We start from the raw sequence: 144,179 nt of genomic DNA, 5'->3' as shown, positions 1-144,179 counted from the left end.
CTCTCATTTGAGAAACATTCCTGAATACACTTCAGCCGCAACTAAACCCTTCACACTTTGAAGGTCCCAGTTTATATTAGTTAAGTTGAACTCCACCATATTATTTTTACATCTCTCCTTAAATCTGTTGACTTACCCGTTCCAGTGGTACCAATGAGATTGTACCCTCCTTATTCCACCCAAATGGACTAGTCTGAACCCTCCACTATGTCTCTCCTGAGTGCAGCTGTGAAATCATCCGATTAGTAAGTGCATCTCTCTCCTCCCCCCTTTTGCTCCCTTCTAACCGATTTTTGTAAATGGTCACATTGTAGTCCTACAAACTGATCCATGCTTTAAAGTTCATTACCTTTACCCATATTATACCTGGCATTAAAATATAGACTTCAAAGTATCTGATCCATCATACCTGTTATTTAGATTTCCCAGACATCTATCTTTAGGTCCAAACCTTCCCTTACTAGCATGGTGCTCTGGTTCCCATCCCTCTGCAAAACTAGTTTAAACCCTCTCAAGCAGCATTAGTCCAACTCCACCCTCTTGCCCCCATCAGTCATCAGGTAAAGTTATCCAGAATTTTCACATCTGACAGCATTCCATCCAGACTCCTTTGTATTGGAAAAATATATAATGGTGGAGTACTTCTTGGTTACTCATCATCTGATTAGGTCTAAATTCCACACAGATCACTTGATGAGAGGAAAGGTGGCATGATTAGGTAAACTGCTTGAAAAGAGCTTAAATGGGGTCAGAGGTCAGCTAGCAAGTTGGGTGGAGGGAGTCAAACGGAATTGAATCCAGATTAATGTGTAGTAATGCACTTTGGGAGGGCAGGTACTGTAACATTGATCGATGGAGCTGATTTCTACCTCCCCCCAAGCTGTGGTGGTTGATATCAAATTGTTGAGTTGCCAGGACCCCGTAAGCATTAAGGTAACTGACGTTTGGCTCTGGCCTTCCCCATCCAGGATTAAGTAAATCTGATCTCGCCAGGAAGAAGCGGGAGGAGAGGAAGAAGGAAATTGAAGCAAAACGAGCAGAGAGGAAGGCTGCCAAAGGACCTCTGAAACTTGGTGCCCGAAAAGTTGACTGAGTTAATGGTGCAGGGCACTATGAGAGTATAATTTTTAAAGTATTGTCTGGTATACGCAGTAAGAGGACTGACAGGACACTGCATCATTGATTGCTGGTATGACCTAACTAGCCAGTACATTATCAGAGTTGCTGTCTTCACAAGTGCATGATTTGACTATTGGACCACAACCTTAAGATTGTGAATGGATGTAATTTTGATTTATGCAGTAAAAGGACAGTAAAAAAATGTTTTTTTCTAATTATTGCAATGCCTGTGAACAACTGAAGCTGTGAAAAGCAGTCTGATGCAGTTTCAAAATTATCCAGCATCAGGAAATAAACAGCACTCAAAAGGAGGATGCAGGCTCTTTATTGATTTTACAGCACCATTTCCAGAAATTAATGTACACACAAGTACAAGACACCAACAGAAAAGCCTTCAACCCAAACTCAACATTTCAAATTATTACTAAAGCAGCAAATCAGTGAAGATTAGTGAAACTATTATGCTCCATCGGAACTTGGTCTGGAATAGCAAGCAAATGCCGCAGGGATTTGAACCCCATCCTGGAAACCAGGAGTGCCAATCACCAGCATCTTTTGCTTTTTTTGGGGTGGAGCACTACAAAGGCAAAAGCAAAACCTGAGAAAACAATTATTTGTTCTCCCAGTAAAAGAAAACCTGATTTGCTGCCTAAACTTCCAATCCTGGCAGATGGTAAATTCCTGAGGCTCCATGTATTCTCAAAACAATCCACACGTTCCATTTGCAATCTCTGACCTTGCAAGCCAATGTCACTCACTAGACTGAAATGCAACAAACCACCACACCAAACACGACACAAATGGAACAGAACCATTCCAGCAGTCATTACAGTCAGAATACTAAATATGATCTTTAGATTTTAAATCTTAAACATTGATTACTCATTCATAATTACACATGGCAAATAGACTGTTACATTTGACAGCTTACAGACACTGTACTTCTGTTCATCTGGAGACCTTCAGGATTCTGGTATCTGAAAAACTAAAGAGAGGCCATTTTCCCCACCCTAAAAACCCTAGTGAATTTCATAAATACAAGTTTAAAGACTGCACCTGTGTAAAGGCTGTCCACAGTATTCACTTCATCAGCAAGGGCTGGAAACCTGAAAAAACTAAGAACAAGACTGTTCCCCACCCTAAACCCATCAAATGAAATGGTGCAATAAGAATGAAGATCAGAACCTGGTGAGTTCGTCCAGCGTACAGTTATCCATCTAACCAAGCACAGCAGGAGACCTGAAAGAACTAAAGAAAACAAGCCTTTTCCCCACCCAAAACCCTTTGAAATGGTTCAATAAAAATGAAGTGGAGCACCTGTTTGCCAGTCCAGAGTATGGTTACGTTCCAAGGCTTAGCAGCAAGCAGTGAAGATCTGAAAGAGCTAAACACAAGAAGGTTCCCCACCCAAGCCCAGTTGAAATGGATTTGAATAATGAAATTCAGCACCTGTTTAGTCCAGTGTACGAGTGTATTCCATCTAATTAAGCAGCATAGACTGGAGTCCTGAAACTAAGAACAGACTTCCCCACCTAAATCCCTTTGAAATGAATATTAATGGAAGGAGCACCTGTTACACGAGTCCAGTACATGGCTGTTCCATCTATCTAACGCGACATGGGAGACCTGAAAAATACTAAGAAGATGACTGATCCCCACCCTAAATCCCTTTAAATTGTTTTAATTAGAAGAGTCAGCACCTACTGGAAGACTGTCCAACACAGCGAATTCACTGGGCAATACAGGAAAGCTGAAAAACTAAGACTTGCTGCGTCCTTAACCCCATCGATGGGATACCTTAAAGTCTGCAGGTCTATTTTGAGCAACAGAGATGGAAATCTGGGGAGAAAGAAGAGTGCTGTTTCATAGCCCTACACCCCCCCCCCCCCACTAATGAAATCAATTAAAAGCTCCAGCAGTAATTTATACACATGCTAAAAATCATTTACAACCAAAACGGGAAACTAATCTCATGGGGAAAATAGAAATGAAATCCATACCTCTCCAAAACACCAGTTAACTTGCTTTCCAGATGTCTATTAGTGCCTTCCTTGGTAGATCAAGCCTTCTATCTTTGTAGCCCATTCAAGCAAGTAATGCTACTTTGATAGCTCACTGCCTCCTTTATTTTACTTTTCCAACATTATTTACATCTATGGTTCAGTTTTATCTTGGAGAAAGATTTGTAAGGAAGTATGACCTACTGCATTTAGTGAAGGTTACTGGACCAGTTGTAAGTAATTCTAGGCTTGTTCGTTCACATCTGCAAAATAAAATCTAGGAAATATCACCTTACTTTCCCCCCCCCAACCCCATTTCAATTTGCAACAAATCAGTTTGCAACTTAAATTTACAAAGTAATCTTTTCAGAAATCTTAGTATGACACTTATCTGTACCAGGAGTGCTTCTGAACCCAACCACAACATGCTTTGGGAAGTGTTGGATCTAGGCTTGAAATAAGGCTACATGTCTTGCAAACGATCCAAGAAATTCAGTCATACGAACAGTTCCAGTCGCAAACTCATTCATCCTTTTAAAATGATGGCTCTGCGCAGATTCCTTACAACATTCAGTCTGAAGAACTCTGGGCTGTCTGTCTCACTCAAAAGCTTGACACTTCAAGTATGAGATTTGCTTCGACTTGTGATACCTGAAAAAATCTTAAGGAAAAGAAGCCAATCTTCCCACCCACCCCAACAATACTCTACAGATACAAGCAATTTATGTAAACTAATATTTGCTGAGCTTTCTTCACTGCAAATCTAGTTGGCTTGTTGTTTCATCTACAGCTACTTCAAACCAATATTCTTATTACCCAGAATGCATGCAATTTACAAAGCCAACATCCCGAAGTGGATTTTCCAGGGTAATTAGTCTCAATTACAACATTGTGCAACTATTAAGCAGCTAACTAGAAAAGGAAAAATTAACTGCCACCTTCAATCCAACTTAACAGATTTGTGATTTAACAACCAATTCCATATGATGAATCAATATAGATTAGTGCAGTTAATCATGCACAGAAGCTCAATTCCATGCCATCATTTCCAATTTTTTTCCTACCACCAATGCAATTTTGTAAAATTGCAAGTTAAATTGAAGTGATTCACTGCAGTTAATATATACTAACAGGTAAAGCTTAATCATCAATGGTCGTCGGGAAGAGCACCAATTGGTCCTCAAAGACAAACTAACTTTAAAAGGCTTACAGGGCACTCTACAATATTATGCTGTTTTACCTTAGGAACAAGCAACTTTATAGTCTGAAATCACTGGTTTAGCGTGTTCTGAAATGACTGGTGTTTAATGTATTCTGAAGGTTTACTTGCTGTGATTGTAGACAGATTTATAGATCATCTTCAAGATCCCATAGCAGAATAAAGCTTTGTAGGAGCACACCTGGAAAATAAAATCTTAGAACAACTTTCCCTATCACCCACTCCCACTTCAGGAAGCATTCTTCCAAAGCAGGGTGTTCATGTACAAAATATATAAACATGCTGTTGTTTAAAGCTACAACACTATTTCCTACAGAAACAATGGGAGTGGAATTTAAACTCGTAAAGCCATACAAGGTAAAATCCATTGCCCCTAATTATTTTTGTTTGGACTGAAAATTTTACATTCAGTGCAACAATAGTGAGTTATCAGTCACTGCCCCATACTCAGAAATGAGAAGTGTTACTTATCTTCAACACTGCAGTAGGAGGTAATCATTCTGAAAGAGTTCTTCTCAACCATTACACTGAAAGAGTTAGTTGCTGAGCTGATTTACAACTGCCTGGTTGAAACTTAAGAAACTTTCTTCAGTGGGCTCACTGGATTGTTTCCCTGGGTGCCTGTAAAAGTCTCAACAACACATCTTCCATCCCATCAATCCCCACAAATTCAGCCAGCAGCTGATCCACAACTGTTCTCTTCCTGCATGTTAAGTATTTTAGCTGCCAAGTTTGAAGCAATTCAAATTCTTCACCACTCCCAAATCAATCTTCCATCCAATTACTGCACATTTTTAGACCCTCTTTACACATTTTCCGTGCAGCAAACTTGTTATAAACACAAGATGCTGGAATAGACAAAGTGCTGGAGGAACTCCAGTCAGGAGAGGCAGTTATGCCGGTATGTTCTTACAGCAGTTTCTCATTCGGACTTCATTCCCCCTCCTCTTCTGTACTGATAAAGGGTCTCGGACAAAACTGCAGTTTATTCCCCTCCATGTACACCAAGTTCATCCAACATTTTAACCCAATTTGTTAACCTAGCAAAAGCACGAATTAACTTCAGCTACCTACGTACAACCAAGAGAAGGGCGAAGTATTCAATGATCCAGTCACAGAAACACGACTTCCACCTGCACGGAGACTCCAATATTCACATTCCCAATTGACTTTACTGGCCACCTGTAATCCTGAACGGTTTTATTCTTGCAGACAAGAAGCATTACTACCACTGGGACGTCTATAGGATCTGGAAGAGAATTCTGAGAGCTCGTTGTACCCAACCCACCCAAACAGCAGCAATTTTAAAAATTACTGACAAAATGTCATGTTTTGTTAACTTTGAAACTGAAGTTTAGAGACAAGTTGCTCACATTTAGCTGCATCTTTGTAATCTTGTAGGTGGAAGTGTTGTAGAAATAGATGTTGCCTACGGTCCTGTTAAGTACATTTAGTTTACTGAAAGCCGGTGATTCCTTTTGCAATCATTCTTCCCAGTAAGTTTCAGATTTGATGGGATCCCAGTATTGGAGCTGATCAGTATCTTATACCTGAAAAATAAGAACTAGAGACCATTTCGCTCCCCCCCCCCCACCCAAAAACAGCAAAGCTATACACAACTTTGGGTGGCAGGCGTAAAGCCCACAGGTAAATCACTACCTTTCTGAACAGCAGGCATAAAGCCCACAGGTAACTAACACCTGTATAAACAGTGGGCATAAAGCCCACAAGCAACTCACTACCTGTCTGAATGAGTGGCATAAAGCCCACAGGTAACTCACACCTGTCTGAACGAGGGGCATAAGGCCCACAGGTAACTCACACCTGTCTGAACGAGGGGCATAAAGCCCACAGGCAACTCACACCTGTCTGAACGAGGGGCATAAAGCCCACAGGCAACTCACACCTGTCTGAACGAGGGGCATAAAGCCCACAGGTAACTCACACCTGTCTGAACGAGGGGCATAAAGCCCACAGGCAACTCACTGTCTGTCTGAACGAGGGGCATAAAGCCCACAGGTAACTCACACCTGTCTGAATGGTGGGCATAAAGCCCACAAGGAACTAGCTCTGAATAGCCAACAGTTAAAATAACCCTGCATGAAATAATGTACCAAATTGCAAGCTAAATTGTAAGTGGATTTCACTGCAATTAGAAGATTATAATGACTAGTAAAGCTTAATCATCTCAGTGGTCTTTGGGAAGAGCACCAACTGGTCAAGGACAAACTAAATTAACTTTAAAAGGCTTACAGGGCACTCTACAACATTTTGCTGTTTTACCTTAGGAACAAGCAACTTTATAGCCGGAAATCACTGGTTTAGCGTGTTCTGAAATGACTGGTGTTTAATGTGAAAGTTTACTTGCTGTGATTGTAGACAGATTTATAGATCATCTTCAAGTTCCCACAGCAGAATAAAGCTTTGTAGGAGCACACCTGGAAAATAAAATCTTGGAACAACTTTTCCTATCACCCACTCCAGGAAGCGTTCTTCCAAAGCAGGGTGTTCACGAACAAAATATATAAACATGCTGTTGTTGAAAGCTAAAACACTCATACTTTCCTACAGAAACAATAGAACTGGAATTTAAACTCATAATGTCATACAAGATAAAATCCATTGCCCCTAATTATTTTTGTTCAGACTGAAAACTACATTCAGTGCAACAATAATGGGTTATCAGTCACTGCCCCATACTCAGAAATGAGAAGTGTTACTTATCTTCAACACTGCAGTAGGAGGTAATCATTCTGAAAGAGTTCTTCTCAACCATTACACTGAAAGAGTTGCTGAGCTGATTTACAACTGCCTGGTTGAAACTTAACTTTCTTCAGTGGGCTCACTGGATTGTTTCCCTGGGTGCCTGTAAAAGTCTCAACAACACATCTTCCATCCCATTAATCCCCACAAATTCAGCCAGCAGCTGATCCACAACTGTTCTCTTCCTACATGTTAAGTATTTTAGCTGCCAGGTTTGAAGCAATTCAAATTCTTCACCATTCCCAAGTCAATCTCCCATCACATTTCAGTTTAGACCCTCTTTATACATTTTCCGTGTAGTGAATTTGTTATAAACACAAGATGCTGGAGTAGACACAAAATGCTGGAGGAACTCCAGTCAGGACAGGCATTTATGCCGGAATGTTCTTACAGCAGGTAAGAACTTCCTGCCTTCCCCCTTTTCAGTCCTGTTGAAGGGTCTCAGTCCAAAACGGCATATTTATTATTCCCCTCCAGACGCTAAGTTCATCCAACATTTTGTGTGCAGACCCAACTTGTTAACCTAGCAAAAGCATGAATTAACTTCAGCTACCTACGTACAAACACGAGAAGGGCGAAGTATTCAATGATCCAGTCACAATGATCCCGGTATTGGAGCTGATCAGTATCTTATACCTGAAAAATAAGAACTAGAAACCATTTCACCTCCCCAACCTTGTGCAGTGGGCATAAAGCCCACTGCAAATTCCAAATGGCAGGTACAATGGCGCAACTACATCTGAATGGCAGACATTAAGCCCACGGGTAAATTCCAATGACAAAGCTCAGGAACAAGCTGAGCTGAATGTTACTGCAAATGCAGTAATATCTTAAAGCTGCGTAATTGTTTTCATTATTATTTATCCCAGACTCATGCATTATGTGGGGAGCATTCCCAGCTGACCCAGTAGAGCTTGCCTACTGTACCCCTCAGAAACACAGGCATAAAGCCCAGTTTGTGTGTAATACCGACCACATCTGCCATTGATAAGATTCCGCTGCCCTGCTCAGTAAGTCCAAAAGTACACTTAGCTGTGAGGAAGTGAACTGTAAGCACCAGGGTTGTCCTGAGCGCAAACCTTGTCAAGTCACGCACTGAACCTCAACCAGAACAAAGCAAGACTGGTCTTTCAGAGTTGATCCCTAGAGAGCGACACAGCCAGGACACCATGCTCCACACAGCAAGACAGCTCAGAATGAGGCACTGAAAGATAAAACTGGACATTGTTGCCCACCCTACGGACCCCACGGTGTAGGAGCAAAGCACGACGACACCGGGCTCCAAACATACAAACCAAACCAGGCTGCCTCCTCATCTTCACTTGTGCTATCTGCCTCGGTCCAGGACTCACTCCTTCCTGTTTGCCTGGTCCAGACTTGTTCCATCCTCTCCTGCCTCGATCCTCTCTCTGCCTGTTCCAGCTGGCTCCGTTCCCTCCTGCACGATCCTCTCTCTCTGCCTGTTCCAGCTGGCTCCATTCCCTCCTGCACGATCCTCTCTCTCTGCCTTTTCCAGCTGGCTCTGTTCCCTCCTGCACGATCCTCTCTCTCTGCCTGGTCCAGACTTGCTCCGTTCCCTCCTGCACGATCCTTCCTGTCTGCCTTGATCCAGGAGACTCACTGCATCCTCTGCTTCGTCACAGTTCTAGCTCAGCAGCTCTTGGCTTGCGGTTGCAGGACAGCTTGGCCACCCATTGTCACTGACAAGTTGCAAGTCCATCATCACCAGTCCCTTTCACACCCAGCAGCACTGGACACACTGGCTCAACACTCTGCCACATCTTCAGGCTCCCACCAGCAGGCTGGGGAGCCCCTGACCTTGCGCAGCAGCTCCCATCACAGGTACAAAACGCAGTCACTGCAGCGGAAATGACGGCTCCCTGCCCCACCCAGGCATTAACCCATCCCTGGAGGCCCTCTCCTACCCAGCCCTACCTCAGCTCAGGGTGTGGCTAAACACCCCCCCCCCCCCCGCGACAGGTGATGCTCTCCCACCCCACCGAATTGTCAGTCCCACCCTTGGGACACAGTAACAGCTGAAGGAATCAACCCCTTCCCCACACAACCCCACTAACAGGATAACGAGGATCACCCACCCCTCCAACTCCACCGTCCCGCTAACGGGATAAACTGCGTCACCCACCCTTTAGCCCAGCCCCAGTGTTACTGGCTTCAACACCTGCGCCAACTCTACATATACGCAGAATCCCCTCCACCCTACTTCAGGCCAAAGCCAGCAACCGGCTCATTTAACAGCCGAGAGCTCTCCACCACCTCCATCAGCGCCACCCCACCCGCAAAATGGCGACCAAAACTCCCCAGTAAACAACATGGCGGCCGCGCCTGCTCAGTTTAAACGGCGACGGCGCACTGAATCCGACCCTTAATCCCCCACCTTACGAAGGCAGACCAGCCCTGGCGACCGCAGCCTGCCTATCATTTCCATCTGATGCCTCGGTTGTTTATGAGGAGGCCCAGCGCTTCCCTCCCCTCCCCCCCACTCCGCTTCCACCATTGTCAAGATTCACCAAATCTCCTCACTGATGTGGCTGCGGGAGCGCTCTGATGCACTTTGACTGACTTTCCACCCTCTCTCCCTGCCCCCCTGCCCGCCCACCTTGCGATTCCCTCCGCACAACATTCAACACGACCCCTACCGCTCTCCATTCCGCTGCCGTCTGCGCAAGAAAGCCTGGCGGTCGTCTTTTATAGCCTCCCATTGTCGCGTCACTGGATTACTCAGCAAGAAGTAGTTCCCTCATTAAATTCCCTCTCTCCGGCAGTAACGTCCCACCGATCTCTTCTCGTTCTTCGTCGCCATCAGTCGTGATGCTTAAATTACACGGTTTTCGTTGACAAAGCGGTTGTTTCCTTTAGGCCGCGGCTTCTGCGCATGGATATCCCTTCAGCGAAAGGGTGTGAGAAGGCAACCGCCCGGCTCCGGTTTGAACCGGTTGGTCTGCGGATTCAAAAGTCGCAGTGGGCCGGTGCGCATGCGCCGGGACGTCTATGACGTAGCGGGAGTTAATGCGGCTGGGCTGATTGACAGAGACATGAGTCACCCCAGAATCCGATTTACCCAGATAATACTGGAAGGCCAATCACACCTACTCTGTGTGGTACAGACAGAGTCAGAACTCTCAGAAACGGCCATGCAAATACAGAAACCTCCACATTGAAATACAAAAGTTGGTATGACAGTTTGACAGAGACGTTTTAAAATTGGGTAATGTCTTTTCCAGGATACAGTATAAAGGAGAACAAAATAATTAACTGGATCCCATGCAGCACCAAAAAGACACAATACAATTTAAAAAAACAATAATTTAAAACAAATATAAATTCATAAGACGGTTTATATAAATAGATACTCACCTGAACCATTCAGATTTCCAAATGGACAATGGATTCCATGAACACTTTCTCATTATCTTTTGTTCTCTTTTTGCACAACTTACTTCATTTAAATCTTTCTATCATTAGAATATAAGAATGTAAATCACTTGGGATACAATGTGCAGTCTTGGGCCCCTTATCTAAGAAGTGATGTACTATCACTGGAGACGGTTCAAAGGAGGTTCATGAAAATGATTCATCGTATGATGAGTATTTGATGGCTCTGGGCTCAATTTTGCTATGATGTCTCATGGTTTTATGGCTTTATGTAGAGGCTACGTGACAGTTTACAGACTCTAAATCATGTGTATTATACAACGCAGCGCAGTGCAGATTCTTCAGCCTACAATCTTCTAACCCACTTCAAAATCAATCCCTCTCTCATAACCATCCATTTTTCTATCATGCATGTGTCTATCTAAGAGTTTCTTAAATTTGCCCTATGTACCTGCCTCTACTATCACCTCTGGCAGTGTGTTCCACACACCCACCACTCTCTGTGTAAAAAAAATTCCCCTGAAATTCCCGCCCATACTTTCTTCAAAAAAATTCTCCTTTGCCACTACCACCAAAGAAAAATGTACGTTCTGCATGGAGGCCGGTGACCAGTGGGGTGCCTCAGGGATCTGTTCTGGGTCCCTCACTCTTCCTGATTTTTATAACTGACCTGGTTGAGGAAGTGGAGGGATGGGTTAGTAAATTAGCTGATGACACAAAGGTTTGGAGGTGTTGTGGATAATGTGGAGGGCTGTCAGAGGTTACAGCGGGACATCGATAGGATGCAAAACTGGGCTGAGAAGTGGCAGATGGAGTTCAACCCAGATAAGTTTGAAATGGCTCATTTTGGTCGGTCAAATATGATGACAGAATATAGCATTAATGGTAAGGCTCTTGGCAGTGTGGAGGATCAGAGGGATCTTGGGGTCCAAGCCCATAGGATGCTCAAAGCTGCTGTGCAGGTTGACTCTGTGTTAAGGAAGCATACAGTGCATTGGCCTTCATCAATCGTGGAACTGAGTTTAAGAGCCGAGAGGCAATGTTGCAGCTAGATAGGACCCTGGTCAGACCCCACTTGGAGTACTGTGTTCAGTTCTGGTCACCTCACTACAGGAAGGATGTGGAAGCCATAGAAAGGGTGCAGAGGAGATTTACAAGGATGTTGCCTGGATTGGGGAGCATGATTTATGAGAATAGGTTGAGTGAACTTGGCCTTTTCTCCTTGGAGCGACGGAGGATGAGAGGTGACCTGATAGAGGTGTACAAGATGATGAGAGGCATTGATCATGTGGATAGTCAGAGGCTTTTTCCCAGGGCTGAAATGGTTGCCACAAGAGGACACAGGTTTAAGGTGCTGGGGAGTAGGTACAGAGGAGATGTCAGAGGTAAGTTTTTTTACACAGAGAGTGGCGAGTGTGTGGAATGGGCTGCCGGCAATGGTGGTGGAGCCGGATACAGTAGGGTCTTTTAAGAGACTCCTGGATGGATACGTGGAGCACAGAAAAATAGAGGGCTATGGGTAACCCTAGTAATTTCTCAGGTAAGGACAAGTTTGGCACAGCATAGTGGGCCAAAGGGCCTGTATTGTGCTCCATGTTTCTATGTTTCCCTGTGACCCTGTGGGGTTCGTCCGGATGCTCCAGTTTTCAAAGACCTATGGGTTACAGTTAGCGAGTTGTGGGCAAGCTATGCTGGCGTTGGATACATGGAGACACTTGCCGGCTGCCCCCAGCACATCCTCGGACTGTGTTGATCAAACAACGCATTTCACAGTATGTGACACATAAAACTAACCTTTCAACGCAGTCTTAGAATCGACATGAGACATTGCCGTAGGAAAATGCATCAGAGACCCCCACCACCCAGGCCGTGCTCTCTTCCCGCTGCTGCCACCAGGTAGAAGGTACAGGAGCCTCAGGACTGACACCACCAGGTTCAGGAACAGTTATTACCCCTCAACCATCAGGCTCTTAAACAAAAGGGGATAACGACACTTGTTTAAGGACTCTTTCAGCTTGGTATTTCATGCTCGATATTTATTGCTCTTTATTATTGATTTTGCACAGTGTGTTGTTCTTTGATCCTGTTTACAGTTACTGTTCTATAGATTTCCCGCAGGAAAAAGAATCTCTGGGTTGTATGTACTCTGGTAATAAACTTTACTTTGACTTTGAGAATCGTGCAGATTCTCAAGCTCCTTGGCCTTAACAATTCAGAAGATCATTTAGACACTCGTGGGCTGGACAAGACATTGAAAAGGCAAGTCTGTACTAGTGCAGTTAGTATGGGTACTGAACGCGTTCTCAGCTGGAGCAAAAGGTTCACAATGAGAAGATTGCCTTCCTAAAATAAAGTGGTGTCTGCTTTGGCTGCTTGCATACTGGACACATCAGCAAGGATTGGAGGAATAGTCTTTCACAGGAGGTATGCAGTGGCAAGCATCCCAGCATACTTCACATTCACTCTGATGAAAAGGGTGCAGATTCAGAAGAGCCACAGAAGAATCAAGCGTCGGCATTCGGACGTGTCCGCAAAGTTAGAAGCACCGTAGCTTGGAGCGGCTTGTGGCGACTAACGAACTTCTGTCGATTCGTGCTGCGTGGTTGGGGTCGGAACACAGTTTGGAATGGCCGTCGCTGACCGTAAGCTCGATAGTGTGCTGTTGGCCTGAGAGTCTGAAGCTTGCTTCTGTAGAAATGCCGAAATATTTCGAGTTCCGACATCTGAATTGAATGCTGCAGTTTTGTCTTGTTTGCGCACTTAGAACACAAGATGAGTCAAGCTGGAAGCAGTGATCTTGAAGCTAAAGCACTAAAAGAGAAATTGAGTTTACAGGGAAAGCTTTCGTGTGTAGAATTGAAGTAGTGCTTTATTACTTTATTGTCGCCAAAGAATTGATACTAGAGTGTACAATCATCACAGCGATATTTGATTCTGCACTTTGGTGTGTAGAATTGAAGTAGTGAGTACAATTCACAGTTATAGGATATAAAACCACTTTCAAGGTCTCTTCCTCTCATGCTCTTGATATTTTTTGCTGATTTTTTTTTCTTTTTGCCTCTGTACAGCTTGTTGTCTTTTGCACACTGGTTGCTGCCCATCCTGTTAGGGATGGTCTTTCACTGATTTGACTGTGTTTCTTGGTATTTACTGTGAATGCCTGCAAGAAAATGAATCTCAGGGTTAGATGGTGACACTTATGTACTCTGACAATAAATTTACTTTGGGTTTCAGCTTTAAAAGATGTTACCAGCGCTGTGGAGAGGATGTTTCTTACAGCGAAGAAGTCCAGGACTAGAGGACACAGATAGAGTGGATGTGGAGAGGATGTTTCCTATAATGGGGGAGTCTAGGACCAGAGGACACAGATAGAGTGGATGTGGAGATGATGTGTCCTATAGTGGGGAGTCTAGGACCAGAGGACACAGATAGAGTGGATGTGGAGATGATGTGTCCTATAGTGGGAGAATCCAGGAGCAGAGGGCACAGCCTCAGAATAGAGTGAAGTTCCTTTATAAAAGAGATAAGGAGGAATTTCTTGAGACAGCGAATCAGAATCAAGTTTATTATCACCAAGCACGTGTAGTGAAATTTGTTAACTTAGCAGCTGCAGTTCAATGAAATACATGATAAATATAGAAAAATATAAATAAATGAATTACTGTAAATATATATATATATGAATATTAAATAGTAAAATTAAAAACAGTAGTGCAAAAACAGAAATAATAAAAAGTAGTGATGTAGTGTTCATGGGTTTAATGTCCATTCAGAAATCAGATGGCAGAGGGGAAAAAGCTGTTCCTGAATCGTTGAGTGTGTGTCTTCAGGCTCCTGTACCTCCTCCCTGATGGCAGAGGGGAAGAAGCTGTTCCTGAATCGTTGAGTGTGTGTCTTCAGGCTCCTGTACCCCCTTCCTGATGGCAGAGGGGAAAAAGCTGTTCCTGAATTGTTGAGTGTGTGTCTTCAGGCTCCTGTTTCTTCTCCCTGATGGCAGAGGGGAAAAAGCTGTTCCTGAATCGTTGAGTGTGTGTCTTCAGGCTCCTGTACCTCCTCCCTGATGGCAGAGGGGAAGAAGCTGTTCCTGAATCGTTGAGTGTATGTCTTCAGGCTCCTGTTTCTTCTCCCTGATGGCAGAGGGGAAAAAGCTGTTCCTGAATCGTTGAGTGTGTGTCTTCAGGCTCCTGTACCTCCTCCCTGATGGCAGAGGGGAAGAAGCTGTTCCTGAATCGTTGAGTGTGTGTCTTCAGGCTCCTGTACCTCCTCCCTGATGGCAGAGGGGAAAAAGCTGTTCCTGAATTGTTGAGTGTGTGTCTTCAGGCTCCTGTACCTCCTCCCTGATGGCAGAGGGGAAGAAGCTCTTCCTGAATTGTTGAGTGTGTGTCTTCAGGCTCCTGTTTCTTCTCCCTGATGAGGAGTTGGCTTGTATTGGGTGGTGGGGGTCATTAATGATGGACGCTGCTTTTCTGAAGCATCATTCCTGGAAGATGTCCTGGATACTGCAGAGGTTAGTGACCATTTTGGAGCTGACTTAATTTTACAACTCTCTGCAGCTTATTTTGACCCTGTGCAATAGCCTCCCCCCCACATACCAGATGGTGATGCAGCCAGTCAGAATGCTCTCCTCGGTACATCTGTAGAAATGTATGAGTGTTTTAGGTGACAAGCCAAATCTTCTCTAATGCAATATAGCCACTGTCTTGCCTTCTTTATGGCTGTATTGATATGTTGGGACCAGGTTAGATCCTTAGAGGTATTGACACCCAGAAATTTGAAATTGGTGGTGAATCTGAGGCATTTGTTGCCTTGTTCAGCTGTGGCGGACAAGTCATTGGGTATCTTTGAAGCAGAGGCTGATAGATCATTGATTAATCAGAGAGTCAACAGTTACAGAGAGAAAGCAGAAGAATGGAGTAGAGAGAGGAGATAAATCAGCCATGATGAAAGGAAGAAGTAGACTCGATGGGCTGAATGGCCTGATTCTGATTCTATGTCTTATGGTCATATAGGATGTGAGCCAAGCAGCAACAAGTGGGGCAAATTTCACAGCCTGGTGAGCTGGGCCGAGTTTGGCCAAAGGGCCTATTTGCCTGCTCTACAGAGCTCTCTGATTGGTCACTTTGATGGTTGCCAGGAGACCAGTGAGTGCCTGCCATTATGGCTGACACAGACAATGGCCAGTCAGAGTGCTTAAATGGAAATCAGCCACACAGTTGCTTTGGAAACCATTCCAAGGTCACCGGGGATAATTTCTCCCCCTTTTTTAAATAAGCCAGCTCATAATTAATTACTTTCTAGCTGGGATAAGACATTATGGCAGAAGAAATTGGAATGGGCATCCACCAGTGCAAACAGTGCATTTAATTAGATCAGCACATTGCAATTCTTAGCTGCTTCCCCCGCCACCCCCCCCCCCCGCCGCGATCTCGAGCAGCCTCCCTGTGACTGAGAGACCTTGGATCGGTCGGTGCAAGGTTTTGTGTTTGTGTCTGTGAGCAGACGTGGTTGGAATTAAAACCAGGCCTGGCTTCAAGTGTGCCAGGGAGCATCAGAATCTGAATCGCTTTGTTATCACTGAAATTTGTTGTTCTTCAGCCACAGTTCAGCGCAGTACGTAAAAGAACTATGTCACAGTACGAAATACATTAAAAAGTGAAGAAAGCCGTGCAAAAAGACATTTCACAGCTCTGAGAGCGGAGGGGGAGGACAGTGCAGAACGGTGTCAAGAGCCCCCATGGGCATTCACAGGCGATAGATATTTCATGTCAATACCCTTTTCAGAGTCACAGAGTCATAGAGAGTACAGCACAGAAACAGGTCCTTCAGCCCATCGACTGTATGCCAAACCATTTAAACTGCCTCCACTGGGACCATATCTCTCCGTACCCCTACCGTCCATGTACCTGTCCAGATTTCTCTTAAACATTGAAATCGCGCTCACAGGCACCGCTTGAGCTAGCAGCTCGTTCCACCCTCTCACCACCCTCTGAGTGAAGAAGTTTCCCCTCTTGTCCCCTTCAAACTTTTCACCTTTTACCCTTAACCCATGACCTCTGGTTGCAGTCCCACCAACCTCAGCGGAAAAAGCCTGTTTGCATTTACCCTGTCTGTCCCCCGTGTAATTTTGTATACCTCTATCAAATCTCCCCTCAGTCTTCGACATTTCAAGGAATAAAGTCAGAACCTATTCAATCTTTCCTTATAACTTAGATCCTCCAGACCTGGCAACGTCCTTTTCTCTGAACTCTTTCAACTTTATTTACATCCTTCCAGTTTGTAAGTGAGCAAAACCACACACAATCCTCCAAATTCAGCCTCACCAACGTCATACACAACTTCAACATAACATCCCATCTCCTGTACTCAGTATTGGGGCTTTTATTTTTCCTTTCAGTTAGACCTGACGAAGGGTCTCGGCCGGAAACGTCGACAGTGCTTCTCGTTATAGATGCTGCCTGGCCTGTTGTGTTCCACCAGCATTTTGTGTGTGTTGTTCCTATACTCAGTATTTTGATTGATGAAGATCAATGTACCAAAATCTTTCTTTTTGACTCCATCTACCTGTGAAGCCACTTTAAATGAATTATGGATCTGTATTCCCTGATCCCTTTGTTCTGTCGCACTCCCCAATGCCCTGTGTAAGACCTACCCTGGCTGACACCTCGCACTTGTCTGCATTAAAGTCCATCTGCCGTTTTTCAGCCCATTTCTCCAGCTGGTCCAGATCTCTCTAAAAGCTTTGATAGTCTTCCTCAGTGTCACCCCAGTGTTATTGGCCCTTCTCGGGCACCTTTCTGTATAAACGTCCTTGATTTCATAAACAGAAAGCTGTGTCCTTGATCTTTCTCATTTTAATCGCTAATTTTCTGAGACAGTACTAACAGATGTAAGAGTGACCCTCAAACCTTTGAGGGAACAGGCCGAGACCTTTCACTAGGACCGTCTGTTAGGAGTGCTGATGAAGTGTCTCGGCCTGAAATGTCGACTGTTTATTTCCTTCCATAGATGCTGACTGACCAGCTGCGTTCCTCCAGAATTTACATGTGCATTGTTTTGGATAAATTAAGGTTCAGTTTCAGAAAGTCAGCTACCTTCGTTACGAATCAGAGTCTGAATCAGGTTTAATATCAGCGGCGTATTTGGTGAAATTTGTTGTCTCTGCGGCAGCAGTAAAACGCAATACATAAGAATAGAGAAATAACTGTGAACGACAGTAAATATATCTATCTTAAATAGTTAAATTAAATAAGCAGAAAATTTGAAATAAAAATTGTAGTGAGGTAGTGTTCATGAGTTCAATGTACATTCAGAAATCGGACGGCAGAGGGGAAGAAGCTGTCCCCGTTTGTGAGTGTGTGTCTTCAGGCTCCTGTACCTCCTCCCTGATGGCAGAGGGGAAGAAGCTGTTCCTGAATCGCTGAGTGTGTGTCTTCAGGCTCCTGTACCTCCTCCCTGATGGCAGAGGGGAAGAAGCTGTTCCTGAATCGCTGAGTGTGTGTCTTCAGGCTCCTGTATCTCCTCCCTGATGGCAGAGGGGAAGAAGCTGTTCCTGAATCGCTGAGTGTGTGTCTTCAGGCTCCTGTACCCCCTCCCTGATGGCAGAGGGGAAGAAGCTGTTCCTGAATCGTTGAGTGTGTGTCTTCGGGCTCCTGTACCTCCTCCCTGATGGCAGAGGGGAAGAAGCTGTCCCTGAATCATTGAGTGTGTGTCTTCAGGCTCCTGTACCTCCTCCCTGATGGCAGAGGGGAAGAAGCTGTTCCTGAATCGCTGAGTGTGTGTCTTCAGGCTCCTGTACCTCCTCCCTGATGGCAGAGGGGAAGAAGCTGTCCCTGAATCACTGAGTGTGTTTCTTCAGGCTCCTGTACCTCCTCCCTGATGGCAGAGGGGAAGAAGCTGTTCCTGAATCGCTGAGTGTGTGTCTTCAGGCTCCTGTACCTCCTCCCTGATGGCAGAGGGGAAGAAGCTGTCCCTGAATCATTGAGTGTGTGTCTTCAGGCTCCTGTACCTCCTCCCTGATGGCAGAGGGGGAGAAGCTGTTCCTGAATCACTGAGTGTGTGTCTTCAGGCTCCTGTACCTCCTCCCTGATGGCAGAGGGGAAGAAGCTGTTCCTGAATCGCTGAGTGTGTGTCTTCAGGCTCCTGTACCTCCTCCCTGATGGCAGAGGGGGAGAAGCTGTTCCTGAATCATTGAGTGTGTGTCTTCAGGCTCCTGTACCTCCTCCCAGATGGTAGCAACGAGAAGAGGCCATGTCCTGGGAGGTGAGGGCCCTTAATGATGGATGCTGCCTTTTAAGATGTCCTGGATATTACGGAGGTTAGTGCCCATGATGGAGCCAGCAAAGTTTACAACTCTCTGCAGCTTATTTCGATCCTGTGCTGTAGCCCCCACCCCCTCCACTCCACCACACCAGATGGTGATCGCTACAGTACATCTGTAGAAATTTGCAAGTCTCTTTAGTGACATACCAAATCTCCTCAGACTCTGAATGAAATATAGCCACTGTCTTATCTTCATTATAACTGCATTGTTATGTTGAGTCCAGGTTAGATCCTCAGAGATATTGACACCCAGGAACTTGAAATTGCTTATTGTCTCCACTTTTATCCCTCTGTGAGGTGAGGTGAACCGTCTTGTTTCAGACAGAGACAGAAAATGCTGGAGTGCAGATCAACACTCCATCTCCGACCAGAGAGATGGCTATTTAGAACACAGATGAGGAGGGATGTCTTTACCCAGATGGTGGTGAATCTGTGGAAGTAATTGCCACAGACGGTTGTGGAGGCCACGTCATTGGGTATATTTAAAGTGAAGGTTGATAGGTTCGTAATTAGTCAGGGCAGGAGGAGCTCAGACGTTTGATGTCTGTCCATATTAATACATAAATCCTTAGCAATTGTCAAACATAGAACATAGAACAATACAGCACAGTACAGGCCATTTGGCCCACAATGGTGCCGACCCTTAAACCCTGCCTCCCATATAACCCTCCACCTTAAATTCCTCCATATATGTAGACAACTACAGCAGGGAAAGAAGCCATTCAGGCCACCAGGTCCATGCTGTCGAGCACCCATTTCCACCAGTCACTGAGTCATACAGTGTGGAAACAAGCCCTTCGGCCCAACTGGCCCATACTGACCACCACATCCTCACTGCTTGTCCCATTTGTCCGTGTTCAGCCCCTCCCCTCCACGTACCTATCCAAATGCCTCTTCGTTGTTGTAATTGTGCCCACCTTGGCCCCTTCCTCAGGCAGCTCGTTCCAGGTACTCACCTCCCTCTGTGTAAAGAAGTTCCTCTCAGGTCTCTTTAAAATCTCTCCCCTCTTCTCTTCTGTCTGTGCAGTCTGGCTTTGGACTCCCCAAACCTGGGGGAAAGACTATGACCTTATCTACACCCCTCATGATTTTATAAACTTCAATGAGGTCACCCCTCATTCTCAGGGAGCGCGAAGCGCAGAAACAAATATCACTGTGATGATTGTACACTCTAGTATCAATCGTTTGGTGACAATAAAGTATAATAATAATAATAATAAAGATCCAGTGTGGCCAACCTCTCCCTATAACTCACACCCTCGAGTCCAGACAGCATTCTTGTAAATCTCTTCTGCACCTCTCCAGCTCGACAAAGCCTTTCCTGTGACAGGTTGACGTAATCTGTATACAGCACTCCAAGCATGACCTCACCAACTTGTATAACTTCAAAATTACTTCCCTTGTGCTAAACTCGGCGCCCTGACTGATGAAGGCCAGAGTGCTAAACACCTTCTTCACCATCCGACTTATTTACCCGCTCACTTTCAGCAAACTGTCCCTGTACTCTCAGGTCCCACTGTTCCACACTCGCCAGCACCCGGCCATTTATAAGTCCTACCCTGGTTTGTCTGTCCAAGATGCCTCACCTCACACGCATCTAATTGAAATCCATTTGCCATTCCTCAGCCCATCTCCCTGACTGACCAAGATCTCTTTGGAATTCACTGTCACCTGCTTTGCTGTCAACAAGACTCCGGGAATGCTCCCATTTTGGAGCGGGAAAGTACGGGTCTGGCTTCTCTGAGAGCTGTCATGTCCAACAGTCTAAAGGCGGTACCATGATCCCTCATCATGCACTGCAGAAGACCATGGCTTCTGATTTTCCCTCACCCAGATGATGGTAACATCCTCAGTTCATGTCTCTATGTAGCTGCTCACAGAATCCACACGTTCCTCGATGTTAACGTGGTTGTCACACGTAGCAGCCTCTCTGAACATTCTCCAGTCGTATTATCAAAGCAGTGCTGAGGTTGCTCCCTCAGGCCAGGTGTCGGCCACCTTTAGAACTGGTTTGGCCCGTTTGATTGGTGGTTTCTTTGCTGGAATTAGCATCACAGATAAGATCTGAGAGCCTCTTAGGATTATCTTTAACAAGAGGAAATCTGCAGATGCTGGAAATCCAAAGTAACACACTCAAAGTGCTGGAGGAACTCGGCAGGCCAGGCAGTGTCTACGGACAAGAGCTGGTGCTTCAGACCGAGATCCTTCTTCAGGACCTCTTCCCTTTTATCCCCTTATCTTTAACCCTGACGGACAAATTCATCTTGTACCCTCTCTTTTTTCCCTCCTGATTTCTCTCTTCAGTCGGCTCTTAAAACTTTTTACGTTTGGTGAGGGGGGTCATCTGTAGCCAATTGCCTAAACAGGATTCGTGCTTCCTTCTCTTTCCTCAGTATCTCTTGTCAGCCGGGGTTCCCTGATGTTGGATGTGTGCGTCATGACCAAAGGGGAAGAAGAAAGTCTGGAGTTGCCTAGCACTTTCATGCAAGGGTGTTCACTAAGTGTGTCAAGCATCACGCTGACAAAAATTAGCAAAAAGTAGTGAAAAGTTCCAACATTTACAAAAAGATATCAACCAGAAAACACAGTAAGCAGCTCCATACAGCATGAACTCCCGGCTGCCCCGATCTCTCACCCCCAAAGAGAGTGATGAGCCCCCGTTATTAGGCACCAGGACACACCATCTTTAATTACCCACAAAGTTATCTTCAGACGACATGTGGATCAGACTATGATGCACCCCACAATCTAGTTACAGTACAATGAATAAACTCTTCTTGGGCTCCCAGCCGGGTACAGATATCGATTTTAACCGATGTTTCAATGACAAACTCTGCCATCTTCATCAGGGATAATGCCTGGGCATGTCTAGTCCAGTGGTATTTATACACCTGTCATCCGTCCTTCCTGATTGGTTAGTCCTCATCCAATCAGGTTTCTGTTCTCCCACCTTGTTAACAATTGAATTCCAGTTCTTAGAGCAAGATCTTTGTTTTTGTCAAAATTCTTTTCCTCTGCTTTTACTTCAATACCTTCCTTCACCAGGTGTCCAAGGCACAGTAGTTTTGTGTCATCAAAGTCAATCCTATGGCCACTGTGAAGACAGGGTTCTGCTACTGCCGATTACTCCCGGAAATCCAAACTTATACCACTCCTCTGCCTGTCGATGCATGTTTCCACCTGTCTGGCTCCACATTCACAGAGAATCCTGTAACTGCCAGCCGACCAGAGCCCTAGGACATCTTTGACCCACGTACGCTGTGAACTAAGCGAAGATCAGCAGTAGCAGGGAGCTGAATTGGCAATGGCCAAAGGATGGACTTCGATGGCACTAAAAGCCCTGTTTCTGTGCTGCAATGTTCTATGGTTCTATGGTTAAACTACTGTGTTGTGCCAAAGAATTTTAACAAAGACAAAATAAGAACTGGAATTCGACTGCAAACCAGGTCGGAGGGCAGCAACCTGATTGGATGAGGGATAGACAATGGGGGTATAAATACCACTGGAGTAGACATGCCCAGGCATCATCCCTGATGAAAATGGCAGAGCTTGTTATCGAAATGTCAGTTTTAATCGATAACTGTACCTGGCTGGAAGCCTGAGAATTTTATTTGTCATATATGCCAGGAAAGTCCTTGATCCTTTTTTTTGGTTACAATCATATTACAAAATAAACGGTAGTATCGAACCTTAAATACAGTACACAAACAACATATACGCATTTACACATCCGCATTCCTAAAGAGATGGAATATTCCACTGTGTAAGTCTGGAAAGTTACCATAAAACCAAGCCTTCAGAAGTCATTACACTGGACAACAAATTGTTTCAAAAGTTTTGCCTGCTTCAATAATTATTTTTGTTTCTATCAAAAACACAAGCTGAACACAAATATTATTTCAGACTACTTGTTTCATGTAGAAATCAACTTTTATTTAATACAATGCATTTAATTGCACAACAGTGCTGATGCTTTGCAATAGTTCAACTAGACTAAAAATGTTTTGTTGATGATTTTCATTTGTACTCCGTGTCCGAGGCTTCTCGCTTATGTATCCAGCAATAATCAGCCCGCATTGATGGATTCCAGTTGCCCTGATACCGTTTCTCCATAACCGCAATGTCCTGGTGAAACCTTTCACCATGCTCGTCCCTGACAGCACCAAGATCTGCAGGGAAGAATTCTAAATGGGAATGCAGAAAGTTAATCTTTAGTGACATGTTTCACTTCATGGTTTCTATTTGTACGCTTGAAACGTGTTGCCAACCAGCTGCACGTAGTTTGGTGCTCCGAAGTTGCCAAGAAAATTTTCAACAACGTTTTTGAATGCCTTCCATACGATTTTCTCCAGTCCCACGAGAACCTCTTCAAACTGCCTGGAAACTGATGACCTGTGGACCAACAAAAATGCCGTCCCGAATCTTGGCATCCGTTATTCTGGGAAACATCTGTCTCCAATATCGAAATCCTTCACGGAAGTTATAACCTTTCTGAAACCTGTCCTGTTATGCAGCATCCAGCCTCCCTGGACATGCCTGGACAAGATCAAAAACGCCTCTGCTTACATTGGGGGTTTACTTTAATTGCCTTGAATTATGACAAATATAGGTGATTTTTGAAAAATGATGTGTGACAGGGAAATTCCACGGTGATTTTCATGATCAGCAGCCCAAAGTCCGTAACATACACCCAAAAATATTCAGGAAGCAAAATCTTTGTTGTCCAGTGTTATTAGAATACTCTGAGGGGGGTGTGAGACATTGAAGTGTGCTCACTCAGCAGAATGTGTGTGTGTGTGTGTGTGTGTGTGTGTGTGTGTGTGTGTGTGTGTGTAAGGAGTGTGTTTACCAAGAGCTTGGTATATCTTCCCCTCACCCACACAAAAACACGCTGCCCCAGGGCTTTTGACAGGCCAATTCTGATCATTATTCTTTAAACAGAGTCACGCAGTCGAGCCAGCCTGACCCTGCACAATGCCCTCAGCATGACCCTGAACCTGTCCAGGACTTTAACCTCCGGATCTCTTCGTATTTATTTGAGCTAGAGACAAAGCCCAAAACCAGACAGTCCGGCCCAACAGACGGCACCACCCAGCAGCAGACGTCTGATCGAGCCTAGTCCCAGCACCATTTACAAGAACGATATTCAAGTTTGATGATGACACCACTCTCATTGACCAAGCAAAGGAGATGAATCACCATATAGGACGGAGACTGAGAATCTGACTGAACACACATAACAACATCTCACTCAATGTCAGCAAGACCAGGGAGCTGATTATTAACTTCAGGAGGAGGAAGCCAGTCCTCATTGGAGGGTCAGAGGTGGAGAGGATTAGCAACTTTAAATTCCTTAGTGTTAATATTTCACAGAACCTGTCCTGGGCCCAGCAGTCAGTGCAATTATGAAGAAAGTACAGCAGCATCTCTACTTCCTCAGGAGTTTGCAAAGATCCGGCATGACACCTAAAATTTTGACAAACTTCTACAGATGTGTAGTGGAGAGTATATTGACTGGCTGCATCGCGGCCTGGTATGGAAATATCAATTCCCTTGCATGGAAAATCCTACAAAAGGTTGTAGATTCGGCAGTCCATTACAGGTACAGCCCTCCCCCACCATGGAGCACATATACCTGGAGTCTTGTCATAGGAAAGCAGCACACCACCACCCAGGACATGCTCTCATCTCTCTGCTGCCATCAGGAAGAAGGTACGGGAGTCTCAGGAATCACACCAGCAGGTTCAGGAACAGTTATTACCCCTCAACCATCAGGCTCTTGAACCAGAGGGGATAACTTCACTTGACCCATTACTAAAATGTTCCCACAACCCATGGACTCACTTTGAAGGAGTCTTCATCTCATGTTCTCAATACTTATTGCTTATTTATTTATTATTATTGTTTCTTTCTTTTTGAATATGCACAGTTTGTTGTCCTTTGCACACTAGTTGAATGCCCAAGTTGGTATCATCTTTCACTGATTCTATGTGATTATCTTTCTAATATGGATGTATTAAGTATGCATGCAAGAAAATAAATCCCAGGTTTGTATATGGTGACGTGTATGAACTTTGATAATGAATTTACTTTGAACTTTGAACCTACTCGCTGGCACATCTTTGGACAGTGGGAGGAAACTGGTGCATCTGGAGGAAAGCCAGACATCCACGAGTAAGGACATCTTTACAGAGGACGTTGGAATGAACTCTGAACTTTGACCCCCGAGCTGTATTAGTGTCGCTATCATGGCGACTTGTGTTCTATCTTTTTCCACAACCAATGGAATTGTAGTCACTGAATCCAAGGTGTCCCCAGCTGCTACTTCAGTAACCCGGCCCATCTGATTCACGAAGAGGAGGTCCAGTATTCAAATCAAAGTTCAAAGTAAATTTATTATCAAAGTATGTAGATGTCACCATATCAGACCCTGAGGTTCATTTTCTTACAGGCATTCACAGTGGAACAAAGAAATACAACATAATCAATGAAAAACTACGCACAAACATAGACTGACAAACGACCAACGTACAAGAGAAGACAGACTATACAAATACAAAAGAGAAGTAAATAAACAATACTTGAAACAAGAGCTGTTTGCTCGTTCATTATGTGCGGTGTGGTCTGACATGGACGATCATTGGCTTTCCGTGATCATAATTGTTGTCGCCAAATTTTTCAAACAGAAGTGGTTTGCCTTTGTCTTCTTCTGGGCAGAGTCTTTACAAGATGGGTGACCCCAGCCATTAACAATACCCTTCAGAGATTGTCTGCCTGGTGTCAAGTGGTCGCAGAAACAGGTCTTGTGATCTGCACCTGCTGCTCATACAACCATCCACCACCTGCTCCCATGGCTTCACATGACCCTGATAGGGGGCTAAGCAGGTGCTACCCAAGGGCGACCTGCAGGCTAGCGGAGGGAAGGCGTGCCTTACATCTCCTTTGGTAGAGATGTACCTCCACCCTGCATGAGATGTAGAGTCCTTGAAAGTGAGTCCATAGGCTGTGGCCAGTGGAATTCCACAGGGATCTGTACTGGGATCTCTGCTGTTAGTGATGTATATAAATTACCAAGATGAAAGTGTAGATGGGTGGGTTAATAAGTTTCCATGAAGACTGGTGTGGTGGACAGTGTAGACTGACAAAGGTTATAGATCTGTTTGTCCCACACACATCAGGGAGGAGGCTACATAGCATCCACACCAGGACCACCAGACTCAAAAATCAGTTACTTTCCCCAAGCAGTGAGTCTGATCAACACCTCCACCGACTAACTCTACACTCCTCTGTTATTTCCTTCCAGCCTCCCTATGTACAGCCCAGCTTATTCCCCTCCTTAGGTGCTGCCTGACCTGCTGAGTTCCTCCAGCGTTGTGTGTGTGTTGCTCTGGATTTCCAGCACCTGCAGAATCTCTTGTGTTTGTGATAATGTGCAGGAATGTTCTGTGCCCTTTGTCTGTCTCCAAGGAGAAACGCACCAAGCGTATGGTGGTCAAAGCCCATGTCTACATAGGGTTAACCATCCCTCACCAATGTATGTCCTCCTGGGTCAGTGGACTTGCTCTTGATGAACTGTACATTCACACAGGGAATCCTGGAAGGTGTCCATGAAACCACGTCACTACCTGTTGTCCATTTGTGCTCATGACTGGCCACTGCATTTGGAAGGTCCCTGATTCAGACTTGGCCTGTGTATTCCTGTTCGTTCTCCCAGGACCCCATCCTCGCATGAGGAGGTGAGGTGAGTGTCTGTGGTAAACACTGCACTGTTGTTACTTAATGCAGGGTAGTGTTTACCAACCCATTTCTCCTGTGGCTGAGCTGGTGTTTGCAACCTCAGGTCCACTTGCTGTCTCATATGTTCACCATTACTGACACCTCTCACTTTCCTTCCTGGATGAGGAAATTTTCCCAAACTCCAGAGTTAAACTCTCAGATTGCAGGAGAAAGACTTCATATTCCGCCTGGGTCAACTCCAATATGTCGGCATGAACAACAATTTCTTCAGCTTTCAGTAATTTCTCCGTCTCCATCCCGCTCTCTTCTTCCAATTCCCGTTCTAGTTCCGCTCACAGCTCCTACTCTTCTCCTCATCTACCATCATCTCCCGCTGGTTCCCCTCCTCTTTGCCATTCCTCATGGTCCCCTGTCCTTGTTTATAAGATTCCTTCTTCTCAGCCCTTTGCCTCTTCTACCTGTCACCTCCCAGTGTCTCACTTCATTCCCCTCTCTCCCACCCACCCACCTTCCCCCTCACCCGGTCTCACCCATCACCTCCCAATGTCTCACTTCATCCCCCCTCTCCCCCACCCACCCACCTTCCCCCTCACCTGGTCTCACCTATCACCTCCCAGTGTGTCACTTCATCCCCCCTCTCCCCCTCACCTGGTCTCACCCATCACCTCCCAGTGTCTCACATCATCCCCACCTCCCCCTCACCTGGTCTCACCCATCACCTCCCAGTGTCTCACTTCATCCCCCCTCTCCCCCACCCACCCACCTTCCCCCTCACCTGGTCTCACCTATCACCTCCCAGTGTCTCACTTCATCCCCCCTCTCCCCCACCCACCCACCTTCCCCCTCACCTGGTCTCACCTATCACCTCCCAGTGTCTCACTTCATCCCCCTCTCTCTCCCACCCACCCACCTTCCCCCTCATCTGGTCTCACCCATCACCTCCCAGTGACTCACATCATCCCCCTCTCCTCCACCCACCCACCTTCCCCCTCACCCGGTCTCACCCATCACCTCCCAGTGTCTCACTTCATCCCCCCTCTCCCCCACCCACCCACCTTCCCCCTCACCCGGTCTCACCCATCACCTCCCAGTGTCTCACTTCATCCCCCCTCTCCCCCACCCATCTTCCCCCTCACCTGGTCTCACCCATCACCTCCCAGTGTCTCACTTCATCCCCCCTCTCCCCCACCCATCTTCCCCCTCACCTGTTCTCACCTATCACCTCCCAGTGTCTCACTTCATCCCCCCTCTCCTCCACCCACCCACCTTCCCCCTCACCTGGTCTCACCCATCACCTCCCAGTGTCTCACTTCATCCCCCCTTTCCCCCACCCACCTCCCCCTCACCCGGTCTCACCCATCACCTCCCAGTGTCTCACTTCATCCCCCTCTCCTCCACCCACCCACCTTCCCCCCCACCTGGTCTCACCCATCACCTCCCAGTGTCTCACTTCATCCCCCCTCTCCCCCACCCACCCACCTTCCCCCTCACCTAGTCTCACCCATCACCTCCCAGTGTCTCACTTCATCCCCCCTCTCCCCCACCCACCCATCCCCCTCACCTGGTCTCACCTATCACCTCCCAGTGTCTCACTTCATCCCCCCCTCTCCCACACCCACCCACCTTCCCCCTCATCGGGTCTCACCCATCACCTCCCAGTGTCTCACTTCATCCCCCCCCTCCCCCACCCACCCACCTTCCCCCTCACCTGGTCTCACCTATCACCTCCCAGTGTCTCACTTCATCCCCCCTCTCCCCCACCCACCCACCTTCCCCCTCACCTGGTCTCACCTATCACTTCCCAGTGTCTCACTTCATCCCCCCTCTCCCCCACCCACCTTCCCCCTCACCTGGTCTCACCTATCACTTCCCAGTGTCTCACTTCATCCCCCCTCTCCCCCACCCACCTTCCCCCTCACCTGGTCTCACCCATCACCTCCCAGTGTCTCACTTCATCCCCCCTCTCCCCCACCCACCCACCTTCCCCCTCACCTGGTCTCACCTATCACTTCCCAGTGTCTCACTTCATCCCCCCTCTCCCCCACCCACCTTCCCCCTCACCTGGTCTCACCCATCACCTCCCAGTGTCTCACTTCATCCCCCCTCTCCCCCACCCTCCCACCTTCCCCCTCACCTGGTCTCACCCATCACCTCCCAGTGTCTCACATCATCCCCCCTCTCTCCCACCCACCCACCTTCCCCCTCACCTGGTCTCACCTATCACCTCCCAGTGTCTCACTTCATCCCCCCTCTCTCCCACCCACCCACCTTCCCTCTCACCTGGTCTCACCTATCACCTCCCAGTGTCTCACTTCATCCCCCTCTCCCCCACCCACCCACCTCCCCCCTCACCTGGTCTCACCCATCACCTCCCAGTGACTCACATCATCCCCCTCTCCCCACCCATCCACCTTCCCCCTCACCTGGTCTCACCCATCACCTCCCAGTGTCTCACATCATCCCCCTCTCTCCCACCCACCCACCTCCCCCCTCACCTGGTCTCACCCATCACCTCCCAGTGACTCACATCATCCCCCTCTCTCCCACCCACCCACCTCCCCCCTCACCTGGTCTCACCCATCACCTCCCAGTGACTCACATCATCCCCCTCTCCTCCACCCACCCACCTTCCCCCCCACCTGGTCTCACCCATCACCTCCCAGTGTCTCACTTCATCCCCACCTCCCCCTCACCTGGTCTCACCCATCACCTCCCAGTGACTCACATCATCCCCCTCTCCTCCACCCACCCACCTTCCCCCCCACCTGGTCTCACCCATCACCTCCCAGTGTCTCACTTCATCCCCACCTCCCCCCCACCTGGTCTCACCCATCACCTCCCAGTGACTCACATCATCCCCCTCTCTCCCACCCACCTTCCCCCTCACCTGGTCTCACCCATCACCTCCCAGTGACTCACATCATCCCCCTCTCCTCCACCCACCCACCTTCCCCCCCACCTGGTCTCACCCATCACCTCCCAGTGTCTCACTCCATCCCCCCTCTCCCCCACCCACCTCCCCCCTCACCTGGTCTCACCCATCACCTCCCAGTGACTCACATCATCCCCCTCTCCTCCACCCACCCACCTTCCCCCCCACCTGGTCTCACCCATCACCTCCCAGTGTCTCACTTCATCCCCACCTCCCCCTCACCTGGTCTCACCCATCACCTCCCAGTGACTCACATCATCCCCCTCTCCTCCACCCACCCACCTTCCCCCCCACCTGGTCTCACCCATCACCTCCCAGTGTCTCACTTCATCCCCCCTCTCTCCCCCAGCCACCCACCTTCCCCCCCACCTGGTCTCACCTATCACCTCCCAGTGTCTCACTTCACCCCCCTCTCTCCCACCCACCCACCTCCCCCCTCACCTGGTCTCACCTATCACCTCCCAGTGACTCACTTCATCCCCCCTCTCCCCCACCCACCCACCTTCCCCCTCACCTGGTCTCACCTATCACCTCCCAGTGTCTCACTTCATCCCCCCTCTCCCCCACCCACCCACCTTCCCCCTCACCTGGTCTCACCTATCACCTCCCAGTGTCTCACTTCATCCCCCCCTCTCCCACACCCACCCACCTTCCCCCTCACCTGGTCTCACCTATCACCTCCCAGTGTCTCACTTCATCCCCCCCTCTCCCATACCCACCCACCTTCCCCCTCACCTGGTCTCACCCATCACCTCCCAGTATCTCACTTCATCCCCCCTCTCCCCCACCCACCCACCTTCCCCCTCACCTGGTCTCACCTATCACCTCCCGGTGTCTCACTTCATCCCCCCTCTCCCCCACTCACTCATCCTGCTGAGTTCATCCAGCTTTTTTGTACGTCTTGATTTGACTACAGCATCTGCAGTGTACTTTGTGTTTACTAAAGGAAAATACTAGTTAGCCTGGCCTCAGTGGTTGGAAAGATGTTAGGGACAATTGTTAAGGATGAGGTGATGGTGTACTTGGTGACACAGGACAAGGTAGTACAAAGTCTATCCTGACTTTTCAGGTGACGAATCTGGTGGAATTCTTTGAGGCAGCATTCATTATTAAGGACCTCCAGCACCCAGGGTATGCTCTTTTCTCACTGTTACCATCAGGGAGGAGGTACAGAAGCCTGAAGGCACACACTCAGTGATTCAGGAACAGCTTCTTCCCCTCTGCCATCAGGGAGGAGGTACAGGAGCCTGAAGGCACACACTCAGTGATTCAGGTACAGCTTCTTCTCCTCTGCCATCAGGGAGGAGGTACAGGAGCCTGAAGGCACACACTCAGTGATTCAGGAACAGCTTCTTCCCCTCTGCCATCCAATTCCTAAATGGACATTGAAGCTTTGGACACTACCTCACTTTTCTTAATATACAGTATTTCTGCTTTTTGCACGTTTTTAAAAATCTATTCAATACACGTAATCAATTTACCTGTTTATTTATTATGTTTTATTTTATTTATTATTTTTTCTCTCTCTCTGTGCCAGATTGTGGTGGCATCCGTCGGTCTCAAGAGACCATGGATCTGCACCTGGAATTTCCAGGGCGCAGGCCTGGTCAGGGTTGTACAGGAGACCGGCAGATGCCCAAGTTCCCCTCTCCACCCCACCGATGTTGTCCAAGGGAAGGGCACTAGGACCCAAGCAGCTTGGCACCGGTGACGTCGCAGAGCAATGTGTTGTTATGTGCCTCGCTCAAGGACACAAACACGCTGCCTCAGCTGAGGCTCGAATCAGTGACCTTCAGGTTACTAATCTGATGTTTTGCCCACTAGGCCATGCACCAACACCAGATTATGTATTGCATTAAACTGCTGCTGCTAAGTTAATAAATTTCACGTCACATGCCGGTGATAATAAACCTGATTCTAAGATTACAAGTAGGATAGATAAAGTGGAATGCCTTTGACAAGGTGCCACACACGAGGCTGCTTATCAAATTAAGAGCCCGAGGTACAACAGGAAATTTACTAACATGGTTAGAGCATTGGCTGATTGTTAGGAGATCGCGACTGGGAATGAAAGGATCTTTGTCTGGTTGGCTGTCCGTGATTAGTGGTGTTTTGCAAGGTTCGGTGTTGGGGCCACTTCCTTTTATGCTGTTTATAAATGACTTAGATGATGGAATAGATGGCTTTGTTGTCAAGTTTGGAGATGATATGAAGATTGGTGGAGGGGCAGGTAGTGTTGAGGAAACAGGCAGGATGCAGAAAGACTTAGACAGATTAGGAGAATGGGCAAAAAAGTGGCAAATGAAATATGTTGGAAAATGCATGGCCATGCATTTGTTAGTAGAAATACAGCAAATGTGCAGAATTTTTCTGAACGGGAAGTAAATCCAGGAATCTGAGATGCAGAGGGACGTTAGAGTCTTTGTGCAGAGCACCCTGAAGGTTAACTTACAGTTTGAGTCAGTGGTGAGGAAGGTTAATGCAAAGTTAGCATTCATATCAAGAGGTCCAGAATACAGGAGCAAAGATGTGATGCTGAGGCTTTATAAGGCACTGGTGAGGCCTCACCTTGAGTATTGTGAACAGTTTTGGGCCCCTCATCTTAGAAAAGATGTGCTGGTATTGGAGAGTCCAGAGGAGATTCACAAGGATGATTCCAGGAATGAAAGGGTTATCATACGAGGAATGTTTGATACCTCTGGGTCTATATTCACTGGAATTTAGAAGGATGAGGGAGGATCTCATTGAAACCTTTCAAATGGTGAAAGACCTTGACACAGTAGATGTGGAAAGGATGATTCCCATGGTAGGAGAGTCTTGAGTAAGAGGGCACAGCGTCAGGATAGAGGGCCACCCTTTCAAAACAGAGATGTGGAGAAATGTCTTTAGCCAAAAGGTGGTGAATTTGTGGAATTTGTTGCCACATGCAGCTGTGGAGGCCAGGTCGTTGGGTGTATTTAAGGCAGAGACTGATAGGTTGTTGATTGGACATGGCATGAAAGGTTACAGGGAGAAGGCCGGGAACTGGGTCGAGGAAGGGAAAAAGAAAAGGATCAGCCATGATTGAATGGTGGAGCAGACTCGATAGGCCAGATGGCCTAATTCTGCTCCTATGTCTTATGATCTTATGCTCTTCGACACTTCACCTTTCACCCTTAACCCATGACCTCTGGATGTTATCCATCTAACCTCCGTGAGGTTGTGTTCATGGGTTTACTATCCATTGAAAAATCAGATGGCAGAGACGAAGAAGCTGTTCCTGAATCGTTGAATGTGTGTCTTCAGTCTTCTGTTCCTCCTATCTGATGGTGGCAATGAGAAGAGGGAGTGTCCTGGGTGATGGGGGTCCTTAATGATGGACGCGGCCTTTTTTGAGGCATCGCTCCTTGAAAATGGCCTAGACTCTGGGGAGTCCACGATGGAGCTGGCTGAATTTACAACTTTCTGCAGCTTTTTTCCATCCAGTGCAGAGGCCCCTCCACACCAGACAGTGATGCAACCTGTCAGAATGCTCTCCACAGTCCATCTGTTGAAATTTCCTAAGGGCCAAACATTTTACTTCCTATCCCCATTCCAAGATGTCGGTCCATGGCCATCTTATGCCAAGACAAGGCCACCCTCAGGGTGGAGGAGCAACACCTTATATTCCATCTGGGTAGCCTCCAACCTGATAGCATGATCTCCTTTTGGTTAAAAAAAATTGCCTTTCCCTTCCCTCTTCCACTATTCCCCACTTGGGTCTTTTACCTCTTTTCACTTGCCTATCACCTCTGCTGTCCCTCCACCTTCACTTTCTCCGAAAGTTCACTCTCCTCTGTAATCATATTGCCTCCTCTCCAGTCCTCGACCATTCCTCCCTACCTGGCCTCCAGCCACCCTCCTTCCCCTCCCACCACCTTTTTATTTTGGTGTCTTCCTCCTTCCTTTCCAGTCCCAGTGAAGGGTCTCAGCCTGAAACTCCTCTCCACAGATGCTGCCTGACCTGCTGAATTCCTCCAGCATTCTCTGTGTAGAGATCCTGCAGTCTCTCTCCTTTCAGCTAATTCACCCCCCCCCCAATCACCACCCTGACACATATGTCTGAGTCAATTCTCTATGATTTGGAGGGCGAGGTGGAGATTCATCCCTACCAAAGGAGGTGTAAGGTGCTCCTTCCCTCCATCAGCCCTCAGGCCACCCTCGGGCAAAGTGTGGCACCTGCTTAGCCCCCGATCAGGGACAAGTGGACCCATGGGAGCAGGTGGATGGTCGTACGAGCAGCCGGTGCAGATCACACGTCCTGGTTATGTGACCACTGACACCAGGCAGACAATCTCTGAAGAGTATCGATAATGGCTGGGGTCACCCGTCTTGTAAAGACACAGCCCAGAAGGAGGCAATGGCAAACCACTTCTGTAGTAAAAATTGCCAAGATCCATCATGGTCACGAGATCATGATTGTCCAGGTCATTCCACACGGCACATGATGGATGAGCAAACAGCTCATGTTCTCAGCATTATTTATTTACTTTTTTTTGTATTTGCAGCTTGTCTTGTTGGATGCTTGCCTATCTTCCTTTGGAGTTTCTCACTGATTCTATAGCGCTTCTTTCTCCTGCTCTGAATGCCTGTAAGAAAATGAATCTCAGGGTAGTATCTGTACTTTAGATGATAAGACCAAAGATGTAGGACCAGAATTAAGCCATTTGGCCCATCCAGTCTGCTCCGCCATTTCATCATGACTGATCCATTTCCCCATCAGCCTCAATCTCCTGCCTTCTCCCCATATCCCCTCATGCCCTGACCAATCAAGAATCTATCAACTTCTGCCTTAAGTTTATATAAAGACTGGGCCTCCACAGCTGCCTGCTAAAGAATACCACAGATTCACCTTCTCTGGCTAAAAAATTCCTCCGTATCTTCATTCTAAAAGGATGCCTTCTATTCTGAGACTGTGTCTCTCCCACTATAGGAAACATCCTCTCCACATCCACTCTATCTTATGTCCTAGACTCCCCCACTATAGGAAACATCCTCTCCACATCCACTCTATCTGTGTCCTCTGGTCCTAGACTCCCCCACTATAGAAAACATCCTCTCCACATCCACTCTATCTGTGCCCTCTGGTCCTAGACTCCCCCACTATAGGAAACATCCTCTCCACATCCGCTCTATCTGTGCCCTCTGGTCCTAGACTCCCCCACTATAGGAAACATCCTCTCCACATCCACTCTATTTGTGTCCTCTGGTCCTAGACTCCCCCACTATAGGAAGCATCCTCTCCACATCCACTCTATCTGTGTCCTCTGGTCCTAGACTCCCCCACTATAGGAAACATCCTCTCCACATCCGCTCTATCTGTGCCCTCTGGTCCTAGACTCCCCCACTATAGGAAACATCCTCTCCACATCCACTCTATCTGTGTCCTCTGGTCCTAGACTCCCCCACTATAGGAAACATCCTCTCCACATCCACTCTATCTGTGCCCTCTGGTCCTAGACTCCCCCACTATAGGAAACATCCTCTCCACATCCACTCTATCTGTGCCCTCTGGTCCTAGACTCCCCCACTATAGGAAACATCCTCTCCACATCCACTCTATCTGTGTCCTCTTGTCCTAGACTCCCCCACTATAGGAAACATCCTCTCCACATCCACTCTATCTGTGTCCTCTGGTCCTAGACTCCCCCACTATAGGAAACATCCTCTCCACATCCACTCTATCTGTGTCCTCTGGTCCTAGACTCCCCCACTATAGGAAACATCCTCTCCACATCCACTCTATCTGTGTCCTCTTGTCCTAGACTCCCCCACTATAGGAAACATCCTCTCCACATCCACTCTATCAAGGCCTTTCACCATTTACGAGGTTTCAAAGAGGTCACCCCTAATTCTACATTCTTGTGAATACAGGCCCAGCGCCATCCATTGCTCTTCATATGACATTTAATCCTGGAATCACTTCTGTGAAGCTCCTTTGATCCCTCTCGAGTTTCAGCTCACCCTGTATTGTGCTGTAGGCTTTCTATGTTTCTAGTGGGCTCCCTCACCTCCACCCCTCTGACTCTCAATACAGGAGCCCCTCAGGGCTGCGTACTGAGTCCCTTCCTTTACTCCCTGTATACCCATGACTGTATTGCCACCCACAGCTTCAATCTGCTGATTAAATTTGCCTACGCTACTACATTGATTGGCCTGATCTCAAACAATAACGAGGTGGCCTACAGGGAAGAAGTCATCTCTCTGACACAGTGGTGTCAGGAAAACAACCTCTCTCTCAATGTTGCCAAAACAAAGGATCTGGTTGTGGATTACAGGAGAATGGAGACGGGCTATCCCCTATTGACATCAATGGATCTGGGGTTGAGAGGGTGAACAGCTTCAAGTTCCTTGGTATCTACATCACCAAGGACCTTACGTGGTCTGTACACACCAGCTGTGTGGTGACAAAGGCATAACAGCACCTCTTTTACCTCAGACAGATGAGGAAGTTTGGTATGGGCCCCCAAATCCTAAGAACTTTGTACAGGGGCACAATTGAGAGCATCCTGACTGGCTGCATCACTGCCTGGTGTGGGAACTGTACCTCCCTTAATTGCAGGTCTCTGCAGAGAGTGGTGCGGACAGCCCAGTGCATCGGTAGTTGTGGACTTCCCATGGTTCATGACATTTACAGAGACAGGTGTGTAAAGAGGGACAGTAGGATCATTGGGGACACGAGTCACCCCAACCACAATCTATTGCAGCTGCTACCATCCGGGAAACGGTACCGCAGCATAAAATCCAGGACCAACTGGCTCCAGGACAGCTTCTTCCACCAGGCCATCAGACAGATGAACTCACACTGACTCTATATTACAGTGACTGTTCTATTTGTTCTAAATTACTATGATTGCACATTACACACTTAGATGGAGACATAACGTAAAGACTTTTATTCCTCATGTATGTGAAGGATGTAAGAAATAAAGTCAATTAATTCGTTCAATTATTTTATATATTCATATCATCCAACCAGAAAAGGCTCCCTTTATCCCCACTCTTTGCCTCCTGCCAATCAGCCACTGCTTCATCCACGCGAGAGTCGTCCCTGTAATACCATGGGCTTGTAGCTTGTTAAGCAGCCTCACGTGTGGCACCTTGTCAAAAGCCTTCTGAAAATCCAAGTGCACAACATCAACTGATTCTCCTTTGTCTATTCTTCAAATAATTCCAACAGATTTGTCAGGGAAGATTTTCCCTTGAGGAAACCGTGCTGACTACTGCCTATTTTATCATGTGCCTCCAAGTAACCTGAGACCTCATCCTTAATAATCGACTCCAACGCCTTCCCAACCACTGAGGTCAGACTAACTGGCTGAGAGTTTCCTTTCTTCTGCCTCTGTCCCTTCTTGAAGAGTGGAGTGACATTTGCAATTTTCCAGTCTGCTGGAACTATTCCAGATCCTAGTGATCTTGTGAAATCCCTTTTTACTGGGCGTCTCTCGAACAGCCCTCACTGACAGCCACCGGACTCTGGTGAGGAAACCAGACTCTGCACATTTCGGGTCGATATGACTTGGGTTCCGTCAAACCCGAATGGTTGGGATGTCTCGCTCCCCTGACCCCTGGTCTGTCTGTGCGAGTATTTATGGCTCCCACGCAAGAGCACTTCAGCAAGAAATAACAGACACATACAATTAAACAGAAAGTATGTTTATGAATGTTAACTTAATGAAAGAGTTATTACAGAAAAGAAAGAACAAAAAACGAAAGGGCCTTCTCCCAGTTCCCGCCAAAAAGGCCTTGACCCTCACCAGTGTCCCTCACAATAACCTCTCCACTTAGCATTCTCTAGAAACTTCTCCCAATTCCACCATCCTGATTGGCTGACAACATTCCTAAACTGAATAAGGAAGCTTCTTATCTCAGCTCAAACCCAAACAGGCTGACGCAGAACAGACTGCACTTACGGAACTGCTAAAGTGAGTTCCCATCAGCATAGCAGTAAAAATCTTAACCAGGGTGTCACACTTGAAAGATCATTACTTGTGCCTCCACAAACTCTTCAGCCATCTCTTGGGTGTACACCATCTGGTCCAGGTGATTTATCTACCTTCAGACCTTTCAGTGTCTCAAGAACCTTCTCCCAAGTAATGGCAACTTCACACACTCCTGAGCCCCAACACCTGGAACGTCCACCCACGCTAATGTCTTCCACAGTGAAGACAGATGCAAAATGCTTACTCAGTTTGTTCACCGTCAGTTTGTCCCCCAGTACTAACCCCCCCACCCCCAACATCATTTTCTAGAGTCCAATATCCACTCTCACCTCTCCTTCATACTTCTTTGGGATGAAAGAAAGCACACGAGGATTATAAGGAAACCAGAAAAGAACCCAAGGGAATTAGGAAAGGCAGGAGGGGCCATGAATAGTCCTTGGCAAGCAGGAGTAAGGTGAATCCTGAGGCTTTCTATACATCAAGAGCAAGAGGATAACTGGGGCGAGGTTAGGACCACTCCTGGGTAAAGGGGGTGGGGGGACAGGTGCTTCGATGCAGAGAATGTCAGAGAGGTACTTAATGAGTACCTTGCTTCCGTATTTACCATGGAAAAGGATGTGGAGGACCAGGAGATCGGTGCTGAGTGCAAAATGTTACGGCGGTTAAAGGTCAAGGAGGAGGTTCTGTTGGGTCTCCAAATGACTATTAAGGTGAATAAGTTCCCAGGGGATTTACCCTAGGTTATTAAAGGAGGCAACAGACAAAATGGCTGGGGCCTTGGCCGGTACCTTTGTGTCCTCTCTATCCCAGGCGATTGATGGCTAATGTCTTACCTTTATTTAAGAAGGGAACATGGGAAAACCCTGGGAACTATAGACTGGTGAGTCTCACATCAGTTGCAGTGAAATTGCTGGAGAAATCTCTTAGGGATAGCTTTTGGAAACTGAAGGTCAAATTAGGGAGAGCCAGCAGGGCTTTGCGCAGGGTAGGTCGTGTCTTACCAGCTTGATTGAGTTTTTTGACAAGGTGACAAGAGAGGTTGATGATGGTGGGGCAGTGGATGTTGTCCACATGGATTTTAGTAAGGTGTTTGGCGAAGTCCCTCTTGGGAGGCTAATTCAGAAGATTAAGATGCATGGGGTCCATGGCGAACTGGCTGTTTGGAATCAGAATTAGCTTGCACAAAGAAGACAAATGGTAGTGGTTGAAGGGACTTACTTGAGCTGGAGGTCTGTCATTAGTGGTGCTCCACAGGGAACAGTGCTGGGACCTCTGCTCTTTGTGATGCATCTAAACAACCTGGATCAGAACGTACAGACAGACAGATAGACATACTTTATTGATCCCAAGGGAAACTGGGTTTAGATGGGTGGGTTAGTAAGTTTGCAGATGATACCAAGATCGGTAGAGTTGTGGATAGTGCAGAATACTGGTGAAGAATACAACGTTATGTAGATCAGTTGCAGATATGGGCCAATGGAGTTTAACCCAGATAAATATGAGGTGTTGCACCTTGATAGGGCAAATGCAAGGAGACAATACACTGGCCAAGATCCTTAACCATGTTGCTGAGCAGAGAGATCTTGGGGTCCAAACTCATAGCTTCCTGATATTGGCTACTCAGATTGACAGGGTGGTTCAGAAGGCATAGAGAATGGTTGCTTTTATTAGTCGAGGCATTGAGTTGAAAAATCAGGAAGTTATGTTGCAACTTTGTAAAATTCGAGTTAGGCCATATCAGGAGTATTGCATACAGTTCCGGTCGCCCTATTATCAGAAGGGCGTGGGGGCCTTGGAGTGGGTGCAGAAGAGCTTTACGAAGGTGCTGCCTGGATTAGAGGGCATGTGGTATCAGTAGAGGCGGATAAGCTTGGGGGGTTTTCTGCGGAGTGGCAGATGCCGAGGGGAGATTTGATAGAGGTTGACAAGATTACGAACAGCATAGACAGAGTGGACAGGGAGTGTCTGTTTCCTGGGTTGAAATGTCTAACACCAGAGGGCATGCGTTGAAGGTGAGTGGGGGTCAGTTCAAAGGGGGATGTGAGGGGTGAGTGGAACAGGCAAATACCCATGGATTTGTGCAGACGAAAGTAAGTTTGATTTTGACATTGACTCTAACAAGTGTATCTGTTGCCACCAGATTAGATGTTGCTGAAACTTGCTGATTCCAACCTGTACCCAAAGGCAGCTGAACTGAGGTCTCCCAGGTGACAGAGGCTCTCTGAAAGTGACCACACGACGTGAACATGGGCTTTGAGGACATCCTGGAGAAGCTGGGAACTGCGGGCAGATTCCACGTCATTCACATTGTTCTCCTCGCTATCCCTCTTGCTTTGCTGTCCACCCACAATCTGCTCCAGAACTTCGTGGCTGCTGTTCCCGACCACCGGTGCCGGGTGCGGCTGGGAGCCGAGGGCTCGCGGTACCTCAATGTGACGGAGGAGCCGCTGAGGGAGGAGTTTCTCCGGGTGTTCCTGCCCCTGGACGAGGAAGGGAGGCCGGACAAGTGCCGCATGTACACCTCCCCACAGTGGCATCTCCTGGGGACCAACGAGACGCAGGGCAACGGGAGCCAACCTGACACACAGGCGTGCACCGATGGGTGGGTGTACGACCGCTCCCAGTTCACAATGACGATTGTCACAGAGGTACGTTTCAGATGACCACTTTGCAATCCGATCTTAGCTTAAGTCCCATCACCCCTCCTGGACATTGGCCGCCTAAGGTAGCTAACCAGAGTCCGCTGACCTGGGCCCCGGGTGAAGCCCATCTTCCCAGGTGAAGATCTCTCAGGGATGAAGTCTTTGCAGATTGTTGGCGTTTCTGTAGCTCTGGGCTTTTATGAAATGGGGTTGCTAGCCCCATGTCCAATCTTCCTTCTTTCGCAGCCGGCCTCTGGACAGCCCGTGGCCAAGTTTTGCAATCAGAAGGACTGATCGAATTTGGGCGAGAGGGGGCCTGTTCTGCCTCGAAAGCTGTTTGCGTTCATTGACCAACCTTCCCCCTTTCAGAGAGCAGTGTCACAGGTGGGAAGTGGTGAAGGAGATGTCTGCTGCTCTGGTCTTCAATAGTCAGGGCAATGAGTACAGGGAATGGGACGTTATGTTGGTGAGGTCATGCTGGGAATGTTGTGCACAGCTTTGTTTGACCTGTTATAGGAAAGAATTACCACAAGATATTCTGCAGATGCTGGAAATCCAGACCAGGTTAGCAGAGCACGGGAGAAAGGGAAGGAGGAGCAGTCTATTCCCCTCTCCTATCAGATTCCTCCTTCTTCACCCCTTCACCTTTTCCACCTATCACATCCCAGCTTCTTACTTCATACCTCTCCCCACCCACCCACCTTCCCCATACCTGGTCTCACATATCACCTCCCAGTGTCTCACTTCATCCCCCTCTCCCCCACCCACCCACCTTCCCCATACCTGGTCTCACCTATCACCTCCCAGTGTCTCACTTCATCCCCCCCTCCCCCACCCACCCACCTTCCCCCTCACCTGGTCTCACCCATCACCTCCCAGTGTCTCACTTCATCCCCCCTCTCCCCCACCCACCCACCTTCCCCATACCTGGTCTCACCTATCACCTCCCAGTGTCTCACTACATCCCCCTCTCCCCCTCCCACCCACCTTCCCCCTCACCCGGTCTCACCCATCACCTCCCAGTGTCTCACTTCATCCCCCCCTCCCCCACCCTCACACCCACCTTCCCCCTCACCTGGTCTCACCTATCACCTCCCAGTGTCTCACTACATCCCCCTCTCCCCCTCCCACCCACCTTCCCCCTCACCCGGTCTCACCCATCACCTCCCAGTGTCTCACTTCATCCCCCCTCTCCCCCACCCACCTCCCCCCTCACCTGGTCTCACCTATCACCTCCCAGTGTCTCACTTCATCCCCCTCTCCTCCACACACCTTCCCCCTCACCTGGTCTCACCTATCACCTCCCAGTGTCTCACTTCATGCCCCCCTTCCCCACCCTCACACCCACCTTCCCCCTCATCTGGTCTCACCTATCACCTCCCAGTGTCTCATTTCATCCCCCTCTCCCCCCAGCCACCCACCTTCCCCCTCATTTGGTCTCACCTATCACCTCCCAGTGTCTCACTTCATCCCCCCCTCTCCCCCACCCACACACCTTCCCCATTACCTGGTCTCACCTATCACCTCCCAGTGTCTCACTTCATCCCCCCCTCTCCCACCCACCCACCTTCCCCCTCACCCGGTCTCACCTATCACCTCCCAGTGTCTCACTTCATCCCCCCTCTCTCCCACCCACCCACCTTCCCCCTCACCCAGTCTCACCCATCACCTCCCGGTGTCTCACTTCATCCCCCCTCTCCCCCACCCACCCACCTTCCCCCTCACCTGGTCTCACCTATCACCTCCCAGTGTCTCACTTCATCCCCCCTCTCCCCCACCCACCCACCTTCCCCCTCACCTGGTCTCACCTATCACCTCCCAGTGCCTCACTTCATCCCCCCCTCTCTCCCACCCACCCACCTTCCCCCTCACCCGGTCTCACCTATCACCTCCCAGTGTCTCACTTCATCCCCCTCTCCCCCACCCACCCACCTTCCCCCTCACCCGGTCTCACCTATCACCTCCCAGTGTCGCACTTCATCCCCCCTCTCCCCCACCCACCCACCTTCCCCCTCACCTGGTCTCACCCATCACCTCCCAGTGTCTCACTTCATCCCCCTCTCTCCCACCCACCCACCTTCCCCCTCACCTGGTCTCACCCATCACCTCCCAGTATCTCACTTCATCCCCCCTCTCCCCCACCCACCCACCTTCCCCCTCACCTGGTCTCACCTATCACTTCCCAGTGTCTCACTTCATCTCCCCTCCCCCACCACCCACCTTCCCCCTCACCTGGTCTCACCTATCACTTCCCAGTGTCTCACTTCATCCCCCTCTCCCCCACCCACCCACCTTCCCCCTCACCTGGTCTCATCTATCACCTCCCAGTGTCTCACTTCATCTCCCCTCCCCCACCCACCCACCTTCCCCCTCACCTGGTCTCACCTATCACCTCCCGGTGTCTCACTTCATCTCCCCTCCCCCACCCACCCACCTTCCCCCTCACCTGGTCTCACCCATCACCTCCCAGTGTCTCACTTCATCCCCCCTCCCCCACCCTCCCACGTTCCCCCTCACCTGGTCTCACCTATCACCTCCCAGTGTTTCACTTCATCCCCCCTCTCCCCCACCCACCCACCTCCCCCTCACCCGGTCTCACCTTTCACACCCCCAGCATGGGCTCCTTCCCCCTCTCTCCCACCTTCTTATTCTGGCTTCTTCGCCCTTCTTTTCCAGTTCCAATGAAGGGTCTTGGCCTGAAACATCGACTGTTCATTCCCCTCTATAGATACTGCCTGACCTGCCGAGTTCCTCCAGCATTGTACGTGTGTGCGTTATACAGGAAGTCATTGTTGTGCTGCCGAGGGTGCAGAGGCGATTTACGAAGATGTTGCCAGGACTCAATGGACCAATGGGGAGAGTTTGGACAGGCTGGGACTTTATTCCTCGCAGTGCTGGGAATGAGTGGTGACCTTCTTGAGGAGTGTAACATCATTGTTATAAAACCATTAATCATAAAATATAAGAGCAGAATTAGGGCATTTGGCCCATCGAGTCTGCTCTGTCATTTCATCAAGGCTGATCCATTTCCCTCTCAGCCACAATTTCATGCCTACTCCCCGTATCCCTTCATGCCCTAACTAATCATAGAACCTAGCAACCTCTACTTTAAACACACCCAGTACTTGGCAACGAATTTCACAGATCCTCTGGCTAAAGAAATTCCTCCTCCTTATCTCTCTTCTAAATGTATGCCCCTCCATTGAGAGGCTGTGCCCTCTGGACCTAGACTCCCCCACTATAGGAAACATCCTCTCCACATCCACTCTATCTGTGTCCTCTGGTCCTAGACTCCCCCACTACAGGAAACATCCTCTTCACATCCACTCTATCTGTGTCCTCTGGTCCTAGACTCCCCCACTACAGGAAACATCCTCTCCACATCCACTCTATCTGTGTCCTCTGGTCCTAGACTCCCCCACTACAGGAAACATCCTCTTCACATCCACTCTATCTGTGTCCTCTGGTCCTAGACTCCCCCACTACAGGAAACATCCTCTCCACATCCACTCTATCTGTGTCCTCTGGTCCTAGACTCCCCCACTATAGGAAATATCCTCTCCACATCCACTCTATTGAGCTACGTTACATTAGCAATGTTTTGTTACAATTGAAAGATCAGTGAGGTCCCAATCAGAGCACCGTGTTCAGTTTGGGTCGCCCTGCTATAGGAAGATGCCATTGAGCTGGAAAGAGTGCAGAGGAGATTTGCAAGGATGTTGCCTGGCTTTCGAAGGACTGGGTTATAGAGAGAGATTGAGCAGTTTGGACTTTCTTCATGACTGTAGGAGACTGACCGGTGACCTTATAGAGGTGTGTAAAGTCCACAAGGAACAGTTTCCAACTCTCTCCACAATCTCCTGACCTGCTGACTGTTTTGAACTAATGGCCTCATGATCTCTGGATGTGAAGTGTTCCCCTCCACAAGTTCCTCTCTCTGACCTGTCTCATTCCCGAACTGAAGATCTAGTCCCGGGTCTCATTCCTGAACTGAAGATCTGTTCCCAGGTCTCATTCCCGAACTGAAGATCTAGTCCCGGGTCTCATTCCCGAACTGAAGATCTGTTCCCGGGTCTCATTCCCGAACTGAAGAACTAGTCCCAGGTCTCATTCCCGAACTGAAGATCTAGTCCCGGGTCTCATTCCCGAACTGAAGATCTAGTCCCGGGTCTCATTCCTGAACTGAAGATCTGTTCCCAGGTCTCATTCCCGAACTGAAGATCTAGTCCCGGGTCTCATTCCCGAACTGAAGATCTGTTCCCGGGTCTCATTCCCGAACTGAAGATCTAGTCCCGGGTCTCATTCCCGAACTGAAGAACTAGTCCCAGGTCTCATTCCCGAACTGAAGATCTAGTCCCGGGTTTCATTCCCGAACTGAAGATCTAGTCCCGGGTCTCATTCTCGAACTGAAGATCTAGTCCCGGGTCTCATTCCCGAACTGAAGATCTAGTCCCGGGTCTCATTCTGGAATAGAAGATAAAGTTCCCCTCCACAAAAACCTGCCATTCACCAATTGTTGAATCCCCTATCTCTTCATAGAGCCTCATTAAGCTGTTCCAACTTCGCTTGCCTTTCCTAAACAGAAAGCAAGGACGGAAGGAATGAAGTTATCTGAAAAATCTACCTAGGTCCTCTGGCACCTTTGCCCAAGCCATGTTCCCGCTGGCCCACTCACACAGGGTCCGCTCCCACAATGACCGTCCATTAAACTTGAAGTATAAAACCCCTAGGGGCTTAAATCGGTGAATGTATGCAGTCTTCCCCCCAGGGTTGGGGAACCAGGACCAAAGGGCACAGGATTAAGGTGAGAGGGGAGAGATTTAATAGGAACCTGAGGGGCAACTTCTTCACCCAGAGGCTGGTCCGTACATGAAACGAGCTGCCAGAGGGAGTGGTTGAGGCAGCTACATTAACAACATTTAAAAGACACTTGGACAGGTACATAGACAGGAAAGGTTTAGACCAGGGGCTCCCAGCCTTTTTAATGCCATGGACCCCTGCCATTAAGCGAGGAGTCTGTGGACACCAGGTTGGTAATCCGTGGTTTAGAGGGATCTGGGGCAAATGGGACCAGCTTAGATGGCATGGACCAGATGGGCCAAAGGGCCTTTCCCTGCCAGGTAATACCATGAAGTGCGTGAGGGGTTGTTAGGCAGGTATGGAGAGATGATAGTCGCTGTGGTAACTTCAAAGATCAACTTTATTCTCCGTGTAGATTTATGTACATCAGGGATTTGCTGTGGGGTGCTGGTCAGGGTGTGTCATGTCACAAAAGCAACAGAGTTCAACCATTAGGGAGGAAAGTTTGAGGTTAAAGTATAGATATGGACTGAAATGTGCTTAAATACATAAACCCTCTACTGAGCCTTATTGTTTTCGAAGGAGATCTGGTTCTCCATCATCACACGAGGCCCTGTGAAATATTGATGCCCAGGGACCTGAATATCGAGGTGACGCTGACCGTAGAATTGTTGACGATGAGGGGGTGGAGAGGTGATACTTTTCTCCCGAGGACATTCAGCTCCAAGAGGAAGGTGATAATCTTGCTCTCCGCTGCCAAAGAGAGGTCCCTGCGTTCAAACGATCTCTCTCCGCCTCTCGCACTGGAGGAAGGTCCTTGCGTTTGAATGGGATATCTCACTCCTTCTCACTCACTACTCTTGGCGGAGGACCCTGTGTTCGAACAGTCTCGCTGCTCCCGGACGAAGGTGTCGTAGTCCCGCGTGCAGTGCAAGGTTTAATCGACACGCCGTGTGGATTGGACTCCAGTTCACGTTATGATGTGTCTCTGGTGCCTGGTCGCTCCTGTTTCTGTTGCTGTTTGGGTGATTTTGATCGGCCTGCAGAAAATGAGTGACAGAGCTGGACTGAACTGAATATGCCTGAGCCCTTTCCATTCTATGGGGGGGATGTTTGATGTTCCGGATGCTTCCTCTTTGAACAGGTTCCAGGGTTTTTTTTGTTTTGTGGCTTTCTGTGGGGAAGACCAAACCCAAGGTTGAATTCTGCAAATCCTGCAGTGCGGGACAAAACAGGGCATGCAGGAATCTGTGCTGGAGCCTGGCCCCCCTCCAGTCTTCACTCCCTGAAAGCCAAGCTGGCCAAGTGCGAGCTGAGGAACTGTTGTGTATCTGTTCTTGCAGAAACGTGGCTCCAGGAGAACATCCCATCAACTTCCACCGTCAATCTTCAGCCCACTAACTCTCAGAGACAGGTGCTGATATTATTTATTGTGACTGGCTGGGCTGGCTCGTAACTCTCTGTGCTGAGCGTGTCGGCATGTATTGTGGTTTGCACCTTGGCCCTGCAGAAACGCTGTTTCTTTGGCTGTGCATCTGCCTATGGTTGACCGCGGATTAAACTTGAACTTGATATTCAAGTGTCAAGTGGCGGACTTCTGAAACCAAAATCAAAATTAAATCAAGTTTCATTATCATACATAGATACAGTCAAAGGAGACAGCGTTCCTCTGGGTCCCAGGTGCAGAACATGCATTCAAAAGAGCGAGAGACGAAACACACACACATCGTTATGCAGGAAAACTCTGAGACCCCGAGCGACATGCAAACTGGCGGCGCAGCTCCCGCCTGCCTGTCCTTCCGCTGGCCGAACACTGGAGGGCAGCACTGCCCGGAGAGGCCGACTCCCAACCGCGCTGCACCGCCTCCAGCGTCATCTTAGCAGGAAAGGCCGCCCAGGCCGAGCGTCGGCTCCTTCTCCCGGCTGGCCGCCGGCTTTTCCTTCTCTGGTCGAGTGCTGGCTTCACCTTTCAAAATCTGACCGCCGGCCGCATGCTGGCTTCCTCCTGCCCTCCATTCAATAAGATCATGGCTGATCCGCTTGCCTTTTCCTCATAACCCTTAATTCCATTACTATGTAAACAATTATCGAACTGTTTCTTAAATATATTTAGCGAAGAAGCCTCAACTGCTTCCCTGGGCAGAGAATTCCACAGATTCGCCACTGTCTGTCTCCTCATCTCCGTCCTAAAACTTCTCCCCTGAACCTTGAGGCAATGTCCCCTAGTTCTAGTCTCACCTACCGATGGAAACAACTTTCCTACTTCAATCTTCCTTTCAAAATTTTGTCCGTTTGTATAAGATCTCCTCTCATTCTTCTGAACTCCATAGAGTATAGTCCCAGGTGACTCAATCTCGCCTCATAGGTTAACCCCTTCATCCCTGGAATCACCGTGGTGAACCTCCCTGCACTGCCTCCAAAGCCAGTATATCCTTCCTCAAGTACGGAGACCAGAACTGCACACAGTACTCCAGGTGCGGCCTCACTAGTACCCTGTATAGTTGCAGCATGACCTCCCTGCTCTTCAATTCAGTCCCTCTAGCAATGAAGGCGAATGTTTGCCTTCTTAATAACCTGTTGTACCTGCAAGCCAACTTTTTGCGATTCAGGCACAAGCACTCCCAAGTCCCTCCGCCGTCTGCTGGCTTCTTTTTCTGTGACTGGTCCACCAGCTCCAAACAAAGAACAGATCACTGATGTTGTAGGCCTGCCGTACTGGTTGTTCTTGGAGAACAGTATAGCTTACTATATGTAAAAAAACACATTTAAAAAAGAAAAGTTCACCTCTTTGATTGGGCCCCAAGAGGCTGTTGCATTCGAACATGCCGCCATCTTACCGAAAGCCCAGAAGTTCAGCTGCTATTGCTTCCTACACTTGTTCAGCTGCTCTCTGAGTGTCTTGGCGGTGTTCTTGCTTTGGCAGTGGGACCTGGTCTGCAACCGCAAACCACTGAGACACCTGGCGCAGTCTCTCTACATGGCCGGAATCCTGGTAGGATCCATCATTCTCGGGAGGCTCTCCGACAGGTAAGGTTCTGGGAACGAGTGATTCATCTGAATATCCACATGGATTTCAGTAAGGCATTCACTAATATTCCCCATGGTAGGAGTATTCAAAAATTCAGGAGGCATGGGATCTGGGGAAGCTTCGAGAGGTAAGTGACCTGAGGTGTTCCACAAGGGCCTGTTCTGAGACCTAAGCTCATAAGACATGGGAGCAGAATGAGGCCTTTCAACCCATCGACTCTTTTCCACCACAACATCACGGCTGATCCTGGATCCCACTCAACCCCATATATCTGCCTTCTCGTTATTTCCTTTGACGCCCTGACCGATCAGGAAACTATCAACTTCCACTTTAAATATACACACAAACTCGGCCTCCACCTCAGTCTGTGGCAGAGCATTCCACAGATTCAGAATCAGAAGCAGGTTTATTATTACCAACATGTGATGTGAAATTTGTTAACTTAGCTGAAGCAGTTCAATGCAGTACATAATCTAACAGAGAGAGAAAAAAAGTAATATATAAAATAAAACATAACAATAAATAAACAAGTAAATCAATTACATATATTAGAACATAGAATAGTACAGCACATTACAGGCCCTTTGGCCCACAATGTTGTGCTGACCCTCAAACCCTGCCTCTCATATAACCCCCCACCTTAAATTCCTCGGTATACCTGTCTAGTAGTCTCTTAAACTTCACTAGTGGATCTGCCTCCACCACTGACTCAGGCAGTACATTCCACGCACCAACCACTCTCTGAGTGAAAAACCTTCTTCTAATATTCCCCTTGAACTTCCCTCCCCTTACCTTAAAGCCATGTCCTCTTTTACTGAGCAGTGATGCCCTGGGGAAGAGGCACTGGCTGACCACTCTGTCTATTCCTCTTAATATCTTGTACACCTTTATCATGTCTCCTCTCATCCTCCTTCTCTCCAAAGAGTAAAGCCCTAGCTCCCTTAATCTTTGATCATAATCCATACTGTCTAAACCAGGCAGCATCCTGGTAAATCTCCTCTGTACCCTTTCCAATGCTTCCACATCCTTCCTATAGTGAGGCGACCAGAACTGGACACAGTACTCCAAGTGTGGCCTAACTAGAGTTTTATAGAGCTGTATCATTACATCGTGTCTCTTAAACTCTATCCCTCGATTTATGAAAGTTAACACCCCATAAGCTTTCTTAACTACCCTATCTATATTGAATAGATTATTAAAAAATGTGCAAAAACAGAAATACTGTATATTAAAAAAGTGAGGTACTGTCCAAAGCTTCAAAGTCAATTTAGAAATTGGATGGCAGAGGGGAAGAAGCTGAATCATTGAGTGTGTGCCTTCAGGCTTCTGTATCTCCTACCAGATGGTAACAGTGAGAAAAGGGCATGCCCTGGGTGCTGAAATTCCTTAATAATGGACGCTGCCTTTCTGAGACACCGCTCCTTGAAGATGCCCTGTGTACTTTGTAAGCTAGTGCCCAAGATGGAGCTTACTAGATTTAAAACCTTCTGCAGCTTCTTTCAGTCCTGTGCAGTAGCCCCTCCATACCAGACAGTGATGCAGCCTGTCAGAATGCTCTCCACAGTATAACTATAGAACTTTTTGAGCGTATTTGTTGACATGCCGCTTCAAGCTCCTAATAAAGTATAGTTGCTGTCTTGCCTTCTTTATGACTGCATCAATATGTTGGGACCAGGTTAGATTCTCAGAGATCTTGACACCGAGGAACTTGAAACTGCTCACCCTCTCCGCTTCTGATCCCTCTATGTGAGTCGGCTAGTGTGGTATACTGCGTCAGGTGCTCCCAGTGTGGCCTTTTATATATTGGTAAGACCCGATGCAGACTGGGAGACCGTTTCGCTGAACACCTATGCTCTGTCTGACAGAGAAAGCAGGATCTCTCAGTGGCCACACATTTTAATTCCACGTCCCCTTCCCATTCTGATATGTCTATCCATGGCCTCCTCTACTGTCAGGATGAAGCCACACTCAGGTTGGAGGAATAACACCTTATATTCCGTCTGGGTAGCCTCCAACCTGATGGCCTGAACTTCTCTAACTTCTGTTAATGCCCCTCCTCCCCTTCTTACTCTATCCCTGATTTATTTATTTCCCCCCTCTTTTTTTTTCTCTCTCTGCCCATCACTTTTTGCCTGTTCTCCATCTCCCTCTGGTGCTTCCCTCCCCCTTTCTTTCTCCCTAGGCCTCCCGTCCCATGATCCTTTCCCTTCCCCGGCTCTGTATCCCTTTTGCCAATCACCTTTCTGGCTCTTAGCTTCATCCCACCCCCTCCAGTCTACTCCTATCATTTCGGATTTCCCCCTCCCCCCTCCTACTTTCAAATCTCTTACTATCTTTTCTTTCGGTTAGTCCTGACGAAGGGAAACGTCAACAGTGCTTCTCCCTATAGATGTAGCCTGGCCTGCTACGTTCCACCAGCATTTTGTGTGTGTTGCTTGAATTTCCAGCATCTGCAGATTTCGTCGTGTTTACTTTAATAATAAATTTACTTCGACTGATCAAAGACAATCTATCAACATGCAAAAGCTGGCAAATAAAATAAATATTACCCCTGTACTGTGAACAAGAGTTGTAAAGAGTTCTTGAAGCTGAGTCTGTAGATTGTGGAATTAGTTCAGAGTAGATGTGAGTGAAATTATCCACACTGGTTCAGGAGCTTGATGGTTGGGGGGTAATAACTGTTCCTGAACCTGCTGGTGTGGGACCTGAGGCTCCTGTACCTTCTACCTGGTAGTTGAGGGGCAATAGCTGATCCTGAACCTGGTGGTGTGGGACCTGAGGCTCCTGTACCTTCTACCTGATGGTTGAGGGGTAATAACTGTTCCTGAACCTGGTGGTGTGGGACCTGAGGCTCCTGTACCTTCTACCTGATAGTTGAGGGGCAATAGCTGATCCTGAACCTGGTGGTGTGGGACCTGAGGCTCCTGTACCTTCTACCTGATAGTTGAGGGGCAATAGCTGATCCTGAACCTGGTGGTGTGGGACCTGAGGCTCCTCTACCTTCTACCTGATAGTTGAGGGGCAATAGCTGATCCTGAACCTGGTGGTGTGGGACCTGAGGCTCCTGTACCTCCCGCCCAATGGCAGCAACGAGGAGAGAGCATGGCCTGGATGGATTTATGTGTGGTTTTCTGTTAATTCCATTGGATCCTTTATTGTTCCATAAATTTCATTGGATCGTTTATTTTTCCTGTAAAAGCCTGCAAGAAAATGAATCTCAGGGTAGTATATTATAACTGATATGTATTTTGATCCTAAATTTACTTTCAATTTGAAATCCAGTGCTGGGCAGGAAATAAGATGTTTTGATGAAGGGTAGAGGCCTGAAACGTCAACTGTTTATTTCCACCCCAGAGGTAGAGCATAGAACGTAGAACTACAACATGTTCTATCTATTGAGGGAATTAAGCATGGCTCAGTAGAGGCCATTCAGCCCACAATATTTTTCTGACCCACTCCAAGATCAATCCAACTTTTTCCCCTCCATTTTTCTACCATCCGTGTGCCTATTTAAAAGTTTCCTAAATGACCCTGATGTATCTGCCTCTACCACCACCCCTGGCAGGGTGATCCACACACCCAATACTTGCCGTGTTAAGAAAACCTACCTCTGACATCTCCACCCCGCTATACTTCCCCCCCTAAGCACAGAAAATTATTCCTCCTTGTATTAGCCATTTCCACCCTGGGAAAAAGTCTCTGCCTGTCCACGCCATCATCTTGTCTACCTCTACCCTCTCTTCCACCTTCACTCCAAAGAAATGGTCTTACAGTCTTTCTTTGTCTTCTAACCCGCCCTTCATTTCCATTCCTGGTGAAGGGTCTCGCCCCAAAACCTTATTTCTCTCCAGAGATGCTGCCTGACTGAGTTTCTCCAGCAGTGTGTGAGTGAGCATTTGCAGAATCTCCCGTGTTTAGGTAGCGAGGTGAGATATTTTACCCGGTGCTTTTGGTTGTCAGGTTCGGGCGACGGACAGTCCTATGGTTGTCCCACCTACTGATGGCGGTGTCCGGGATGTGCGGCGCCTTCTCCTCCTCCTTCCCACTCTACTGCTTCTGGAGGGTCCTGTCAGGAATGGCGGTGTCAGGGCTGGCTCTCAACACAGTGTGCCTGGGTGCGTGAGACCTTACGATCAGAATTCGGCCATTGACCCATGTTCCCTTCCATCACGGCTGATTTATCATCCCTCTCGACCCCACTGTCCTGCCTTCTCCCCTTAGCCTTTAACACCCTGACTAATCAAGAACCAATCAACCTCCACCTTAAATTTACCCAATGAGGACCTTCACAGCTGCCTATGGCAATGAATTCCACAGATGTATCACCCTCTGGCTAAAGAAATTCCTCCTCATCCCTGTTCTAAATGGACATCCCTCTATTCAAGGTTGTGTCTTCTGGTCCTAGACTCCCCCACTGTAGGAAACATCCTCTCCACATCCACTCTATCTGTGTCCCCTGGTCCTAGACTCCCCCACTCTAGGAAACATCCTCTCCACATCCACTCTATCTGTGTCCTCTGGTCCTAGACATCCCCACTCTAGGAAACATCCTCTCCACATCCACTCTATCTGTGTCCTCTGGTCCTAGACTCCCCCACTATAGGAAACATCCACTTTATTTTCACTCTATCAAGGCTTTTCAATATTCAATAGGTTTCAATGAGATTCCACCCCCCCCCCCCCCCATTCTTCTAACCTCCTTCAAATGCAGGACCAGAGCCTTAAAATGCTCCTCATACATTAACCTTTTAGTTGCCAGAATCATTCTTGAGTTTCTCCTCTGGACCCTTTCCAAGGCCTTTTTCCATCCTTTCATAGATGAGGCCATAAGACCGCAAGATATAGGAGCAGAATTAGACCATTTGTCTCAAAACTGCTTGCAATCATGATGGGCTTTTGTCTGTTCTCTTTCATTTCAGACTCTTTCTCTCTCTCACACTTGCCTTTGTTACACACTCTCTCATAATCCCTCTCAATCTGTCTCTCTCTCCCCCTCACACTCCCCCCCACACTACCCGCCTCACACTCCCCCTCACTCTCTCATAATCCCTCTCAATCTGTCTCTCTCTCCCCCTCACACTCCCCCCCACACTACCCCCCTCACACTCCCCCTCACTCTCACTCACTCTCTCACTCATGCACCCCCCCCACTCCCTTCTACTGACACACAAACTCTCACACAGTCTCATTTCTAAGCCCTGCTCACTCATCCTGATAAAATAAGTGTCTAGATTCATTCAAGCCTCTCTGGGCTCAGGAGGGACCTTCTATCAGCTCTCAGCACAGTGACATTTCACTACAGCACAGAAAACAGGCCATTTGGCCCTTCTAGTCTGTGCCAAAACTTTATTCTGCTAGTCCCATTGACCTGCACCCAGTCCATAACTCTCCAGACCGCTTCCATCCATGCATCTATCCAGTTTATTCTTAAAACTTAAGAGTGAGTCCGCATTAACCACGTCAGATGGCAGCTGGTTCCACACTCTCACCACTCTCCGAGTGAAGAAGTTCCCCCTAAACCTTTCCCCTTTCACCCTAAAGCCATGTCCACTCATACTAATCTCTCCTAATCCAAGTGGAAAGAGCCTGCTCACATTTACTCGTGTCTATACCCCTCATAATTTTGTAGACCTCTATCAAATCTCCCTTCATTCTTCTGCACTCCAAGGAATAAAGTCCTAACCTGTTCAATCTTTCCTTGTAACTCAACTCCTGAAGACCCGGCAACATCCTAGTAAATCTTCTCTGCACTCTTTCCATCTTACTGATATCCTTCCTATAGTTAGGTGACCAGAACTGTACACTTCTTCCTCATTCAGGCATCGAGTGGATCCCGATGAAATTCCGGATATGTGCCGCCACGTTTTGCAACTACTTCTACACCCTCGGCCAGCTGATCCTGCCCGGCATTGCGTACGGAATCCAGGATGGCCGTTTGCTTTTCCTGGCCCTCTCCGTGCCTTTTTACGTCTTCTTCCTCTACTCTTGGTAAATCCCGCGTCAGGCGCGTCAGTGATGGGTTCCCGTGGAAGGCACCTATTCATTGTGTGAATGTGTGTGGGGTTCCTCCCCGTGGTGCCTGGGTCAGCAACTATTGGTAGGAGGGACAGACCAAAGAACACAGAATGTAGAACACAGACCATGGAACACAGAATGTAGAACACGGACCACGGAACACAGAATGTAGAACATAGACCACGGAACACGGAATGTAGATCTCAGAACACAGAATGTAGATCACGGAACACATGAACGTAGATCACAGGCCACGGAACATGGAATGTTGGACATAGAAAGGAGACAGATTAAAAAGATAAAGATTCACTTTATTTATAACATTGCATCTCCACAACTTACCGGTACTGAGGGAGGAAACCAGAGCAACCGCTGGAACCCGGGTGATCACGGGGAGAACGTACAAACTCCTTACAGAACGGTGGTGGGGATTGAATGCGGGTCGCTAGTGCTGTAAAGTGTTGAGCTATCCGCTATGCTATCGTGTGTGTTGGTTGTTAATACAAATAACATATTTCATACCTATGATAAGTAAATGAATCTGAAATATCACCCAAGCAAATGATAATACCATAAGCCGTAGAGAGCAGAATTAGGCCATTTGGCCCATCAAGTCAGCCATTCCATCACGGCTGATTTACTATCCCTTACAATCCCACTCTCCTGTCTTCTCTCCGTAGCCTCTCTTGCCCTGACTAATCAAAAACCTATCAAATGCCATTTTAAATATACCCAATGACTTGACCTCAATAACTGTATGTGGCAATGAATTCCACCGATTTGCCACCCTCTGGCTAAAGAATTTCCTCCTCCTTATCTCTGTTCTAAAAGGACATCCCTCTACTCTGTAGCTGTGCCCTCTGATCCTAGCCTCTCCCAGTCTAGGAAACATCCTCTCCACATCCACCCTATCTGTGTCCTCTTGTCCTAGACTCCCCTACTATAGGAAACATCCTCTCCACATCCACTCTATCTGTGTCCTCTGGTCCTAGACTCCCCTACTATAGGAAACATCCTCTCCACATCCACTCTATCTGTGTCCTCTGGTCCTAGACTCCCCTACTATAGGAAACATCCTCTCCACATCCACTCTATCTGTGTCCTCTGGTCCTAGACTCCCCTACTATAGGAAACATCCTCTCCACATCCACTCTATTTAGGCTTTTCAATATTTAATAGGATTCAAAGAGAACCCACCTCATTTTCCTGTCGTTCCGCCCATCTGTGGAGAAAGCTCTGGGGATGCTGAGCTGGTTAACTCCTGAAATTCCTTGTTTACAGGTGGATTCCCGAGTCTGCCCGGTGGCTTGTGATGAACGACAAGATTGATGTGGCCCTCAAAGAGCTCAAGAGAGTGGCGAGGATGAACGGCAAGAAGGAGGAAGCCGAGGAGATAACAGCAGCGGTGAGTGCTGATGGGAAACAGGTTCCCTGTCGTCAGCAACGGGTATCCCAATAGGAAGCTTGTGGAGTGGCCTCAGTAATGGGCAGGGTGCTCAATCGTTTGATGTGCAAGGGTTACACATCAGTACACCATGTATCCACATACACAGGATTATACCTTACACATGGGGGAATAATACCGTTCAGATGGGGCAATAATGCAATACACACATGGGGTATTATACTATAGAAACGGGGAATATATTATACATACGGGGTATAATACTGTACACACGGGATTACCATACATAAACGGGATTATACTGTATACTGTACACACATGGGATTACATACACCGTTTACACAAACGTACATACGGGGGAAATAGACCGTACACACGGGAATCTACTGTACATGGGAGGATTATACCATACACACAGGGAATTATGACGTACAAACGGGAATATAACACACAGGGGATTATACTGTACACGGGGAATATACCATACACACGGGGTATAATTCTGTACAAATGGGGGTTTATACTGTACACTAAGGAGTATGGGAGTATACTGTACATACACGGGAGTATACTATACCTATGGGGGAATATACCACACTCACGGGGGATTATACCTTACCTGCAGGGGATTATAACGTACAGATGGGAATATAACATACACAAGGGGGATTATACTATACACACAGGATATTCTACCATATACACGGGGGATTATTCCGTACACATGGCAGGATTATCTGGTACATATGGGGAATTATACCGTAAAAACGGGGGAGTATAACATATAGATGGGATTATAACATACACAAGGGGGTTTATAACGTACACACGGGAAAAATACCATACACACATGGGGGAATTATACCGTACACTCAGGGGAATAATACTGTACACACGGAATATACTGCACACAAACAGGATTATACCGAACACAAGGGGGATTATGCTGTACACATGTGGGAATATACTGTATTTCCCACATAACCCCAGGGATATACCCCCACACACTGGAGTATACCCCACAGGTACAGGGGTATAACCCCCACCCCTCCACCCCCCCCCACACACACACACACACACACACACAAAATTGGGGAAATACCCCACCCACAGGGATATACTCCCTGCATACCCTGCATACACAGTGATACACCCCACACACAGATATACTCGCCACACACAGGAGGCGTGTGTGTGGGGGTGTGTATCCCTGTGTGTGTGCATGTGCATTATCTTTCTGCGTGTGCATTGCATTTCCCATGTGACACAGTATATTGGGGTGGTAAATTGGATTAGTAAGTATGCAGATGATACTAAGGCAGGTGACATTGTGGATAATGAAGTGGATTTTCAAAGCTTGCAGAGAGATTTAGGCCAGTTAGAAGAGTGGGCTGAAAGATGGCAGATGGAGTTTAATGCTGATAAGTGTGAGGTGCTACCTTTTGGTAGGAATAATCCAAATAGGACATACATGGTAAATGGTAGGGCTTTGAGGAATGCAGCAGAACAGAGTGATCTAGGAATAATGGTGCATAGTTCCCTGAAGGTGGAATCTCATGTGGATAGGGTGCTGAAGAAAGCTTTTGGTATGTTAGCCTTTATAAATCAGAGCTTTGATTATAGGAGTTGGGATGTAATGTTAAAATTGTACAAGGCATTGGTAAGGCCGAATTTGGAGTATTGTGAACAGTTCTGGTCACCGAATTATAGGAAAGATATCAACAAAATAGGGAGAGTACAGAGATGTTTTACTAGAATGTTACCTGGGTTTCAGCACCTGAGTTACAGGGAAAGGCTGAACAAGTTAGGTCTTTATTCTTTGGAGCGTAGAAGGTTGAGGGGGGACTTGATAGAGGTATTTAAAATAATAAGGGGGATAGATCGAGTTGACGTGGATAGGCTTTTTCCATTGAGAGCAGGGGAGATTCAAACAAAAGGACATGATTTGAGAGTTAGGGGGCAAAAGTTTAAGGGTAACACGAGGGGGAATTTCTTTACTCAGAGAGTGGTAGCTGTGTGGAATGAGCTTCCAGTAGAAGTGGTAGAGGCAGGTTCGGTATTGTCATTTAAAATAAAATTGGATAGGTATATGGACAGGAAAGGAATGGAGGGTTATGGGCTGAGTGCGGGCCAGTGGGACTAGGTGAGTGTAGGTGTCGGCATGGACTAGAAGGGCTGAGATGGCCTGTTTCTGTGCTGTAATTGTTATATAGTTATATTCCCATGTACCCCTGTGTAATGCTCATCTATGTATGCATGTTGTACTGATCAGTCTACCGTACACACCAAATGTTCGGAGGGTGGTGGCCTAGCCCAGGGAACCGGGGAGACTCACTCACCGAGGTGGGGGAGAAGGGCAGGAAACTGGTGCTGGGGAAGGGCTGGAGTAAGGGAGGGAGGAACACGTTCGAAGGGCCGAGTGGCCATTTCCAGCTCTGATCTCATACGCTCCTATATCAATGCTTCTGTTCCCAAAGTTCCTCAAGTCCAGCATGGAGGCGGAGCTAACATCCAGCAAGGGGACGTACAACGCCTTCGACCTGTTCAAAACTCCCACAGTCCGCAGGATAACCTTCTGCACCATGTCCATCTGGTAGGTCATTTACCTGTCCTATCCTCTGTGCTCCTGGGAGTTTAGAAAAATAGGGGAGGGGAGTCACCTGATTTAACCTGTGAATTTCCTGAGGGGGGGCTTGACAGGAGATGTCTCTGCTCGAGAGCCTTGATGGAGGGGACGGGGCTGTAGGGGGCTGGCTTTTCTATTTAAAGCTACAGTGTAGAACAGCTCTTTCCAGTCCTCCGAGCCACGGTGCCCGGCACCCCCTTAACCCGAGCCTAATCATGGGACAATTTACAATGACCAGTTAACCTACTATCCCAGTCCTCCCAGTGGGAGGAAACCAGAGCACCCAGAGGAAACCCACGCGGCACTTGAATGCCTTCATGCCTCAAATGTGGAGGAGAACGTACAAACTTCTTAGAGACAGCAGCAGAACTGAACTCAGAACTTGGACGCCCCGAGCTTTGATAGTACTTCATAAGCCAGTAAGCCTCTGTGGCACCCCTCATCACCGAGGTCTGGAGAGATGTTTTCCCTCAGGAGAGGGAATGGGGAGGCGGATCTCTGGAGGCCGGATCATCAGAGATTTCAGGTGTAGGTAGACAGATAGTTGGAAGGCCAAGGTGTTGAGGACAGAGGGGACCAGGAACAGAAGGGAAGCAGACGATTGCAGAGCATGGACCGCAGAACTGTACCGCACTGGACAGGCCATTCGGTCCACAATGTTGTGCTTGGTTTGATGCCAATTAATTCTCAAGGTCCTCCTGTGTGTCATCTATATTTAAATATTTGTTTATTTAGAAATACACCACGGTAACAGGTCATTTCAGCCTGTACTGCCCAATTGTGATCAATTAACCTACTAACTCGTAGACCTTTAGAAAGTCGCGCAAATCCGGAGACCCCACCACTGGTGCAGACAGGTTCCTTGTGAATCTCCTCTGCTAGCTCTCCAGTTTGATGAGGTCTCTCCTGATTGTCAACTTTCCATGCTGGAGCCTATCCTGATGTAGGGAGGCTGGACGTGGATTCCTATTCCTCTCTGCTTGACCATTGAGATCCTTCTGCAGACTGCTTGTTGGCCCTTTCTAACTTTGCCACCTCACCTGAACACAAGTTTCAGAATCAGAATCTGCTTTAATATCACTGGCGTAGGTTGTGATATTTACTGTTTTGCCGCGGCAGTGCATTGCAAAACCTAGTCACTAAAACTATTAAGTAAGTGCAAACAGAGAGCAAAAAGTTGTGAGGTAGTGTTCCTGGGTTCATTGTCCTTTCAGCAATCAGATGGTGGAGGAACAGAAGCTGTTCCTGAAACATTGAGTGTGTGGCTTCAGGCTCCTGACGGTAACAATGAGAAGAGGGCATATGCTGGGTGATAGGGGCCATTAATGACAGATGCCGCCTTTTTGAGGCATCACCTGTTGAAGATACCCTCTAGGCTGATGAGGCTTTTGCTCATGATGTAGCTGGCTGAGCTCACAACTTTCTGCAAGATTTTCTGATCCTGTGCCGTGGCCCCTCCATACTGGACCCTCTCCCTCCCCTTCCCAAATACCTTTGCTCAGTGTTGCTGACATGTTCATAGTTTGGGCATTAACAGCAAGACCAGGATTGATCGCCCATCCCTTACCACAAGACACTTCCAACTCGGTCGTTGATGCCCTGGTCAGTGTGCACCTCTTGCTCTGCACTTCCTTCCCATGGTCACTTGGCTCTCTCTTCCCTTCTGCTCTGGGGTGTACAGTATCTCCCCAAGTGACATCTGGAGCACATCTGCCAGTTCTCTGCAACATCACAGGTCAGCTACCTCCTCCTCAAGTTCAGCCACCTTGTTCCCGAAGTGTTCGATCATCTGACGTTTCTTGGGTATGAACACTCCGGGGGAGCAAGTTTCTATGAATCTGACCGGAAGGCAAAACTGACATTGCAGAGGCTGCATTATTATACACTGGGGGGAAGAACTACTGATTGAATGTATTTATTTAAACTCTTTAAAGTAAACCTCTATTTATACTATAATTTCTACTTTGCTCCCAATGTAACAGAAGGTGTCAAATGCCAAACATGAGCTTGGACCTTCTCTGGACTTTCTATATTGCATTCACTGATCGATTCGCTTTCTCTGCTGGTAAGCTATACCGCAAAGTGACTCTTGGCCTTGTTAGGCCTACAACAATTTCATCAGTACTCTAATTATCGGCTGGCGTTTTCCTTGAAAACACGCTCAGCGGCTCTATTACAGCTAGCGCAACCGAACTGCGTAAAAAAATAGCCAGCCAAAACAAGGGATAGGCTGGAAATAAATTCCTCTGCAGCCCCTGTAAGGCGACCAAACACAATTTATGCAAGAGGTCGCATCCAAAATTTTAAACAGAACAACAGAACAGAACAAAATTTAAATCAGAACAAAAACCATTTGAGACCACACCAGGTTTTCCTCACATGCCCTGAAGATGGACCGGTTCGGGTCAGTGAGTTGTGGGCTTGCTGTGTTGGTGGCTCCCCAGCACATCCTTGGGGTGCTTTGACTGTTGACACAGAAACAACCTAAAATTTGATGTACATGTAACAAATAAAACTAATGTGGCTAATCTTCGGGAAGGTTGGGCTGAGCTGATGTAGGAATAGAATTAGACCATTTGCCCATTGAGTCTGCTCCATCATTTATTTTCCCTCTGAATCCCATTCTTCTGCCTTCTCCCCGTTACCTTTGACGCCCTGACTAATCAAGAGCCCATCAAACTCCACTTTAAATATACACAATATCATGAACTCCAGAGCTGTCTAGGGCACTGAATTCCACAGATTCACCACCCTCTGGCTAAAGGAATTCCTCCTCCTTATCTCTGTTCTAAGTGGATGCCCCTCCATTGAGAGGCTGTGCCCTCTGGTCCTAGGCTCCCCCACTATCGGAAACATCCTCTCCACATCCACTCTATCTGTGTCCTCTGGTCCTAGACTCCCCCACTATAGGAACCATCCTCTCCACATCCACTCTATCTGTGTCCTCTGGTCCTAGACTCCCCCACTATAGGAAACATCCTCTCCACATCCACTCTATCTGTGTCCTCTGGTCCTAGAATCCCCCACTATAGGAAACATCCTCTCCACATCCACTCTATCGAGGCCTTTCCATATTCGATAGGTTTCAATGTGATTCTCCCTCATTCTTTAAAACTCCAGGAGCCATAAGACACTCCTCATTAATTAATCCCCTGGACCCTCTCCAATGCCAGCACATTTTTTCTAAGATAAGGGGCCCAAAACTGCTCACAATACTCCACATGCGTTCTGACCAAGGCCTTATAAAGCCTCAGCTTTACATCCTTTTTTCATGTGGGGAAGGGCCATTAGAGGGAGTTCCTGGGTTTATCTGAAGGGCCAAGCCCCGTAACCTTTGAGCCTATGCATGTTGGTGAGACCTGTTCTGGAGAATCTTTTCCCCTGCCTCACAGGTTCTCGACAAGCTTCTCGTACTATGGGCTGGCATTGGACCTGCAAGGGTTTGGAGTTGACATCTACCTCATCCAGCTCATCTTTGGAGCGATAGACATCCCTGCCAAGCTGGTGGGTGTTTGCACCATGAGTTACGTCGGCAGGAGATTCACGCAAGGCACCTCCCTCATCCTGGCGGCGTTGGTCATCCTGATTAACATCTTCGTCCCAGAAGGTCAGTGCTGCCAGTTGGAATTTGCCCACTTTGGTTCATGTCAACCGTCAGTCATGCGGGGGGGGGGGGGGGGGGGAGGGGAAAGCCAGCAGCTGGTTGTTCAGGGTTCCTGATGGTCTCGCTCTGTTTCAGCCCAGGGAGCAAGCAGGGGATGGATTGTGTTCTGACTGTGTGCCTGGAGACAGGATCATGGAAACGTGTCCAGAGACAGGGTCAGGGATGCTTGACCAGTTCCCTGTAAACACCTGGATGAAAACATTGATAGGTGGGTTAGCAGATTTGCAGACCATTCAAAGATGGGTGGTGATAAGGACACGGCAAGATGTAGAAATGTACCTGATGTGGCCAGAGAAATGGCAGATGGAATTTAATCTGGACAATTGTGAGGTCCTTCACTTTTTTTTATATTACAAAATCCTTTATTACAAATATCGGTGCTAAACAATATATACAGAACAGTGACAAATACTGCACTACAAATAGACAATAGACATTACACCAGAATGTTGCCATCCCTATCCACGATGGCATTTACACCCCGCGGAGCCCAACGGTCTTGAAACTCCTCCAAGGCCGCTGTGGACTGCGCGTGTTCTTTTTCAATAGTTACCCGGGCACGAACATACCCCCTAAACATTGCCAGGCAGTCTGCCCGGGGAGATCCTCCCGCCACCCATTTCCAAGACCCACGGATGGCGGATATTGCCAACCCCAGGAGCAAGTTGACTAGAACATCCTCATCCCTCCATGCCCCCTTCCTTACTGGATGACCATATATAAACAGGGTGGGACTAAAATGCAGCCAGAAGGAGAAAAGCAGCCCACGCAAATATGCAAAAAGAGGCTGCAGGCTCACACACTCCATGTACATGTGGTACACGGTCTCCTCCAGCCCGCAGAAGTGGCATGCGGGTGGGAGATCCATGTACAAACTGAAAAACTTATTGCAGGGCACCGCTCTATGCAGTACCCTCCAGCCGAGATCCCCCAGGTGCATGGGAAGAACCCCGGCATAAAGGGAATTCCAGTGGGGACCCTCCTCACCTCCGGGTGGAAGAACCGAACGCCATGGCGTGTCGGGACGGTGGACAAGGGCAAGGAAGTGGAGGATGTGGAGTAGCAGCCCATACAGATACCTCCTACTTGTATCCCTGAATGGGACTGGGAGGTCAAACATTAAAGAACTGTACACTGTTAACGGGAGGACCCAGAGAGAACAGGACACTGTTAATGGGAAGACACATAGAGAACAGGACACTGTTAATGGGAGAACCCATAGAGAACAGGACACTGTTAACAGGGAAACCCATAGAGAACAGGACACTGTTAATGGGGAGACCCATAGAGAACAGGACACTGTTAATGGGGAGACCCATAGAGAACAGGACACTGTTAATGGGGGACCCATAGAGAACAGGACATTGTTAATGGGAGGACCCATGGAGAACAGGACACTGTTAATGGGGGACCCATAGAGAACAGGACACTGTTAATGGGGGACCCATAGAGAACAGGACACTGTTAACGGGAGGACCCATAGAGAACAGGACACTGTAAACGGGAGGACCCATAGAGAACAGGACACAGTTAACGGGAGGACCCACAGAGAACAGGACACAATTAACGGGGAGACCCACATAGAACAGGACACTGTTAACGTGAGGACCCATAGAAAACAGGACACTGTTAACGGGGAGACCCACAGAGAACAGGACACTGTTAATGGGAGGACCCATGGAGAACAGGACACTGTTAACGGTAGGACCCATAGAGAACAGGACATTGTTAATGGGGACCCATAGAGAACAGGACACTGTTAATGGGGAGACCCATAGAGAACAGGACACAGTTAACGGGGAGACCCAAAGAGAACAGGACACAATTAACGGGGAGACCCACATAGAACAGGACACTGTTAACGTGAGGACCCATAGAAAACAGGACACTGTTAACGTGAGGACCCATAGAAAACAGGACACTGTTAACGGGGAGACCCACAGAGAACAGGACACTGTTAATGGGAGGACCCACAGAGAACAGGACACTGTTGACGGGTGGACCCATAGAGAACAGGACATTGTTAATGGGGACCCATAGAGAACAAGACACTGTTAATGGGGAGACCCATAGAGAACAGGACACTGTTAGCGGGGAGACCCACAGAGAACAGGACACTGTTAACGGGGAGACCCACAGAGAACAGGACACTGTTAACGTGAGGACCCATAGAGAACAGGACACTGTAAACGGGAGGACCCATAGAGAACAGGACACAGTTAACGGGAGGACCCACAGAGAACAGGACACAATTAACGGGAGGACCCATAGAGAACAGGACACTGTTAATGGGAGGACCCATAGAGAACAGGACACTGTTAATGGGAGGACCTATAGAGAACAGGACACTGTAAACGGGAGGACCCATAGAGAACAGGACACAGTTAACGGGAGGACCCACAGAGAACAGGACACAATTAACGGGAGGACCCATAGAGAACAGGACACTGTTAATGGGGGACCCATAGAGAACAGGACACTGTTAACGGGGAGACCCACAGAGAACAGGACACTGTTAACGGGGAGACCCACAGAGAACAGGACACTGTTAACGTGAGGACCCATAGAGAACAGGACACTGTAAACGGGAGGACCCATAGAGAACAGGACACAGTTAACGGGAGGACCCACAGAGAACAGGACACAATTAACGGGAGGACCCATAGAGAACAGGACACTGTTAACGGGGAGACCCACAGAAAACAGAACACTGTTAACGGGAGGACCCGTAGAGAACAGGACACAGTTAACGGGAGGACCCATAGAGAACAGGACACTGTTAATGGGGGACCCATAGAGAACAGGACACTGTTAACAGGGAGACCCATAGAGAACAGGACACTGTTAACGGGGAGACCCATAGAGAACAGGACATTGTTAATGGGAGGACCCATAGAGAACAGGACACTGTTAATGGGGGGACCCATAGAGAACAGGGCACTGTTGACGGGAGGACAGGACATTATTAATGGGGGACCCATAGAGAACAGGTCACTGTTAATGCGGAGACCCATAGAGAACAGGACACAGTTAACGGGGAGATCCATAGAGAACAGGACACTGTTAACGGGGAGACCCATAGAGAACAGGACACTTTTAATGGGGGACCCATAGAGAACAGGACACTGTTAATGGGGGGACCCATAGAGAACAGGACACAGTTAATGGGGGACCCATAGAGAACAGGACACTGTTAACGGGGAGGACCCATAGAGAACAGGACACTGTTAATGGAAGGACCTATAGAGAACAGGACACAGTTAATGGGGTCCCACAGAGAACAGGACACTGTTAATGGGGGACCCATAGAGAACAGGACACTGTTATTGGGAGGACCTATAGAGAACAGGACACTGTTAACGGGGAGACCCATAGAGAACAGGACACTGTTAATGGGGGACCCATAGAGAACAGGATACTGTTAACGGGAGGACCCATAGAGAACAGGACACTGTTAATGGGGGACCTATAGAGAACAGGACACTGTTATTGGGAGGACCTATAGAGAACAGGACACTGTTAACGGGGAGACCCATAGAGAACAGGACACTGTTAACAGGGGACCCATAGAGAACAGGACACTGTTAACGGGGAGACCCATAGAGAACAGGACACTGTTAACAGGGGACCCATAGAGAACAGGACACTGTTAACGGGAAGACCCATAGAGAACAGGACACTGTTAATGGGGGACCCATAGAGTACAGGACACTGTTAACTGGGAGACCCATAGAGAACAGGATACTGTTAATGGGGGACCCATAGAGTACAGGGCACTGTTAATGAGAGGACCAAATAGAGTTCAGGACACTATTAACGGGAGGACCCATAGAGAACAGGATACTGTTAATGGGGGACCCATAGAGTACAGGGCACTGTTAATGAGAGGACCAAATAGAGTACAGGACACTGTTAACGGGAGGACCCATAAAAGTTCCAATGTACAGGGGAATCTTGGAGTCCAAGTTCATAGCTCCCGGAAAGAGGCGGCACACATTGATAGTGTTGTAAAGAAGTTGTTATGCTACACTTGCTTTTATTCGTCGAGGGGACAAAGTCCGAAGTTTCGGGAGGGTAAATTTAGGATGGAGATGAGGAGGAACTGCTTTTCCCAAAGAGTGGTGAATCTGTCGCATTCTCTGCCCAATGAAACAGAGGAGACCAACTCAGTAAATACATTTAAGACAAGGTTGGATAGATTTTTCAACTCCTGCTTCTATTTCTTATGTTCTAATGTTTTTATGAGGCACTGAGTTCAAAAGTCAGGAAGTTATGTTGCAGTTTTATAAAACACTAAATAGTCTGCATCTGCAGTATTGCACACAGCTCTGGTTGTCCCATTATAGGAAGGGTGTGAAATCTTTGGAGAGGGTGTGGAATCTTTTTCCCAGGGTTGAAATGTCCAATACCAGAGGGCGTGCATTTAAGGTGTAAGGGGGCAATTTTAAAGGAGATATGAGGGGCATGTTTTATTTACGTGGAGAGTAATGGATGCCTGGAATGTGCTGCCTGGGATGGTGGTGGAGGCAGATACGATGGAGATGTTTGTGGGGTTTGAATCTGTTTGACAGACACGTGATTGTGAAGGGAATGGAGGAAGATGGACCATGGCCGGGGAATTCTGGCAGTCCAGTCAGCGGCAGGAGCAAGTTACAGCAACAAGGTCGGCGATGCTTGTTTAAAAGTACAGAAGGGACAAGCGTGGCGGCCATTGGTGTGAGTAAGAGTATCAGGCTTCGGCTTGAAAGACGCGTTGGCTCTGGGTCAGTTTCTGTTGCAGTTCACTTCTTTACCCTCTTACTCTACCTAGTGTAGTAAAAAGTCGTTGTGCTTTCTTCATGCCAGATGTTCGAGTCTGGGAGACCCAGAGTCTCCCAGGGAACTACACCTGGCTGGCTGCATCTGGCTGCAGCTCCCTGAAGACAGGGATCTGGAGCAGCAGCTGGATGACCTTCAGTTTGTACGGGAGAGTGAGGAGATCGTCGGTCAGAGTGACAGGGAAGTGGTCACCCCTAAGCTGCAGGAGGCGAGTAGCTGGGTGACTGTTGGGAGAAATGGAAACGTGAATAGGCAGTTCATGCAGAGAATCCCTGTGGATGTTCCCCTCAAAAATAAGTATACTGTTTTGGATACTGTTGTGGGGGGATGATCTCCCAGGGGAATGTCACAGAGATCAGGTTACTGGCACTGAACATGGGTCCAGTGGTGCAGAAGGGAAAGAGGGAGAAGAAGGGAGCGGTAGTGATAGAGGACTCAATAGTGAGGGAAAAGACCGGAGATTCTGTGGACGTGAACGGGACACCCGGATGGTATGTCGCCTCCCAGGTGCCAGGGTCAGGGATGTCTCAGATCGTACCCATGATGTTCTGAAGAGGGAACGAGCAGCCAGACGACTTGGTGCATATTGGTGCCAATGACATAGGACGGTAAAGCTAAGAGGTCCTGAAGAGAGAATTTAGAGAGCTGGCCAGAAAGCTGAGAAACGGGACCTCCTGGGTCCTCCTGGATTGTTGTCTGTGCCACGTGCCAGTGACGGTGGACCAATATTCTTGTGGGCAGGTTTGGTAGAGCTGTTGGGGAGGGTTTAGACTAATTTGACAGGGGGTGGGAACCAGAGTGTGGGGACTCAGGATAGGACGAACGGTTAAAAAGCAAAGATAGCATGCAGTCAACCTGTCAGGAAGGGCAGGCAGGTGATGGGACAAAATTACAGCCAGCAGGGTGAGTATCAGTGCTTTAGGGATGCAGAATCCAAAAGGGTAGTATAAACAGTACTTGAAGTGTTATATCTCAGTGCACAGAGTATAAGAAATAAGGTGGATGATCTTGTCGAAATATTACAGATTGCCAGGTATGATGTTGTGGCCAGCACTGAATTGCGGCTGAAGGATGTTTGGAGTTGGCAGCTGAATGCCCAAGGTTACATGTCCTATCGGAGGGGGAGGGAAGTCAGTAGAGGGGGTGGTGTGGCTCTGCTGGTAAAGAATAGCCTCAAATCAGTAAAAAGATGTGAGATAGGATTGGAAGATGTTGAATCTTGTGAGATGAGTTACGAAACTGCAAAGGTAGAAGGATAATACAAAGGTTGGGGATGTTGTGGGTAGTGTGGAGGGCTGTCAGAAGATACAGTGGGACATTGATAGGATGCAAAACTGGGCTGAGAAGTGGCAGATGGAGTTCAACCCAGATAAGTGTTAGGTGGTTCATTTTGGTAGATCAAGTATGATGACAGAGTATAGCATTAAAGGTAAGACTCTTGGCAGTGTGGAGGATCAGAGGGATCTTGGGGACCAAGTCCATTGGACATTCAAAGCAGCTGCGCAGGTTAACACTGTGGTTAAGAAGGCATATGGTGCATTGGCCTTCATCAGTCGTGGAATTGAATTTAGGAGCTGAGAGGTAATGTTGCAGCTGTATAGGACCCTGGTCAGACCCCACTTGGAGTACTGTGCTCAGTTCTGGTCGCCTCACTACAGGAAGGATGTGGAAGCCATAGAAAGGGTGCAGAGGAGATTTACAATTATGTTGCCTGGATTGGGGATTATGCCTTATGAGAATAGGTTGAGTGAACTTGGCCTTTTCTCCTTAGAGTGACGGAGGATGAGAGGTGACCTGATAGAGGGGTACAAGATGATGAGAGGCATTGATCGTGTGGGTAGTCAAAGGCTTTTCCCAGGGCTGAAATGGCTAACATGAGAGAGCATAGTTTTAAGGTGCTTGGAAGTAGGTACAGAGGAGATGTCAGGGTAAGTTTTTTATGCAGAGAGTGGTGAGTGTGCTGCTGGTGACGGTGGTGGAGGCAGATATAATAGGGTCTTTTAGGAGTCTCCTGGATAGGTATGTGGAGCTTAGAAGAATGTGGGTAACACCAGGTAATTTCTAAAGTAAGTACATGTTCAGCACAGCATTGTGGACCGAAGGGCCTGTGTTGTGTTGTAGGTTTTGTGTGTTTCTATGTCCCTGACGTCAGTTATATATGGGTCTTCCAGCAGCAGCTCGGATGTGGATCACAGATTACAATAGGAGAGGCGCATATCAAAGGGAAATATTATGATAGTCATGGGAGAATTCAACATGCAAGTTAATTGGGAAGTTAGGTTGGAAATGGATCTCAAGAAATGAGTTTGTTGAATGCCTACAAGATGGCTTTTCAGATCGGTTTGTAGCTGAGCCTATGAGAGGATAAACTACTGGTTTGGGTGTTATGTAATGAACTGGGTGTGATTATTGAGCTTCAGGAAAAAGAACCCTTGGGAGACAGTGATCACAATATGATTGAGTTGAACTGGAAATCTGACAGGGAGAAAGTAAAGTCTGATGTAGCAGTATTTCAATGGAGTAAAGGAAATTATAGGTATGAGAGGGGAGCTGGCCAAAGTAAATTGGAAGGAGCTTCTAGCAGGGATGTCAGCAGAGCAGCAATAGTGTGAGTTTCTGGGAAAAATGAGGAAGGTGCGGACAGATATATTCCAAAAACAAAGATGTACTCAAAGTGGCAAAATAGTACAACTGTGGCTGAAAAGGAAATTCATGGCTTATGTAAAAGCAAAAGGGAGGGCATGCAACAAAACAAAAATTAGCAAAATGATAGAGGATTGGGAAACTTTTAAACCCTACAGAAAGCAACTAAATGAATCATTAGGAGGCAAAGGATGAAATATGAAAGCAAACTAGCAAATAATATGAAAGTGGATAGTAAAAGCTTTTTCAAGTATGTAAAAAAAAAGATATGAGAGTGGAAAAAGGACTGATAGAAAATGAGAATGGAGAAAAAGTAATGGGACAAGGAGATGACAGATGAACTAATTATTTTGCATCAGTCTTCACTGTGGAAGACACTATCAGTGTGCCAGATGTTGAAGGGTGTGGGGGAAGGGAAGTGAGTGCAATTATTATTACAAGAGAGAAGGTGCTCAAAAAGCTGAAAGACCTAAGGGTACATAAGTCATCCGGGCCAGATGAACTGCACCCCATGGTTCTGAAAGAGGTAGCATTAGAGATCGTGGTGGTGTTAGAAATGATCTTGCAAAAATCATCGGACTCTGGCTTGGTGCCAGAGGACTGGAAAATTGCAAATGTCACTCCACTCTTTAAGAAAGGAGGAAGACAGCAGAAAGGAAATTATGGACCATTTAGCCTGACCTCAGTGGTTGGGAAGATGTTGGAGTCAATTGTTAAGGATGAGGTGATGGAGACACAGGTGACACAGGACAAGATAGTACAAAGTCAGCATGGTCTCCTTCAGAGAAAATCGTGCCTGATAAACCTGTTGGAATTCTTTGAGGAGATTACAAATAGGATAGATAAAGGGAATGCAGTGGATGTTGTATATCTGGACTTACAGAAACAAGGTGCCACACATGAGGCTGCTTAACAAGTTAAGAGCCCATGGTATTACAGGAAAGTTACTTGCATAGTTAGATATTGGCTGATTGGTAGGAGGTAGCGAGTAGGAATAAAAGGATCCTTTTCTGATTGGCTGCCAGTGACTAGTGGTGTTCTGCAGGGGTTGGTGATGGGACCGCTTCTTTTTATGCTGCGTATCAATGATTCAGATGATGGAATAGATGGCTTTGTTGCCAAGTTTTCAGATGATACGAAGATTGGTGGAGAAACAGGTATTGTTGAGGAAACAGGTAGGCTGCAGAAGGACTTAGGCAGATTCAGAGAATGGGCAAGAAACTGACAAATGAAATACAATGTTGGAAAATACATAGTCATACACTTTGGTAGAAGAAATAACTGTGCAGAATATTTTCTAAATTGGGAGAAAATCCAAAAATCTGAGATACAAAAGGACTTGGAAGTCCTTGTGCAGAACACCCTGAAGGTTAACTTGCAGATTGAGTCGGTGGTGAGGAAGGCAAATGCAAAGTTAACATTCATTTCAAGAGGTCTAGAATACAAGAGCAAGGATGTGATGCTGAAGTTTTATAAGGCACTGGTGAGGCCTCACCTTGAGTATTGTGGACAGTTCTCGACTCCTTATCTAAGAAAAGATATGCTGTGCTTGGAGAGGGTCCAGAGGAGGTTCACAAGGATGATTCCAGGAATGAAAGGGTTATCATACAAGTAACTTTTGATGGCTCTGGGTCTGTACTCGCTGGAATTTAGAAGGATGAAGGGGGATCTCATTGAAACCTTTTGAATGTTGAAAGGTCTAGGCATGGTAGATGTGGAAAGGATGGTAGGGGAGTCTAGGATAAGAGGGCACAGCCTCAGACCAGAGGCGCGTCCATTTAAAACAAAGATGCAAAGAAATTTCTTTGGCCAGAGGGTGGTGAAGTTGTGGAATTCATTAGCACAGGCAGCTGTGGAGGCCAGGTCATTGGGTGTATTTAAGGCAGAGACTGACAGATACTCAATTGGACATGGTGTCAAAGGTCACAGGGAGAAGATCAGTGGAGAGCTGCGGAGGGAAAAATAAGGATCAGCCACGATTGAATAGCAGAGCAGACTCGATGGACCAAATGGCCTAATTCTATCCCTCTGTCTTATGGTCTTATGGAACGATAGGATATGGACCATGTGCAGGGAATGATGGAGTACAGACATTTATATGGGCAGAATCAGAATCCTGTTTATTATCACTGATGTATGTTGTGGTATTTGTTCTTTGGGTTGGAGTACAGTGTAATATATTAAAAAAAATACTAAAGATTACCTTTAATTGTCAAAACTTCATCAGCACATTGAAACTTGCACCAGCTGTGTCAACAACAAACACAGTTTGAGGGTTGCTGAGCTTCCAGCACCAACATTACACGCCCATAACTTTGGACTGTGGGAGGAACTGGAGCACCCGGAGGAAACCCACTTGGTGATGGGGAGAACGTACAAACTCCTTACAGACAGTGGCGGGAATTGAACCTGGGTCACTGGCTCTGTAATAGCGTTACACTGACCCACCGCGTGACCGTGCCCCCCATCGTGACTCTCGTACAAAGAGTGAACAGAGACCGTTGCAGGTGTGAGCATTCCGCTTTGATGCCACTTACCCAGCTCTGTGCCACACACATAGATCTCCAGGCCGTGCGTGTGACCCTCGCTGCCATCGGGAAGGGGAGTCTGGGCGCTTCCTTCGCTTGCTGTTACCTCTACGTTAGCGAGATGTACCCGACCGTGATCAGGTGGGTAGCTGGGTTCCTTCCTTCAATTGGCTGCTAATGGGAACGGGGTAGTCTTGCGGTTGGGGGTGGGTGTTTCCCTGGTCGTCCCACAGTGGGGGGTTAAACACCAAATGGGGGGGTTGTTTCCCTGGTGGTCCCACGGTGGGGATTAAACACCAATTGGGGGTGTTCCTTTGTGAAACTGCAGTGGGGAGTTAAACACCAACAGCTATCACACAGGCTTGTTTATTTAATTATTTAGAATTACAACGCATAACTGGCCCTTTTGCCCCAACGAGCTGCTATACCCAGGTTACCACCGATTTAACCCCAGCCTAATCATAGGACAATTAATAATGGCCAGTTAACCTACAGACAGAGAAAAAGATGGATGGACAACATTAAAGAGTGGACAGGGAAAGCACTTGCGGTGACCCAGGCTCTGGCACACAACCGCGACGGATGGAACAAACTGGTGCAAAGCTTGACATGACGGCACCCCAACGACTCCACCAGGAGTTAAGGGCGCAAGGAAGGAAGGAAGGAACCTACTAACCATTTGGCCCATCAAGTCTGCTTTGCCATTTCATCATGGCTGATCTATTTTCCTCTCAGCCACAATCTCCTGCCTTCTCCCCGTATCCCTTCATGGTTTGGCTAATGAAGAATCTACCAACTTCTGCCTTAAGTATACTCCAAGTCTTGATCTCCACAGCCGCCTGTGGCAATGAATTCCACAGATTCACCACCCTCTGGCTAAAGAAAATCCTCCTCATTTCCATTTTGAAATTATGTCGCTCTATTCTGATGCTGTGTCCTCTCATCATGGACTCTCCCACCACAGGAAGCATCCTCCCCACGTCTACAGTATTGAGGCCTTTCAACATTTGATAGGTTTCAATGAGGCCATCCAGGCCCAGAACCATCAAACGCTCCTCATATGGTAACCCTTTCAATACCGGAATCATTTTTGTGAACTGCCTTTGAACCCTCTCCAATGTCAGCACATCTTTTCAAAGATGTTTTGAACAGATCTTTTTAAAAGGGCCAAAATCTACTCAGAAAACTCCAAGTGAGGCCTCACCAACCGCCAACATGAAAATCTCAACCTTACATCCTTGCTTTTCTATTCTAGTCCTATTGAGATGAACGTTAACATTGCATTTGCCAGACTCAACCTGCAAATTAACCCTTAGGAAATCCTGCACAAGGACTTCTAAGTCCCTTTGCACCTTTGATTTCCAATTTCCCTCTCCATACGGAAAATAGACCACTTCTTTATTCCTTCTATCAAAGTGCATGACCATACACTTCCCGACACTGTTTTCCATCTGCCTCTTCTTTGCCCATTCTCCTTGTCTGTCTAAGTCCCTAAGTCCTTCTGCAGCTTCTCTACTTCCTCAAAACTACCTGCCCCTCGACCTATCTTTGTATCATCAGCAAACTTTTCAACAAAGCAATCGATTCTGTCATCCAAGTCATTGACATATAATGTAAAAAGGATCGGTACCAACACAGGCCCCTGTGGAACACCTCTAGTCACCAGCAACCAACCAGAAAATACTTCATTTATTCCCGCTCTGCCTCCTGCCAATCAGCCACTGCTTTATCCATGCTACAAAGTAGTATCTTTCCTGTAATACCATGGTCTCTTAACCTGTTTTACAACTTCATGTGCGGCACCTTGTCAAAAGCCTTCTGAAAAACCAGGTACACAAAATCCACCAGTTCTTCTCTGTCTATCCTGCTTATTATTTCTTCAAAAGATTCTAACAAATTTGTTAGGCAAGATTTTCCCTTGAGAAAACAATGCTGACCTCGGCTTATTTTATCACATGCCTCCAAGTACTCTGAAACCATGTCTTTAACAATTGACTCCATCATCATCCCAACTACTGAGGTCAGACTAATAGGTTTACAGTACCCTTTCTTCTGCTTCCCTTCCTTCTTGAAAAGTGGAATGCCATTTGCACTTTTCCATTCCTCTGGAACCATACCAGAATAGACCATAAGAATTAGGCCATTCAGCCCATCAAGTCTGCTCTGCTATTCCATCATGACTGATTCTGGATCCCACTCAACTGCATGCATCTGCCTTGTCACCATATCCTTTGATGCCCTGACCAATCAGGAAACAATCAACTTTTGCCCTAATTATGCCCACAGACTAGGCCTTCACTGCAGTCTGTGGCAGAGCATTCCACAGATCACTACACTCTACATTAAAAAAAAATCCTTATCTCTGTTCTAAAAGTTTGCCCCTTAATTTTGAGGCTGTGCCCTCTAGTTCTGGATACCCCCACCATTGGAAACTTGCTTTCCACATCCACTGTATCTAACCTTTTTATCATTAGGTAGGTTTCAATGAAATGCCCCCGCATTCCTCTAAATTTCAGTGAGTACAGGCCTGAAACTGCCAAACTCGCTTCATATATTAACCCCTTCATTCCCAAAATCATTCTTGTGAATCTACTCTGGACTCTCTCCAATGAGTCTCCCATCGTTTTGGGAGATTTTAACCAGGCCAGTCTGAAAAAATCACTAAGCAACTACCAACAGATCACTTGCAATACCAGAGGAAACAACACACTGGACCATTGCTACACCACCATCAAGAATGCCTACCATGCTATTCTACGCCCTCACTTTGGGAAGTCTGATCACCCAGCTGTACTTCTACTCCCAGAGACTGAAGACTGCAGCACCAGCAGTAAGGACCAAGAAGGTTTGGACAAGGGAAGCACAGGAGCGCCTACAGGACAGCTTTGAATCGGTGGACTGGACTGTATTCAGGGATTCATCTTTGAACTTGGATGAGTATGCTGCAGTTGTTACCGACTTCATTAAAACCTGTGTGAATGAGTGTGTGCCTACAAAGACTTACTGTACATTCCCAATCCAAAAGCCATGGATGAACCAGGAGGTACGTCGTCTGCTGAAGGCTAGTTCTGTGGCATTCAAGTTTGGCGACCCAGGCCTGTACTAGAAAACCAGGTATGATTTGCGGAGGACTATTTCAAGGGCAAAGAAACAATTTCGAATGACGTTGGAGGCGACATCGGATGCACAGCAACTCTGGCAGGGTTTGCAAGACATTACTTCCTACAAAGCGAAACCCAATAACATGAATGGCAGTGATGCTTCACTACCAGATGAACTCAACGCCTTCCATGCACACATTGAAAGGGAGAACACAACTACAGCTGTGAAGATCCCTGCTGCACCTGATGACCCTGCAAATATCACTGCACTCTTTAAGAAGGGAGAAAGGCAAAGGAAAGGAAAGTGTGGGCCAGTTAGCCTAACCTCAGTGGCTGGGAAAATGTTGAAGTCTATTATTAAGGATGAGGCTTCAAGGTACTTGGAGACTAATGATAATATGTCAAAGTCAGCATGGTTTCTGTAAAGGGAAATCTTGCCTGACAAGTCTGTTGGAGTTCTTCGAGGAAGTAACAAGCAGGGTGGACAAAGGAGAGACAGTGGATGTCATTTACTTGGATTTTCAGAAGGTATTTGAGAAGGTGCCTCACCTGAGGATGCTTAACAAGATAAAATCCTATGGCTTTACAGGAAAGATACCGGCATGGATAGAGGAATGTCTGACAGGCAGGAGGCAGCGAGTGGGAATAAAAGGGGCCTTTTCTGGTTTGCTGCTGGTGACTAGTGGTGTTCCTCAGGGGTCAGTATTGGGGCTGCTGCTTTTCACGTTTTTCTGTCTGATTTAGATAATGGAATTGATGGCTTTGTGGCAAAGTTTGCAGATTATATGAAGGCAGCAGGGAGCATGGGAACAAAAGTGGCAGATGGAATACAGTGTTGGGAAATGTATGACGCATTTTGGTAAAAGGAACAATAGTGCAGACCATTATCTAAATGGGGAGAAGATTCAAACATCAGAGGTGCAGATGGACTTGGGAGTTCTTGTGCAAGCCTCTCAGAAGGTTAATTTACAGGATGAGTCTGTGGTAAAGAAGGCAAATGCAATGTTGGCATTTATTTCAAGGGGAATAGAATATAAAAGCAAGGAGATAATGCTTAGGTTTTATAAGACTCTAGTCAGGCCACACTTGGAGTATTGTCAGCAGTTTTGGGCCCTATATCTCAGAAAGGGAGTCTTGTCATTGGAGAGAATCCAGAGGAGGTTCACAAGGATGATTCTGGGAATGAAGGGGTTAACAAACGAGGAGAGTTTGGCAGCTTTGGGCCTGTACTCACTGGAATTTATCAGAATCAGGTTTATTATCTGTGTTGTGAAATTTGTTAACTTAGCTGCGGCAGTTCAATGCAATACGTAATAACGAAGAAGAGGGAAAAATAAAATAAAAATAATAAATAAATAACTCAATTATAGTAAACATATGTTGTATAGATTAAAATCATGCAAAAACATAGAAATAAAATATATTAAAAAGTGTGGTAGTTTTCATGGGTTCAATGTCCATTTAGGAATCGGATGGCAGAGGGGAAGAAGCTGTTCCTGAATTGCTGACTGTGTGCCTTCAGGCTTCTGTACCTCCTCCCTGATAGTAACAGTGAGAAAAGGGCATGCCCTGGGTGCTGGGGGCCTTTAATAATGGACATTGCCTTTCTGAGACACTGCTCCTTGAAGATATCCTGAGTAGTTCGTAAACTGGTACTCAAGATGGAGCCAACTAAATTTACAACCCTCTGCAGCTTTTTTTCAGTCCTATGCAGTAGCCCCCACCATACCAGACAGTGATGCAGCCTGGAGAAGGCTGGGGGATCTCATGAAACCTACCGAAAATTGAAACGACTAGATAGGGTGAATGCGGAGAGGGTGCTTCCTATGGTGGGGGTATTCCGAACTAGAGAGCACAGCCTCAAAATTGAGGGGTGAACGTTTAGAATGGAGGTAAGGAGAATTTTTTTTAAGCCAGAGAGAAGTGAATCTCTGAGTAGAGAGTAGTCTGCCACAGACTGTGGTGAAGGCCAAATCCATGGGTATTTTTAAGGCGGAAGTTGATAGTTTCCTGTTTGGTCAGGGGATCAAAGGATCTGGTGAGAAGGCAGGTGTATGGGGTTGAGTGGATCTGGAATTAGTCATCATGGAATACAGGTGCAGACTCGATGGGCTGAATGGCCTAATTCTGCTCCTATGTCTTCTGGTCTTATCAGAACTGGAAAGGAAGGAGGATGAAGCCAGAAGTTGGGGGGAGTGGGAGGAGTAGTGGCACAGTAGCAGAGTGATCAGTGTAACGCTGTACAGTGTCAGTGATTAGTGACTCAGGTTCGATTCCCACTGTAGCCTGTAAGGAATTTGTACGTTGACCTGGGTTTCTTCCGGGTGCTATGGTTTCCCCCCACATTCCATGTTCCCTCCCACGTTCTATGGTACCCATGTGGTTTAGGGTCAAACACGAGAGATTCTGGCGATTTTGGAAATCCAGAGCAACACACAAGATGCTGGAGGAACTCATCAGGTCATGCAACATCTGTGGAAATGAATAAACAGTAGACACCAGAATAAAAAGATGTAGGGGGAGGGGGAAAGTTAGCTAGAAGATGATAGGTGAGGCCAGGAGGGTGAGAAAGGTAAAGGGCTAGAACAAAAAGAATCTGATAGGAGAGGAGAGTGGCCCAGGGGCAGGTGATAGGCAGGTGAGAAGGGGTAAGAAGACAGCATGGGGAATAGAGGAGGGAAGATGGAGGGGAATAAATCGGAAGGAGAAATCAATATCCATGCCAGATGAAGGGTACCCAGATGGCATATGAGGTGTTCCTCCTGCACTCTGAGAGTGGCCTCATCTTGGTACAAGTGGAGTCCCTGGGCCAACATGTTACAACAAGAATGGAACTCCGATTTTGGTGGATGCGACCGAGGTGTTCAACAGCAGTCTCCCAATCTATGATGGGTCTCGCCAATGTCGAGGGAGCGGTGGGCACATTAGACAACCCCGGCAGATTTGCGGGTGAAGTGTTGCCTGGCCTGGAAAGACTGTTTGGGCCCTGAATGGAAGTGTTTTGGCAGGTGTAGCCTTTCTGTTGCTTACAGGGATAAGTGCTGGGTGGGAGATTCGTGGAGAATGACGAATGGGCAAGGGAATTGGAGACGGAGTGATCCCTGTCGAAAGTGGAGGGGGGGGGGGGAAGGAGGCAAAGGTGTGATTGATGATCGGGTCCCTTTGGAGATGGCGGAAGTTGTGGTTAATGTTGTGCTGGATGTGGAATCCCATGGGACGGTAGGTGAGGACAAAAGGAATTCTATCCCTTCCGGCATTCATTTCCTGGATTAAAATGATATATCATATTCCAGTAGCCTCGGTGCTCACTAACAATCGAAGATTTCCCTTTTTTTTTGTTTATTTCGGGGCACTAGACAAGGCTGTCCTCTTAGTCCATTATTATTTGATATTGCTTTAGAACCCTTGGCAATTGCTATCAGAGAATCACAGAATATTTTTGGCATGAATCGTGGGACAGATATACATAAGTTGCCATTATATGCAGATGATTTATTATTATTTATTTCTGACCCTGAGAAATCTATTCCTGCAGTTTTATCATTGTTGGCTCAATTTAGTGATTTTTCTGGGTATAAATTAAATCTTAATAAGAGTGAATTGTTTCCTTTAAATAGACAGGTTCCAATTTATGGAAATTTACCTTTTAAATTAGTTAATGACTCTTATTTAATTAGGGATTAAAATCACAAAAAACTATAAAGACTTATTTAAGGTTAACTTTTTTACCCTTAATCGATCAGATTAAATGTTGGTTTACTAAGTGGTCACCACTATCTTTATCTCTGATAGGTTGGATTAATGCTATTAAGATGGTTATTTTACCCAAGTTTTTATATATATTTCAAGCGGTACCAATTCATTTTCCGAAATCTTTTTTTGCTAATGTTGATTCAAAAATTTCCTCATATATATCTGGCAGAATAAAAATCCTAGGTTAGGTAAAATATATTTACAGAAGGCAAGGAAGGAGGGTAGATTGGCATTGCCTAATTTTAGATTTTATTATTGGGCAGTTAATATCCGATATTTGATATGTTGGTTAAAGGATTGGGATTTATCTTTTAGCCCTCATTGGGTGAACCTGGAAATTAAATCTGTACAAGGATTTGCATTGGGTTCTATTTTAGGGACTTCTCTTCCCTTTACTTTTTCTAAATTGCCGAAACGAATTGACAACCGATAGTTAAACATACTTTACATATATGGTTTCAATTTCGGGAATTTTTTGGGTTGACTCAGTTTGTTTTAAATATTCCTATTGTATCCAATTGCTTTTTTATCCTATTATAGACGAAGCTTATTCAGCTTGGAAGACTAAAGGATTACTACGATTTTCCGATTTATTTTTGGATAATTGTTTTATGTCTTTTGAGCAATTATCTAATAAATATAATTTGCCTAAATTTCATTTTTTTTAGATATTTACAGATTAGGAATTTCTTAAATACTGTACTTCCTATTTTTCCAAATTTTGTGTCTTCAGGTATTTTAGAGAATTTGTTTAAACTAAACTCTTTTCAGAAAGGGCTAATATCAAAACTTTACAATATAATTATGAAGATACGTTCAGAGCCCTTTTATAAGACTAAAAATGATTGGGAAAGAGAACTTAACCTTACTATCCCTATTGAGAATTGGGATAAAATTCTTCAATTAGTTAATACATCATCTATATGTGCTAAACATTCATTAATACAGTTTAAAGTTGTGCACAGGGCCCATATGTCCAAGGATAAATTGGCTCATTTTTATTCCTATATAAATCCTATTTGTGACAGATGTCATTCTGAGATAGCGTCTTTAACTCATATGTTCTGGTCGTGTCCGCTTTTGAAAAAATATTGGAAAGATATTTTTGATATTATTTCTGCGGTATTGAACATTGATGTACAACCTCATCCTATTACCACAATTTTTGGTTTACCAATGATGGACTCACTCCATTTATCCTTTTCCGCTTGTCGAATGATTACATTTCTTACACTAATGGCTAGAAGATCTATTTTGTTGAATTGGAAAGAAATTAATCCTCCTACTGTATTTCATTAGTTTTCTCAAACTATGTTATGACTAAGTTTAGAAAAAATTAGAAGTGGTGTATTTGATACTTCTATTAAATTTGAAAAGATATGGAGACCATTTATTCAATATTTTCATATGATGTAATATGACCCTGTTCCAAGCCTATTTGATTTTCCAGTTTTGACTTTATATATGTTGAGAGGATCGGAGTTGACGACACTGATGATTTTGTATTTTTGTGAGATATTATAAACAGCCCTTTTCTTTTCTTTTTCCAGTTTTTCTTTTTCTCTTTTTTCTTTTTTTGTTTTTTTCCTTATTAGTTACTAGATTATTAGATTAGTTTTTTGCATAATTTTTTTCTTTTTCTTTTTTCTGTTTTTTTAATTAAATATTATGATATACCTAAGTTTGCCTTGTTATTTACATATTGTATCGTCCATGATTTGGGAATACTCATTTATACTGTAATCATTGCTTATGTTTTCTTTCATGTTCAGTTGAAATGTGTGTGTTTGTAATCCCATTATCTGTGTATCAACTTTATTTTGTTGATATTAATAACAATAATAAAAAGATTGAAAAAGAAAGAAAGGAATTCGATCCCTGTTGAGGCGGCAGGAAGACGGGCTGAGCACATTTCGGGATGTGGAGGAGATATGGGTGAGGGCAGCGTAAATGGCAGAGGAAGGGAAACCCCGTTCTTTGAAGAAGGAGGATATTTGTATGGGGCCTATCAGCGGCATCAACAGAGCTCTGGGAAGAGGTGCTTCTCGCAGGCGAGAGCGGGTGCTTCGTGGGCATTTGTCCATCGTATGGGGCCTATCAGCGGCATCAGCAGAGCTCTACAAACTAACTAAAAGTACATGCGGGATAGATGGAGCGGCCATTGTCGGGAGTAGGCCAGTGGCGAGAGAAGAAGCGACAGGCTTTGGCTCAAAAAGACTTTGGCTCGGAAGAGGCATCGGCTCTGTGTAAAGCGTCTGTTAAGGTTTCCATTTTTGTTTTCTTCTCTCTCTTACTGAACAATTTAAATAACTGTGGTGTTCTGTTCGTGCAGGATGTTGTAGAACTGGGAGACCCAGGGAACTACATTTGCATGAAGTGCATCTGGCTGCAGCTCCTTGAGGACCATATCAGGGATCTGGAGCAGCAGCTGGATGACCTTCCGCTTGTACGGGAGAGTGAGGAGATGATCGATCAGAGTTACAGGGAAGTAGTCACCTCGAAGTTTCAGGAGGCGAGTAGCTGGGTGGCCGTCAGGAAAAATGGAAATAGGCAGTTAGAGCAGAACACCCCTGTGGTCATTCCCCTCAAAAACAAGTATACTGCTCTGGATACTTTCGTGGGGGATGACCTCCCGGGAGAATGCCACGGCAACTGGATTACAGGCACTGACCATGGGTCCGTGGTGCAGAAGAGAAAGAGGGAGAAGAGGGGAGCGGTAGTGATAAGGGACTCAATAGTGAGGGAAACAGACAGGAGATTCTGTGGATGTGAACGGGACACCCGGATGGTATGTTGCCTCCCAGGTGCCAGGGTCAGGAATGTCTCGAATCGCATCCACAACATTTTGGAGAGGGAGCTAGATGTCTTGGTACATATTGGTACCAATGACATAGGAAGGACAAGCAAGGTGGTCCTGAAAAGAGAATTTAGAGAGCTAGGTAGAAAGCTGAGAAGCAGGACCTCCAGGGTAGTAATTTCTGGATTGCTACCTGTGCCACGTGCCAGTGAGGGTAGAAACAGGATGATTTGGCAAATTAATGCGTGACTGAGAAGCTGGTGCTGGGGTCAGGGCCTCAGGTTCTTGGATCATTGGGATCTCTTCTGGAGGAGGTATGACCTGTTCAAGAGTGATGGGTTGCACAAGAACTGGAAGAGGGACCAATATTCTCACAGTTTTGTTAGAGCTGTTGGAGAGGGTTTAAACTAATTTGGCAGAGGGATGGGAATTGGTGTGAGGGGACTCAGGATAGGACGGATAGTAAAAATCTTAGGCCAAGCCTTTGGCATGCTGAACAGCAGCTGGTTGTGGAACCCCGAGAATGGGTCCCATTTCCGCAAAGAATGTAGTCAGCGTGTACCTCCAGGTCAGGGTCTTCAAAAGAACCCTGAAAGGGAAAAACAGAGATATTAAAGATGGAATTAGAACTGTTTTCGAAAATGCAAGCAAAGGAGTCACCGTTGGGCACCATAACTACTTAACTCCACCTCCTTTTTAGAGCAGTTTGCCATTAAGCCTACTAGGAGATCAGCTATATTGGATTAGGTGTTATGTTATGAACTGGAGGCGATTAGGGAACTTAAGGTAAAATAACCCTGAGGAGGCAGTGATCACAATATGATTGAGTTGAACTGGAAATCTGATAGGGAGAAATTAAAGTCTGATGTAGCAGTATTTCAGTGGAGTAAGGGAAATTACAGTGGTATGAGAGAGGAGTTGGCCAAAGTAAATTGGAAGGAGCTGCTGGCAGGGATGTCAGCAGAGCAGCAATGGTGCGTGTTTCTGGGAAGAATGAGGAAGGTGTAGGACACGTGTATTCCAAAAACTGAAGAAATACTCAAATGGTAAAATAGTTTAACCATGGCTGATGAGGGAAGTCAAAGCTATTGTAAAAGCAAAAAAGAAAGGGCATACAATTAGTGGGAAATTAGGGCATACAATCAAAAATTAGTGGGAAAATGGAGGATTGGGAAGTTTTTAAAAACCTATAGGGAGCAACTAAAATCATTAGAAGGGAAAAGGCAAAATATGAAAGAGAGCTAGCAATGATATCAAAGTGGATAGTAAAAGTTTTTTTTCAAGTATGTTAAAAATAAAAGAGAAATGAGAGTGTTTTTAGGACCACTAGAAAATGAGGCAGGAGAAATAATAACGGGGGACAAGGAGATGGCTGATAAACTAAATGAGTATCTTGCATCTGTCTTGACTGTGGAAGACACTAGCAGTATGCCTGATGTTGTAGTGTGTGAAGGAAGAGGACTGGAAAATTTTAAATGTCACTCCATTCTTTAAGAAAGGAGGAAGGCTGCAGAAAGGAAATTATAGACAATTTAGCCTGACCTCAGTGGTTGGGAAGATGTTAGAGTCAATTGTTAAGGATGAGGTGATGGAGTATTTGGTGACACAGGACAAGATAGTACAAAGTCAGCATGGTTTCCTTCAGGGAAAATCGTGCCTGATAAACCTGTTGGAATTCTTTGAGGAGATTACAAGTAGGATAGATAAAGGGGATGCAGTGGATGTTGTATATTTAGACTTTAAGAAGACCTTTGACAAGGTGCCACTCATGAGGCTGCTTACCAAATTAAGAGCCCATGGTATTATAGGAAAGCTACTGGCCTGGTTAGAGCATTGGCTGATTGGTAGGAGGCTGTGAGTGGGAATAAAAGGATCCTTTACTGGTTGGCTGTCAGTGACTAGTGCTGTTCTGCAGGAGACGGTGTTGGGACCACTTCTTTTTATGCTGTGTATCAATGATTTAGATGATGGAATAGATGGTTTTGTTGCCAAGTTTGCAGATGATACGAAGATTGGTGGAGGGGCAGGTCGTGTTGAAGAAACACGTAGGATGCAGAAGGACTTAGACAGATTAGGAGAATGAGCTAGAAAGTGGCAAATGAAATGCAATGTTGGAAAATGCATGGTCATGCACTTTGGTAGAAGAAATAAATGTGCAGACTATTTTCAAATTGGGAGAAAATCCAAAAATCTGAGATGTAAAGGGACTTTGGAGTCCTTGTGCAGAACACCCTCAAGGTTAACTTGCAGGTTGAGTCGGTGGTGAGGAAGGCAAATGCCATGTTAGCATTCATATCAAGAGGGTTAGAATACAAGAGCAGGGATGTGATGCTGAGGCTTTATAAGGCACTGGTGAGGCCTCACCTTGAGTATTGTGAACAGTTTTGGGCCCCTTAACTTAGAAAAGATGTGCTAGCATTGGAGAGGGTTCAGAAGAAGTTCACAAGGATGACTCCAGGAATGAAACGGTTATCATATGAGGAATGTTTGAAGGCTTTGGGTCTGTACTCGCTGGAATTCAGAAGGATGAGGGGCGATCTCATTGAAACCTTTCAAAAGTTGAAAGGCCTAGAATGTGGAAAGGATGTTTCCCATGGTGGGAGAGACTAGGACTGGAGGGCACAGCCTCAGGATAGAGGGGCACCCTTTCAAAACAGAAATGTGGAGAAATTTATTTAGCCAAAGGGTGGTGAATTTATGGAATGTTGTCACATGCAGCTGTTGAAGCCAGGTTGTTGGGTGTATTTAAGGCAGAGATTGATAGGATCTTGATTGGTCATGGCATCAAAGGTTATGGGGAGAAGGCTGGGAACTGGGGTTGAGGAGGAGAAAAGAAAGGCTCAGCCATGATTGAATGGCAGAGCAGATTTAATGGGCCTGACGGCCTAATTCTGCTCCTATGTCTTATGGTTTTATCTCTGATATCCTGGAAAGAAAACCCATAACCTGGAAATAGAATGCAGCAGAGAGGAAGGATCTGAGAAAAGGGAATATCGTTTTTACAGGAGACAGGGTGGGGAAAAAGTAAAGTCAAGATAGCTGTGGGAATCAGTAGGTTTATAAGATGTCAGTTGACAGTTTGTCTCCAGAGATGGAGGCAGAGAGATTGGGGAAGTGGAGAGAGGTGTCAGATATGGAGCAAGCAAATTTAAGGGCAGAGTAGAAGTGGTAGGCAAAGTTGATGAAACTGTTGAGCTCAGCATGGGTGCATGAATCAGCACCAGTGCAGTTGTCAATGTAGCGCAGGAAGAGTTGGGAAGCATTACAGGGAAGGCTTGGAACATGGACTGTTCTACAAAGCCAATAAAAGGCAGGCATAGCTGGGGCCCGTGCGAGTGCTTATGGCTTCCCCTGGAGTTTGGAGAAAGTGAGAGGAGCCGAAGGAGAAACCTTTGAGGGCGAGGACTAGTTCGGCGAGATGGAGGAGAGTGGTTGAGGAGGGGAACTGCTTGGACATTTTGTTGAGAAAGAAGCAGAGAACTTCGAGCCCTTCTTGATGGGGACAGAAGTGTACAGGGACAGGGCATCCACGGTGAACATGAGGCATTTGGAGCAGGGAATTGAAAGTTGTCGAGACGTTTGGGGTTGATCAGCTTCGAGCATGTGAGGTTGCTGCCAGAAGCTAGGCATTTCAGGCCGAGACCCTTCACTCAGACTGGAAAGGACGGAGCAAGAAGCCAGAATAAGACTTTGGGGGGAGGTGAAAGAGAGCTGGGAGGAGAGAGGTGAGACCAGGTGAGAGAGAAATTGGGTAGGTGAGAAAGGAGGGGATGAAATAAGAAGCTGGGAGGTGAGGGGTGAGACCAGGTGAGGGGGAAGGTGGGTGGGTGGGGGAGAGGGGGGATGAAGTGAGACACTGGGAGGTGATGGGTGAGACCGGGTGAGGGGGATGGGTGGGTGGGGGAGAGGGGGGATGAAGTGAGACATTGGGAGGTGATGGGTGAGACCAGGTGAGGGGGATGGTGGGTGGGTGGGGGAGAGGGGGGATGAAGTGAGACACTGGGAGGTGATGGGTGAGACCAGGTGAGGGGGAAGGTGGGTGCGTGGGGGAGAGGGGGGATGAAGTGAGACACTGGGAGGTGATGGGTGAGACCAGGTGAGGGGGAAGGTGGGTGGGTGGGGGAGAGGGGGGATGGTGAGACACTGGGAGGTGATGGGTGAGACCTGTTGAGGGGAAGGTGGGTGAGTGGGGGAGGGGGGGATGAAGTGAGACACTGGGAGGTGATGGGTGAGACCGGGTGAGGGGGAAGGTGGGTGTGTGGGGGAGAGGGGGGATGAAGTGAGACATTGGGAGGTGATAGGTGAGACCAGGTGAGGGGGAAGGTGGGTGGGTGGGGGAGAGGGGGGATGAAGTGAGACACTGGGAGGTGATAGGTGAGACCAGGTGAGGGGGAAGGTGGGTGGGTGGGGGAGAGGGGGGAATGAAGTGAGACACTGGGAGGTGATAGGTGAGACCAGGTGAGGGGGAGGTGGGTGGGTGGGGGAGAGGGGGGATGAAGTGAGACACTGGGAGGTGATAGGTGAGACCAGGTGAGGGGGAAGGTGGGTGGGTGGGGGAGAGGGGGGATGAAGTGAGACACTGAGAGGTGATGGGTGAGACCGGGTGAGGGGGAGGGTGGGTGGGTGAGGGAGAGGGGGGATGAGGTGAGACATTGGGAAGTGATAGGTGAGACCAGGTGAGGGGGAAGGTGGGTGGGTAGGGGAGAGGGGGGATGAAGTGAGATACTGGGAGGTGACAGGTGAGACCAGGTGAGGGGGAGGGTGGGTGGGTGGAGGAGAGGGGCGTTGAGGTGAGACATTGGGAAGTGATAGGTGAGACCAGGTGAGGGGGAAATTGGGTCGGTGCAGAAGGAGAGGATGAAATAAGAAGCTGGGAGGTGAGAGGTGGAAGAAGTAATGGGCTGAAGAAGGAGGAGACTGATTGGATAGGAGAACAGACCATGGGAGAAAGGGAAGGATGAAGGGCACCAAAGGGAGTGATGGTCAGGAAAGGAGGAGAGAAGGGGTGAGAAAGAAACCAGAATGGGCAATGGAAAAGGAAAGACGAGAGAGGGAGTAGAAATTGCTAGAAGTTTGAGTAATCAGTGTTGGAGGCTACCCAAATGGAATATGAGGTGCTTCTCCTCCACCCAAAGCTTGGGCTAATTATGACAGTTGGGGAGGCTGTGCACCGACTGTTGGAATGGGAGTGGGAAGTTGAATTGAAATGGGCGCTCACTGTGAATGACTGCTCCTTTCCCGTCTTGATGAAGGGTCTCAGCCCAAAACATTGACTGCTGATTCATTTCCATAGATGCTGCCTGACCTCTTGAGTTCATCCAGGGGTCTGCCATGGAGCAATGCCATTAAACAAGGGTTCCCTGGACCCCAGGGGAGGAACCCCTGCTCGAGAACTTTGTGTGAGTTCCAGCACCTGCAGAATCTGTGCATTGTAAGTGGGTTAGTACAGATTAGAGGGCAGAAAGGCCTGGTGACTCCACGACCTCGCTGTCGACGTGGAGGTGGGGACGTGAGGAGGTTTGTCCACAGCTGCTGACTCTGGACGTTTCTCTCCCCGCAGGCAGACGGGCGTAGGTTTCGCCAACACCATGGCTCGGGTGGGCGCCATAGTGGCACCGATGGTCAGGCTGAGCGGCGACTACCTCCCCTTCATGCCCATGACCATCTACGGCGGGATGGCCATTCTGTCTGGAGCATCGGCCTTTGGTCTCCCGGAGACCCTCAACACCCAGCTCCCGGACACGGTCGAGGATGTCGAGAGCAGGTGGGTGGTCCTCCTCGTCTCCAGCTGAGCCGGGGTACAAGTGGAGTAAGGGGAATGCCGGAGGGGGCTTTCTGGGTCGGGGGGTTTGGGAGGAGAGCTGGTTGGGTTGGGGGGGGGGTGTGGAACTGAACCCACTGGCTCCCTCGACCACAGCAACATACCACGGCCGTTAGTGGCAGGTACAACGAAACATACTGCGCAGTCACATCAGAATCAGTGTGTTAGGTGACAAACCAAATCTCCTCAAATTCCAAATAAGATACAGCTGCATTTCAGTACATCAAAAAATGTGGCCAAAACAGTCCAAGTATGTGCAGGAGGCAGCCCGCAAATGTCACCACACTTCTGGTGCTAATGTAGTAGGCCCACGGCTCACTAACCCCCACCTGTACACCTTTGGAATGTGGGAGGAAACCTGAGCTCTGGGTGGAAACTCACGCGATCACAGGGACAATGTACAAACTTGTAACAGACAGTGGCAGGAGTTAAACTTGTTGAACCTGGTCTTATCCTGGACCCAACGTATTGAGGCGGCTACAAAGAAGGCAAGACACCGGCGATATTTCATTTGGAGTTTGAGAGGTTTGGTATGTCACCTAAAGCGCTCGCAAATTTCTACCGATGCACCGTGGAGAGCGTTCTAACTGGCTGCAGGGCAGGAGGGGCAACTGGTATGGGGGGGGGGTATGCCATATGATCAAAATAAGCTGCAGGGAGTTGTAAACTCAGTCAGCATGTCTGACCAACTCTAGGTTTTGGCTTATAAGCCCATAAGACAACGGATTAGGCCATTCAGCCCATCAAGTCTGCTCTGCCATTTCATCACGGCTGATTCACTAACCCCAATCTCCTGCCTTCTTCCTGTAACCATTGACATCCTTATGAACAAAGAACTCATCAACCCCTGCTTAAGTATGCCCAATGACTTGGCCTCCATGCCCACCTGTGACAGCGATTTCCACAGATACACCAACCCCTGAGAGACAGCATTAAGGAGCAGGAGCTGGGGTTGGATGAACTAAGAATCATCCAGGTGGCAGAGCAATTGTGCAGAGTTCGAGGAGTAGATGGGTAAACACCGAGAGAGGTAAAGGGAGAAAGTAGTCAATTGTCAGTCCCAGGTTACCGCTGAGGACGATAGCCTATCTCGGCAAGGCAGCAGCAGCCAGACTGATAGCCCTAGGTCAGCTCTGAGCCTCAGAAGGGTAGGGTCAAGTCGGGCAGAACGATAGTCAAAGGGGATAGGGGATAGTCGATAGTTTAGGGGACAGATAGGAGAATCTGTGGCAGCAAATACCGGGATAGTGTGTTGTCTCCCGGATGATTGCGTCCAGGATGTCACTGAGAATATTCCTGAAAGGGAGGACCAGTGGCATAGGCAGGAGAGGGGCAGAGGCCCTAATAGCCGCTGCTTTGCCTTCTTTGTAGCCGCCTCGATATGTTGGGTCCAGGATGGGGACCAGGTTCAACAAATTTAACTCCTGCCGCTGTCTGTTACAAGCTTGTATGTTGCCCCTGTGATCGCTTGGGTTTCCGCCTAGAGCTCAGGTTTCCTCCCACATTCCAAGGCGTACAGGCTTAGGGAGGAGGCTGAAGAGCAGGACCTCCAAGGCGGTGATCTCTGGATTACTCCCGGTGCCACGAGCTAGGGAAGGTCGGAACAGGATGATAGCGCAGATGAATGAATGGCTGAGGGGATGGTGCAGGGAGCGGGCTTTCAAGTTCTTGGATCACTGGTACCTTATCTAAGGAAGGGTGACCTGTACAAGTGGGACGGGTTGCACCTGAACTGGAGGGGATCCAATATCTGGGGAGGGAGGTTTGCTAATGCTTCTGGGGAGGGTTTAAATTAGCTTTGCAGGGGAATGGGAACCAAAGTGAAGAGGTAGAGTACGGGGCAGTTGGCGTTCAAGTAGAGGCGGCTTGTAGAGAGTTTGTGAGGTGGATGACAGAACAAAGATACACTCAGCCTGATGGGTTGAGATGTGTCTGTTTTAATGCAAGGAGATCATAAATAAGGTGGATGAACTTAGAGCGTGGATCAATACATGGAACTATGATGTTGCGGTCGTTACAGAGAATTGGATGTCTCAGGGGTAGGAATGGCTGCTGAGTGCCAGGCTTTAGGTGTTTCAAAAAGGACAGGGAGGGAGGTGAAAGAGGTGGGGGAGTGACACTGTTGATCAGAGATAGTGTCACGGCCGCAGAAAAGGAGGAAGTCATGGAGGGATTGTCCGAGTCATTGTGGGTGGAAGTCAAAAACAGGAAGGAGGCAATAACTCTACTGGGTGTTTTTTTTTTGTATTGTTACATACCCCGTAACTGGGTGTCTGACCAGCAGAGAAAGAAGAATCCGTTGGAGTCTGGTGGTATTATATTCAAAAGTGTTTATTTAGTAAAATAAGCAAATCAATATCAACAATGCAAATATATAGACAATACACATTAGCAATAATAAACCTAAAGGTGTGGGAATAATAATAATCAATAATAAACAAGCTCTATCGATGTCTAGGGGATACTGAATTGTCATAGAAAAGTATAAAGTTCAGTTTAGTTCATATGTGCTGAGGTAGATATGGTTGTTGTGTTGTAATCATTGGAGAGAGAGAGAGAGCGAGCGGGAAGTAACAGCTACAGTCAGGCAAACCCTTTGCGTTCTTGATCCATCATATTGTTGTGGCCATTCAGTTATGACCTCTCTGTCCTTCAGCTAGACCGTTCTTCTGTGGTGGACTCGTCACTCTGGCATGAGTGGACACACGCACACAAGTCCCCACCGGCCCTGCAAAAACACTGTGAGTTTAACTGACCGGTCTCCGATGCCCCACACCTTCCTGTGGGTTCCAACACTCAATCAGTGTCCACTAGTGTGTCTCCTGGTGTGTCTGAAGGGTGTCTCTCCAGACCTCACTTTTATCTCTACTCACGGAGTCTCAATTGTCAATCAAATTTGAATGGCTGTGTCCATCAAACCAGCTCACTCTGGCTGTCCACTGAGGAATGTTAATGAACAGAATGGTATAAGATAAATAACCCTCTCAGAAGTCATAAGTCTCTCAGATGTCATAATATCGTGAATCAACAAGTCTCCCTCCCCTCTCTCTTATCTGTAGCAGATGTTCTGGCATGTTTTCTTTCCCATCTCTCTCTCTCATGAGCAGCATAGCAACGGTAACGGTTTGTGATTCTCCCGGGGGGGCGGGGGGGGGGGGGAACATGGGCAACTCTACACCCTTCTGCCCATCAGAGCTGTTCATTCTTCATAACAGTATAGACCCCCCAAGAGTAACAGAGACAATAGTAGAGAAGCAGATAGGGAGGCAGATTCTGGAATGGTGCAATAACAATAGGGTTGCTGTGATGGGTGACTTTAACGTTCCTATTATTGACTGGCATCTCCTTAGAGCAAGGGGTTTAGATGGGGTGGAGTTTGTTAGGTGTGTTCAGGAAGGTTTCTTGATGCAATATGTAGATAAGCCAACTAGAGGAGAGGCTGTACTTGACCTGGTATTGGAAAATGAACCTGGTCAGGTGTCAGGACTCTCAGTGGGAGAGTATTTTGGAGTTGTGACCACAACTCTATCTCCTTTACCATAGCACTGGAGAGGATAGGTGCCGACAATTTGGGAGAACATTTAATTGGGGTAGGGGAAAATATGATGCTATTAAGCAGATGTTCTCAGGGAAATGTATGGCAGAAATGTGCCAAATGTTCAGGGAATATTTGCATGGCGTTCTACTTAGGTATGTTCCATTGAGGCAGGGAAAGGATGGTAGAGTAAAAGAACCATGGTGTACAAAGGAGGTAGAAAATCTAGTTTAGAAGAAAAGAAAAGCTTATGAAAGGTTCAAGAAACTGGATGCTGTTAGAGCTCTAGAAAATTGCAAGGAAGCCAGGAAGGAGCTCACGAATGAAATTAGGAGAGTGAGAAGGGGCCATGAGAAGGACTTGGTGAGCAGGATTAAGGAAACCCCAAGGCATTCTACAAGTATGTGAAGAGCAAGAGGATGAGCCCTGTGAGGATTGGACCAATCGGTTGCAATAGTGGAAATGTGTTCATGGAGTCGGAGGAGGTAGCAGAGGTACTTAATGAATACTTTGCTTCATTGTTCACCAGTGAAAAGGACCCTGGCAACTGTGGGGATGACTTACACCAGTCTGAAACACTTGAGCTGTACAAGACCTTAGTCAGACCCCACTTGGAGTACTGTGCTCAATTCTGATCACCTCACTACAGGAAGGTTGTGGAAGCCATAGAAAGGGTGCAGAGGAGGTTTACACGGATGTTGCCTGAATTGGGGAGCATGCCTTATGAGAATAGGTTGAGTGAACTTGGCCTTTTCTCCTTGGAGTGACGGAGGATGAGAGGTGACCTGATAGAGGGGTACAAGATGATGAGAGGCATTGACTGTGGGGATAGCCAGAGGCTTTTTCCCAAGGCAGAAATGGCTAACACGAGGGGGCATAGTTTTAAGGTGCTTGGAAATGGATACTGAGGGGATGTCAGGGGTAAGTTTTTTGCACAGAGAGTGGTGGGTGTGTGGAATGCACTACCAGTGATGTTGGTAGAGGCGGATACAGTAGGCTGTTTTAAGAGACTCTTAGATAGGTACGTGGAGCTTAGAAAAATAGAGGGCTATGCGCTAGGGAAATTCTCGGCAGTTTCTAAGTTACATAGTCAGCATAACATTGTGGGCCGAGGGGCCTGTAATGTGTTGTAGATTTCTATATTCTATGTTCTAACCCCTGGATAAAGAAATTCCTCCTCACATCTGTTCCAAATGGACGTCCTTCGATTCTGATGTCCTAGATGCCCCCCACTTCTCCATGTCCACTCAATCTAGGACTTCCAATATTTGATACATTTCAGAGAGACTCCCCCCCCCCCCCCCATTCTTCCAAACTCCAGCGAGTACTGGCCCAAAGCCATCAAACAGTCCTCATATTTTAACCCTTTCATTGCCTTGATAATTTTCATGAACGATCTCTGGTGAATAACCCGTCTCAGGCTACCACCTGGGTACAGGTATCGATTTTAACCGAGGTTTTGTTGACAAGCTCTGCCACCTTCGTCAGGGATTATGCCTAGGCAAGTCTAGTCCGGTGATATTTATAACCCCACAGTCCATCCCTTCTGATTGGTTAGTCCTTATCCAATCAGATTTCCACTGTCCCACCTTGTTTACAATCAAATTCCAGTTCTTATTTGGAGTGAGACCTTCATCTTTGTTAAAATACTATTCCTCTGGTTTTATTTCAATGGCTTCCTTCACCAAAAGCCATTGCTGTGGCACAGTAGTTTTGTGCCATTGAAGTCAGTCATACTGCTAATGTGAATGTAATGCTCTGCTACCGCCAATTTCTCCCAGTAATCCAAGTGGATGCACTTCCTGTGCTCCTTGATGCAGGCTTCTCCCATGCCTCCTGTCTGGCTGATATTTGCTGCTCCCATTTACAGGGAATGCTAGCCGTTCTGAGCCCTGGGTCATTCTTTGAGCCACATAAACCAGGATTTGAGCTTCCTTATGGGTTTGTGGATGGCATTAATCCTGTATTTCTTCAGGATCCTAGTGATCCTTCTAGAAATGGAGAAATAAAATGGAAGACAGGCAGTACTGACATATTCCTCCTCTTTGTTAGATTTCCTGGTCTTCCCATCGGCCTCTCTGAGGGCTGATTGATTAGTTGAGGACTAACCAATCGGGGGGGGGGGGGGGGGGATGGACGATGGGGGTATAAATGCTACCGGACTAGACATGTCTAGGTATTATCCCTGATGAAGATGACAGAGTTTGGCATCGAAACAGCAGTTAAAGTTAGTTGAAATCAAAAATTAAAACTCGTACCTGGCTGGAAGCTGTCCGGGAAAGCACTAGATCCTTTCTCCTCTGGACCTACTCCAAAGCTAGCACATCTTTTCATCGATAAGGATCCCAAAACTGCTCACAATACTCCAAGTGTGGTCTGACCAAAAGCCTCAGCATCACATCCTTGCTGTTACATTCTACTCCTCTCAAAAATGAATCCTAACATTGCATTTACCTTCCGACTCAGTCTGAAAGTTAACCTTTAGAGAATTCTGCATGATGACTCCCAAGTCTGTTTGCACCTCTGATTTCCCATACAGAAAGTAAAGGTTAAAGTCTGTCCCGAGCCTTATAAGCTCATCAGGCCAGTGCTTATACCGGTTTCCGTGGCGTGAAGCGACTCCCACTCCCCCCGGATTGGACGCCAGTCTATCGCGAGGTTAACCCCCAGCATTTTGCCAGTACCCATTTTCAGCTGGGCGGACTGGAGCAATGTGTGGTTAAGTGCCTTGCTTAAGGACACAACACACTGCCTCAGCTGGGGCTGGAACTCATGACCTTCAGATCATCACCTGGCCACGCGCCACACGCCACACTTACAGACAGTAGTCCACATCTTTATTCCTTCCAAGGTTCATGACCAAACGCTTCCGAACACTGTATTCCATCTGCCACTTCTTTGTCCATTCTCCTAATCTGTCTTTTGGCAGACTTCCTGCTTCCTCAATATTCTGCCCATCCACCTATCATCTGCAAACTTAGTCAGCAGCATCTAATCAGAAAAGGCTGCATGTGTTCCCACACTTTGCCTCCTGTTAGTTATCCAATGTTCTAGCCATGTTAGTATTTTTCCTGTAATACCATGAACTCTTGCCTTGTGGCTTGCCAGCGACGTAGAGCGGGATTGATTCTGGGTCTTGGAAATGGTGAGGCAGTGGGACTACCTGCTGCAGCACTCTTATTTAAACTCGTGATAATGAGCAGGACTGAAAGAGTTGTTACCAGACAGAGGAGAGAGACACAAGGGTGCTGAATCCAGGTGGGGAGCCAGGATCAAAGTTCAAAGTACATTTATTATCAAAGTACACACATATGGCACCATATACAACCCTGAAATTCACTTTCTTGTGGGCATACTCAGTACATCTATAATAACCGTAACAGAATCAATGAAAGACAACAGGTGCCCCTAAGGGCTGTGTACTGAGCCCCCTCCTTTAATCTCTCTATATCCATGACCGTGTCGCCACCCACAGCTCCAATCTGCTGATTAAATTTGCTGACAATGCTACACTGATTGGCCTAACCTCAAATAATAATGAGGGAGCCTACAGAGAATAAGTCATTGCCTTGACGCAGTGGTGATAAGAAAGCAACCTCTCCCTCAAAGTCACAAAAACAAAGGAGCTGGTTGTGGACTACAGGAGGAATGCAGACAGGCTATCCCCTGCTGACATAAGTGGATCTGGGGTTGAGAGGGTGAACAGCCTCAGCCTCAGGATTAACATCACCGAGGGTCTCACATGGTCTGTAGCACCTCTTTCACCTCAGACGGTTGAAGTAGTTTGGTATGGGCCCCAAAATCCTAAAAGCTTTCCTGAGGGGCACAATTAAGAGCATCCTGACTGGCTGCATCACTGCCTGGTATGAGAATTGTACCTCCCTCAGTCGCAGGACTCTGCAGAGAGTGGCGCGGAAGGCCCAGCGCATCTGTAGATGTGAACTTCCCACTATTCAGGACATTTACAGAGACAGGTGTGTAAAAAGAGCCCGTAGGATCATTGGGGACCTGAGTCACCCCAGCCACAAACTGTTCCAGCTGCTACCATGTGGGAAACAGTACTGCAGCATAAAAGCCAGGACCAACAGGCTCCGGGACAGCTTCTTCCACCAGGCCATCAGACTAATTAATTCATGCTGACGCAATGGTATTTCTATGTCAGATTGACAATCCTGTTGTGCATACTATTTATTATAAATTACAGTAAATTGCATTTTGCACATTTAGACAGAGTGAAAACGTAAAGATTTTTACTCCTCATATGTATGAAGGATGTAAGAAATCAAGTCAATTCAGTTCAACTCAGGTGTTCAATCAGTGTGCAAAAGACAACAAAATGTGCAAATATAGAAAGAAAGAAATAATAATAAATAAGTAAGAAATAAATATCGAGAACATAAGATGAGGAATCCTTGAAAATAAGTCTGTAGGTTGTGTGAAGGTTTTAGTGATGAGGCAAGTGAAGTTGAGTGAAGTTATCCCCTCTGGTTTAGGAGTCTGATGATAGAGGGATAATAACTGTCTCTGAACCTGGTGGTATGGGACCTGATGGTTGAGGGGTAATAACTGTTCCTGAACCTGGTGGTGTGAGTCCTGATGCTCCTGTACCTTCTTCCTGATGACAGTAGTGAGAAGAGAGCATGCCCTGAGTGGTTGGGATCTCTGATGATGGATGCTGCTTTCTTGCAACAGTGTTTTATGTCGATGTGTTCAATGGTGGGGAGGGCTTTACCCATGATGGACTGGGCCGTATCCACCACCACTTGAACGGACATTGGGCCGTTCAAGGGCATTGGTGTTTCCATACCAGGCTGTGATACAGCCAGTCAATACACTCTCCACCGCACATAGAAAAAAATAGAAAACCAAAAGGACAGTACAGGCCCTTCAGCCCACATTGCTGTGCCCAACATGTACTTAGTTTAGAAATTACCTAGGGTTTCCTATAGCCCCCTATTTTTCTAAGGCCCTTCATTAGGACTGGGAAGAAAAGGGGAAGAAGTCACTAATAAGAAGGTTGGGGCGAAGGGGAAGGATTACAAACCAGAAAGGTGATTATACTTAAATAAATATTTAAAATTTTTAGTAATTTTAAAGGACTAAGAGGATAACCCTGACGGGTTCCTCTTTATAGTCTAAAATAAGGAGATTTTTGATTATTAGTTATAACCGCAACCATCAGGGCTTGCTAAATCAGTTTGATCCAGGAAATAAATCCCAGACCAAAATTAAACCTCTTCAAAGCCTGGAATAAATAAGGCCATTCCACCCTGTCAAAAGCTTTCTCTGCATCCAGAGACACAATACATTCAGATTCTTTAACTGATGGAGAATAGATAATATTTAACAATCTTTGAATATTAAAATGTGAATTTTTAATAAATTTTTAAATAATAAAATTTTTAATAACTCCAGTTTGATCATTTGAGATAACAGCAGGCAAAAAATTCTCAAGTCTATTGGCTAAAATCTTAGAGAGAATTTTAAAATCCATATTCAATAAGGAGATTGGTTTATAGGAGGCACATTCAGATAGATCGTTTCCTTTATTAGGAATCAATGAAATTGATGCCTCACAAAAAGTTTTCGGAAGATTCCCAGAGGATATAGAATCAGTGAAAGTTTGACAAAGATGTGATGTAAGCATTTCATTAAAGGTCTTATAAAATTCCACTGTATATCCATCTGGTCCTGGAGCTTTAAGGATTTATATAAGTATAATTTCCTTCCTCTAATTGAATATATACAACAAATGCTTTCCAAATGGCTGCCTATGATGATGTCATTAATTGGTCAAATAAATGCTATAAAAATGGCAATTTTACAGCAATTTTTATATATGTTTCAAGCGGTTCCATCCTATGTCCTGAAAACATTCTTTGATAGAATAGATTCTATGATCCTGTCATATATTTGGAATAATAAGAGTTCTGGAGTGAGTAAACCTTTATTGCAAAAATTAAAAAAAAGATGGAGGACTGCCAGTACCAAACTTTAGATTTTATTATTGGGCAATTAATATTCATTATATCACTTTTTGGATTTATGGTATAGATAATCAGGACTGTCCTTCATGGTTGGACTGCGAGGAGAATTCGGTGAGGGGGTTCTCTTTGTCTTCTTTACTGGCAGCTCCTCCTCCTTTTTTGTTTTCTAGGATTGGTAGGCAAGATTTTAGTCCCATTGTTAGACATACATTAAAAACATCCATCACTTACGGCAATCTTTGGGAATACTCCAAAGGAAGCGGGAAATGTTCCTGCTTCCGCTTAACGTATGATAGCCTTTTCAACTTCATTGGCCAGGAGAGCTATTTGTTGCATTGGAAGGATTCCAATCCACCTACTGTTTTTCTCTGGCTCTCCTTCATTATGTCTTGTTTAAGCTTGGAGAAAATTAGAAGTTGGACGTTCGATACATCTTTTAAATTTGAGCAAACCTGGCGACCTTTCATTCAATATTTTTATATCATCTAATTTTTCTTCTTTTTTTTCCTTTTTAGATAATGTTTTTTCTTCTCTGCAAAGTTTCGGATTTGACCAGAAGGATGTTTCTTTGTTTTTGTAATTATATCCTCAAATGGACTTCCCAGTCCTCTTTTTTTGTTTTGGGTTAGTTTAGTGGGTTTTTTTAAATAATAGAAATTTTTGAGTCTTTTTTTATGAATTGTTAAGAGAAGTTGTGGTTTCTTTTTTATATACTAGTTCAATATTATACTGTACATGATTTTGACAGTGTATATTCCTTTCTTTGTACTTTTATTGAAATGTATATTTGATAGAACTTCTCCTCCAATTTGTATCTATCCCTATATATTTTTTTAAATCAATAAAAAAAGATTGAAAAATGAAAATGAAAGGTGATATGTGAAGCCAGGTGGGTGGGGCAGAGAGGGGATGAAGTAAGAAGCTGGGGGGTGATAGGCTGGAAAGATAAAGGGCTGAGGAAGAAGGAATCTAATTGGAGATGAGACCATAGGATAAGATACGGCGGAGGGGAACACCTGGGGGAGGTGAGCAGGTGAAGAGAAGAGCTAAGAGGTAAGGGTGGGGAAAGGAAGAAATGGGGATGGGAACAGAAACAAAATAAGCACAATTTGGAGAAATCGAGGTTCCTGGGGTTAAAAAGACGACACTGCTGACTTGTGGTTGTTCGCAGGTGGAGATCGGGGAAGGCGCCAAAGGCGGATGTGATCCCGGAACCGGGAGCGCGAATTCCCCTGGTGGAACAGAGGCCCTGAACCGGAACACCGCCTGGTGCTCTTGTCAACACACCTCCGCAGATGGACAGGAGGAGAGTGAAGGGGCCGAATGTCGGCTCCTGCTACTGTTTGCCCAGCTAGATGTTGTGACTTGTACCTCCCGTACCTAATAAAGTGGACATGGAGTGTACGTTCATGACCTTCTGCTGCTGTAGCCCGTCCACTTGAATGTTTGACGTGTTGAGCATTCAGAGCTGTTCTTCTGCTCACCGCTGTTGTAACAGTGTGGTTATTTGAATTACTGTCACCGTCCTGTCAGCTTGAACCAGTCTGGCCATTCTCCTCTGACCTCTCTCATTAACGAGGCGTTTTCACCCTCAGAACTGCTGCTCACTGGATGTTTTCGTGTGTTTTGCACTGTCCTCTGTAAGCTGTGGTCCCAGAAGATCTGCAGTTTCTGAGATACTTAAATCACCCCATCTGGCACCAACAATCATTCCACGGTCAAAGTCACTTAGATCACATTACGTCCCCATTCCGATTTTGCTGTGAACAGAAATTGAACCTCTTGACCATGTCTGCATGCTTTTATACATCGAGTTTCTGCCACATGATTGGCTGATTAGATATTTGCATTAACGAACTGGTGTACATTCGTATCTAATAAAGTAGCTGCTGTGTGTAAAAGCAATGTTTACTGAGTCTGGACCCTATTCCTGGGGTGGTGGGGGTGGACGTGTGGTGGTTGGTGTGTAGGTGAGGTTGCGGGAGGGGCTCAGTCGCTACAGCACACAGCGACATCAGAGGGATTTCACTCGTCTGTAGGTATAAAGGTTTTGCTTGTGTCAGAACGATGCATAGCATGGACACTGGCCCTTCAGCCATGCTATCCCAGATTCCCCAAATCATTGGCCCATGTTTGGCTTTTAAACCAGTGTTTCCCAACCATTTTTATATCCTGGACCAGTGCCATTAACACTGGGGTATGTGGAACCCAGGTTGGGAATCCCTGATCTAAACCTTTCCTATCCAGGTTCAGAAACAATTATGACCCTACAACCATCAGGCTCCTGAACCAACATGGAGACCTTCTCTCACCTCAGCACTGATCTGATTCCACAACCTATGGACTCACTTTCAAGGGCCCTTCACCTCACATTTTTAACATACAGGAGGTTGATAACAAAGAGGCCACTGAGTGTTTCTGCGACCTCTCAAACTACAGAGTAAATTCCATCACCCTATGTTCTCAACGGCTCCTTTAAATTGTTCTGCCATCTACCACCTTCCTTTCCAGTCCGGATGAATGATCTCTGCCCGAAACGTTGACAGTTTATTCATTTCCATTGATGCTGCCTGGCCTGCTGAGTTCCTCCAGCGTTCTGTGTGTGTTGCTCTGGATTTCCGGCATCCGCAGAGTCTCCAGTGTTTACAATTCCTTTACCCTGTGCTCCCTAGATCCTGATTTCACAGTGACTGTGGTCATTAAACTTAGTTTAATAGTTCAGAATTAATAATTAAATCTTGTTATCAGCACGGTAAACATTACCGGACATCACATACTGAAGACTGAGTGTGGGTTTAGTCATTGATTGCCAGCACAGTCTGCCTCAGTACATCTGGTCAGCCCTTCTGCTACGCAGACCATGGCTTTTGAGGACCTCTTGGAGATGCTTGGAGGCCTCGGGATCTTCCAAGCCATCCACGTTGCTCTACTGTCAATACCATACATCTTTGCATCCTGCCACAATCTGCTCCAGAACTTCGTGGCTGCTGTTCCCGACCACCGGTGCCGGGTGCAGCTGGGAGACGAGGGCTCGCGGTACCTCAATGTGACGGAGGAGCCACTGAAGGAGGAGTTTCTCCGGGTGTTCCTGCCCCTGGACGAGGAAGGGAGGCCGGACAAGTGCCGCATGTACACCTCCCCACAGTGGCATCTCCTGGGCACCAACGAGACGCAGGGCAACGGGAGCCAACCTGTCACACAGGCGTGCACCGATGGGTGGGTGTACGACCGCTCCCAGTTCACAATGACGATCGTGACAGAGGTACGTCTGGAAATGCCCCCCTCACTTCTGGGGGATGGTGTACTGAAGGGGGTGGCTTGACGGAGTGAACAGAATGCGCAGTGACACAACGCTTTACAGCGCCAGAAACCCAGGTTCAATTCCCGCCATAGTCTGTAAGGAGTTTGTCCGTTCTCCCCGTGACCACGTGGGTTTCCTGCCGCAATGCAAAGACGTGTGGGTTAGTAGGGTAATTGTCACACGGGTGTAATTGGGCAGCACAGGGTCCGTGTCCTCAGTGACGGTCGGTTCTGCCCTTGTTTCGGCAGTGGGACCTCGTGTGTGATCGGAAGTCTCTGAAGCGGATGGTGCAGTCGATCTACATGGCCGGACTGCTGATCGGAGCCTGTGTCCTGGGCAGACTGTCCGACAAGTAAGTTCAAAGTTCCAAGTCTATTTATTATCAAAATATGGATGCCACAAACAATGGTGAGATTCGTCTTCTTGCTGGGAGCCACAGAACACAAGAAGCACACTAGAATCCACGTTAAAACCCCACAGCACAGCGACAGTCACACATCCAAATCACTCAAAGGGCAACGTGGAGACGGTTTGATCTCTGCATAAACTCAGTGGGGCAAACAGCATCTGGGGGGGAGGGGAAGCAGCTGCTGAATGAGAGTGTTTAAGCTGCTGTGTGGTCTAACCAGAGTTTTATCGAGCTGAAACATTACCTCGAGACTCTTGAACGGAATCTTCCAACTACTGAAGGACAAAACACCTTCTTAACCACCCTATCGACTTTGCGGGATCTCTGGATGTGGACCCCACATACCTACCTAAGTCTCCTAAAATGTTCCGAATGTATCTGCCTCTACCACCACCCCAGGCAGGGCGATCCACAGACCCACCACTCTCAGAGTAAAATACTCTGACATCCCCAGCCCATACATCCTTCCAATCACCTTAAAATCATGTCCCCTCATATTAACCGTTTCCACCCTGGGAAAAAGTCTCTGGCTGTCCACTCAATCTGTGCCTCTTATCATCTTGTACACCGCTATCATATCCTCCTTTACTCTGAAGAGAAAACCTCCAACTCGCTCAAACTATTCTAATCCAGGCAGCATCCTGGTAAATCTCCTTTGCACCCTCGCTAAAGCTTCCACATCCTTCCTATAATGAGGCGGCTCGAACTGAGCACAATACTCCAAGTGTGGTCTGACCAGAGGTTTATGGAGCTGTAACATTACTTCACACCTCTTCGACTCAATCCCCCGACACACCACAATCCTTCATAACCACCATATCACCATGTGCAGCAACTTTGAGGGATCAATGGACGTGGCGGAAATAGCTAATACCTGAGGCCAAACTCTTAGGTGATTAGTGGAAAATATAGTGGGGAGATAGAAAGTGTATCTTTGGGCAAAGCATAGCACCCCCCCACCCCAACAATGATCAGGGTCACGTGAAGCCACGGGAGCAGGTGGTGGGTGGTCGTACGAGCAGCCGGTGCAGATCACAAGTCCTGGTTATGTGACCACTGACACCAGGCAGACAATCTCTGAGGAGTATTGATAATGCCTGGGGTCACCTGGAGTAACTTGATGGGCCGGTGGGTTGTACTGTGCTGTAATGTTCTGTTTTCTATGACGGCTCTGAAACTGTACAGACTCCTGGATAATATCAGTGAAACATCACTCAGCTGTTCAGACATTAACCACATCACCAGGACCAGACAGCCACTTACCAACGCTCTCCTGTCATGTCAGCGTGGGCTCCTGGTCTCCGGTGTTTACCCAATGCTTCTCGCCCGTCAGGTTTGGCCGTCGGACCCTGCTGCAATGGTCCCACTTCCTGGTTGCCGTGTCGGGGACGTGTGCAGCGTTCTCCTCCTCCTTCCCGCTCTTCTGCTTCTGGAGATTTCTGTCGGGGGTTGGCTTGTCGGGCGTCATCATCAATGGCTTTTCTCTCAGTGAGTGACCAGTCGCCTCGGAATAGGAGGTCGGTTTTCTTCAGCCAGAGGGCGGTGAATCTGTGGAATTCATTGTAAATGCAATGTTAGTGTTCATTTCCAGAGGGCTGTAAGATAAAAGTAAGGTTTTAATGCTGAGAACTTATAAGGCATTGGTCAGGCCGTACTTGGAGAATCTTGGAACCCTTAACTAGGAAAAGGTGTGCTGGCATTCGAGAGGGTCCAGTGGAGGCTCAGGAGAATGATCCTGGGAATGAAAGGGTTAATTTATGAGTAGTGTTTGATGGCTCTGGGTCTGTACTCGCTGGAGAATGAGGGGTGTTCTCATTGAAACCTATCGAATATTGAAAGGCTGAGATAGAGTAGACGTGGAGAGGATGTTTCCAATAGTGGGAGAGTCTCGGACCAGAGGGAACAGCCTCAGAATAGAGGGATGTCCCTTTAGAACAGCGATGAGGAGGAATTCCTTTAGGAAAGGGTGGTGAGTCTGTGGAATTCATTGCCACAGATAGCTGTGGAGGCCCAGTTGTTGGGTATATTTAAAGCGGAGTTTGATAAGTTGTTCATGATTAAGGGGGTGAAAGGTTACAGGTATAAGTTGGGAGAATGGGATAGAGTGCAAAATCAGCCCTCACTGAATGGTGGAATAGACTCGATGGGCCAAATGGCCTGATTCAATGGTTCAATTTAATATCAGAGAAAGTATACAATATAGAACCTGAAATCCTTGCTCTTCACAGACATCCATGAAACAGAAAGAAAAATCCCAAAGAATGGATGACAGGGAAGCATGAGAAACCCAAAGCACCCCTCCCCCTCCTATTTTCAAGCTGCAGCAAAAGCACAAGCCCCCTCCCTCTTCACTCCTTGCTCCAGCAAAAGCATCGCACCAAACCCCCCCCCTCCACCACCCCCCATGCAAACAGTGGCATATCTCGGGTATGGCACGTGCCCTGGGCGCCACTGAGCAGTTTCTATTAAAGTCAGACAAGCCATCCTCGAATAGTGAAAAAAGAATTTTCTTCAGATGTACGATCTGCCCTTGATTACATGGCTGAGAAGCACTGGGATGGCCTTATTTCAGAACATTGTGTAAAAAGACCATGAAATGTTCCTTCACGAAGAAGAACGAAAGTGGAGCTGAAGGACGGAAGAGACAAGAGGTGGAGAAAGCCAAGAAGTCGAGCAGGTTCTTCATGCCCTTCTTTGAAAAGCCCGGAACAAGTAATTTTACACGTTCCAAGGAGTCACCTGCACCTGCTACACGCTTATTAGAATCCGAATGTGGATCAAATACAAATGCGTCACAAGCCGAGGAGGAAGTCAAGTCAGATAAATCCGAGTATGATGAGATGAAGAGTGAAGCTGCCACAGAGAACGTGGACATGGCAGGAGGGGAAGACGATGGTGGTGTTGGTGACGTTGAGGTTATTGACAAGATTTTACCTGACAAGATTGAATCTGATGACACTGAACCTCATGAACTGGATGGGGTCAAAGAGCCTCGAACTATCATACCAGAAGTGATTGAACAGCATGACATCGGACTTCTGAAGTTCGACAAGGACTTGACAAGAATCCTTCACTGCATAAAATTCCTTGCAACTCAGAACCTGGCTTTGCGATGACACAGGGAGTCACTTCAGCTAGACGATGACTCCAATTTCCTTGGCTTACTGAAACTACTGGTCATCTTTGACGCTGTCATTAAAGAACACCTCACTAATTTGGAAAGTCATCCTGGATCCATCTTTCACCAAAACGAATTCATCCACTGTTTGCCAGAGTTTACTGAGAAGCATTCATAAAGCCAAGTACTATGGTCTCACGTTCGACTCGACTCCTGATCAGGCACACCGTGAGCAGATGTCAGAAGTAGTGAGGTATGTGGAAGTTGATTTTGGCAGGATAACAGTCCGTGTTAGAGAGTCCTTTCTTGGTTTTATCCAGATAAGCCAGAAGGATGCTGAGAGCTTGGTTGAAGACATCTTGAAACAGCTAGAGAGGACAAAATGGAGCTACAAGATTGTCGGTCACATTGCTATGACAACACTACTGTAATGGCTGGACACAGAAGTGGTGTTCATCAAAGAATAAGTGAGAAAAACAACCTGGCAGTGTTTGTGAACTGCAACAATCACTCACTCAACTTGGTGGGTGTACATGCAGTCAAGCAGAATACCATGTTGGTCACGTTTTTTCAAACCATTGAAGCTCTCTACGTGTTTTTCTCTCATTCAACACAGTGCTGGGAAAAACTCAAAAACACAGTGCTCGTGGTCTCGGCCTGAAATATCAACAGTGCTTCTTCCTATAGATGCTGCCTAGCCTGCTGTGTTCCACCAGCATTTTGTGCGTATTGCTTGAATTTCCAGTATCTGCGGTTTCCTCTTGTGTGCCTGTTGTTGTTAAGTCGGAGTCTGAAACCAGGTGGAGTGCAAGGACAGAAGCAGTGAAGCCTGTCAATAAGTACCTTGAGAAGAACTTGAAGTAAGTTAATTAGAAGTGACGCAAGGCAGCTGTACAACCGCATGTTGAGTTCCGATTTTCTGATTTTGCTCGGATTTTGGAGCAAAGTACTCATTTGCATTGACCATATTCAAAAGAGGCTGCAGGATCCTAGCATGAACTTCCACAATGCTGCCCTGGATTTGAAAGTCCTTCGAGATCATTGTTATGATGAAAGAAAAGTGTAGGTCAGTGAGTCACTCGAATAAGGAGTCGGTCTCTGTCTAGAGTGGAATATTGAAGTTGAAAGATGGCAGAGATGAAAGAAACAAATGGCTGATGAGAACTTGAGAGACGCTGGGTTAACAGCCAAGGAGGAAATGGAAAGAATAATGAAGGGAACACTCGACTGTCTTCACAGAGAAATGGACGAAAGGTTTGCTCGTTTGCACAACACTGACGCCGAGTTTGGGTTCATTCTCGATGTCGAGGGACTGTGTTACGGCACCGACTGTAATGACCAAAAGAAGAAGTGTGAAAATTGTATAACTCTGATGTTGATGGACAGCAGCTATATGAAGAAATTTTGGATTGCAGAATGTTGCTATCAAGGTGGGTCAACATGAAAATATCAAGAGCTGAAGAGCTTCTTGAATTTATTGTTCAGTATGGAGATGAGAGCGTCTTCCCCAATCTTCGCATTGCTATTTGGATAATGCTAACCACCGCAGTTTCCATCGCCAGCTGTGAGAGATCATTCAGCAAGTTAAATACTTTTGTATTTGAGAGCCTCCATGGGTCAAGGCAGACTCTGTGATCTTGCTCTACTGAGTGTAGAAAGAGAAGAAACTGAAAAAACTGACTTTGATCACATCATAGAGCAATTTGCATCAGTGAAAGCAAGGAAGGTGCAGTTATAGTTTTCATGTAGTGCCATAATTTGTTAATTAGAAGTAATGAGCTTGACGTATTTTTGAGCTGGTATTATGATAAAGTTATCTAAAAGATGGGTGTCAGATGTTTGGACAGGGGCGCAATTTCAGCGCTTGCCAGAGGCGCCATTTTCCGTAGATACGCCCCTGCATGCAAGCAGTGGCAAACCCCCAGAGACCAACACTCTGTAAACTCTCTCGTTCCTCAATCAGACTTTCTTTACCCATGCACAAGGAGAACAGCCCCGGTCCCTGTCACCAAAGTGTTGTCGCGTCAGAACAGAAAATGCCATTGTTATGCAGAATTGACTCGCGGTCACAGACACAGACCATTTGGTAAACTGCGTATAGTCAGGTTCCTTCCTTGCAAGATCAATTGCCGTTCACAATAGAGGCGTTAAAGTCAATAGAAACTACAAGCTGCCGACATGATCACCTGAAGTTCGTAAATCAATTGTGCCTTCCTTGGTGTGTGTGTTTCACACCCTAATCTCATCTCCTGTGAAATGTCTCCAGTCCCCTGCTATGCACAGGGAAGCGATGCTCTGCAAGACCTTTCTTTCCCGGGATCTCTGCACTCCATCCTTGCCTGGATATTATGTTAACTCTTGCCTGACCGTAGCTTCCTTAGGATTGTGGCCAGTGTAAGTGAACAGCACCTATAACACTCTCAACTGGCACTTTTAAAATTAGGGTGGCAGGGTGCAGATACATCTCTACCAAAGGAGGCGTTCCTTCCACCAGCCTGCAGGTCACCCTTGGGCAAGGTGTGGCACCTACTTTACCCCCCCCCCCCCCCCCCCCCGGAATCAGGGTCATGTGAAGCCATGGGAGCAGCCAGTGCAGATCACAAGTCCTGGTTATATGACCACTGACACCAGGCAGACAATCTCTGAAGAGTATCGATAATGGCTGCGGTCACCCATCTTGTGAAGACACTGCCCGGAAGGAGGCAAGGGCAGACAAGCTCTGCAGAAATATTTGCCAAGAACACTCATGATCATGGAAAGACCGTGCTCTCCCACGTCATATGGCACAGCAGAATATGCCTGTTCTTACCCAGAGAAACTTATGTAATCTCCCCACCGTCCAGTCCTGTCGATAAGTAGATTGTATTCCACTGTACGTCAGTTGAGTACGAGCTGATTCAGAATTGACACACAAAGCACTGGACGAACTTAACGGGGCAGACAGAATCTATGAGGAGAAGTTTCAGGCGGAGACCTTTGACCTGGACTGAAAGCATAGAGGAAAGATTGCCAGTATAAAGAATCTATATCAGGTTGTTTTGTGACAGCAGTACATTGCAATATATGAAATATAACAAGTCACAATAAGAATGTCTGAAAAATATTAAAAAGTCGTGCAGAAAGAGAGCAAAGTACTGAGATCGAGCTCCTGACTTGATAGACCTTTCAGAAATCTGATGGTGGTGGGATAGAAGCTGTTCCTGAATCACTGAGTGTGTGTCTTCAGGCTCCTGTACCTCCCCCTGATGGCAGAGGGGAAGAAGCTGTTCCTGAATCATTGAGTGTGTGTCTTCAGGCTCCTGTACCTCCCCCTGATGGCAGAGGGGAAGAAGCTGTTCCTGAATCATTGAGTGTGTGTCTTCAGGCTCCTGTACCTCCCCCTGATGGTAGCAATGAGCGAAGAGAGCAAGTCCTGGACGGCAAGGGGACTTAATAATGGATGCCACCTTTCTGAGGCATCACCGTTTGAAGATGTCCTCGATGCTGGGGACGCTGGTGCCCACGATGGAGCTGACTGAGTTTAAAATTCTCTGCACATTTTTCCAAACCTGCGCAGTAGCCCCTGCTTCCCCAACCCCTCTCTCCATACCAGTCGGTGATGGAACCAGTTAGAATGCTCTCCACTGGACATCTGTAGACATTTGCGAGTGCCTTTGGTGATATGTCAAACCTCCTCAAACTCCTAAAGGAGTAGGTATATGAGCAGAAGTAGGCCATTCAGCCCATCGCCGCTGCTCTGCCATTCAATCATGGGCTGGTCCAATTCTTCCAGTATATTTAAGCACTACATTAATGTGCTAGCCCAGATAAATCTTCAGAGATGTTGACACATCAACTTGAAAGGGCGGGGAAAGTTCTAGGGGGTGATGGGTGGATCTAAATGAGGGAGGGGGTGATGGACAGATGGAGGAGGGAGAGTGGGAATAGTGACAGAGACTGGGAGGGGTTGGGTTGGGAGGTGAGGGGGAGTGATGGACAGACGGAGGAAGGAGAGTGGGAATAGTGACAGACTGGGAGGTGATGGGTGGGGAGGTGAGGGGGAGTGATGGACAGACGGAGGAGGGAGAGTGGGAATAGTGACAGACGGAGGTGATGGGTGGGGAGGTGAGGGGGAGTGATGGACAGGCAGAGGAGGGGAGAGTGGGAATAGTGACAGAGACTGGGAGGGGTTGGGTTGGGAGGTGAGGGGGAGTGATGGACAGATGGAGGAGGGGAGAGTGGGAATAGTGACAGAGACGGAGGGGATGGGTGAGGTTGCAAAGTGCTGAAGTTGGTGGAATCTAACAGGAGAGGAGAGTGGAGTGGAAGGTAAAGGGAATGGGTTTAAGAAGGGCAGATGTCGACAGTGGGGGGAGGGACCTAGCAAGATGATGGGTAGGTAGAGTGGGTGGAGGGTTAAGAAGTGCAGACAGATTCCAGTTTGATTAACATGCTGTCTCTCCCTAATTTCCACCCAGCGGTTGAATGGATTCCAACCAGAGTTCGAACTCAACTTTCGTTGATAAGTTTTGTCGCTTACACAGCTGGCCAGCTCCTCCTGACTGGGATCGCCTATGGTCTAAAGGATTGGCGTTGGATCCAGTTCTCAGTCTCTGCCCCATTCTTCGTCTTCTTCCTTTATTCCTGGTAATGTCCAACTCCACTTGTCAACTCAATTCAAATCAAGTCAAGTTGTTTTTTATTATTTCGACCATAAACTGCTGGTACAGTACACAGTAAAAACGAGACAACGTTCCTCGAGGACCCTGGTGCTACACGAAACAACACAAAACTAAACTAGACTATGTGAGACAGCACAAGTCTATGGACTATGTAAACCAACATAAAAACTGCATTAGACTACAGACCTGCACAGGACTACATAAAGTGCACAAAACAGCGCAGGGCAGTACAATAATTAATTAATCAGTAATAAACAAGACAATAGGCACAGTAGAGGTCAAAATTCAATTTAATAATAAATGATGTAGATGTCAGTCTAGACTCTGGGTATTGAGGAGTCTGATGGCTTGGGGGAAGAAACTGTTGCACAGTCTGGTTGTGAGAGCCCGAATGCTTCGATATCTTTTGCCAGATGGCAGGAGGGAGAAGAGTTTGTATGAGGGGTGCATAGGGTCCTTCTCAATGCTGTTAGCTTTGCAGGTGCAGCGTGTGGTGTAAATGTCTGTAATGGCAGGAAGAGAGACCCCGATGATCTTCTCAGCTGACCTCACTCTCCACTGCAGAGTCTTGCGATCGAGATGCAAGATCAGTATATCTCTGATATACTGGAATCAAAGAACCCACTATTAGCCTGTCATATTTATTTCATTTTGAGCTACAACACAGTAGCAGCCCCCTCCTGACCAAGAGGCTCACGAGGCCCAATGACACCCATGTGACAATTCATCGACGAACTTGGGAGGACACCGGATCACCCGGAGGAAATCAACACGTCCCCGGGGAGAATGTACAACAGTCCTACAGTCAGCGGCGAGAATTGAACCCGGGTCGCTGGTAGTGTAGGAGAGTAACACCAACCACTACTATCTTGGTCCACTGGCAGCTGGGGCAAAGGGAGTGTTTCAGGGGCGATACGGGAAATGGTCAATAAACAAGGAACGATGGGGTCAGGACGTTATCAATCCACAGTGAGATTCCACTGTGGGATGTAGTCCATCTGGTCCAGGTGACATCCACTTTAAGACCTTTGAGTTTTTCTAGCACTTGTTCATTTGTAATAGTAATGGCACTCACTCCTCCTCCCTGACACTCATGACCTGTGGTACTCTGCTAGTCTCTTTCACAGTGAAGAGAGATTTAAAGTACCCATTTAATTCATTTCATTTGCCATTTCTTTGTCCCCCATTACTACCTCACCAGCATCATTTTCCAGTGGTCCAATATCAACTCTCACCTCCCTTTTACTCTTTATATAACTGAAAAATCTTTTAGTATCCTGCTTTGTATCATTGACTAGTTTCCCCTCATATTTTATCTTTTCCCTTCCTATAGCTTTTGTTAGTTTCCTTTTGTTGGGTTTTAAAAGTTTCCCCAATCATCTAACTTCCCAGTCACTTATGCTACGTTATATGCCCTTTATTTTTTTTTATGTGTTTCTTAACATACCTTGTCAACCATGATTGCCTAGCCTTGCCATTTGAGAGCATCTTCTTCTGTGGGACATATCTATCCTGTGCCTTGTGAACTATTCCCAGAAACTTCAGCCATCTTGGCTGTGCCGTCATCCCTGCCGGTATCCTCCTCCAATCCACTTGAGCAAGATCCTCTCTCATGCCTCTGCAATTCCCTTTATTCCATTACGATACTGATACATGTGAGTTATGCTTCTCTCTCTCTCAAATTGCAGTATGGATTCAATCATATTATGATCTCTGCCTCCCAAGGGTTCCTTTATGTTAAGCTCCCTAATAAGATCAGGGTTATTACACTTCACCCAATCTGAGAAAGCCTTCCCCTGAGTAAGCTCAAGCACAAACTGTTCTCAAAAGCCATCTCAGGCATTAAACAAATTCCATCTCTTGTGATCTGACATCAACCTCATTTTCCCAATCCCCTTGTGTATCGAAATCCCCTATTACACTGTGACATCATCCTACCTACATTTCCAACTCCTTTGCAAACTCAACCCCACATCTTGGCTACTATTTGGAGGCCTGTATATGATTCCCATGATGGCTTTATCACCCTTGAAGCTTCTTAGCTCCACCTACAAAGATCCAACAATCCCTAATTGTGCCATGAGTTCATCCACCTTATCCCGAATGCTACGCGCATTTAAATACAGCATCTTCAGTCCTGAATTCTTCACCCTTTTGAGTTTTGCCTATGGTACAACTTAACTCTTTGCTCTGTCTGCACTTGTACCCAGTCATTGGCTTGTCCTTCCTTACATTCATGTTACACCCATCATCTACTTGTAAACCTATTGGCTCATCCTCAGCTCTATCATCCTGGTCCCCATCCACTCCACAGAGATATTCATACTGTCCATTGAGGTTGTACAAGATAAAACAGTAACAGAGTGCAGAATAAAGAGTCACAGTTAAAGAGGAAGTGCAGTGCAGGTAGACCGTGCGCTCACGTTGAGGTATATTGTCAGGTTAAGCGTCCATCCTGATTGTGATAGTAAACCATTCATCGGTTGTATCAATGCGGGTAGAAGCTGTCCTTGGGCCCAGGGGTGCGTGTGTTTACCACCATCTCTTTAGAGGCCTGCATCTTGTATCTCCCTATAAATTACCATGTGGTTGGGCTGGACAGGCTCGGACTTTATGCCTTGGGGCATAAGAGGCTGAGGAGTGACCTTACTGAGGTGTATAAAATCACGAGGGGCACAGATAAGGTTGTATTCTGAAGAGAGGACAAGGCAACCATAGCTGACAAGGGAAGTCAATGCCAGCATAAGGGCATATAATAGAGCAGAAAAAAGTTAAAAGCTTTTAAAAATCCACAGAAGACAACCAAAAGAGGCATAATGAGTGAAAAAGATGAAATAAGAAGCTGGCCAAAAATATGAAAGAGGATATGAAAAGTTTTTCGGACATCTAAAGAGTGAGGGAGAGAAAAGAGTGGATATTAGACCACAGTGAAGGTTGTCATGGGGGACCAAGAAAAGGCGGATGAATTTTTAAAGTACTTTACATCAGTCTTCACTGTGGACGGCATGCAGCATGCCAGAAATGTGAATATTTGGGGCAGAAGGGAGTGTAATTGCTGTTACTCAGGAAAAAGTGCTTGGGAAGCTGAAAGATCTGAAGTTAGATAAGTCACCTGAACCAGAATGACTACATCCTGTGTCATATGGTCTTATGGGCGAATGGTCACAGTCTTCTCCCCAGGACCAGAGAATCAAGAACCAGACCACAGGCAGAGAAATCTGCAGATGCTGGAAATCAAAGTAACCGATGCAAAATTTTGGAGCAGCTCATCAGGCCAGGAAAAGAGGAAAAGAGTAAACAGTCCTCTCATGAAGGGTCTCGGCCTGAAACATTGACTCCCCTTCTTACCCCGTCCCTGACATAGTTGTTTGTTTCTTTTTCTCTCTGCCCATCACTGCCTGTTCTCCATCTCCCTCTGGTGCTCCCCTCCCCCTTTCTTTCTCCCTAGGCCTCCCGTCCCAAGATCCTTTCCCTTCTCCAGCTTTGTATCCCTTTTGCCTATCACCTTTCCAGCTCTTAGCTTCACCCCACCCCCTCCAGTCTTCTCCTATTATTTCGCATTTCCCCCTCCCCCTCCTACTTTCAAATCTCTTAGTATCTCTCCTTGCAGTCAGTCCTGACGAAGGGTCTTGGCCCGAAACGTCAACAGTGCTTCTCCTATAGATGCCGCCTGGCCTGCTGTGTTCCACCAGCATTTTGTGTGTGTGTGTGTTACCAGAGGACACAGGTTTAATGTGAGAGGGAAGAGATTTAACAGGAACCTGAGGGGCAACTTCAATACTTAGAGGGTGGTTTGTATATGGAACGAGCTGCTAGAGGATGTGGTTGAGGCAGGTACATTCACAACATTTAACAGACACTTGGACAGGTACGTGGCTAAGATCAGAGGAGCAGAATTAGTCTTTTCAGTCTATCAAGTGCCTGCTCTGCTGATTTATTATCCCTCACACCCACTCTCCTGTCTTCTCCCCATAACCTTTGATGCCCTGAGTCTCTCAACCTCTGCCACAGAAGGCATGAACCCCTGATAGACGCAGCAGAATTGAACCCGGGCTCCTGGCACTGTAGAACATTAGGTCAACAGCTGCACTACTGTGTCAAGCTTCCAAAGGGCATAGTTTTGATTTCAGAGGTGTAATTTTAAAAGGGAGTTCAGGGGAAAGTTCTTCATTCAAAGTTGCAATTTTCAGGCGTCTATGACCTCCTCATACCTCTATCTCCCCTCATTCTCCTGCGCTCCAGGAAATAAAGTCCTAACCTCTTCAGGCTTCCCCTATAACTCAAGTCCCGGAAATGTCCTGCACTCTTTCAATCAACCTGCAATGAGTTATCACCCTTGCTGTCACAGGTGGCTCTTGGAGTCGGCCCGATGGCTCATCGTGAACGGCAAGGAACACGTTGCTCTGAAGCAGCTGAAGAGGGTGGCGAAGGTGAATGGCCGGGAGGCAGAAGGGGAGAGGCTCACTGTTGAAGTAAGCACCATTCCCGGAAACGGATCCTACTGGCGTACCCGATCTGGCCTCCACGGCACCTTAACTCTGGTACACAGCCGCTGTTTGATGGCGGGGTAGTGTAGCGGTTTGTGCAAAGTTTTACAGAGATGGTGAATCGGGTTTGATTCACGCCGTTGACTGCAAAGAGTTCTCTCTGTAACTCACCTCATTTCATTCTGACCGACACCATGTGTTCCACAGATTCTGAAGGCGAGTGTGGAGAATGACCAGCTCACTGCCAAGAGCCAGAGTGTGTTGGATCTGTTCCGGACACCAGTGATGCGACGGATCACCTGTTGTCTGATGGTGGTTTGGTGAGTGAGCTTCTTTATCCTTGGACCTGGACAGTGACCATAAACACAACAAATTCAGTAAATGCTGGAAATCCAGAGCAACACACACACAAAACGCTGGAGCAGTTCAGCAGGTCAGACAGCAGCTATGGAAAGGAATAAACGTTCTGTGTTTCAGGCTGAGGCACTTCATCAGGACTGGAAAGGATGTGGGAAGGAGCCAGAATAAGACGGCAGGTGTGTGGAAACTGTAGGGAGGTAAGGGTTAACACAATGTCTAGGCGAGGATAGTTTACCGATGGTGTGCAGTCAACCCAGGCAAGAAAGGGTTTTGAAGAGCAGGGGACAGGAGGAGACGAGATAAGAATGTAATCGAAGGAGATGCAAAGAGCACGCACAAACGAGAACACAATAACTTTACTAACTTCAAGGTATCATCATTGTCAGATTGGAGTTTCCCTCAACTTTTCACACCTCCGTTATAAATGGCAATTGTTCTTGCAAATAAGGAATGTGGACACACACAGCTTAGCAAATGGTCACTACCCGTAACTGAGAGTCAACTCTATATAAAAGGCGCATGTCCCTGTTCAGACTTCAGATCAGTATAGTGATGGGGGCCGCTCTGTTCTCCTTGGGCACAAGAAAATAAACTGCGGTTAAGGAACGAGTGTGAGTTTTCAGAGTCCAGTTTATCGACGATGACGGTGGGAGAGGTGGAGGGGAGAGTGGGTGAAGTAAGAAGCTGGGAGATTATAGGGAGAAACATAGAAACATAGAAAAACTACAGCACAACACAGGCCCTTCAGCCCACTATGCTGTGCTGAACATATACTTACTTTAGAAATTACCTGGGGTTACCCATAACCCTCTATTTTTCTAAGCTCCATGTACCTGTCAAGGAGTCTCTTAAAATACCCTATCGTATCTGCCTCCACCACTATCACCGGCAGCCCATTCCACGCACTCACCACTCTCTGCGTAAAAAAACTTGCCCCTGACATCTCCTCTGTACCTACTCCCCAGCACCTTAAAACTGTGCTTTCTCGCACTAGCCATTTCAGCCCTGGGGAAAAGTCTCTGTCTATCCACACGATCAATGTCTCTCATCATCTTGTGCCTCTCATCCTCCGTCGCTCCAATAAGGGGTGAAGGACAGAGGAAAAGGGAACTTGATAGGAGAGGGGAGTGGACAATGGGAGAAGGGGAAGAAGGAGGGAACCAGAATGGAAAAAGAGGGAAGGTGGGAGAGGTTCTCACATGTTCTGTACATACCGCTGTGCAGTGAAAAAGGCACAACAGTGCTTCTTTCACCTCAGACAGTTGAGGAAGTTTGGTCTGGGTCCCCAAATCCTAAGAACTTTCCACAGGGCCACAATTGAGAGCATCCTGACTGGCTGCATCACTGCCTGAATGGGAACTGTACCTCCCTCAATCACAGGACTCTGCAGAGTGGAGCGGACAGCCCAGCACATCTGTAAATGTGAACTTCCCACCATTCAGGACATTTACAAAGACAGGTGTGTAAAAAGGGCCCAAATGATCATTGGGGACCCGAGTCACCCCAACCACAAACTGTTCCAGCTGCTACCATCTGGGAAACGGTACATCAGCATAAAAGCCAGGACCAACAGACTCTAGGACAGTTGCTTCCATCAGGTCATCAGACTGAATAAATTACACTGATACAATTGTATTTCTATGCTATATTGACTGTTTATATTTAACCATCTTGTTCTGTCCTTTTGTACATACTATTTATTATAAATTGCTATAAATTGCACATTGCACACTTAGATTGAGATGTAACGTAAAGACTTTTACTCCTCATGTATCTGAAGGAAGTAAGAAATCAAGTTAATTCAGTAATGTTTTATGTTTTAACGCAGGTACAGGGGGAAGGGTGGGGGACAGTCACTCGCTCGGCAGGTGAGACTTGTTGCTGTGAAACTATCTCAGGTTCTGAGACTTACCCCGTGGTGGTTGTAGGAGTTGACTCTGGCACTGCACAAAGTGGTTCTGACAGCCTTGAGCACCTTTCTTCTCCAACAATCATCTCTGCTCTCCTCAACTGATCGATGAATCGACTCCAGATCACATCAGACGTAATCTCCACTGTGTAGGAGAATGGTTCAGGTCTGTCTAAGTACCCACATTTGATCACCTCTGTAGTCGCCCACCAGGACTGCTTGTCCAGGAGTGAAACATTGAACCTCCTTGTTTGAGGAGTCCTCGGCTTGTCTCAGCTGTTTGTCCTGGACACTGCTTCTGAGAACGGGTTTGAGGAGATCCAAGCGTGACTCAGGAACAGCATAGCTGGAGAGCTGTTGGTTGTGGAGTGTGCTGCAATGCGATATCTGAGCGGGAAATTTGCGAGCTCCTGGTTCAGTGTCAGTGCAGTGAGATCTGCTGACGTTGCTCGCAGTGCCTTCTTTAGACACTGGACAGACCTTTCTGCCAAGACATTTGTAGCTGGGAGGTACGGTACAGATGTAACATGTCTTACCAGGAAGGACTGAAACCGTTCTGAACCAATCTGTGGTCCGTTGTCACTAAGTGTTCTGGAGAAGAGGCTTCTCAACACATCAGTGTGTGAGGCTGTTGGGAACACTTCAGGCCACTCTGTAGTTGCATCCACTCCTCCCCAGAAATTTGTTCCTAAGAATGCTCTGGCAAAATCCACATGAATCCTCTGTCAGGGCAATGCAGGCCTTTCCCAGGGACGGGGAGGTGAGCTCTTGGCATCGTCTAGACATGTTGGCATCCTGAACAGCGCACGGCAAGCTGTTCGATCTGGTGATCTGTCCCAGGCCACTGGACAAAGCTTCAAGCCAATCCTCCATTTTGACCACACCTAGATGACTGGCATGTAGCTCCATTCAGACTTCAGCTTGCATGGTACAAGTCTCTGTCCCCACACAAGGCAACACACAGCAAGAGCAAGTTCATCCTGGCTCTGGTAAAAACAGGAGATCTGGAATTTCTGTTACACATTCCAGCCATTGTGGATACCCTGGGACAGGAGACAGTGGGGGTCTTTTCTGCTTCCCCTTTGAACCGTCTCTGCCGTAATAGGGAGACTTCCAATTCGCATGAGGGAGAATATGTCATGAGGAGTGTCCGCTTTTGTAAATGTTTCAGGTATTTCCTTTTCCGAGGGTAAACGGGACAACCCGTCAGCATTTCCATGGTTAGTTGTCCTTGTGAATTTGATCTTGCCCTTTAAGAAACAGAGCCCATCTCTGCATTTGTGCTGCTGTTGTTACTGGGACACCCTTCTGTGGGTTGAAAATGGACACCGGTGGTCGATGATCAGTAACGAGGATAAACTGTCTCCCATACAAGTACTGGTTGAAATGTTTTACACCCCAAACCAGGCTCAAGGCCTCTCTGTCAATCTGTGTGTAATTTTTCTCTGCGTCGGTACACTGTAATGATTTGATCAGTATGGACAGAATGCAAGAATTTACTGATCTCGGTAACAAGTTCCAAACACATGTGCATACAAAGTGAAGCTGTACCAGAGCTGTGCTCTGTCCACACTCCTACACGGGTCAGAATGCTGGCCCACAACAGAGAACGACCCCGCCAAGCTGTCGTCATTCCACACCACGAGTCTCCGGAAGAATCTCTGTGTTTTCAGGCCAAGAAAGATCTCCAACCACACCCTACTCTCTCAGTGCCCACCAAGAGGACATGACCACGATCACCACGAGGAAACGTTGGAGATGGATTAGGCACATGATGAGACGAGATGCCAACTCCATCACCAACACAGCACTTCACTGGAGCCCCAAAGAGCGGAGTAAACACAGAACCAAGACAACTTGTCTCCGCACTGTCGAGACAAAAGTGAGGACCCTGAACCACACTGATGGCCAAAGATGGACAGAGATGGAGGTCCTTCATTGCTGATCTACAGCCCAGCAGCATAACAGGCAGTGTCTGATAGTAATGTGCAATCTCACACTCACACAGTCTCTCTCTCTCACACACACTCACTCACACACATACTCATAAGCTGTCACACACACACACACACACACACTGCCATATACATACTTTCACACACTTGCACACATACATACTCTCTCTCTCTCACACACACTTCTTCCTCTTCTTTAGTTCTCCATCGAAATCAGATGACAACATCCACTCCTTTAACGGTGAGATCTTTGATGACTGTCCAGTCCTATCCTGGGCACATAAGCTCTATTGCTGGTGGGACATTTATATTTGGTAGTGATGGCAACCATGGCTGCATTTCTCCTGGCTCTCTTCTGCTGTCTTCTGGTTGTTCTTTCCATCTCCAGAATACGAACCCCATCCCTACACAGCTGTCGCCAAGAGTTATGGTCAGCAGCAACTTCCTCCAGGTAATTGGGGGATGATCGTGCACTTCCTTAAAGCATTCTTCATCTGATCCTTATAGCGCTTCTTCAGCCCTCCAGCTGAGTGTCGACCATGATGTAGCTGGCCGTATAAGACTCTGCAGGCTAGTCAACATGGGGGCATCCTTATCTCCTGCCCCAGCCACTGCTGCTGACACTGGGTGATCATGGCCTCAATACTAATGCAGTTGGTCTTTACAAGTATTTCAGTGTGAGGCACCCACTCATGCCAGGTAATTCCCAGGACGCGCTGAAGGCAGCTTATGTGGAAGTGCTCCAAGGACTTGATGTGACGGCTGTAGGTTACCCAAGCTTCACAGCCATAAAGGAGGGCGGTGACACAGACTGCTTGGTATACGGCGACCTTTGTGGAGGGGCGAAGGCTCCTGTTCTGAAAGACTCTACGCCAAAGTCTCCCAAAGGCAGCTGATGCCTGTTTAATGTTGCCCTGGATGTCGTTGTCAATGCCGCTATCCTCGGAGAGAATGCTCCCCAGATATTTGAAAGCTGGCACTACTGACAGCTTTTCATCACCAACAGTGAAGGCAGGTAGGGTGGGTGGGTCACTGGTACTCCATTGGCAAATCACTTCTGTCTTGGTGGTATTGACAGTCAGCCCCATCCTACTGTACGCTCTCACAGCCATAGCTGTAACGATCCTCTGGAGATTGGGCCACAAGAGCACAGTCTGCATACTGCAGCTCCAGGAACCGTTCTCTACGGAGTTTGGTGGTTACGTGGAGTTTGCTATCTAATCTGACGTCCACTGCTGTCCTCAATCTCATTGTGGAGAAGTTTGTAACACAAAAGGAAGATGTTAAAGAGCACTGGCGCCAGCACACACCCCTGCCTCACCCCTGTGCGTACGAGGAAGGGCTCGGACTCTTGTCCTCCTATGGTCACCCGAGCTGTCATCCCATCGTGGAACTGACAGAGGATGTTAACAAATTTATTGCGACTGCCAAACCTGAGCTCTCTTTGCACAGTGTCGAATGCTTTGGAGAGGTCGCCAAAGGCCAGAAACAGGTCCTAGTGTTGCTCCCGGCACTTTTCCTGAAGCTGCCGGGCTGTGAAGATCATGTTGATTGTGCTCCTGTTCTTCCTAAATCCACACTGCGATTCAGGCAGCATTGACTCAGTGATATTGCTGATGACTCTCTGAACCATCACCCTAGCCACGACCTTTCCAGCAACAGGAAGGAGTGATATGCCCCAACTATTGCCGCAGAGGGCCTTGTCACCCTTGTTCCATCGAAATCTGATGACACCACACACACACGCACACGCACGCGCACGCACACGCACACGCACGTGCACACACACTCACACACACACACACACACCCACACACCCAACCACATCCACACACACACACACACACACATACACACACACACACACACACACACACACACACACACACACACACACACACACACCCTCTCTCCCTCCCTCCCCAATGCCAGAGCTCAGGATCGAACCCATGACTCTGGAGCTGGGAGACAGCGTTACTAGCCACTACACCTGTACAACCTGTCATCACTATAGACTATAAACAGTTGTGACCCCAGGACTGATCCCTGTGGCACTCAGTTTGCCTCTTTACAACCAAGATGCATCCGCAGAAATCATCCTGACTTGACCATACTCCATTTAGTACATGGAGAATCACAGCTCAGTAGGGGCCCTTTGGCCCATGATGCTGTGCTGACCCTTTAACCCACTCCAAGAACAATCTAACCTTCCCTCCCCCATTGCCCTCCATTTTTCTATCCTCCATGTGTCTATCTAAGAGGCTTTTAAAAGTCACTAAAGTATCTGCCTCTACCAGCAGCCCAGGCACAGCGATCCACACATCCATCTTTCTCTGCATAAAAAACCTACCTCTACTTCCCCCAGTCACCTTAAGATAACTCTCCCTCATGTTATCCATCACCACCCCAGGGAAAATTCCCTGGCTGACCACACGATCAATGCCTCTTATCACCTTGTACACCCCTATCAAGTCATCTCTCATCCTCCTTCACTCCAAAGAGAAAAGCCCCAGCTCACTCAACCTCTCCTCATAAGCCTCACGCTCCAATCCAGGCAGCATCCTGATAAATCTCCACTCCACACATTTTGTGTTTTGTTTTTGCGTGAACAGGTTTTCAATGAGCTTCGCCTATTATGGGCTGTCGATCGACCTGCAAGGGTTCGGAGTCGACATCTACCTCATCCAGCTCATCTTTGGAGCCGTAGATTTTCCAGCAAAGATCACGGCCTTCCTGATGCTGAGCCTGATCGGGAGAAGGTTCACACAGGTCACCACACTCACCCTGGCCGGGTCCACACTGCTGGCAAACGCCATTATTCCTAAAGGTAGGAGTTCGTCAGTAATGTCATAATGTCCTGAGATCTCTCAACAGGATGGATGTGAATGTTTGTGTTGGTGGGAATCCAGATAGCGAAGTCTTTATTTAGAACTGAAAGGTTTCTTTATCAATCTCCATTCAAGGGAAATCGAGTTGCAGTCTCAATCAGGATTGTGGCACTGAATTAGTTGATTTTCACTTCTGTAGGGATGGTTTTGATCTGTAATGATGTTGGAGGAATGTGTGTGTGTATGTGTGCGTATGCGTGTGCGCGTGTGTGCCTGTGTGTTTCTTGTGTGCATATGTGTGTGTGCCCATGTGTTTCTCTGTGTGTGTGTGTGTGTGTGTGTGTGTGTGTGTGTGTGTGTGTGTGTGTGTGTATGTGTGCATGACTCTGTGTTTCACTCTGTGTGTGTGTGTCATTGTCTGTGAACGTGTGTGTGTGTGTGCACGTCTGGGTATGACTGCGTGTTTCGCTGTGTGTGTGTGTGTGTGTGTGTGTGTGTGTGTGTGTCGGTGCTTTAGTGTGAACATAACAACATAAGAAATAGGAGCAGGAGTCGGCCATCTGGCCCGTTGAGCCTGCTCCGCCATTCAATAAGATCACGGCTGATCTGAACATGGACTCATCCCCACCTACCTGCCTTTTCCCCATAACCCTTAATTCCCCCACTGTGTAAAAATCTATCCAACCTTGTCTTAAATATATTTACTGTTTAGCCTCCACTGCTTCGCTGGGCAGAGAATTCCACAGATTCACCACTCTCTGGGAAAAGCAGTTCCTCCTCATCTCTACCCTAAATTTACTTCCCCAAATCTTGAGATTATGTCCCCTAGTTCTAGTCTCACCTACTTTCCTGCCTGTATCTTATCTATCCCTTTCCTAATTTTATATGTTTCTATAAGATCTCCTCTCATTCTTCTGAATTCTAGCGAGTACAATCCCAGGTGACAGTCTTTCTTCCTAGTCTAACTCCCTCATCTCTGGAATCAACCTGGTGAACCTCCTCTGCACTGACTCCAAAACTAGGATATTCTTCCTCAAGTAAGGAGACCAGAACTGCACACAGTACTCCAGGTGCGGCCTCACTAGTACCCTGTATAGTTGCAGCATGGCCTCCCTGCTCCTGAATTCAATCCCTCTAGCAATGAAGGCCAACATCCCATTTGCCTTCTCGATTGCCTGCTGCACCTGCAAATCAACCTTTTGTGATTCATGCACAAGCACTCCCAAGTCCCTCTGCACAGCAGCGTGCTGCAATCTTTTACTATTTAAATGATAATCTGATCTTTCATTTATCCTTCCAATGTGGATGACCCCACATTTACTAACATCATACTTCATCTGCCAGACCTTTGCCCACTCACTTAACCTATCTCTATCTCTCTGCAGATTCTCCATATCCTCTGCACAATTTGCTTTTCAACTCAATTTAGTGTCATCAGCAAACTTAGATGAAAGAACTGATTGTGACCTCAGGAAGGATAAGATGAAGGAACACATGACAGTCTTCTTAGAGGGATCAGAAGTGGAGAGAGTGAGCAATTTCAAGTTCCTTGGTGTCAGGATCTCTGAGGATTTAACCAGGACCCAACCTAGAAAGCAGGAAATTGAGAAGCAGGACCACAAAAGTAGTAATCTTGGGATTACTGCATGTGTCATGTGACAGAGAGTGTAGGAATAGAATGAGGTGGAGGATAAATGCGTGGCTGAGGGATTGGAGCAGGGGGCAGGGATTCAGATTTCTGGATCACTTTTAGGGCAGGTGTGATCTGTACAAAAAGGACAGGTTGCACTTGAATCCTAGGGGGACCAATATCATGGCGGGGGTGGTTTGCTAAGGCTACTAGGGAGAGAACCTGCTGGGGTGTTGAGAACTGAAAAGTGATGGAGGAAGAGGCGGTTGGCTCACAAATAGAGAAAGCTTGGAAACAGCGCTAGAGGGAGGATAAGCAGGTGATAGAGAAGGGATGCTCTCAGACGGATGTGGTATTGGAAATGAACCTGGTCGGGTGTCAGATCTCGCAGTAGGAGAGCATTTTGGAGATAGTGATCACAATTCTATCTCTTTTAGCATAGCATTGGAGAGGGATAGGAACAAACAAGTGAGGAAAGTGTATAACTGGATTTAGGGGAAATATAAGGCTATCAGGCAGGAACCTGGAAGCATAAATTGGGAACAGATGTTCTCAGGGAAATGTATGAAAGAAAAGTGGAAAATACTCAGGGGATATTTGCGTGGAGTTCTGCATAGATATATTCCAATAAGGCAGGGAAAGGATGGTAGGGCACAGGAACCGTGGTATACAAAAGCTGTTGTAAATCTAGTCAAGAAGAAAAGAAGAGATTACAAAAGGTTCAATAATTTAGTGTACAATGTCCTGTGTATGTTTCTCAAAATGGCTTCTTTGGTTTGTTAAAAGTCGGAATGCTTCTTTGTCTGATAAGTGTTTCTCTCGCAGTTGTTTAGCTTTAGACTTGCTGATATGGGGATTGTATTAATTTGTTAACCAATGGGGAATGTTATTTTGTCTTGTGAGGCTGGGAGCTTGGGGGGGTGGGGGTTTGCGGGTTTTCCGGAGAGTCGGGAAGAAGATGCCGAGGCAGATGGACATGTGCAGCACTGCTTGGTTGACCACCAGGGGTGGTCCCAGGTACGAGGACGTGGAGGTCGGAGGAAAGTGACGAGGGGTCGAATGGTTTGATGGTTGAGCTCCAACGATGTGCACTAAACTGACTGAACTTTGATGTTGGCGCCTTTTGCTTTTCTTTTCTTTCATATAGTATTGCCTAGTACTCTTTTAGTTTTAGTAAAATCTTTAAAGTGTATTCCATAACAGTATCTGGTGTGAGTTTGATATTGTGTGTGTGCGCGTGGCATAAACTTGATTCCCACAGCACCTGCATGTACGGGAGCTGGGGTTGGTGAGTGGCTGCATCTCCTTTTCCCCTAGACATATACCAGCCTGTTGGGTAAGTGTTACATTTGATAATGATAGAGATCTAGAAGATTATAAGGCTGGTAGAGAGGAGCTTAAGAATGAAATCAGGAGAGCCAGAAGGTGCCATGAGAAGGTCTTGGCAGACAGGATTAAGGGAAACCCAAAAGACCTCCTACAAGTATGTGAAGAGCAAGAGGTTAAGATATGAGAGAATAGGACCAATAGCCCAAGAAAATATAGACCAGTGAGTCTCAGTTCAGTGGTTGGTAAGTTGATGGAGAAGATACTAAGAGGCAGGATTTATGAAGATTTGGAAAGGTATAATATGATTAGGAATAGTCAGCATGGCTTTGTGAAAGGCAGGTCGTGCCTTACAAGCCTGATTGAATTTTTTGAGGATGTGACTACACACATTGATGAACGTAGACCAGTAGATGCAGTGTATATAGATTTCAGCAAGGCACTTACAAGGCTTATTGAGAAAGTAAGGAGGCATGCCAAGGGGAAATTGCTTTGTGGATCCAGAACTGGCTTGCCCATAGAAGGCAAAGAGTGGTTGTACATGGGTCATATTCTGCAAGGAGGTCGGTGACCAGTGGAATGCCTCAGGGATCTGTTCTGGGACCTCTACTCTTTGTGATTTTTATAAATGACCTGGATAAGTAAGTGGAGGGATGGGTTAGTAAGTTTACTCATGACACAAAGGTTGGGGGTGTTGTGAATAGTCTGGAGAGCTGTCAGAGATTACAACAGGACATTGATAGGGTGCAAAATTGGGCTATGATGTGGCAGATGGAGTTCAACCCAAATAAGTGTGAAATAGGTCAAATATGATGACAGAATATAGCATTAATGGTAAGACTCTTGGCGGTGTGGAGGATCAGAGGGATCTTGGGATCCGAGTCCGTAGAACACTTAAAGCTGTTGTGCAGGTTGACTCTGTGGTTAGGAAGGCATACGGTGTATTGGCCTTCATCGTGGGATTGAGTATAGGAGCCGAGAAGTAATATGACAGCACACTGGTCAGACCCCACTTGGAGTACTGTGCTCAGTTCTGATCGCCTCACTACAGGAAGGATGAGGAAACCACAGAAAGGGTACAGAGGAGATTTACAAGGATGTTGCCTGGATTGGAGAGAATGCCTTATGAGAATAGGTTGAGTGAACTCGGCCTTTTCTCCTTGGAGCGATGGAGGATGGGAATTGACCTGATAGAGGTGTATAAGATGATGAGAGGCATTGATTATGTGGATAGTCAGAGAATTTTTACCAGGGCTGGATGGCTGGCATGAGAGGGCACAGTTTTAAGCTGCTTGGAAGTAGATACAGAGATGTCAGGGGTAAGTTTTTTATGCAGTGTGGTGAGTGCGTGGAATGGGCTGCTGGCGAAGGCGGTGGAGGCAGATATGATGGGGTCTTTTAAGAGACTCCTGGACAGGTATATGGAGCTCAGAAAAATAAAGGGCTATGGGTAATTCTAGGTAATTTCTAACATAATTATGGGTGCAGTTTGAAGGACGGTGGGAGTGAAGGATGGGGTTTGTTTTGTTGTTTGACAGACGGTTTTTTTTATATTACAAGATCCTTTATTACAATTATCAGTGCTATACAATATATACAAAACAGTGGCAAACACAATTACTGAACTACAAATAGACAATAGATATTACACCAGAATGTTGCCATCTCTATCTACGATGGCATTTACACCCCGCGGAGCCTAATGGTCTCGAAACTCCTCCAAGGCCGCTGTGGACTGCGCGTGTTCTTTTTCAACAGTTACCCGGGCACGAACATACCCCCTAAACATTGCCAGGCAGTCTGCCCGGGGAGATCCTCCCGCCACCCGTTTCCAAGACCCACGGATGGCGGATTTCGCCATCCCCAGGAGCAAGTTGACTAGGACATCCTCATCCCTCCATGCCCCCTTCCTTACTGGATGACCATATATAAACAGGATGGGACTAAAATGCAGCCAGAAGGCGAGAAGCAGCCCACGCAAATATGCAAAAAGAGGCTGCAGCCTCACACACTCCATGTACATGTGGTACACGGTCTCCTCCAGCCCGCAGAAGTGGCATATGGGTGGGAAGTCCATGTACAAACTGAAAAACTTATTGCAGGGCACTGCCCTATGCAGTACCCTCCAGCCGAGATTCCCCAGGTGCATGGGAAGAACCCCGGCATAAAGGGACTTCCAGTGGGGACCCTCCTCACCTCTGGGTGGAAGTACCGACCGCCATGGCGTGTCGGGACGGTGGACAAGGGCAAGGAAGTGGAGGATGTGGAGTAGCAGCCCATACAGATACCTCCTACTTGCATCCCTGAATGGGACTGTGGGTATCGATGAGAGACGGCTCAAGTTGTGTGGACACGGCACCCGGAGAAGATTGCGGGGTCTGGGCCCGACCAGCAGCTCGGCCTGAGTTGGTCCACACAACTGAGCCGCACCGACAGCCACTGAGGTAGGGCAAGGGTCGGCCAGGACCCCGCCCTCCGCCTGAGGAGGGGATTCCCGGCCTGAGGCGACCATGTTCCAGACTCTCAGTAGGTCCTGATAGAAGCCGGGCAGACTCCGCAAAGCAGTACGGTTGACACCCGCCGGTGGTAGCCGCATGTCTACACGAAGACAGCAGCCCCTCCGGAGGAAGAAAGTCGCCAACACGTGCCACCTGGGAGGGTGCTCGGCGTACAGGAATCTCTGCAGAGTCCTGAGGCGGAGAGCCGCCAGCTGCGTTCGGATGCACACCAGCGACTGTCCGCCCTCTCCCACTGGGAGACTCAAGACCGCTGCAGAGACCCAGTGTTTCCTGTTGCCCCAGAAGTCCACTAATTTCCTCTGCAGTCTTGCAACAAACGGGGCAGGAGGGGCCAAGGTGACCATCCGATACCACATGGAGGCCACTAGCTGGTTTATGACCACCAACCTGCCTCGATAGGAAAGCACCCTGAGAAGGCCTGACCAGCGCCCCAGCCGGGCCATGACTTTCGTCTCCAGGTCCTGCCAGTTCGCCAGCCAGGTCTCCCCAGAAGGACTCAGGTAGACTCCCAGATAGAGAACGGTGGGAGTGAAGGACGGGTTTTGTTTTGTTGTTTGACAGACGGTGGGAGTGAAGGACGGGGTTTGTTTTGTTGTTTGACGGACGGTGTGAGTGAAGGAAGGGGTTTGTTTTGTTAGTTTGACGGACGGTGGGAGTGAAGGATGGGGTTTGTTTTGTTGTTTGATGGACGGTGGGAGTGACGGACGGGGTTTGTTTTGTTTGACGGACGGTGTGAGTGAAGGACGGGGTTTGTTTTGTTGTTTGATGGATGGTGGGAGTGAAGGACGGGGTTTGTGTTGTTGTTTGCTGGACGGAGGGAGTGACGGACGGGGTTTGTTTTGTTGTTTGACGGACGGAGGGAGTGAAGGACGGGGTTTGTTTTGTTGTTTGACGGACGGAGGGAGTGAAGGACTGGGTTTGTGTTGTTGTTTGATGGACGGTGGGAGAGACGGACGGGGTTTGTTTTGTTGTTTGACGGACGGTGGGAGTGAAGGACGGGGTTTGTTTTGTTGTTTGACGGACGGTGGGAGTGAAGGACGGGGTTTGTTTTGTTGTTTGACGGACGGTGGGAGTGAAGGACGGGGTTTGTTTTGTTGTTTGATGGAAGGTGGGAGTGAAGGATGGGGTTTGTTTTGTTGTTTGATGGACGGTGGGAGTGACGGACGGGGTTTGTTTTGTTTGACGGACGGTGGGAGTGAAGGACGGGGTTTGTTTTGTTGTTTGATGGACGGTGGAAGTGAAGGACGGGGTTTGTTTTGTTGTTTGACGGACGGTGGGAGTGAAGGACGGGGTTTGTTTTGTTGTTTGACGGACGGTGGGAGTGAAGGACGGGGTTTGTTTTGTTGTTTGACGGACGGTGGGAGTGAAGGTCGGGGTTTGTTTTGTTGTTTGATGGAAGGTGGGAGTGAAGGACGGGGTTTGTTTTGTTGTTTGATGGAAGGTGGGAGTAAAGGGCGGGGTTTGTTTTGTTGTTTGACGGACGGTGGGAGTGAAGGACGGGGTTTGTTTTGTTGTTTGACGGACGGTGGGAGTGAAGGACGGGGTTTGTTTTGTTGTTTGACGGACGGTGGGAGTGAAGGACGGGGTTTGTTTTGTTGTTTGATGGAAGGTGGGAGTGAAGGACGGGGTTTGATTTGTTGTTTGATGGAAGGTGGGAGTGAAGGACGGGGTTTGTTTTGTTGTTTGACGGACGGTGGGAGTGAAGGACGGGGTTTGTTTTGTTGTTTGATGGAAGGTGGGAGTGAAGGACAGGGTTTGTTTTGTTGTTTGATGGACGGTGGGAGTGAAGGACGGGGTTTGTTTTGTTGTTTGACGGACGGTGGGAGTGAAGGACGGCGTTTGTTTTGTTGTTTGATGGACGGTGGGAGTGAAGAACAGGGTTTGTTTTGTTGTTTGACGGACGGTGGGAGTGACGGACGGGGTTTGTTTTGTTGTTTGACGGACGGTGGGAGTGAAGGACGGGGTTTGTTTTGTTGTTTGATGGACGGTGGGAGTGAAGGATGGGGTTTGTTTTGTTGTTTGATGGACGGTGGGAGTGAAGGACGGGGTTTGTTTTGTTGTTTGAGGGACGGTGGGAGTGAAGGACGGGGTTTGTTTTGTTGTTTGACGGACGGTGGGAGTGAAGGACGGGGTTTGTTTTGTTGTTTGACGGACGGTGGGAGTGAAGAACGGGGTTTGTTTTGTTTTGTTTGATGGACGGTGGGAGTGAAGGATGGGGTTTGTTTTGTTTGACGGACGGTGGGAGTGACGGACGGGGTTTGTTTTGTTTGACGGACGGTGGGAGTGACGGACGGGGTTTGTTTTGTTGTTTGATGGACGGTGGGAGTGAAGGACGGGGTTTGTTTTGTTGTTTGACGGACGGTGGGAGTGAAGGACGGGGTTTGTGTTGTTGTTTGATGGACGGTGGGAGTGAAGGACGGGGTTTGTTTTGTTGTTTGATGGACGGTGGGAGTGAAGGACGGGGTTTGTTTTGTTGTTTGATGGACGGTGGGAGTGAAGAACAGGGTTTGTTTTGTTTGACGGACGGTGGGAGTGACGGACGGGGTTTGTGTTGTTGTTTGACGGACGGAGGGAGTGACGGACGGGGTTTGTTTTGTTGTTTGACGGACGGAGGGAGTGAAGGACGGGGTTTGTTTTGTTGTTTGACAGACGGTGGGAGTGAAGGATGGGGTTTGTTTTGTTGTTTGATGGACGGTGGGAGTGAAGGACGGGGTTTGTTTTGTTGTTTGATGGACGGTGGGAGTGAAGGACGGGGTTTGTTTTGTTGTTTGACGGACGGTGGGAGTGACGGACGGGGTTTGTTTTGTTTTTTGACGGACGGTGGGAGTGAAGGTCGGGGTTTGTTTTGTTGTTTGATGGAAGGTGGGAGTGAAGGACGGGGTTTGTTTTGTTGTTTGATGGAAGGTGGGAGTAAAGGGCGGGGTTTGTTTTGTTGTTTGACGGACGGTGGGAGTGAAGGACGGGGTTTGTTTTGTTGTTTGACGGACGGTGGGAGTGAAGGACGGGGTTTGTTTTGTTGTTTGACGGACGGTGGGAGTGAAGGACGGGGTTTGTTTTGTTGTTTGATGGAAGGTGGGAGTGAAGGACGGGGTTTGTTTTGTTGTTTGATGGAAGGTGGGAGTGAAGGACGGGGTTTGTTTTGTTGTTTGATGGAAGGTGGGAGTGAAGGACGGGGTTTGTTTTGTTGTTTGACGGACGGTGGGAGTGAAGGACGGGGTTTGTTTTGTTGTTTGATGGAAGGTGGGAGTGAAGGACAGGGTTTGTTTTGTTGTTTGATGGACGGTGGGAGTGAAGGACGGGGTTTGTTTTGTTGTTTGACGGACGGTGGGAGTGAAGGACGGGGTTTGTTTTGTTGTTTGATGGACGGTGGGAGTGAAGGACGGGGTTTGTTTTGTTTGACGGATGGTGGGAGTGAAGGACAGGGTTTGTTTTGTTGTTTGACGGACGGTGGGAGTGACGGACGGGGTTTGTTTTGTTGTTTGACGGACGGTGGGAGTGAAGGACGGGGTTTGTTTTGTTGTTTGATGGACGGTGGGAGTGAAGGACGGGGTTTGTTTTGTTGTTTGACGGACGGTGGGAGTGAAGGACGGGGTTTGTTTTGTTGTTTGATGGACGGTGGGAGTGAAGGACGGGGTTTGTTTTGTTTGACGGATGGTGGGAGTGAAGGACAGGGTTTGTTTTGTTGTTTGACGGACGGTGGGAGTGACGGACGGGGTTTGTTTTGTTGTTTGATGGAAGGTGGGAGTGAAGGACGGGGTTTGTTTTGTTGTTTGATGGAAGGTGGGAGTGAAGGACAGGGTTTGTTTTGTTGTTTGACGGACGGTGGGAGTGAAGGACGGGGTTTGTTTTGTTGTTTGACGGACGGTGGGAGTGAAGGACGGGGTTTGTTTTGTTGTTTGATGGAAGGTGGGAGTGAAGGACGGGGTTTGTTTTGTTGTTTGACGGACGGTGGGTGTGAAGGACGGGGTTTGTTTTGTTGTTTGATGGAAGGTGGGAGTGAAGGACGGTGTTTGTTTTGTTGTTTGATGGACGGTGGGAGTGAAGGATGGGGTTTGTTTTGTTGTTTGACGGACGGTGGGAGTGAAGGACGGGGTTTGTTTTGTTGTTTGATGGGCGGTGGGAGTGAAGGACGGGGTTTGTTTTGTTGTTTGACGGACGGTGGGAGTGACGGACGGGGTTTGTTTTGTTGTTTGATGGACGGTGGGAGTGAAGGACGGGGTTTGTTTTGTTGTTTGACGGACGGTGGGAGTGAAGGACGGGGTTTGTTTTGTTGTTTGATGGACGGTGGGAGTGAAGGACGGGGTTTGTTTTGTTGTTTGATGGACGGTGGGAGTGAAGGACGGGGTTTGTTTTGTTGTTTGATGGACGGTGGGAGTGAAGGACGGGGTTTGTTTTGTTATTTGACGGACGGTGGGAGTGACGGACGGGGTTTGTGTTGTTGTTTGATGGACGGAGGGAGTGACGGACGGGGTTTGTTTTGTTGTTTGACGGACGGAGGGAGTGATGGACGGGGTTTGTTTTGTTGTTTGATGGAAGGTGGGAGTGAAGGATGGGGTTTGTTTTGTTGTTTGATGGACGGTGGGAGTGACGGACGGGGTTTGTTTTGTTGTTTGATGGACGGTGGGAGTGAAGGATGGGGTTTGTTTTGTTTGACGGACGGTGGGAGTGACGGACGGGGTTTGTTTTGTTTGACGGACGGTGGGAGTGACGGACGGGGTTTGTTTTGTTGTTTGATGGACGGGGTTTATTTTGATGTTTGACGGACGGGGTTTGTTTTGTTGTTTGACGGACAGTGTGAGTGACGGACGGTCGTGTTTTCCTGTTGTTGGTTTGTTCCTCACTGTGCTCTGTGCAAACCTGCCTGCCCGGATACTGGTACTCCAGTATCGCCCAGGTGTAACGGTCCCTTTTGTACAGGTTGTAACTTCCGCAGAAGAGATCCTCAGTGACCTCTCCGTACCAGACGGTGATATACCCTGTGAGAATGATCTGCATGGTACATCTGTAGAGATTTGTGACTGTTTTTGGTGACATCCCAAATCTCCTCAAACTGTTGATGGAATCTCATGAAATGCATTGTCGTTTGTTCTTTGTAACTGGATCAGTGAGAACAACTTTAGTCTCTAATCCAACAACACCTTAGGTACAGGAACTTCGGCATTATTCTCTGACTGTTTTATGCATTTCGAAGCCGTGAGTGGGCCTCCTGCCATTTGCAAAGTGAGTAACCGCCCGCCGCCTCTGTTGCCCTTACAGACCTGCAGACTGCGCGGACTTCACTCGCGGCCTTTGGCAAGGGGTGTCTCGCAGCCACCTTCACCGGCTGCTACCTTCACACCGGGGAGCTTTTCCCAACGGTGGTCCGGTGAGTACTCCACCCACCCTGCGGCTGATCCGGATCCGGAGCTAAACTGGCATCCCATGCAAGGTGCGTCTCCGATGACCACCCGGCGAGTTAGACTCAAACCTAATTTTAATTTAGAGACACAGGCAATTCCAGCCCAACGAGCTCTTGCTGGCAGGTGACACCCATGGAACCAATTGACCTACTGGCCCGTGGATCTTTCGAATGTGGTAGGAAACCGGAGCATCGGAGGAAAACCATGAGGCCAGTGGAAGAGCGGACAAACTCCTTACAGACAGTTGCAGTTGTGAAATTTGTTGACTTGTGGCAGCAAGGCTGTGCAGCACAGAAATGACGATAAGTTACAACATTTAATATGTTACAAAATAGAATTCTGATTGAATTCTTTGAGGATGTAACAAAACGCATTGATGCAGGTCGAGCAGTGGATATAGTGTAAGGCTCCCCAAGTCAGGAAGTAACGAGGCATGGGATCCAAGGAGACCTTGCTTTGTGGATACAGAATTGGCTTGCTCGCAGAAGGTAAAGGGTGGTTGCAGATGGTTCGTATTCTGCATGGAGGTGGTGTTTCTCTGGGATCTGTGTTGGGACCGCTGCTGTTTGTGATTTTTATAAATGACCTGGATGAAGAAGTAGAAGGGTGGGTTAGTAAATTTGCTGATAACAGAAAGGTTGGAGGTGTTCTGGATTGTGTGGAGGGTTGTCAGAGGTTATAGCGGGACATTGATGGGATGCACAACTGGGCTGATAAGTGGCAGATGGAGTTCAACCCAGATATGTGTGAAGTGGTTAATTTTGGTAGGTCAAATTTGAAGACAGGATATAATATAAATGGTAAGACTCTTAGCAGTGTGGAGGATCAGAGGGATCTTGAGTTCTACACAGGCTGACAGTGTTGTTGCGAAGGCGTATAATGTGTTGGCCTTCATCAACAGTGGTCAGACCTCACCTGGAGTACTGTGTTCAGTTCTGGTCGCTTCACTACAGAAAGGACGTGGAAACCATAGAAGGGGTGCAGAGGAGATTTACAAGATTGCCTGGATTTGGGAGCATGCCCTATGAGAATAGGTTGAGTGAACTTGCCTTTTCTGCTTGGAGTGATGGAGGATGAGAGGCGACCTGATAGAGGTGTATAAGATGATGAGAGGCACTGATCGCGTGGATAACCAGAGGCTAAGGGAGCTAGGGCTTTACTCTTCGGAGAGAAGGAGGATGAGTGGAGTCATGATAGAGGTGTACGATATTGAGAGGAATAGACAGAGTGGACAGCCAGCGCCTCTTCCCCAGGGCACCACTGCTCAGTACAAGAGAACATAGATTTAAGGTAAGGGAAGGGAAGTTCAAGGAGGATATTAACGGAAAGTTTTTCACTCAGAGAGTGGTTGGTGCATGGAATGCACTGCCTGGGTCAGTGGTGGAGGCAGATACACTAGTAAGTTTAAGAGACTACTAGACAGGGATATGGAGGAATTTAAGGTGGGGGGGGGGTTATATGGGAGGCAGATTTTGAGGGTCGGCACAACATTGTGGGTCGAAGGGCCTGCTATGTTCTATGTTCTATTCCCAAGGCTGAAATGGCTAACAGAAGGGGGCAGAGTTTTAAGGTGCTTGGAAGTAGGTATACGTGGGATGTTAGAGGTAAGTTTTTTACACAGGTAGTGGGGGCGGGGTGCGTGGAATGTACTGCAAGTGATGGTGATGGAGGTGTAAATAATAGGGTGTATTAAGAGAGTCAGATAGGTAAACGGAGCTTAGAAAAAAAAATAGAGCTATGCAGCAGGGAAATTCTAGGCAGTTTCTAGAGTAGGTTAGATGGTCAGTACAACATTGTGGGCCGAAGAGCCTGTAATGTGCCGTAGATTGTTCTGTTTATGTTCGATAAGTGTGAGTACAGAGGAGGAATATCAGATACTGTTCATGGGTTTATACATCTAATGATGGCGAGGAAGAAGCTTTAAAACAGTTTCTCAAATAAACACGTACAAACAAGCTGGATGAACTCAGCAGGTCGGGCAGCATCCGTTGAAAGGAGCTGTCATTGACTGCTGCACATGTTTATTTGACCACAGCATCTACAGTGTACTTTATGTTTAAAACAGTTTCTGTCCTTTTCCTTTTACAGCAGGGGTTCCCAACCTGGGGTCCTTGGACCCCTTGCTTAATGGCATGGACGAGGTTGAGAACCCTGGCTCTAGAGGAATATGGGCCAAAGACAGGGAAATAGGACAAGTTCAGATGGACAACTTTGTGGCTACATCCAGGATGAGCCGAAGGGCCTTTCACCTTTTGAATATTGCCACATTGCCACCGAGCTCCTGCCTTAATATCTGCCGTAACTGATAACTCGTTCCGTTTCTCTATGTTTCCCCCCCCACCGAACAGGCAGACGGGAATGGGGCTCGGCAGTTCCATGGCGCGGTTGGGCGCAATGGTGGCGCCCGTCGTGAGAATGAGTGGCGATTACATCCCCTTTTTGCCGTCGACGATATATGGCGGAATGGCTGTAATCGCAGGAGTTACTGCCTTCTTCCTTCTGGAGACACAGAACATCCCGTTACCGGAAACGATCGACGATGTAGAGAACAGGTTTGTATCTGTCGCATGTTGACTGGGCTTCCCAAAACACCAAGGCCAACAGAAACGGTGCATTTCTGGGTCTCCGCTCGGTCGGAGAGATGTGATGGAGACGGAGAGGGTACAAGACAGATTCACCAAGATATTCCCTGGGGTGGACAGGTTCAGTAATGAAGAGAGACAGGGGAGGGTGCAGAGGAGATTCACCAAGATATTCCCTGGGGTGGACAGGTTCAGTAATGAAGAGAGACAGGGGAGGGTGCAGAGGAGATTCACCAAGATATTCCCTGGGATGGACAGGTTCAGTAATGAAGAGAGACAGGGGAGGGTGCAGAGGAGATTCACCTAGATATTCCCTGGGGTGGACAGGTTCAGTAATGAAGAGAGACAGGGAAGGGTGCAGAGGAGATTCACCAAGATATTCCCTGGGATGGACAGGTTCAGTAATGAAGAGAGACAGGGGAGGGTGCAGAGGAGATTCACCAAGATATTCCCTGGGGTGGACAGGTTCAATAATGAAGAGAGACAGGGGAGGGTGCAGAGGAGATTCACCAAGATATTCCCTGGGGTGGACAGGTTCAGTAATGAAGAGAGACAGGGGAGGGTGCAGAGGAGATTCACCAAGATATTCCCTGGGGTGGACAGGTTCAGTAATGAAGAGAGACAGGGGAGGGTGCAGAGGAGATTCACCAAGATATTCCCTGGGGTGGACAGGTTCAGTAATGAAGAGAGACAGGGGAGGGTGCAGAGGAGATTCACCAAGATATTCCCTGGGGTGACAGGTTCAGTAATGAAGAGAGACAGGGGAGGGTGCAGAGGAAATTCACCAAGATATTCCCTGGGGTGGACAGGTTCAGTAATGAAGAGAGTCAGGGGAGGGTGCAGAGGAGATTCACCAAGATATTCCCTGGTGTGGACAGGTTCAGTAATGAAGAGAGACAGGGGAGGGTGCAGAGGAGATTCACCAAGATATTCCCTGGGGTGGACAGATTCAGTGATGAAGAGAGACAGGGGAGGGTGCAGAGGAGATTCACCAAGATATTCCCTGGGGTGGACAGGTTCAGTGATGAAGAGAGACAGGGGAGGGTGCAGAGGAGATTCACCAAGATATTCCCTGGGGTGGACAGGTTCAGTGATGAAGAGAGACAGGGGAGGGTGTAGAGGAGATTCACCAAGATATTCCCTGGGGTGGACAGGTTCAGTAATGAAGAGAGACAGGGGAGGGTGCAGAGGAGATTCACCAAGATATTTCCTGGGGTGGACAGGTTCAGTAATGAAGAGAGGCAGGGGAGGGTGCAGAGGAGATTCACCAAGATATTCCATGGGGTGGACAGGTTCAGTAATGAAGAGAGACAGGGGAGGGTGCAGAGGAGATTCACCAAGATATTCCCTGGGGTGGACAGGTTCAGTAATGAAGAGAGGCAGGGGAGGGTGCAGAGGAGATTCACCAAGATATTCCCTGGGGTGGACAGGTTCAGTAATGAAGAGAGTCAGGGGAGGGTGCAGAGGAGATTCACCAAGATATTCCCTGGGGTGGACAGGTTCAGTAATGAAGAGAGGCAGGGGAGGGTGCTGAGGAGATTCACCAAGATATTCCCTGGGGTGGACAGGTTCAGTAATGAAGAGAGACAGGGGAGGGTGCAGAGGAGATTCACCAAGACATTCCCTGGGGTGGACAGGTTCAGTAATGAAGAGAGACAGGGGAGGGTGCAGAGGAGATTCACCAAGATATTCCCTGGGGTGGACAGGTTCAGTAATGAAGAGAGACAGGGGAGGGTGCAGAGGAGATTCACCAAGACATTCCCTGGGGTGGACAGGTTCTGTAATGAAGAGAGACAGGGGAGGGTGCAGAGGAGATTCACCAAGATATTCCCTGGGGTGGACAGGTTCAGTAATGAAGAGAGACAGGGGCGGGTGCAGAGGAGATTCACCAAGATATTCCCTGGGGTGGACAGGTTCAGTAATGAAGAGAGACAGGGGAGGGTGCAGAGGAGATTCACCAAGACATTCCCTGGGGTGGACAGGTTCAGTAATGAAGAGAGGCAGGGGAGGGTGCAGAGGAGATTCACCAAGATATTCCCTGGGGTGGACAGGTTCAGTAATGAAGAGAGACAGGGGCGGGTGCAGAGGAGATTCACCAAGATATTCCCTGGGGTGGACAGGTTCAGTAATGAAGAGAGACAGGGGAGGGTGCAGAGGAGATTCACCAAGATATTCCCCGGGGTGGACAGGTTCAGTAATGAAGTGAGGCAGGGGAGGGTGCAGAGGAGATTCACCAAGATATTCCCTGGGGTGGACAGGTTCAGTAATGAAGAGAGACAGGGGAGGGTGCAGAGGAGATTCACCAAGATATTCCCTGGGATGGAGGGGTTTGGTTATGAGAGACCTGGAGGATACAAGAGGGTTTCACCAAGATACTCCCTGGGAATCAGAGGTTTGGTTTCGAGGAGGGAACATTCAAGGAGTCTTTATATCAAAATTTCAAGCAAGAGCCAAAGAGTGGGGTGTGTCCATGCAGAAATCTGATGATTTCTGATTCCTAAAACGTTCAGTGTGTGTCTTCAGTCTCCTGTACCTCCTACCTGATGGAAGCAATGAGGAGAGGGCATGTCCTGGGTGGTGCAGGACCTTCATGATGGATGAGAGATGTGACAGTTGTAATCGGCAGAGTATTTCTTTCTGTTTAGAGCCAAGAAGAGCTCTAAAAGGGTCAGCAGATTACGGAATGAAGATGTCCCACTGCAGGAAGTTCATACGTCGCTCATGAAACAGACGGTTTAAGCACATCCGACGCCCCATCCAGACGCCGCTGCACCCTGTAGCTATTTAAAGGCAGGTCGGCCATGATAGTATTGACAGGACAGGCCGAATGGACAGTTCCTCCTTCCGTTTCAGATGTTGTGATGTGGATGTGTGCACGGAGATTCTCTCACAAACCGATCAATAAAGTGAACAGAAGCTCTAATTTCTCTGAAGTGACGTTGAATTTGAGATTTTCATGACGATGATGGTTATGTAAAAAGACAAATTCCAGACCAGATCCCGGTCGGATCAGATTCGCACACAGAATGCTGGAGGAAATCAGCAGGTCAGACAGCATCTATGAAGGGGATCGAACAGTCAGTGTTTCGGGCAGGAAACATTGATTCTTTGTTCCTTTCCATAGATACTCCCTGTCCTGCTGAATTCCTCCAGCATTTTGTGGGTTACACCACAGAAAGCATCCGGTTCTCGTGGCCCGTGACCACGAGAAACCGCAGAGAGTTGCGGACACAGCTCAGCCCGTCACGCGGGCCAGCGTGCCCTCCACGGACTCCGTCTACCTCTACAGTCCCTCCGCAGCCGGTATAATCACCCTCTCCGTAGACTCTCTCTTCGGATAGAAGATACAGAAGCTCGAAAGCTCGTCCCACCAGGCTCAAGGACATTATGTTCAAGTCTGTGTGTCTGTTCAGCTCAGGGAGCGTGAGGGAGAGAGACGCTCGGACGATAGCTCCCCGGCGAGGAACGGCAGGGCAGGAGCCCGAGTTTCACGGAAATGGCAACTGAGGCAATAGCAATTGACCCGGGGCACGAGGCAGTGAGCCGCCGATAATCTCCGACACGGGGCGGCAGATGCACAGACAGTGAGTCCAGACTCATTTGAAGGGTGATATGCAGGAAATCGAGGAATACAAGAGGCGGTATGGAGAGGACGTTGAGGCAAAGCAGCAGCCGGAATCTTGAAGAGCGCCGGCACGGAATCGAGGGTCTGAATCGACTCTTACTGCTGCTGTTTATTCCGAGCCCTCGGTTGGGCGGGGTCAGGGGTCAGCCATGGATATCGCGTACTAGCTGTCCAGATGAGAAGCCAGGGCAGTACGACATGGAGAGCAAGCTCCTGTCGGTGTATCAGGCCCCCGCCCCTCTCCACGCAGACACCGATCGACTTTGGCACCAGCAGTGTCACCGGAACTCAATCTGCGACTGCCTCGGGGACTCCAGCTCCGGACCTCTCCCTCGGTTTTACTCCTGAAGCCTTCCCCATGAGTCTGTAGAGCCGCAAGGCGGCGGCAGTTTGAGATCAGAGGTTTCTTTCTCACAGCTGAGCTGCCAACCCGTCTGCCCACTGGGAGCATTGAATAGGTTGTGGGATAGTACAACATAGTACAGGCCCTTCGGCCCACAATACCAGAGGTGTCAAACACTTCTCGTACATTGAGGTTCGGGGTGTTCCCGAGTTCAGAGTTCAAATCCGTCAGGTTTGTATGTTCTCCACGTGAACCTCGAGGGTTTCCTCCGGGCGGTTTGTGCCGACCCACAATCCCTGCCTCCCCCACCTTAAATTCCTCCATATACCTGTCTAGTATTCTCTGAATCAATTCAGGATGGAGCAAGTGACGTAGAGTGCACAGTCACGTGACGTGATTGCTTTTTTCTCTCTTTCAATAGTTTTATTAATATTACATAAATTGCATGAATACAAATACAAAATTCATAAGGATACAAGTAATACAAATTATATTACATTCAAATCACAGTATCCCATGTTCCAAATCAATCATGTGGAAAAAAAGACTGAATAACGAAATGGAATGAAATAAAATAATTGTATTTTATTAAGAAAGAATCCACCCCAATACCAAAATGAGCTGGTTGGTGAAAAAAAAGAGAAAAGAAATACCATACTATATAATATTATATTAATAAAAGCTCAGATCCACACTTTAATAACAATTCAAAGATTATGATAACAACTCAGAAAAGGTTAGAAAATCATGTTTAGAATCAGAAATCGAACAACCGATCTTCTCTAGATCAAGGCACAACATAATTTCAGATAGCCATTGACCATGAGTAGGCGGGTCAGCCTCCTTCCATTTTATCATTCCATTATTCCCATTTTAATATACGGCGTTTGTTAAATGTTATGCGTTCTCCATCTAAGGAAATATCGGAATGTGTAATATCTTTGGATGTGGAGAAGGCCTTGGACAGAGTTGAATGGAATTTCCTTTTTACATCCTTAGAAAAATTTAAGTTTTGGACTGAATTTTATTCGTTGGATTAATTTATTTATTTCTCTCCGCTCAGGTTCTTACTAATCTTCAGAATTCTAAGCCCTTTAAATTTCAACGTGGAACTAGACAAGGTTGTCCTTTGAGCCTCTGCTTTTTGATTTGCCTTTAGAACTCTCAGCAACTGCTCTTCGAGAGTCTAAAGAGATTACTGGTGTTTTAAGGAGAGGTACTATTCATAAAGTGTTTGGGTTATAATTACTGATAACGGAGGAACTAACCAATGGAAGCAATGTTGTTCAATCTGTATGTCTGGGAACCTGAAGTGAGGGGCAGGATTTTCGGGAGGAGAACCGAAGAGGACGGACGTGCTGGACCCGCTCTGGCCGACCACCGAGGTTGGTCCCGGGCGGTGGGTCGAGGAGGTCGGAGAAGACTGACCAAAGACTTCGATAATTGGACTCCAACAGTTGTGCACGAATTGATTGACCGCTGATAAGTTTTGGCGCCTTTTTCTTTTTATATCGTATCGCTATTAATTACCTCGTTCCAGTAAGATTTATGAAGCGTACTCTGTCAACGTACATTGTCTGCTGTCTGAATCTACGCAAACGGGAGACACAGTTTTGCAGGTGGACGGGTTTTCCCCTGGACATACACAGGCCGATAGCCCAGGGCGTTACACATGGAACAATGAAAAATAGAGGGCTATGGGTAACCTTAGGTAGCTTCTACGGTAAGTACATGATCGTCACTGCTTTGCTGGCCGGAGGGCCTGTATAGTGCTGCAGGAGTTTTCAGTTTCCATGCTCCACATTAACGTTTTGGCTCCCTGGCTCACAGAGGTTGTCAGTCCTCACCTCAAACTTGGCACCATATAGACAGCCCATTCCAATGCCAGAAACTCCAATTTGTGCGTGGGGTAGTTAGCCGAGGGAAGGTGACCGCACAGAAGTTGATTCTAAGGGTCACTTACTTTGGAACAGATCTTGACGAACCTCCGATAGTACCCGCAGAAACCAATGAACGAGCCTAGAGGGCTCATATTCTTGGGCCTTGGCCATATAGTCGCCGCCTCTATCTTTGCCGATCCGTAGCTATCTCCTCCCTCACTTCCCACAGTAGCCTGGGTTACATCACGTCCGTTCCCGACGACTTATCCAACTTGATGCTTTCCAAAAGCTCTTTCTTAATGTCTATATGCTCAAGCTTCGCAGTTCATTATGGCGAAGACTATGCCTTGTCACCTAAGAGTAATCCCGAGCCCGCGAGCTTCAACGGGACATTGCTAGACATAGATCCGCAAGATGAACAAATGGTGTCAGCATATTAAGCATCTGGTCCACTGCCAGAACTGTACACAGAATGAAACTACTGGGTTCTTGCCATATTATCTATTGTTCGGGCACGAATCGAGATCACCTGTAGGCCTGTGTTTTGGTACCGGTGGGGAATGCTTGCCACAGATAAGACCTATTTTAAGTATGTCGTGCCGAAGGGTTCCAGCCCGAAACGTTGACTGTAATCTTTTCCATAGATGCTGCCTGGCCTGCTGAGTTGCTCCAGCATTTTGTGCGCGTTCCTGGGGTTTTCCAGCATCTGCAGTTTTCTCTTGTTTATATCTTGCGTTTGTGTCTGACATGAGACAGGAGTTGCACAACGATTAAGAACCAGCAGAGGTCTCTGCTACCCATCAAATGAACAAAACAAGAGGCGATATGATCAAAAGATCAGGTTATTCTCACTGAAATAACTGAGGCAGCTGAGAAAACCTGCAGCGCAATCCAGGCCCTTCGGCCCACAATGCTGTGCCGAAGTGGGAGAACAGAAAGACAAGCAGTGGAGAGACGTGGAATGCGGAAGATCCCAAGGACTGCTCGGAGCTGAAGATGGGATAAGGAGGTCCCAAAGAGTCAGGAAACCTGCAGATGGACTGACCTATGATGCACCGGGGGACAGAATGTTGAGTCTACCCCTCGTGAGATACGTCACTCCCATTTACAAATGGGTTGGAGGTCATGACGTCACGAAGTTCCTCAGAAAACTGTGTTATGAATGATGGGTTCATAAATTCCAAAGTCGTGAGGAAATGACTATTTTGTGGGGGCGAGGATGGGGTGTGCGTAATGCCCTGGATAAGATTTTACTGCTAATGTTTATTTCATGGCTTTCTGTGCGAGCAAGGTGTTCTGCTGTTGGTGATAGGGTTTCTGTTAAAGAGAAGGGGTTGTGATGTTCTGCTTAGGAATGTTGTGTCAGCCAATGAGGACGGTGAAATTAGGAGACGGTTCCAGAGGATGTTGGTCAGACATTGCTAAATATACTTATATACTTTCTTTATAATTGTATGCAGTGTACCATCTGTGATTTCTTGTCGACGGCTAACAGCACGGGGGCAGTATTGACACAGTATTCCCACAGATCGGGGTTCGACTGGTCGAGACATCCCAACTTCCCGGTTTGGTGATACCGAAGTCATACCGACTCGAGAAGCACGGAGTCTGTAAATGGTGGTTTTCGCACCCGAGTCCAGTGGCTGTTAGCTCCCACATCATTGCCTCTGCAGAAACAACAATGGAACTGTGAAGACCCTAGGGCAAGGCCAACAACTTACAACATGACTTCTTCTGCTCTTTGTACCAACACTCCCTGAGACCACTTTTCCGATTTATAATCCCAAAATAGAGGATTTCCGTTGCTTAGTCAATGGATCCCGTCTTCTCCCAGCCCCTAGTGTGGGGCTGACAATAGTGATTCTCCAGAATTTTTAAGACTGGAACCGAAGTGCACACTTTTATATTCATTTCTGATCAATTTAAATATAGCGTTTCAGTGTCATAGGCTGTAGGTCATGTGTTTGACATTTAACACTATTTTATTGGCTCTTGCCAGCAGGTGGCAGTCGGTAATTTAGAAAATTACAAAACGTAGAAAACTACAGCACAAAACAGGCCCTTCGGCTCACAAAGCTGTGCCGAAAATGTACGTACTTTAGAAATCACCTAGGGTTACCCATAGCCCTCCATGTACTTATCTGGGAGCCTCTTGAAAGACCCTATCATATCCACCTCCACCTGTCACAACCACGGATTCGGCAGCACAGTAGATACCGCAATTGCGCTTGTGAATTTGTATGTGTCAGCTAATTATTATTTAACTCCATGCTTGTCGTCGTAGTGCTTGTCGAGACTTGGGCAGAGCAGAGCAACGCTTCGCTGCTGTTTTGCCTTCGGCCTTCCCTGAGATATTGGACCTGACTCTGAAGACCAGTGTTTAATGTTTCAATGTTCTTTTCAGCCGCAGTGCAGGATTCGTTTCACTTCTGTGAGTTTTAGTTAACAGCCTTGTTTGACCTGCCGTTTACTGTTTCCTTTCCCTTTAACACTGTTCCTTTTAAAGTCTGTGAACCATCGACCCGCTTCAGTGTCTCTCACTCCGCACTTGGGCCATATCCGAACCAGGTAACAGCAAGTCTCGACCACACAAAGACGGACCCAACAGAAAGAGAGCAGCTGACCTTGGCCGTGAGATTCATTGGTGAGATAGGAGAAAAGTTACGGGCGATGGAATCTGTTCTCAGTGAAGTTACGGAGGCAGTGAGGCAGGTACACTCATGTCGAATAGCCTAGTCTCACTTGGAGGAACAGGTATCGTCCCTAGCTGCAACTGTTCAACGCAGACTCGGGTGTCTGCGATTTCTGCATTCACAGCCGCTGTCCACGAACTCACTGTGAACAGCCAGCATCAGCTGACTGCCATTAACGTTCTTGCCAGCTCAATTCAGCAACTTCAGGCCGCCTCAGTCCCACTCCCAGCATCTCGCGGGTCCTCCTTTCCTGCTGCCCCAACAATCTCTGCTACCAGTACTCCCGCACCCACACCTGGACCAGAGCCGACTCCCACGACCGCACAGGAACTGAGTATTCCACCACCAGGCAGATATTCTGGTATTCCCAATAGTTGCAGGAATTTTATTACCCCATGCGAGCTGACGTTCCAAGCCCAACCCGGTCGTTTTGGCGATGATGCGCGAAAATTGACGTACATGGTCAATCTTCTTGACCGACCTCTGCTCAGCCTGTTCAACGCTTTACGGGAGCAAGGATACCCCACAGCCCAGTTTCGTGGTGGAGTTAAGGAGGGGTTTTACGGGGTCAGGAGGCTGCCACCGACTCTTGGGCCTGCACCAAGGCAGAGGAACGGTGAGAGCCTCTGCAGTTAAATTCGGTACCCTTGCAGTAGAGGCGGGATGGAATGAGAGACCTCTCATCACGGCTTTCCAGTGTGGACTGAACTCAGGTTTCTGGCATGAGATCGCTGTCCGGGACGAGCAGGATAGTCTGGATGACCTGATTAATCTGGCTATTCGAGTTGACGATTAATCTGGCTATTCGAGGGAACTGAGTGGCGCAGGGAAAGAATGTTTCAGACTTCCTACGCGCTGCCTGATCAATGTCTTTCCTCGCCCTCTCCCCCTCCCTCACCACCCAGCACCCAGCTCACGGAGGAGCCTAAGCAAGTGCGGCGCATGCGCCAGTATCAGGAGGCACAAGAGCGGCGCCAGAGAACAGGTTCCTGCCTCGACTGCGGTGATCCGGGACACTTCCGGGCAGCATGTTCCAAGCGTCCGGTAAAAGAGAAGACCTGTCAGCAGGGAGGGGAATCCTGGCGGGTCGGTCCTCTCTTCAGTCAGCTTCCCCTAATTTTCCCCTCTTTTCCCTCTCTGGTCTTGAAACGGTGGTCATGGAGGAATACGTGAAGGAGGTATTAAGCATGGGGTTTATCCGTCCGTCAACCTCGCCGGCAGGAGCGGGCTTCTGTTTTGTAAGAAAGATGGCAAGCTCCGTCCCTGCATTGATTATCTGAACAGCATCACTGTGAAGAACTGGTACCCTCTTCCCTTGCTGGCGTCTGCGTTTGAACATCTCCAGGGAGAACAATATTTTCCAAAATTGATCTGTGCAATGCTTACAATCTGATTCGCATAAGAGAAAGGGATGATTGGAAAACGGCTTTCAGCACCACTAATAGCCACTATGAATTAAAATCTTCTGCCACAACATTACTATTACACCTTTGCGGAATCTGGCTCCCTGTCTGCTACTCGATGTCCCTGTTACTATTGGGTGGTCCATGAAAAAACACCCAGTTGAGTCACTGACCACTTCCTATTCCTAACTTCCACTCACAGAGACTCGGGAGAAAACCACTCCATGACTTTCTCCTTTTCTGCGGCCGTGACGCTATCTCTGATTAATAGTGCCACACCCCCAGTTCTTTTTCCTCCTTTCCTACCCTTTCTGGAACATCTAAAGCCTGGCACTTGAAGTAGCCATTCCTGCACCTTGCAAGTCTCGGTAATGGCCACAACGTCACAGCTCCACAGATCCACAGATCCACACTCTAAGCTCATCCACTTTGTTCATAGCACTCCTCACATTATCACAGATACATCTCAAACAATCGGTCTGAGCGTGTACCTTCCTTTTAACCAGAAGGATAGTATAGCTGATATTAATGGTAGATTTTTGATTCTTAAAGGAACAATTTACAACAGGAAAATGGTTTTGGTTAATATATATGGACCAAATATTGATGATCCATCATTTTTAAAGCTGTTGTGCTCTATTGCCTGATCTAAATGAATATATGGTATTAATGGTGGTGATTGTAATACTTGTTTAAATCCTTTAATGGATACGTCATCATCCGAACACCAACTCCCTAATCGTTCTGCATCACTTATTAATTCATTTTTAACGGATTATGGCTTAATTGGAATTTGGAGACATATGCATCCTTGTGACAGAGAATATTCCCTCTTTTCACGTTCATAATAAATATTCGAGGATTGACTATTTTATAGTCGACCCTCGACTTCTATTTAATGTTCAGAAATGTGAATATGATACAATTGTTATCTCTGATCTCGCTCCTTTAAACCTAGTATTTGAACTGAAAGATGTTGCTTCTACAAGAGCACTTTGGGGCTTCCCAGAACATTTGTTACAAAGTTCAGAATTCGTTAAATTTATTGAAACTCAGATAAAAGAGTTTTTTCTCTTTAATAATACAGGCACTGTTTCAAAGTTAGTGATTTGGGATACATTAAAAACTTATTTACGTGGTCAGAT

General features: G+C 47.2%; 3 protein-coding genes and 1 long non-coding RNA gene across 8 annotated transcripts in view; 3 read left to right on the top strand and 1 right to left on the bottom strand.

The window, feature by feature from the left end:
* scyl1 (SCY1-like, kinase-like 1) overlaps positions 1–5,939 on the top strand; it is a 137,516-nt gene extending 131,577 nt beyond the window's left edge. For both annotated transcript variants that reach the window (XM_059955448.1, XM_059955446.1), the window contains one exon: positions 969–5,939. In XM_059955448.1, coding sequence (XP_059811431.1) covers positions 969–1,093 — 125 coding nt within the window. In that variant the 3' untranslated portion in view covers positions 1,094–5,939. The remainder of the gene's footprint in view (positions 1–968) is intronic.
* A 3,241-nt stretch (positions 5,940–9,180) lies between these two features.
* Positions 9,181–10,591, bottom strand: LOC132384106 (uncharacterized). Its single transcript, XR_009508853.1, has 2 exons — positions 10,477–10,591; positions 9,181–9,933 (listed from the first exon to the last, which is right to left on the bottom strand). It is a non-coding gene; the product is annotated as an uncharacterized LOC132384106 (long non-coding RNA).
* Positions 10,592–39,689: 29,098 nt separating this feature from the next.
* LOC132384103 (solute carrier family 22 member 6-A-like) lies at positions 39,690–98,504 on the top strand. Of its 4 annotated transcripts, none has more exons than XM_059955442.1 (10): positions 39,690–40,091; positions 47,809–47,912; positions 51,874–52,028; positions 53,733–53,901; positions 55,210–55,333; positions 57,811–57,926; positions 61,352–61,566; positions 71,645–71,753; positions 86,824–87,027; positions 97,778–98,504. In XM_059955442.1, exons 1-10 carry the CDS (start codon positions 39,690–39,692, stop codon positions 97,857–97,859), a joined length of 1,680 nt encoding a protein of 559 aa, XP_059811425.1. In that variant the 3' UTR covers positions 97,860–98,504. The 4 variants fall into 4 exon arrangements, with proteins under 4 accessions (XP_059811425.1, XP_059811426.1, XP_059811427.1 ...); XM_059955443.1 differs by lacking the exon at positions 97,778–98,504 and adding an exon at positions 89,745–89,838; XM_059955444.1 differs by lacking the exons at positions 86,824–87,027; positions 97,778–98,504 and adding an exon at positions 71,995–77,815.
* Positions 98,505–99,466: 962 nt separating this feature from the next.
* Positions 99,467–135,829, top strand: LOC132383720 (solute carrier family 22 member 6-A-like). The gene is made up of 10 exons (XM_059954908.1): positions 99,467–99,868; positions 100,156–100,259; positions 101,650–101,804; positions 107,892–108,060; positions 112,444–112,567; positions 112,790–112,902; positions 119,419–119,633; positions 130,366–130,474; positions 132,857–133,060; positions 135,736–135,829. The coding sequence occupies exons 1-10, from the start codon at positions 99,467–99,469 to the stop codon at positions 135,827–135,829; spliced, it is 1,689 nt and encodes a 562-aa protein (XP_059810891.1).
* Positions 135,830–144,179: the final 8,350 nt, after the last annotated feature.

This window comes from Hypanus sabinus, chromosome 31 (genome assembly GCF_030144855.1).
Source record: "Hypanus sabinus isolate sHypSab1 chromosome 31, sHypSab1.hap1, whole genome shotgun sequence".
NCBI classification, from domain to species: Eukaryota; Metazoa; Chordata; class Chondrichthyes; order Myliobatiformes; family Dasyatidae; genus Hypanus; species Hypanus sabinus.
The sequence above is the reverse complement of the archived record's forward strand: the minus strand, read 5'-3'. Positions and strand labels throughout refer to the sequence as shown.

Excerpts from the sequence above, each read along its gene's own strand:
- LOC132384103 (XM_059955442.1), top strand. The coding sequence starts at position 39,690 with ATGGGCTTTGAGGACATCCTGGAGAAGCTGGGAACTGCGGGCAGATTC. Across the intron at positions 52,029-53,732 it reads TCTCAACACAGTGTGCCTGG|GCATCGAGTGGATCCCGATG; the intron begins GTGCGTGAGACC and ends TTCCTCATTCAG. Across the intron at positions 53,902-55,209 it reads GTCTTCTTCCTCTACTCTTG|GTGGATTCCCGAGTCTGCCC; the intron begins GTAAATCCCGCG and ends CCTTGTTTACAG.
- LOC132383720 (XM_059954908.1), top strand. The coding sequence starts at position 99,467 with ATGGCTTTTGAGGACCTCTTGGAGATGCTTGGAGGCCTCGGGATCTTC. Across the intron at positions 100,260-101,649 it reads CTGGGCAGACTGTCCGACAA|GTTTGGCCGTCGGACCCTGC; the intron begins GTAAGTTCAAAG and ends CTCGCCCGTCAG. Across the intron at positions 112,903-119,418 it reads TGTTGTCTGATGGTGGTTTG|GTTTTCAATGAGCTTCGCCT; the intron begins GTGAGTGAGCTT and ends TTGCGTGAACAG.